The sequence below is a fragment of the Anopheles cruzii genome, chromosome 3, assembly GCF_943734635.1.
Source record: "Anopheles cruzii chromosome 3, idAnoCruzAS_RS32_06, whole genome shotgun sequence".
NCBI classification, from domain to species: Eukaryota; Metazoa; Arthropoda; class Insecta; order Diptera; family Culicidae; genus Anopheles; species Anopheles cruzii.
The window spans coordinates 38708978-38852507 of record NC_069145.1 but is presented as its reverse complement, the minus strand read 5'-3'; the positions used below and the strand labels follow the sequence as shown (position 1 = coordinate 38852507).

The 143530-nt window shown below is 47.4% G+C and overlaps 9 protein-coding genes across 9 annotated transcripts; 4 read left to right on the top strand and 5 right to left on the bottom strand.

The window, feature by feature from the left end:
• Positions 1-14483: 14483 nt before the first annotated feature.
• On the bottom strand, positions 14484-15779 carry LOC128273626 (uncharacterized). Its single transcript, XM_053011640.1, has 4 exons — positions 15638-15779; positions 15475-15545; positions 15248-15401; positions 14484-15181 (listed from the first exon to the last, which is right to left on the bottom strand). The coding sequence occupies exons 1-4, from the start codon at positions 15777-15779 to the stop codon at positions 15087-15089; spliced, it is 462 nt and encodes a 153-aa protein (XP_052867600.1). The 3' UTR covers positions 14484-15086.
• A 6980-nt stretch (positions 15780-22759) lies between these two features.
• Positions 22760-24975, top strand: LOC128275385 (carboxypeptidase N subunit 2-like). Its single transcript, XM_053013864.1, has 2 exons — positions 22760-22909; positions 22983-24975. The coding sequence occupies exons 1-2, from the start codon at positions 22896-22898 to the stop codon at positions 24529-24531; spliced, it is 1563 nt and encodes a 520-aa protein (XP_052869824.1). The 5' UTR covers positions 22760-22895; the 3' UTR covers positions 24532-24975.
• A 494-nt stretch (positions 24976-25469) lies between these two features.
• On the top strand, positions 25470-27707 carry LOC128275383 (leucine-rich repeat-containing protein 15-like). The gene is made up of 2 exons (XM_053013863.1): positions 25470-25619; positions 25688-27707. The coding sequence occupies exons 1-2, from the start codon at positions 25600-25602 to the stop codon at positions 27375-27377; spliced, it is 1710 nt and encodes a 569-aa protein (XP_052869823.1). The 5' UTR covers positions 25470-25599; the 3' UTR covers positions 27378-27707.
• Positions 27708-29138, bottom strand: LOC128275386 (V-type proton ATPase subunit S1). The gene is made up of 2 exons (XM_053013865.1): positions 28948-29138; positions 27708-28870 (listed from the first exon to the last, which is right to left on the bottom strand). The coding sequence occupies exons 1-2, from the start codon at positions 29046-29048 to the stop codon at positions 27790-27792; spliced, it is 1182 nt and encodes a 393-aa protein (XP_052869825.1). The 5' UTR covers positions 29049-29138; the 3' UTR covers positions 27708-27789.
• Positions 29139-29814: 676 nt separating this feature from the next.
• Positions 29815-37590, bottom strand: LOC128271355 (5-aminolevulinate synthase, erythroid-specific, mitochondrial). Its single transcript, XM_053008841.1, has 2 exons — positions 37522-37590; positions 29815-32169 (listed from the first exon to the last, which is right to left on the bottom strand). Exon 2 carries the CDS (start codon positions 32110-32112, stop codon positions 30340-30342), a length of 1773 nt encoding a protein of 590 aa, XP_052864801.1. The 5' UTR covers positions 32113-32169; positions 37522-37590; the 3' UTR covers positions 29815-30339.
• Positions 37591-38748: 1158 nt separating this feature from the next.
• Positions 38749-50187, bottom strand: LOC128273929 (Y+L amino acid transporter 2). The gene is made up of 5 exons (XM_053012002.1): positions 49538-50187; positions 48753-48948; positions 40183-40553; positions 39652-40101; positions 38749-39581 (listed from the first exon to the last, which is right to left on the bottom strand). The coding sequence occupies exons 1-5, from the start codon at positions 49735-49737 to the stop codon at positions 39251-39253; spliced, it is 1548 nt and encodes a 515-aa protein (XP_052867962.1). The 5' UTR covers positions 49738-50187; the 3' UTR covers positions 38749-39250.
• Positions 50188-50999: 812 nt separating this feature from the next.
• On the top strand, positions 51000-51563 carry LOC128271671 (uncharacterized). Its single transcript, XM_053009283.1, has one exon. It carries the CDS (start codon positions 51105-51107, stop codon positions 51417-51419), a length of 315 nt encoding a protein of 104 aa, XP_052865243.1. The 5' UTR covers positions 51000-51104; the 3' UTR covers positions 51420-51563.
• A 66-nt stretch (positions 51564-51629) lies between these two features.
• On the top strand, positions 51630-54103 carry LOC128271670 (hydroxylysine kinase). The gene is made up of 4 exons (XM_053009281.1): positions 51630-52236; positions 52618-52942; positions 53215-53637; positions 53695-54103. The coding sequence occupies exons 1-4, from the start codon at positions 51962-51964 to the stop codon at positions 53893-53895; spliced, it is 1224 nt and encodes a 407-aa protein (XP_052865241.1). The 5' UTR covers positions 51630-51961; the 3' UTR covers positions 53896-54103.
• Positions 54104-66662: 12559 nt separating this feature from the next.
• LOC128271396 (dopamine receptor 1-like) lies at positions 66663-136583 on the bottom strand. Its single transcript, XM_053008891.1, has 6 exons — positions 136527-136583; positions 79319-79499; positions 79010-79189; positions 78809-78938; positions 67681-67935; positions 66663-67275 (listed from the first exon to the last, which is right to left on the bottom strand). The coding sequence occupies exons 1-6, from the start codon at positions 136581-136583 to the stop codon at positions 66738-66740; spliced, it is 1341 nt and encodes a 446-aa protein (XP_052864851.1). The 3' UTR covers positions 66663-66737.
• Between the last annotated feature and the right edge of the window lie 6947 nt (positions 136584-143530).

The following is a 143530-nucleotide window of genomic DNA, read 5'->3' as shown; positions in this document are numbered from 1 at the left end:
ACCTCAGCCGCGTTCGCGTCCACTGTAAAACGGAACCAATCGTCCACCCCGGGTTAACCGGCAGCCCGACAGCGCAACAAGGACAAGCAGGGTTCGCATATTTGCCGTTTTTATGGATTTCCTTTTAAGGATACACGTTTACCTACTTTAATTTTTATTCATAATCAGCTTATGACAGCGGGATGAATGGGGCCTGGCGAGACGAAGCGAGCGGCCGCGCGAATGGCGGAGAAGGAAGCAACGAAATGGATGAATGGAAGAATGCCTAGCAACGGTGGACCATGAGTAGTTCGCTTATGCTGCTGCTAGTCACCGCATAATGTCGTTCTGGGCTCCATTTACATATCCTGCGGCCACAGGTTCTTTCGAAACGGTGTTTCTTTGTCGCTCTTGGTGGCATCACTAAGAGCGTTGACTTCATGTAACGGGATGCTGAGTAGTTCGGGTTGTTGCTACTTCGAACCCTAAGAATTAAGGCGTATAGAGTGTTACTGTCAAAAACCAGTCAACTTCAACTTGACGCATTATTTTTCATAGTGCATCAAAAAATTCTGTACACCTCTCATTTTAAAGATGTATGTATGTAGGGCATATACATATTGTTCGATTTGGACATTTGTAAAAATGGCCCCGAAAATAGAGGAGCATCGTTTCAAAATATCCGAACGAAAATATCCGAACGATCGTATCGAAAATCCGAACTACTCGCACGCCAAGTTGGCGAAATTGTTAAATGTGGTAAAATCAACTGTCACCAATGTAATTTAAGTGTTCGGAGAACGTTTGACGACAGTCAGAAAGACTGGAATCCCAAACTCTCCGTCCGAGATGTCGCAAGCAAGCTGAAAGTATCGTCTACAACCGTGCATCGAGCCAAGAAATGAGCTGGTCTAACGTTCTACAAAAAAGTAGTGACTCCAAATCTTGACGACAAACAAAACAGGTCAGCCAGAAAACGATCGCGGAATCTGTACACAAAGATGTTGACGAAAATTTCTGCGTAGTGCAGGATGATGAAACCTACCTGAAGGCAAACTTTAAACAACTTCCTGGACAGGTGTATTATACGGCAATTGGAAAAGGAATGGCAGGAGAGATTTGCAAGAACATGAAGCTGTCGAAATTCGCAATGAAATATCTCATATGACAGGCTATCTATTCCTATGGTTTTAATAGTCGCATTTACATCGCGATCGGGACCATCAACCAGGAAATTTATGTCCGAGAGTGCCTAAATAAACGTCTGTTGCCTTTCCTAAACAAGCACAAAAGTTCCGTACTGTTTTGGCCGGATTTAGCATCTTGTAATTATGGGAAAAATGCCATAGAGTGGTATGCCGCAAACAATGTCCAGGGGGTGCCCAAAGACATGAACCCTCCCAACACGTCAGAGCTCCACCCAATCGAAAAAATATTGTGCCATCATCAACCGGGACCTCAAGAAGACTCGTAAAACAGTTGTAAGTGAGATGGTATTAAAAAAAAACTGGTGTTCTGCAGCAAAGAAATCGACCGAGAGAACGGTGCAAAAATTGATGAAAGGAGTTAAACGAAAGGTCCGGTAAGTTGCATTCCCTAAGAAGAAGGGTTGAATGATATTTTTTCCATATTCTGTATAAAATGAGCTTTCAAAAGAAACATTGTTTGATTTTTTAGTAAAATGTTTGACTGATTTCCACATTATTTTGTTTGTTTGTTTGTTTGTTTATTTTGTTTGACACATTTTTGACAGTAACACCTATTAGTAACATTAATTTAAAGAAAATTCCCGCAACAATTTTATCGATCGGCATTTTCCGCTAATATTCTAAGTCCAGAAGCGCACCCAGATGTCGGTGGACACGTCGGTGGAGCCCTACACCACGCATGGCCACACCCGGGACGGGGGACGCGAAAGAGTGACTTGCAGTGGCAACTGGACGGCACTTCGGCATCGATCCCGCGAGAACAGACATTCTCCGCTCGCGGTGGTCGAACAAACAATCCCAATCCAGCCCAATTCTCTAGGCCAAATATGGATGGAAATCTCTCTCCCGGGGGCCCAACGCAAAAACCAACAGACCACACCGGTTGGAGGCCGATGGATCACGATTGAACCTCCACCCTGTGTCGTTTGGCGGCTTTGTCCGTGTCCTCGGGGCTATCCTGCTTTTCGCCGCTCGCCGCTATCCCACTCGTAGGAGGTCGCCAATGGCTCTCGACAAACGCTCTTCCGATGGACCACACCGCAACGTGTTCCGCAGGTTCTGCAACCATTCTCATTCTCGACCTCTTGAGCCTGAACCCGGGCCCGGTTACACTCAAGTAGGGTGGCCCGCAACCTCAAATGGCTTTTTTGTCAAATGGTACTTGTCACGGTTCGTGCCTAGCCTCTTTTACCGTTCCCTGTTCCCCGTTCGTCCCCGTGGGCGGTCGAGATCGATGTAAACATCTGTATCATCATGCGACCTACCTCATCGAAACGCGTGTCATCGAAGGCTATGGCTCAAAGCTGGGATCCGAAGGGTGGCGAATAATTACTGCTTAGAAGATAGGAATTTATCATATGGGACGTAGAAAAGGTTAACCGGCGCCACTGAGCTTTAAATTCCTTTCGCACTCAATTTTGCACTGCCCGATGCCGTGACGTCGATAATTGGATTGGATCGAGCGAATGGCCGTTGCCGGTCCAACCGATCCAATCTCTTCTCCACCGAACATCGGTTACCATAATCGATAAAGTTTGCGTATTTATATAATTGTGTAATTATTGTAATTAGCCACCGATAGGGCCGTAAATTAGCGGCGATCTCCGTGCAGCCCGGGCATCGGCTATCGGAATGAGATGTTCTATGCGATTGCACTCGAAATGGTACGGCTACGGTGAAGATATCGCCCAGATATGAGCGGCCAGTTGGTAATGGTCTTAATTAATTTTAATGACCATCTCCATCGGACTCGGGCCCCGGTGACAACAAGGCTGACCAGGCGTGTAGCTTACGGGTTGGTGAGGTCGCGAAAACTCGCCATCAGCCCTCCTCACTTGGTACTCTCTTCATTTACAACCGGCGAACAACTTTAAGGTTTGATTTCCATGGCAAACGGTCGCAATACGGTGTCGTGTCCGTGAGGTTAGCTTGTGCGGACCATCATTAGGGTCACTCTGCACGAACCGATGGCACCGAAGCGACCGCGATTTAATTATAAACTCATTTAATAATTTCGTTCACCGCTCCGAAGTGGCACGATATTTAACGACTGTCCCGACGACGACGACGACGGGAAAAGCGCGCAAGGTCTCCCCGGAAAGAAAAGCGTCGGAGCGGGTCCTGCAGCCACGCTTGGGGGTCGCCACGCGTTGGCACCTGTTCGGCCGGAGGAGTCGCCGGAGAACTGGTTCAACTCTTACCACAACGTTCACCGTTCACCTGACGCGTGAGGCCTTGGTGGTTGGGGGGATTTGGTAACTGAGCCCCGAGTTGATCGAAACGGTCCGCGCCCGCGACCATTTACGATCGACAGCCGACAGTCCATTAGAAGTCAACTCAATGCTTGGCACGGCCTGGACAAAACTGGACGGCACTCCCGGGCGCGACCCAACGTCACCGTCCAGACGTCCAGTGTCACTTATCGGAGTCGTAAAATCACACGGCACACGTTTGGGCCAGCCTTTCGAGGCCCTACAGATTTCCGCAAAACCATGTGAACCCGGCCCGGGGCGCCCGATGGGAATGGTCAGGCTGCCTAGTCAGGGCACCGACACACAAGATGTCTCCATTTTCTCCTCGCTCTCCGACTGAGCCGACAGCTCGAGTATCGGATGGGGCTATAAAATTTGATACCGATTATGTGGCCTGCCGGCACGGTTCGCCGGTGCTCGGAACGACTGTTTAGATGTCATAAAGATCCGTATCGGACCGTTCAGCACGTCCCGGGGGCCATGTAATCACGCGGTGGATCACGAGCCCATTCCCAGCGCCGGCAACCAGGACTCGAAGGTACAGTGCCCTCGCAATCGAAACGATCGCACGGACTGCACGAAGCGTCCGACGAAGATCATCGCGAAAGATCCCGGCCTCTCCGGCTCGTTGAAGCTAAAGGTGCACGATGCGGGCTTCACTTTACGGTCAACTTCACTTTCGATGACGTACCGATGATCTGCCCGTTACCACCGGGGTCGATCTCCGAGGCGATCGATGAAATAATTTATATTTAATGTCTGCCAATAAAATCCCCAGGACAACACCCATTAATCGCCGGATCACCGTCCCGGGTGGTCGGCAACCGATCCGAGAGAACGGGATCCCGTGTCTTTGCCGAAGAGATTCCAGAAACTGGCGACCTACCGTGGGCAGGGCTCGATCGGTTTGATTGGCAGGTGTTTATTGTGCGAGCTTGAATAAGTCGTCCTTTGCGAGGTGCCCTTTGAGTCGTTGCCCATTGACATCACAGTCTTAGCCAACTAAGCGGATTATCCTAGCCGGCCGGTATTTGTTGCAAAAACGGGTGTCTAATCGGAAGACCGAACGATGTGGGTGTGTCGATGCGCCATCACGGGTCACTAATGATCTAGCCAAACTCGCATAATCGCTTAAAATATGTGAGCCCCAAACTGAGATGTTCATTAGGAGTCCCACGGCCCCGGAGTCGATAGGCGACGATAATACGCCACCAACGTCGCCATGCCATAAGACGATCGTTTCGGAGCAACGAAAAGGTAACTCTTTTATCAATAGATCGGTATATTTGAATAACCACTTTTCACGCTTCGCATTGGTGTACAACTTTATTTTGAACAGCACACCGTTAAGCCGTCACTGGGTACGGTGAACGATTCTATTTTGAGAGGTGAAGCTTACGCTCTCTCTATATTTGTGTTTATCTAAATTATTTCCGGAATAGATACAACGTCACGCTTTCCTACGGATTGATGAAGTTCCTTCAAGGTGAGCGCTACAGTTTTGTGCTAAACAGACATGCTAACTTCAAATCAAAATCGCGCGGTTTGGTATGTAGCTAGAGTATATCTCGTATTGCAATAAAATATCTAATAATGCTAGTAATGCATAAAAAAAATCAATATCAACGCAACTTTCCTTGGACCAGCAAGGAACCCACGAACGTCCCGAGGCACTTCGTGCACAGAGGCTAAAGGTTAAATCCTCACTCCATTAGAGCTCCCGACGCGTACGCAATTTACAATCATTCACTTCCCAAATGGCTCGATTGTCTATCAATGCTACTGATCGCCTCCGTCGATCGCTACCGCCTCGGCTATTCCCAGCGCCCCGCAAGAGCCTAGCATAAGCCTGCTTCACCCCGCGTGATCACACGACACTCCCCAATCAAATGGCGAACACAATTATGGCCGCATTTTGGGCAGTAAGTGCCTGTACCTGCCAACAATGACCATGATCGGGCGCGCTTTCGCTCCACCCGCCACCGGGGCCCTCCGCCTGGACACCGAGAACCGCTTTCATTAACGGTAGCATTAGTGTTGTGAAAATATTTAATGCCTCACTTGCGGTGGAGCACTCGCTACTCGCTTGAGGCTGCTGCTGCTAGGGGTGTCGATCAACATTTCTCTCGATCCGATGGACACCAATGGGCACGTCGCTAGTCTCTGACCCTGTCATGACATTGCTCGCCCAGCATGACGCACGCTGACGTCCCCCGGTCACACCGACGCAGGAGCCAAAAATTCCGGTGGGGTCTCCTCCGACATTTGGCCGAATCTGCGACCAACGGATCAACGGACCTACCGCTACTCCGAGGCGAACAATTATTAAGCGAAACTTTGAAACTCAAATCAGCCAGCCTCCACCTTCCGAAACCAGACCATGGTGGGGCAGATTAAGATTACGTTCATTGTGCCGTTCAGTTTCGTCAATGAAATCGAGCTCGACCGCCGGGGCCAACTCGAGAAAGGATCCCTCCAGTATGGTCGAACGAAAAAACCGAAACCTCACTTCGCCATTACGGACGCGTTTTACATTCGTTTGGGCGTTCGGCGGCGGAACCAATGTTAATGCTACGCAAATGAGCGAATGAAGCTTGGAGCGGCGGCTTTCCTCGAACGACGGCCACAAAGCTGAGCGAGCCCTTTTGACAACAGTCGAATGGGTTTTAGAGAGCCAGACAGTGAGGTGACTTTGAAGCATGTCTCGCGGTTTTCAAGACCCTCAAGATCTTGCCCGAAATAATGCAAATCATTTTGGATGATGCTGAAGTTTCGGTCCCACAATAAGGTAAACGAAAGGTTCTCATGCTATTATACGCGAAATGGCATTACCCGTACATAGTTCGGAGTTCCGGTAGCGTCTTAGTGCTTAGTCTATTGAGGACCTTCTTTGTGGGGTGCTTTGTATGAACGTGCTCTTTCAAACTCCTGTTTAATCGAAAAGAAATCAGTCTACTCTATGGAGTATTTCCTGTGACACATTTTACCATTAAAAGTTGGAGTCTTTAACTAAATTTTGAACCTTCACTATTTGTTTGATAATTTTATTTTTAATTTGTTTTGCGTAAAAATTTTCATCAACATAATAGTTTTTTTAAATTCAATTCAAGGTATCAGTTTACCGAAGTTTATCTTGGCTACTATTGAACACAGCTCAGCGATTGCATTCATTAATATTGGACTTAGGAGTAATATTGTAAGATCCACCTCAATGGTAAGTATTCACCTCTTAGTAGATGCTCTTAAATTTATGCCCTCAAACACTAAGCAACAGCTTCCTGACCTTCCCGGATTTCCGAAGTTTGAGCCCTGACACCCACTTTAGGGATTACCTCGATACAATCCGAACCAGATCCGTGACCGACGCACTTTTCACAACGAGCCATCATCCACATCAGTAATGTTTAGTTCCTGGACTACGGAAACTAAACTTGCATGATGGTCAGGTTAGATAATTTGATGATTTCAGGTATCTGGTTTGTGTTTACAAAATACTTCAAGGAAAACTATGAGTTGAAACGCTCAAACAACACCAAGTCATGCCAATACGAAACTGTTTCGAAAGGTTTAAAAGGTTACTTAAAACGTCTGTAAGAAAAATAACGTAGAAATTAGAAACAAATACAGGAGTATATACGAGTACGTCTTTTTGGCTAACAAGTTAATTTAATATATTTTTATGGAGCTACGGGCAGGATGAGCACAACGCAAACCGAACGACAGCTAAGTATACAACAACACAGCAGCATATTCATTAACTTATCAAACGCCTCGATTATGGGCCAGTTGCAACACTCTCTCCAGTGGGACATTGCTGGCTGCTGCTGTTCGTAATCGAAATTCCAACACAAACACTTTCATTAACCGTTCCGCCAGCTGATCATGTTGATCTTAATCTACTGCAAGGGCGAACTCACCGGAATGGGTTATGATCATTATAGTTTTCGATAACTTTTTCTCCCACACCACAGGGAACTGGTTAGCCAGGCCAGGCCAAGCTCTGCTCCCTTGGACGCACCGTTGCAGGGCTGACTGGACCGGAGAATTGTGTTAACGAGTTTCAATCTCAGCCCATAATATGGGTACGATCGGCACAATCCACGTCTTGCGCCCTCGTATCAGTTTTGTTATTATTATTTTAAATTATTATTGTATTTTGGATGCTTGAAGGTCCGCTAACGATGAGCTAACGGTAGTGAAAAACGTTCCATGCCAACGACGGAAGGATGCCGTTTGCTTTTCGACGGAGAGCGTAACTCGGTTGAACCGTAGCTAACCGTTGGCCAGATTCACTGATTTACGCTACGTCGATGCTCGATGCTCGCGTTGGCTCGGATGGCAGCCGCAAAAACCGCAACCACCGGAGGCCAGCCACTCCGGAGCAGTTAGAAGCTCATTAGGCCCTGCATCGGTGGGCCTCTGATCGAACAAAGACCAAATTAAACAGGTGACAAAGCGTAATTTATTGCCTCCGAATCGCTGATCTCTATCGCTGGACGCGCTACTTACGGAGTCGTTAGAGCAGCCAGCCGGCCCCATTGAACGCATGTTTGTAGCGCAGACGTTACGCAGTCCTCCCAACCGTGGGCGCCCTCCTGTGGGAAAATTACCACAGCGCACCGCGAATTATCCAATAAAGACATTAATACGGGGCTGGCGAAAGCATGAACAAGACAATTTGCTCATAGAACCGCGTACCGCAACCATCTGCGGTTGGGCGGCGAGTTCAGCCCCACGTCTAACGTTTTATTGAAGACTTCCAGACCTCAAGCGGAAGCCGCCATACTTGACGCTAGGGTGCCGAATGGAATCGTCAAGTGTCCGATACAACCCAGCTCCGGGTTTTTGTGGCGTATCCCAAGCACTGCTCGCGAGGTCCTTTGTGTCAACCTCACTTCACTCAACAACCATCGACACTAATTAGCCCTAAGCCGAACTTAGGGGGGTTTACGGGCGAAAAGAAACTGTCGCGAGCCTCGAAGAACACAACAATTCCCGGACCGACCGGCCAAGTGTCTTGGCTTCGTGCTCTGCGCAGACCTCAAAAGCGCATTACCATTCGCGCTGTACGGCCGAGGCAAATGAGACATCCCAGCTGCCTCCGGGCCGTGCCAGACCGTTCGAATGGCCGAATTGCCAGCAGCGCGACACACGAGGCGTTCCAAGGCCTCCGGCTGCGGCGTCCAAGTTTGGAACGAAAACGTGAAGCTTCAATCAAACGTTAATTTTTTGTTGCTGCACGCGGGCCCGTCAACAGGCTGGCCGGTTGTCACCGATCCTCGGATCCGCGCTGATCGAAACGTCTCGATAGGATAGGGTGAAGGATGTTCGAAGGTGTCGTAACGGAACAACACCCCAACCCCCCGCGGTTACGTCGACGACGACGGGGACACGCCATTAATTAGAATAGATAAGAGTCCCTTTGGCACCGCGCTGTCGTCGTGGTCGCCGCCGCCGCCGTCGACGACGATTGGGCAACTAGTACCCCGAAAAAAAAAAACGGCACACCAGACCATCGGCGCTAAGCATCCACCATATTGGCCGGTTTGGGGTTTCGCCATGGGTGTCTCGGTGTCAAAGATCGCTAGATCCGCGAGCGAAGACCTGACACCTCCCTACGGCTACGGGTGTTTGCTCGACTACTGTTTTTGGGCATGGGCTTGCGGAAAAATCGTGTCCCAAGAGGCGAAGATGTGACGAGTTCGGAGAATTTCGCTTTCGAAACCGATTCCTCAAACTAATAAAACACCGCCAGCGCGCCAGCCGGCCGGTGAGCCTTTCGCTTGGACCCATAAGCACCAGACATCCTTTTATGGGTGAACAAAACTGCCTAAACTAACGATCGTCGCTCCGGACCGAACGGTAGGCCGTCCTGCGGCCAACAAATCACTCGTAAAACCATATTTGTCCGGGTGCTTTTGCACGTGCCGTTCGCGCAGGGCTCCGCTGCGGAACCGGCACGGAACGACGGGTGCCCCGCCTGCTCATCGGAGCTCTCTCTCCGGACGAGCCCTCTTTGCGGTCCCGGTGAGATGTTTCAATCTATCATCGAACATTTCATCGCTCGCTGGGTGTCCGATAAACCGGATCTGGCTGTACACCGGAGGTCACGGAACGTCCTCGTGAAGAATGTCGAGACAGGATGGAGCGCGTTCCAACTATTTGGGTCGTTCGGATCAGCTGGAAAGTGGCCCGGCTGGAAAGTGGACGGATTCTCACGGCGGCTGGCAAACGAAATTCCGGAATCGTGAAGTTGTCGTCGTTAAGGAGTTCGCGTGAACCTGCTTCCGTTGTGGGGTAGAGTCACTAATGCTATGTCGCTCATAAATATGCGAATGTAGAGCAGGTGTCAGAAGGAAGATCTAACCAATTTTACTCTTGATCGTTTGACGTTTTCCATGTCCAACTATCTGTTCTTTTCGTTTCTTGTTCAAATTTCTCTTTGTACTGAGTTCTGAGAGTACTGAGTGTACTGATTTCTACTGAGCCAAACTTTAAGAAGCAAAGACACCTACCTATTATGAACTGATGGTAACAGTTCAATTTGCTGTGTCACCTCAAACATGCTTTCAATTTTTGGAATACCTGAACAAATATTTTATCTTAAGTTTGGAGTTTCTCGTGCGAAATCGTTCGACATGTTATTAGTCCAAACTGCACCCAACTGCCAACTGGCAATAAATTGCCAAGTTGCGGAATATGCTTAACGCCCGGTTCGAGATAAACGACTAAACCCAGAGAAGAGTAGAACTACCGATTACTTTTACACTTTTAAAACGTCAAACTTCATTCTGGAAATTGTAGGCATATATAAACATGCACTGGATATTAACCAGGATCTTCATCAGGTGCAGCGACAGCTCCAATCCATATTTTGGGCCACATCCTCGGAATTCAAACCCACCCTACAGAATAATCGATCAGCCCCCAGTATGTTCAGCTATGGCCTCCTGCGACATACACTTCGTTTCGTGACTATTAGAAAGAATAGTAAAATATCGAAAGGGATGTCAAAGTCGATTACTCCTGCAGCTTATAAGAAAGTGTGGATACTTGGAAAGATCGTTGATCAATCATTGATCAAAGATAAAAGAGGTTTGGATAATCTTTTCGTTCATTCTTTTTAATTTAATAGAATGCACGAAGCTTTCCCGTTCTGTTTTGCACAATTTTATGTCATTAGCATTAACTATATTTTAACTTATCTAAATGCCGCCATTAATCACTTTGAACCATTATTCTTACGAGCCGAAATTCGTGCGTCCCAACCTCTATTCCGAAAATCGAATCGATTTCTAAAAACCCGATCTTCCATCGCAACGATCATAATCTTCATCAAATGCTTGGCTGTTCAGGCACTCGGCGTGGACAAGTTCGTAACAAATTTCGTGCATTTATCGGCAATAAACTGCGATACGATCTTCACGATCTTCACCACCGCTTCACCGGGCTCCACTTTGTTGCACAAATCGGCGGCGCGCTGGCCAAGCTGGGGGCCGCCCAGGTACCAGGGCCCGAATCACGATTTGTCCGAAGCGCACCACGTGACCCTTGAGGACCGCGATCGGACTCGGATCGGCCAGGACGAACGGTGGACCGCCGTGAAGATTCGATCGCACACAACGGCAACCGGCGAACCGTTATCCTTGGCTGAGATCTTCCTTCCAGAGCGCGGGGAGCATGCGAGAGATTCGGCCGCCGGTTTCCACATTCCACAGCTGGCTGGCGGGGTGGCCACTATTTACAAAGCCGCCAAGCGGACCAGCGGACTCCAGAAGCCTGAAACACGATACTTAGGGCTTATTATTACACCCGGGCCCACCCTTCCACGATGGAGGACTTGGGCCCATAATCGATCGAGCGGGGCCAGCCGTTGGCGTCCCGCGGCAAGTGTTTTGCCACCGTTTGCGCGGAACGAAGGCCCATTTAACGCTGCATCAAGATCCGCCCACGGACGCCCACACGCTCGGAACGCCAGGACCGGAGCGCACGGAGCGCACGGAGCGCATTCGGCCGAATTGGGTTGCTGGTGGGCGTTCCAGTCCGGCCTACGCCACCCCCGGTAAGGGACGGCCTTTTCTTCTCCTCTTCAATCCAATCAGCGTGCGATGCGTGCATGTTTGCATAATATATCATAAATTATCAATCTTTTATAATTAATAGCAATTAAAAATCAATTTCAACCATTGCATCCGAGGGCCGAGGCCACCGGTGCCGGAAACCTCTTGGGGCGCGCCAGGCGAACGGGTTTAACCGGTACCGGGTCAAGATGATAAATCCTGTGGCACCGAATCGGAAGTCCTCGCCAGCGCCAGTCATAACACGCGCTTAACCTAATCGCGAGCAGGAGATCAGGCCCCACCGGGAATCGACGCTGCACACCGTTAGCGCCGATCGGGACGCATGTCCGATCGTTGATTCATTTCTGTAGCTATAATTAATCGTTTATCACATTCGTTAGAGGAGTTTGTAAACCCCGCCGGGGGTATAGCAGATCAGGAATGTTCTTCCTGGCTCCACCGAACCAGTTGGAAGCCGAGAAAACGGGACGTTGACGACGACGGAAATACCCCGCAGCACTCCCGGAACATGGATCCGATACCATCGGGTGGAGGATTTCAATCTTTGGCCAACATTCGTGCAATTCGTAGCTGGAAACTGCAACACACGTCAGCTACTTTGTAGCCGACGTCTGGCGCACGCGCGCCGATAGACGATCAATCATTATCACGTTGTTATCGGCCCTGCTAAACAGTCCAATCGGTTGGACAAATCGGTTCAGCCGGCTCCGTGATTCCGGTGTGTGGTTATTGTGCAGGTCCACCCGAGTCCAGCCCAGTCCCCGGCCACTCGCGGGATAGCCACTCCGCCCTCCAGATAACTATGAAGATAGCATAATTATTACCAATTTAACATGCAACGCGACGCGACGCACCGGCCGAACCCCGAAAACCTGTCGATAGATCCGGGGATGGGCCCTCTGGCCCGCTCTCTAATGCTCACCTTACTTCTACGGGAACCTGGCCGATGGTCTGGAGGGACCAGCCCTGCCCGGCCCGGAGATTGATCGATCGGGGTAACCGCCGCGGTAACGCAGCTGCGTAAATTCGTAGTTATTATCTGGGTAAATAGTGACCGTCGGTTCCAGCGCCAGCCAGCCGCGAGATGATGCTTAGATTACAGGCGAACACGGGCCCGGGACACCGAGACACGGGCACGCATGTCGCCGGTGTGACAGGTTAATTTGTTTGACAGCCCAACCCCGCCGCACCCGCCGGCGACCGGGAACGTCAAGTCGATCCCCCTAAATCCGCCTTCGATCCGGTCGGGTGAATGGACCGGAGCGACCGGACCTAGGAATCGCACAAATATTTATTCCGGTTCTATGCCACGCTATGATGGTTTTTGTTTTATCTTCTCCCCACCCCCCCGTTCGAACCCTCTTACAGGCAAAGGGGATTCCAGTTTCAGTCCAGTCCAGAGTTTAGAGTGGGACATTTTGTCAGCCAAATTGACAAATTGCCCAGACGTTGGAGAAATTGCTCGCCGAGACCGAAGGGGGCCCAACTAAGGCTGGTTTGAAGTTGAACGACTAAGTTGCGTCTGAAGTGTTAATCTAGATTTCTGATGTCGCAGCGAAAGATTCGGTGCCTGCATCACTAGTCGTCCTGCGAAAAGATCTCCAGTCGGTTTTTGGCCGACCCATTGGGTGAAGATTAACGGTGGGACCGAAACTTCCCACGGTCTGACCACGGTGAATGAGCGGCGCATCATGCTGCGGTTGCCATCTACTGTTCTGTCATCACATGGTCGGCCAGTTGACGATCCTTCAGTGGGAACGATAATGGGAATCGTGTCTGGCTTGTGTGTGACCTTCTCCGAGCGGTGCCATCGAAGAGTATCGGTAGTCATCAGTAGGTTGTGTTGATGCAGGTCATAGGGCTCAGCGGGTGCAACCGGACCTCCCGTGATCCACATTTCAACACATCATAATCAGATTGCGCTTGGCACGCACCCCTGATCTATCTCAGCGGGTATCTCGCCCCGGGATGGATTAGGATATAGAGCCACCGCTCACTCTCTTTCTCTCTCTCGAACCGGGGGAGATATCTGGCAACACCCTTTATAGAGTGCCGACGGTGTAATCTTGCAACTTCAACACAATGAATTGAAACGAATTAGCCAAAGGAATGGTTAAAGTTGTAGTCGATTTGGAAACTCGAGCTTACCCAGAAAGTCCAACAACTTTTGGCCGCATCCCACAGCTAAGCGGTGCCATCGTTTGGCTGCAAACTTTCGCTTGGACGTTGTGATGGCCTTTTACCGAGGGTCTGACCCGTCTAGTGGCCACCACCGTGTATCACCGCGAGTTGTAGATAATCCGTGCCCGTGCGTGTTCTATTGTAGAATTCGCTACGGGACCACACGACGGCACCTCGGCGGACCCAACTTCAGACCGAGCCGCCCGAACGGCCTCGACAACTACATGGTCACTTGACGCGCTGAAAACCGTAACGAATCTCGCGGAGGGTTGCCGGCGCTGGTGGTGATTGTTGATGTTGTTTTTTCTCCTACTTTCGGCGATCGCTCCTTTGTAGTGTGCGCGTTCGGGTTTTGTGTTGGTTTGGCCTTTTTCTTCGACTTTCGGTTGTCCTTTTCGGTGATCCGTCGGTGGCGGCGGCGGCAGCGGCGGCGTCGTTTCGGTCATCAATCGCGCAGCGCATGAGACGTGAGACGTGAGCCGAACGGACGAATTCCGAACCCTTTTTGAACACCACGGGGAATGGCCTTTATTGTCACGAAAACGCTGTCCCGCGCAGCGTAACCGGGTCACCTGGAAAGATAACGGAGCCACAGCAACAACAGCACCGCAACGTGATCAAACTGATCCTTATCGGCGATCGGGAGTAGCGTGCGATATGTGGCGAAAGAATTTATGCGTATTCATTCCCAAAGAGCCGTGCTTGGTCAAATCCTCCAAGCTTCGGAAGCAAGTATACTCGAAAAACACACGGAAGTGCGGCAAAAAATAGTACTTCTTTTTATTCTAAATACTTCCAAATGCAGAACCGAACGTACGAGGCCACCGTAATATTTGCTTGGAGTGTCGGCACATTTTTTACAATGTTTTTGGTTTTGTTTGATACTTTTTATCGTTATATAAAAGCGCTGAGTAGAAACAATAAAACGTACCACCGTTTTCAAAGGGATCATCTCCAAAAGGATTGATTTCAAAGTCACTGCAGTTACTAATATCTTTACGCTACTAATTGCGGGTGTCCGTCCCTCGGCTTGCTCGTCCAATATATATCCACCTCCACTACCAACAAAGCAGCACCAAGCTACCTCGAATTGTAAAGATACGGGCGTGTGCGTTTGTGTGTAAAGTGGTGTGTAAAGTATACGCCCGACGCCTCCCCCGTTACGAGGGAGGCGCCGGGATATGGATGGAGTTAAGATTATCAATCCGAAGACGGGGACCGAAGTTCTTGGCAAAACGTACTACCCACACACTACCAGGCAGTCTACGACGGAGAAGCAGTCCGACATGCGTGTCGACGTCAGGGGCCGGTTGGCTCACTTGCTGTGTGGAACCCTCGTAGCGAGGTCCTTAATCTTCCTCTCGCCCCACCGGGAGATGCGCCTACTAGACCACGTCGATGTAGTACAGTTGTTCCTGCTGCTCTCGGCGCATCTTTCGACAGGCCCCAGCCACCACGAGGGCCTCGAGGGTGAAGATTACTGCAAAGACACACCATCCACAGTCAGAGTAATCCCGGTCCCAGCTGGGTGAGTCGCCGTACTTACGCGTAAAAACGATGATGATTTTCAGCTCGATGATCGTCTTGCCCACATTATTCTCGTTGTACTCGGTGGCACTGAGCACTATCCTTCGCACGATGGCCGATGCTTTGAGCGTGATGGTGCAGGTCTGATAGATCTGTAGCAGCTTCTCGTTGCGCTGCGGACAGGAGAACACACAGAACGTTCCGTGTTAATTCAATTAACCGCTTTACTCTCTTCGTTGCGATTACCTTCGTCACGCCAATTATCAGCAGCAGTGACAGCAAGTTATACAACACCAGCAGCACGAAGATGGGCTCCACTACAACGAGAACGAAAAGCCGACGCCATCGATGAGTCACCGATGCTTCCCCCACACCGCTTTCCTTTTTTGCGGACGCAAGATGTACCCACCATTATAGCAACCCAATTCTTCGGAAGCTGCAGCGGAGCGTGCACAGTACAGGAAGGCTCGGGCGATGTGGAAGGAGATGAAGATTTCGCCGAACGCGATGAAGTAGCTCCACGAGTAGTAGTTGCACACGGAACAACGCATTTTCACCGCGGCGGTGTCTCACAAGACCACAGAAAAAAAAATGTATAACTAGAACACTGAACCGCCGTGGGCGATAGAAACACGGCAGATCCGGAAGGCGCGCTGGAAGCTGCTGGCTCTCGCCAGAGTCGTCAACCACAAGCCACAAACTATCACGACCACAAAGCGTGAGATTTTGTTCCGATTCCGACCCCCGTCCGTTCACGAGGGTTATTGGCACTACGGTATCTCTACGGTGGTAAGACTACGTAACTAGAGCATCGGGCCACTGCAGTGTGAAGTAGGTCCACTGCCACTCTTTTCGGTGCTACTTGTTTTGACTGGACTGCCGAAAATCGATGTCCGATGGCACGCAGTGGGCCCACGTGAACCTGTGGTGGTAGGGGAACCCCGCGTTGCCGTGACAAAGCGTGACACTTGCGGAACATGCGCAATGCCTTGTTCCTTGGTGCGTTGGCATGGGGCAGGGATTACTGTTCGTCCGGGTTCGTAACCGTCGGTAGGTTACGTTCTATACGCGATTCAAGAAGATTTTAAGATTAGACATTCTCTATTCGTTGACGGACTGCAAGACTGACTTCATAGTTACGATTTGGCGAGGTTTCTGGTCCAAGTTAATTTCTCTCAATCACCCCATCCGGATGGCCCACGGTCGCCACTCGTAACAAACATGGTATTACACTGTTGGCCATGGCTATTATCCTCGTAACACTTATGACGGTGATAAGCCTAACATTGACCTATCGAATATAAGTTACAAATGTTCAGAGTGTTCTTGTCTTTCGTACAAAAAATAAACTGCCAGCAGCTAAACACAACATAATTGTCTCACATCAGCAGTACAGCACATTAATGCTTTAATTTATGCGGTATGCTTGTGCCGTGACCGGCGAGATCATAATCGTCCTCTTTTTGTGCAATTCCCGATTGTGACTTATCGCAAACGGTGAAGATGCACCGTCTGGAAGCGAGCGGCCGGCGGCCGTATGCTGGTGAAGTGCCACTGATTGGAATTTATACTGGCGGCCGGTGTGGGGCGAAACTAAGCAGACGGCGGGTTGGCCGCGATGCCGCGAACCGATCACGCCACTTGCGACCGGCGGCCATCCGGAGCTTGGTGACATCTTTATTGGCGCCTTCGGTGCGGGCTCAGATTGTTGGCAAAAGATTGGTTGGAAAAAGCGTCTTGCGTACGTTGCGTGAAAAATTTACCGTAACGGTTCCGATTTATCTGATCCGCTCATGGCGCACTGATCTGATTGCACGGAACGGTGAGCTTACGGGCCACACGGTGGACTTCCCCATACGGAACGGACGATAATAAAACACAATCGTTAAACAAGATACAGAAAATGGAGAATGTCCTTCGCCACTAATCTCGGAGCACATCTGCCGAGTGGAAAAAGAAATCGCTTGCGATGCGAGTCCTTAATGCGAAACTTTTATGTTTTACCACCGTCATTGTTGGAAACGTTAATTGGAGTCTTGGAAAATAATCTCCGTCCGCCAGTGCGCCGGTGTTCACTTATCACCTGAATCGGTAATCGGCTGCTTGATCCTGTGGAATCTATCGCCCCTGATTATAACCGTCGACCGCCAATATTGAGCACCGCGCGATTAGTGAGGGAACCTACGGACGGCACTACAGCTATGCTTAACGGCACGCGATCCTATCCGATCTCATCTCATTTGTCTCGTTTTACGAGGGCCATAAAAGCGTCACACGCGCACGCTGTCCCTAAACCGTTCACACAGCCGCCCGGCTCATTTCGTTAGCCGTCATAAGCCATCATCATCATCATTACCGTCATCATCATCATCACTCGGGCATTTCCTGCTCTGGCCACCTGACCGTGGTTCGTTCGGGTGGTGTTACTTTCTCTGCCGTTCGGTTCCTCGCCCCGACGCTCCGCAATTACCGGATAAAGCTCACGCTGGCACGCAGCATAACGAGGCAATAAAGACAACAAATCTTGTTAAAACGAAGCCACATACTGAACCATTTATTAATAGTGTCTCGTTGGAGGAGCGAAAAAAAAACACGTCGACCTTAGCAATCCAGCCGTCCAGCATAACCAGGCCAGCGTGTGGCCAGCATAATGCTGCTAATGAGATCCCCACACGCGGTGCCGAGCCGCGATCGGATCGATTACCGGGGCACCGATTGACGGGAGCAAGCAAAATGTGTCCTTACCAGTGATTTATGTTCCTCCTCCCTTAAGGTCCGCCACGGATGGATGGGTTTCGGTCGGCTCGTTCAGTCGTCGCGTAAATTGAGCCGTAATGTAAGTCGCATTGTCGGTGCCCTTACATTACTCGGATGGACGTGGCATAAGCGCTTCGGCAAAAAAAGCATTTCATGACCACATACTTCATGCGCATTCCCTCCCGGACGGTGTGTTTTGGGCATCCATCTTCCAGGTTTCCTAATTCCTCAATTTGTTAAAATACGATTCAGCTAATCGCCCCACTTAGTTTTGTTCCCCGTTGAGGCGCTCTATTGTTTTTGGACATTCTTCTCAATGGGCATCTAATTGGATCCACTATTCGTGTAATTCAATTTGTTAAGAGTGATTTTCATACAGGGTACGTATTAACGACAGGGGATATTTAAATGTTAGATAACTCCGCCACCTGTTAGTCGATTTTTACAAATTAGCCAGATTTTAATACTTTAGTCTATGCCGTTTTAGTCATTAATCAATTTATATTAAAAAAGTGGGCTGAAATTGTAGCGCTTTACATTGAAAATAATCGTTCAACTGTGAAATCTGTAAAAACTGTGCGTGCTTATTGTTGCCGAATTTCTTCTAACTTCTTTGTGTAGGGCTATTTGAAGTGTAAAGTTTATGCCAGTCGACCGAAAACCATTGAAGAACTGAAAGCCAACATCAGATCGGAAACTGCTGCTATTGTGGCCGAAATGTTGTCAAATACAATGAAAAAAGCCCAAAAACAATTAAAGATGTCCGCTTTTTGTGTGTTTAATGGAGGCGGTCATTTGAACGATATTGTATTCTGAGTAAAATATTAAGAAACGCCGTTTATACCCAAAAAAATCTTGTTTGTTTGCCAAAATCAACTGAAAAACGGTGGAGTTTTCCAACATTTCAATATCCCCTGTCGTAAATACGCACCCTATATGTTCAACCTATATGTATGGTGAAAAATGAAAAAGATCCAATCAAGTCAAATGTTTGGTGTCGGTTCAATGCTTCATATAAAACATTTTCTTCAAAATTCTCATATGTTTCTTCCACAGTATACGACAATTATTTACATGCAGACGAAAGAGTACGAAATGAAAGAAAAACGTTTGTAAGACTACGTACAACTCTGAGGTCGCCTTTTCGAAGCCATTCAAATTGACTATTCACCACTAAGGCTTGTCTATTTTTGTGCGATCTTATAAAAACCTCTTTAATGTTGGGTAAAAAAAAATCACGCCGACACGGTTATTCAAATGCATTTGGCTCGACAGAGAGAAAAAATGGCTGCTACGGAGATACGGGAACAAGTTTCTTCCAGTCGCCCTGGTAGCTAGCTCGTGACCGATCGACCGAAATAGTCGTGTCGAAAGTGTAGCATAATTATTTTATGAGTTCAAACATACAACACACCCCCCCGGGGCAGCATCGGTCAGTTGGTGGTGTTGGTCACTAAGTCCGGTCCGGTGGCGTTGATTGATTACCGCCGCACGCGTTAGATTGTATAAGGTTCGAAGAGTGGTAAAAAGTGCCGCTTTAAGTAACAGACATGAGCAGCGGAAAAGAAAACAACAAACCAACCATATCGCCTTGGAAAGTCCCGGTTCCACTTCATACGGATCACCGGGCCCCGAGGTCCGTAATGGATCTTATCGTAATTAATCTACGTTGTGCCGAAATCCACTTCGCGCAGGTCCTAAGGTCCTTCCAAAATGGGCGGCACGCTCCCGTTAAGAGGGCCGCCCGGTCCGAAGAGCAACTTTCGAGGGTTTAGCTTTTTTTTCTTTTTATTTCACTCCAAAAATGATAGATCACTGTTCTGGAAAAGTGGAGCTGTCCAACAATGTCCCCATAAGCTACGGAGCTGAGCCAGGGCGGCAGGACGCCTTTGGCAAACGCCTTCGGGCACGGTAGCCGCCAACCGCGTGCTATCGATCATAGTCACTCGATCGTAATTGAGGCTTAAGATTAATCCGAACATTAATCGATCACTCACGAGCGAACCCATTTGCACATTAATGGAACGGGTTTCTTGAGCGGACATGCCGCGTGCGTCCACCATCGCTCGAAACGGGAGACATTTTTCAAACCGGGAGAAAGCCATTTAACGTACCGCCAGAACAGGGCTTTATTTGACAATTTATCTAACGTCCAACAAGATGATCTTTCTAAAAACCCTGGAGCACTAAATGTAACACCAGACGGCAACTCGGCTGAACTCCACCGCGAGCTTATATTTCGCATCCGCCAAGGTGAAACAATCGACAATTGCTTCGTACGGCGACCGACACCGGAGGTATGCTCACGAGAATGAAATTGTATCACGATTTACTCTAAATATTGAAACAACGTTCAAATTACTATAATTTATCGCCTCTCGACGGCTGTCGTCGTCCGTGGGGTGGACCAACAACCGAATGCGAAAAAAGCCAGCCGAAAGGCCGGCAAAGAACCGACGAAACATTGGCGGTGGCGCTTGCCATCCCGTGGCGGTGCGCGGTTCTGTTTGATTTATTGATCCCGACGCAACGGGTCAAGCGATGGGTTCGTGCGGCCAACGCCACGGTGTTTTATGTATTTCCAATTCCCCGGCGCTACCGTCAGAGTAGTCCCCGGATGATAGGTCCCCAGCATAAACTAGTTTCGCAACGGGCGAAGGCGCCAGTAATGGCCCCCTTTAAAAAGGTTATTCCCGCTGTTAATCATCGTTCGGTGAAGGGGAGCGCCGCGCCGTTGCAGTGGCGTGGCGCACAGTGCGCGACCTCCCCGGCGGAGGTCACTTCCCATGTTTGGGTGCATTTTCTGCATGACATTAATTCGATCAAATTGAACCGTAAATGTCACCGAGGAGTGTGCGGAGTAAATAAAAAAAAATGAATACGAATCACGCCCTCACGGCCACATTTTCGAGCCATTTTTTTTTATTCGACGAAAAATTATACCTTTTCCGCAACATGCAGTGCGATTTGATATCCTGTTTTAGTTGATTCGACAGATTCGACCTATAAAAAAGTTCCATAACCGGCCGTTGCAGATCGCAAACTCGGTATGATAAAATGATGGCTACTTTGCACTGATCTTCCGATCATCTAGGATAAAACATACTAAAGTACGATCGTCCCAATTCGACCCACGTGTTCCACATAAATCATTCATTCGCACAACATGTCACACAAATTCCCATGCACGGCCAATTAGCAGCGATATTAATTTTCTCTTTGTTTCGTTCGAAGGAAAGCAATGGACAGCACAAAAATAAAACATCAATCTGTCAGCAATATTTTACGCGCATCCAAGGCAGCGTGGTTCGTCCCGCGCTGTCGCAGCATCCGTCTGAACGTTGATGTTTCATTTCAAACTGACAGTTTGAAATCCACTCAATCAGCGCAAATCGTTGCCGGTGTGGGGTCCGTTTGTGGTGCGCCCGCAAACTTGCAAGTGGACGGATCGCCGTAGAGGCCCACCGGCGAACGGTGCACTTTTATTAATGCAATCCATTTACAAATTAGATCGCATCCATCTCGATCGAGCATCAGAGTTCATTTGTTCGCCACCGCGCCACTGCTCGCTGGCAGTCAGAGTATAACCGGCCGAGAAAGGGCCGTGGCGCGAGTCTCGGAATGTCTTCGAAGCCGAGCAACAAACGAACGTAGAGCAAGCGTGCCGTGCCGAGACGGACGGTACCACACACCGTGCCATACGATTGGACGCATAAATCCGACACTAAATATCGATAAATTCGGCTCACTCGGGGGCCAGTCGATCGTTTTGCCCCATGTGGGCACCGCGCGATCCGATGTGGAATCGCGAGATAATTCGAAGAAACATCCATTTCTTCGTGGCCGGCTTCTTGGCCTCGCCGCCCGTTCGTTCGTCTTTATTTAGCGACTACGAGTCATTCATTCATCCAGCCGTGGACGGCACACCGGAAGTAGGCATTCCGGCAGTGGGACGAACATCTAGACTGACGATCGCCTACGATCGGTCCGCTGGCCGTGTCGTGAGAAGCGAAACCATTGAAAGCGCCCTCCACTTGACAACGCAGCGTAGGGTGAACATGATTAACCGTTGTGCTTCTTGATTGATGGAAGACGAAGATGGTGGTCGGTGATACGCATATCGTTCTTGTTGTTTAACAAAACCACAGTTTAAACATCTGTAAGTCTAAAAATGCTAACAGTTATTAGACGACGACGAGGCTTTTTTCTTTAAAACATTATGTGACATAGAATTGCATACCCGGTAGGCGTTTTACTGAACCGATCGCATTCAAACGAGCCTGGAAAGGCCGTTATTCTGTTCCAAGTCCGAGAATCGTATTCCAAGCACACGTTTCAAATTAAATGTAGACGAAAATGAGGTTCGTTTATCTTGTCATCACCGAGTCATCCCTGAAGGCACTCACAAGGACCATGTCCGTCTTAGTACGCTGGTTCCGAACACAGTGATCTGTAGTAGTGTTTCTCATTTTTATTTCCTTCTTATTCTGTCCCTCTCTCTTTCTCTTTCATTGTGATATGAAGTACTTTTTATTCAGGGCCATTATTGCTCGCACCGTCAGCAAGCACAACCTAATCTCTCTCTCTGTTACTTTCTCTCTCTCGTCGCAACTTCTAAGGGTCTTACTACGACTTGAAGATCACTCTCCCAAAATACATGTCGGTGTATCAATCTTCTTCAATTAAGCCTTAAGTATATTGTGTCTCCACGGCGGCCCCCGTGCAATGCCGTCGAGAGCATCCGCCACGAACGCCGAGCGCGCATTACCGGAGCAGTGCGTAGAGTCTGCTATGGACGTCGTTCGCTCGTTAATCCACGAGAAAGCTATCCCTACTTATCGTCCATCCAGCTCGGGCAGTGCATATTACGACGTTTTGGACAAGAGTTCGCAGTGCGTAGAACGGGGAGGATGCTCCGATACTGGTAAGAAGTACTTGCAGTGGAATCGGTTCGGTTCGAAGATCGTCGGTTCTAATGACTCGACGCGGTTCTGCAGGTTGCTGGCACTCGCTGCCATTGGCACATTGTCACTGGTGTTGGCCGAGGACAACGACTTCGTTGACGTGTGCTTCGAACATGAGGGAGAAAAGCCTCCACACTGCGAGTTTATCGACTTTGATGACGTCTTCCAAACGTCCAGCACAGACATTAAGTTCAACTGGAGTTTCATCACGAAGCTAACGATCAGCAATAAGAAGATCATTGGCATACCGTCGAAAATGTTCGCCTCACTGCCGAACCTGGAGAGCTTCGTGGTGCTAAACAGCCTGTTCTATCGCGAGATCGATCCGAACAGTTTCGTCGACTGCAACAAGTTGAACCACATCGAAATCACCGGCACGAACATTACCCTGCTTGACTCGCACATCTTCCCCAGGACACCGAAGCTGCGGTACTTGCTTTTCCATCACAACCGCATCAGCGAGATCAAGCACGATGCGTTCGAGTTCCTCGGCGAACTAGAGGAGCTCAATCTGTCCTATAATAACCTGACCCGCCTTCCGAGCGGAGTGTTCCACAAATTGCGCAAGCTCAAAACGCTCGACCTAAACCACAACCGGCTGGTGTTGTTGAGCTTCGACAGTTGGTTCCCGCCGGACGGTGCCGTTTCGATGACATTCCTCGACGCTTCCTACAACCAGCTGGTCGATATGGCGTGGACGGAGATTACCGTGCGAAAGGTGAACATTAAGTACAACAACCTTACCAGCGTCCACGTGAACGGAAACTGCAGTGAATTTCACGCTTCCCATAACGCGATCGATACCGTCACCATTGGGCGAAACTGCAGCCTGGAGAAGATGTACCTGGCCCATAACCGCATTCAGACATTTAGTTGGCTACAGCGCTGCGCTGATACGCTCCGATCGCTAGACCTTTCGCACAATCTACAACAAAAGGGTGTCGATTTTCTCAATCTGAAGCAAATCACTCACCTGAACATCGAATGTACGAACATCACGCTGAACTACAAAACGCTGCACGATCTGCGGAACTTACGGTTTCTGGACATTTCGTACAACAATCTGAAGCGAATCGATCTGGAAAATCTTACATCACAGCGGCTTCTCGAACGGCTCATGATCAGCGGTAACCCGATCGCAAATATCTCTATCGGCTCGATCAAGCGAAACTTCCCGAACCTGAAGTCACTCGGAATCTATGATCTCCCGTGGAACTCTACCTCACTGTCGATTGCGATCGACGATCTGAAGAAGCACGAGATTCAGCCGTACATTCGCAGCGACTATCTGTTCGACGACTCCAAGTGTCCGCTGAAGGTAACACCCGCGTTTGGCAACGATACCGACCACGAATCGGGCAGTTCAGACGAGGACACGAGCGTGAAACGACAGGCATCCGGTGGCGCAGCTGATAAGACGGCCGAGTACGTGGTCATTGCGTTGCTATTGTGCATGGTCGTTGGGCTGCTTGGGAAGCTGTTCGTCGACAGCCGGTACTTCCCGATACTGTTCAAGGACCGTATCGCACGGCGATCCTCAATTTCGCACGAAAGTTTGGTGTCGTGTGATCTGAATGGGTAGGGCACAAGTTCAAGCCAACAGGAAGCCTGCTTATAGCAAGGTGTCTACTTAGAAACGGACACTTGTCACTTCAGTTGTGCGTTAGTGTGTTGATCGGTTTAGACACGAATAAAGTACATGCTCGCATCGTTCGTGATTATATACAACCAAAAACCAGTGTCAGATCATTTGCTTTGCTTGCGAAAACACTATCGATCGCGTCGCTTGGCATCATGTGTCTATTTGTACGATGAGCATTATCAAGGTCGTAACCCACACCGACATGAATTCTGAGAAGGACAAACTCGGGAAATCCACTCGGTTACGCATAAGGTTCGATCAAGTGTGATGCCCCATCAAAGAACCCAATGACTTTGGATCCTGTATCTAAGCAACGGTTGCCAAATTGCCAAATTGGCTTTGCTTTTGATGCACCGAGAATTGTATTGACCCCAAAATGAAGCTGCGAGTCTCAGTTGCGTCATCTTTCCATTTTTTCACGTCGGACAGTGAGTCACGTTGCTTTCGTTTTTTCATTGGCGATGCCACTGCAGGGGAATGATGCGAATGCTAACACAAATGTGCAACGTATGCAACTTCTTGTTATCAAACATACGATCAAAGTATGTATCGTGGACTGCTGGGATTAAAGTGCGGCTTCTGTTTAGAAAAAACCATCGCCACGCAAACCACGCTCAGCCTCAGATATAAGCGATCCACACACATACAAAACCACAATACACGCCACAATAAACAGCGAAACGCAATGTAGCAAAAACGGAAACAAAACAAAATCGAAACCTAATAGCTGTTTACTCACACTGTTCGCGCCAGCTTCCGATCCTCGATCCTGGTCCGGGTGGTGATATTTACGGAACGTTTCGTTCGGGGCGAAGATGGCTTCTTATCGCCTATAGTCTCTCGGCAGAACGCAAGCGCAACTCGATTGACAATCGATGGTACTGGAGCTGCTCGCGTCTCAATGATAAGGATTTCAAGACGCAATCCCCCTTTGGCTAACACGATTCAATCCGATTGCTTAGTCCGCGCCGAGCAGTGATCCAGTGTGGTTCAGCAGAGCACTCCGAAATGGTTTCCCGTCGCGATGGGTGAGCGTTGAATCATCGGACTGCCGTCGAACAGGCCCAATAATGAGTCTTATTCATCTCTCCAACAGTTTACTGCTAGCCATCACCCTTTTGGCGGTCGGTGCCTTTAAATTAGCGCAATCCACAGCGTGCAAGTGTAACCATCTGTCCAGCTGCCTGATTGCCGATGTCGATAATAGAAAGCTAAGCAATATGCGGCTAGTTTGTCCGGGAGGGTTGAGCCATCTCAACGACCTCCTAATAGTGCGCTACAACGATACAAAGCTCACCGCCGATGCATTTGCTAGTTGGGGCAACCTGACCATGCTGGAGATATTCGCAGGATCGCTCACCGCCATAGAACCGGGAGCATTCGAGAAAACTCCCGATCTGGTGAAGATCGTAATCCAGCACAACCAACTGAGAACCCTTGAAGACAACACATTCCAAGGCCTGGGCAATCTGCGTTTGCTGTATCTGTTGTCGTGTGAAATTGCGTCCATCAGCGAGAATGCGTTTGTCGGGCTCCATAGTCTCAGCCAACTGGTGCTGACCAACAACAAGCTGACGCATCTACCAGCGCCGCTTTTGCGGCCCACTCCGCGCCTACGATCGATCGTTTTGAACAACAACATGATAGGCGACGTGCCTGCCGGGTTCTTCGACGACTTCGAAGACATCTTCCGCCTTGATTTGTCAAACAACCGGCTGACTTCGTTTGACTTTCCTCTGCTGAACGTATCCTTGCTGCTGCTGTACAACAATTCGCTCACGAAGCTACACTTGAACGGCTACCCGTCGCTAATAAAGGCGGACCACAATCGGATTGCCGAGATTTCCGGAACAGGCGAGAACGTTACCACTCTGATTTTGAACGACAATGCCATCACGGACATTACGCCACTGGCCGGGATGAAGAAGCTGCTGAAGCTCATTCTCAACAATAACCCTCTCCAGCCCAACACCGTCTTCAGCACCCATACCTCACTCGAGCAGCTGATACTGAGCAACGCGAGCATTGTGGTAACCGAGCAGACGTTTGCCAACCTATCGTACCTGGAGCTGCTGGATCTCTCCTACAATGGGCTGGCCGAGATCGACTTCCGCATGTTTGCCTCGCTAACGGAATTGCAAATTTTGAACGTGGCCTTCAATCGCATCGCGAAGATCAACTTTATCGAGTTGCGCGAGTATCTGCCCAATTTGCATGTTCTCGAAATCTGCGGTAACGGTTGGAACTCGACCTACATGCAAACTACGCTGGAGCACATGAACCACTACAAACTGTCGGCCGACATGCAAGGTCTTTCGCAGTTCTTCCTGTTTACCAGTATGTTTGTCGAGCTGTGCGCCGCGCAAACGGAAACAACTACGAAACCGAACGCGGATTACGAAGCGTACCACTCGAAGGAGTTTGCTGACGTCGTTGAGCAGGATTTAGCAGAACTTTACCCACTGTCCAGCCCGGGCCCTATCATTATCGAAACTCAGACTTCTACGGTTAGAACCAACCGTGTGTTCCAAGAAGAAACCACCGTTGATCCTCCACCGGCCAAGAAAGCCATTTCTCTCGTTAACAACAAACCGACACCAGCGAATCAGCAACCAGCAGTAGTGGGAGCTTCCCCGCTCTATCTCACCTTCCAGGTGTTGGTGTATCTATTTGCCGTCGTCGGAGTGGCCAGCCTTGTCGTGCTCGCGTACTACATTCGCCAGCGTCGGTTCAACATTCGCCGCATTTCACCCATGGACATTCCGGACTCCGTCCGCTTGGTGTAACAGAGCTTCAGAAGCGATAAAGTCGATGCTAATCAAACAGACTTTAAGTAAGATTGTATGGATTTCTCGGCGATCAGCGCGACAGCGATCCAAAGTGGCCCATTCTGCACATATTCTATCGCACCATCGTTTCCACTTTACCGACTGAACGAACCCAGTTTACATAATGCAGCTGGAGCATAATTCAATAACCGTAACGCAATCAGCAGTGTACTATCGTTTTGTTTCTTTTTTAAGCGCGAAAAGTAAATAAAAATAAGATAACCCAAGTTCTTTCCGCATGTGGAATTCAAAATTGAACCCAATAAACCCATGTTTCTAATTCACCAATCAATGCTCGTTTGCGTGTGTATTTCTTGTTAAACCGGCGGCAGGTGTGCTACTACGAATTTTGGCCGCGGCAACCATTCTTCTACTCTGCCGTATTCACGATGATCGTCTTGCCCTTCGGATCATCGAACCGATCCATCGTGCGGATGTCCAACATCCACGCGATACCGTACGAGCCGATGATGATAAAGATAAGAATCACGAATAGGCCGGAAAGGATGCCGCCACTGGTGAACCCGACACAGTCCCACGAGTCGCTGAATCTGGAGTTATTGTACTCAAAGCCTTCGAATGCAAAGAACGGTTGAAGCTGCACCTCCTGGAACACGATTCTCTCCTTCAAGTCGACCGTGTAGTACTCCCAGCGGTGGCAGTGATAGGAAAAGTGCTGATTTATGTGCACCCGGTTACGGAGGTAGTACTCCTCGTCGTTGTACGTCACCCCGGTGATCTCCCAAGAGCCCTGCGTTACCCGCATGAACAGATCGAGGTTTGCACTGGGCCCCGTTATTTTGATGTGCATCGTTTGATGCTCCTCATCGAGGCTCGAGTTTTCCGCCACTTTCACGGCTTTGTCCAGCTGCACCGTCGTCAGCGTCTCTTCCTCGGCCGGACCGTGCTGGAACAGTTGGAACGCAATCAGGAACTCGGTGGCATTCAGCAACTGTGTTGGCAGTATTTCCTCCTCCTCCTCGGCCTGACGCGCTTTGCGAACTAGCGTCGAGTAGCTGAACGATGGCGTTTTGCCGGTGTAGATGGCCAGAATGTTGGGGTACTCGCCACGCAGCCGTGCGAACAGTGCGTCGACGAGCGCATCATGTGATGCGTAATCTCCGCTCGATAGGTGAACGACGACGACACCGCCAGCGCGGGGCACGATGCGTTCGCTCAGCGAACCGTCGGATTGCAGCTGAACGTTTTGTGCGTTCGATCCGTCCAGAATGCTGAGCGGTTCCTCCACGCTCGGAAGGTACGATTTGCGCTCGATTTTCTGCAAATTCTTGAAGCACGTTTGCGTCTTCAATCTGCACTGGCTAAGATCTTCGGTTGAAAGACTATCTTCGGCAAACACGATCGTGAACGTGTTTTCATCAGTCTGTGCCGCGATCAGGGCGGAAAACTCCGAGCTGGCGTAGCGGCTCAGCGCTGGGACGTACGTTACGCTGGTAGACAAAACACGTAATCGTTAATCGCAAAAGCCTTCAATGTATTCTGCATCACTTTTACGGTGGATACTTACGATGGTTTGCCCCAGACAAAAACGGGAACACTATCGGCAAAGGCACCGCCGAACACAGCGAATGCCAGCAATAAGGCCACAGAAACTCCCAGTCTGGCCATCTTCGAGGACTAATGGAATGGTTTTCGGACCAGATTGTGTCACGGCGAAAGACTAGTAACACTTTTCAGCACGGATTTTCTACCACCTGACTTATCTCGAACGAAAAGTGATCTCGTGACGCTCGCGATTGCCTTCACAACAATGACGTCACTCGTGTGCATCTGTTTTGACAGCTACGTTAAACCCTACAACAGCGCACCCAACGATCATTGACCACTAGGCACTTCAAAAAATTCAAAATTGAGAGGCATTTACGGTTTATCTGAAATAATTTTATAAGAATAAAATAGTAGTTTTTCTACATGACAATGGCCAAACAAATTTAAATGGTGAACACAGGTTTGACGTTCACGCAAAATAATCTTTACATAATCAAAGACTTAAATATTTGAAAGCGAAGTAAAGAATCTCCTTATTTTCATATTTATTTATTGGTTAATACACCATTGGTGGGAGTTTCTCCATGAAACTAACCTTGCAGAAGCCAAGCTTTCTAAACCTATTCCAGCAACATATTCGTACTTCTTTCATCGAAAGATAAACAACGTTCCAGATTGTATCAACAGTTGGGCGGCAACAGGCAGTGTCGTATTATGAAATTAAACTGAACTCGATAAATATCGATATCAACGTAAACTGACATGACCGATATTAATAGTTTTACTGCACATAATACTCATATGTTTACTATCGGACTTGATTGAGAATGGACACGTGTTTTATTTTTCAGATACAGATGTTTCACCATTTATTATAGGCATGATGTTTGCATATAGTGGGGTAATTTTATTTCAATGATTTATTGTCAACAACACATCGACGACATTAACTCGAATTAGTTTAAATCGGATTTCATCAACATTTACCAACAGCTCCGTATCAACAACAAAAAAAAACAAATAACAACTCGTTGATGATAGACTGGAATGCGAATTATGCGAAAATTTTAACAAACATCAACCGAAAAACACCCGAAATACTATGCGTGTCGACCGAAAACAATAAACAATAAAGACGCATTCATCCTTCTTAATACCGAAATTAGAGACGGCCGGCGGACGGGTAATCCACCGAGATTACAAAAAAAACTTTCGATTCCTTCAAACATGATACCACTTTCGAACGATATGCTATTGTCACAGGAGACACACATGCATTGATTTCATTGTTTTGCTAACACCGAAGAAGGGACCGCGGACCAGTACAGTAGCGAGAAAGTGGCCGCGATTTTTAGAGAACACCACCACCACCGACGACCTTCTCTTTCGGCCGTGCAATTCCGAACGTGCCTCAATTGGCCATGGCAGCAATTTGCGGACAGTTCGGTATCTGGCAGTGGATTTCTGCGGCACAACTTCCTCCAGCACTACCCCCTCGGGTGCGGGATTCGTAGCGATCGAAGAGCAGCGGCTTGCGGCAGAATGCGCACTCCTCCGGGCACGATTTGCCGCCCAGCGGCATACCGAGGTCCTGCCAGACGACCTTCAGGTCGCGCACCATCTCGTCCATCATCGGGCGCGTATGGTGAGGCGTCGGAGCCAGCCGAAGTTTCTCCTCACCGCGCGCCACCGTCGGGTAGTTGATGGCCTGCACGTAGTGCCCGAAACGCTGGATCATCATGTCCGACACCTCGGTGCACTGCTTCGGGTTGCCGATCTTCACCGGAATGATGTGGCTGGGCGTGTGCTCCACCGGGAAGCCCTCCTCTTGCAGGCGGCGCCGTAAGTGGCGCACGTTCGCCTGGTGCCGTGTGCGCAGCTCGCGTCCCTCATCCGATGCCAGGATATCTACCGCCTTCAGGGCCCCACAGAGCACCGTCGGGGGCAGCGAAGTGGTAAAAATGAATCCCGCGGCGTACGAACGTATCATATCGACCAGCAGTGCCGTCCCGGCGATGTAGCCCCCCACGTTGCCGAACGCCTTGCCCAGCGTGCCGGAAATGATGTCCATGTTGTGCAGTTGCCCCTCGCGCTCCCCGATGCCTGCACCGTGCTCACCGTAGAGCCCGACCGCGTGCACCTCGTCGACGAACGTGAGCGCACCGTACTCGTGCGCCACCTCGCACAGCTCCTCCAGCGGACAGACCGCTCCCGTCATGGAATGCACCGTTTCAAATGCAACGATTTTCGGCAACGACTTGTCGACGCGCTCCAGAAGCTCGCGCAGATGCTTCGGGTCGTTGTGGCGGAAGATGTGCTTCGGAACGCCACTGTTCCGGATGCCCTGTATCATGGAGGCGTGATTGCCGGCGTCCGAAAAGATGTGGCACCCTGGCAGTGCCTTGGCCAGCGTAAAGAGCGTCGAATCGTTCGCCACAAAACAGGACGTAAAGAGCAACGCACTTTCCTTCTGGTGCAACGCGGCCAATCGCTTCTCCAGGTTTTCGTGGTTCATCGAATTGCCCGAAATGTTGCGCGTCCCGCCGGCACCCGTTCCGTACGTTTCCAGCGCGGTCGCAACCGCGCGCTTCACCTCCGGATGGCACGACATGCCCAGATAGTCGTTGGAGCACCAAACCGTAATCGGCCGCTCGCCCCACGAGTACTCGAGGGCTCGTGGAAACTGGCCCTCGGCAGCCAGACGGTTTACCTTCTTGAACACCCGGTACGAGTGATCCTTTTTCTTGCGCAAGATCTGGTCGTGGAAGAAGTCCTCGTACTTGAACGTGCGCTCCGTCGGCACCTCCACACTCTCCACACCGAGCTTCTTCACGTGGGGTGATTCGGTGCTCAGAAACGGACACTTCTTGCCCGTCGGAGGTAGCGCTTCTTCGGCCTTACGGTCACCATCGACCACCGGTTGCGGTTGCTGCAGCGAGCTAAGGTTGCGGCGCGATTGGCCCACCGTTCCTTCGTTCGCCTTCGCGAGCGGACCGGCATCCTTACCGACGGCAGGAGCCGAATCTACGGCACCGGCCGCACCAGTTCCAGCCTGCGATGAGCCCTGCAGCGTCGAGATGGTGCGTTGCACAACCGGACACTGCGCTCCGTACGCCTTCAGCAGAGCCGGCGCATAGTTCCGCACGTAGCTCGTACTCAAACGGGTCAGAAACGGGCAAGGCATCTTCTTAATGCTGCTTACCGAGCGCGCAACAAACAGGGAAGTGTTGATATTTAAGAGCTGCGAAGGAAAAACGAAAAAGAAATTACGATCATTACACACCGCTCACAGGTTGTCTGGAATTCCCCACCACTGAGGTTAACTACGGTTCTGTCTTAATTCATTTGACGTAAATTGAATACTTGGCATACACACTAGTAACTAAACCCGTGCCCGGTAAGGGCATGCTCCGAATGGCACCGAAAAGCAGCGAACGTCATTCGAAGCTGGCTTTCGTTGAAGAATGACCTTAGCCCGTCCGGAGCGCGGCACGAATCGCATTGCAAAGTAGGCATACGACCGTGGGTTACTCGATAGCGACGTGAACGGTTCACCCCGATACTTTCCAAAACAAATTGGATCAAAAACATTCGAATTGCAAATCCATCCTATGAGCCTCAGTAACTTGAAGTCGGTAAACTATCAATCCGCAGAGAAGATTACGAAAAAGAGTTGAATTTAGAATTATATTTGTGTCTATAGAATTATGTCCACTGGACAAATGAACGCAGCAGCCAGGAAAGTTTTTGCTAAGTTACAGTGAGTGAGTGAGAACTTAATAAAAGCATTGACGCAACACACCTGAAACATTTTGGATCCGTTTTAGCAGTCTGAGCAGTGCTTTCTATCACCTTATCAAATATTCTAACGTCACCACACGCTTGTTATTTCAATCCGTCTGGGCCTCTGGCCAAAAACAGCAACGTAGTTCCAATGACACTTTTTCGTCACGTCTTATGATGATGCACGGTGCGAAAAGATCAATCCTGACGACGCATGATCCAGGACTTCTCTGCGCCACAACACTACACTATGTCTCCAACGAGTGTGTCTCTCATAAACACGGATCGATGACGAAACAAGTGGCACGACTCCTTATTAAGACCACCGAAGAGAGGTTGAAACTTTCAAAATCACGTCGTTTGCCACTGTCAACAGAGGTACAGGGGGCGATGGCGATGGCAAACCGACACGGGTGCCGTGTCTGCGAGCGAACCGAACGGCGAATTGGCCACCTTCAGGCACGAAACAGAAACCACGTTTACGATCTTAATCGTCGGCTCAATCCGAGTTGCGTTTGACGAACGATCGGCGGACCTCTGGTGGGCGTTCGTGGCCTGATCTCAAAATGGTAGCACACTAACCGGAGTACTTCTCACGCGTTCGTGTACGATCGACAACTGTGGCAGGGTTCGCTGGCAAACAATCGTTTTTATATGCCAGCGATTCACACGAACACTGGCCACACACAGTCTCAGGCAAACCAGAGCACCAATGGTTGGCTACCGGCGGTTTGTCGTACACTGGGGGTGCCCTTGTGTCCTGGGGCCCAATATTCCGCTCTTGCGGGCTCTTGCGTGCTCTCTTGGCTTTACACAGGCGTTGCAGTGACGGAGGCTGTTAATCTGCACATTGATACCACGGCTGTCTATTGGAGTTGCACCATCACCGGGGTAATCGTTGTACATAAGGAACGGTTGCATCAGGATCTGGTGCCAGCGACCCCAAGAAGCTATCTTACGAGGAGGATCGCGCATCCATGGAATTCGGCACTAGCACAATCGCAAGGTGTCGTGTGAAAGTTCGGGAGCTGTCCAATAGCAACTAAACCCTACCAATGGAAGCTCAGGTGAGTTGGGCTGCATTTTTCAAAGAAGGTCCTACTGCTGCACGCAAGCCAAAGTGACGATACCGACAGTTATTGGCACAGGGACCACCACGATGACGATGATTACGAAGGCCATGAAAATGATGAATTTTAATGGGCGCCACTCAAGACACCTTTCCTCCCCCCGTTAGGTTGCTGGACTAATTGGAAATGCAAACCATAAAAACCTATCAATCGCGAGCGACCTCGTCGTCGTTGTTTATTTCAGAGTTTAATTTCTTATCTAGCACTTAATCGCACAGGACAGCTACCGTACGGTTCGCGTGTACCTGGCCATAATCGTGAGTAAATAATAGTAGAAGGATGACACGTTTCTTGCCAGATCGCAGGCAGTCGATAAGAAGGACCTGCTTTGTTGGAATTTTGTTTTTGGTTATCGTAAAACCATTCGTGTCAAGATGGAATTCAATAAAGTACATTTCAAAGAGTTTCATTGTATTTTCGGATCACTCACATGGCGCCCTGTGAGCTGCGTGTATTAGTTCCGGTGAAGGTTCGATCCGAGACACGAGCGGACGGGCGACACACGGGTCCAGATAAGTGGGTGATATGCTTTTTTGGCATTATCAGTAACCACACAAACGCCAACGTCGATCACAGCGACCGCTGTGTCATCAAGTCTAGTAGCATTTTGCAAACTCATCGTCTTCAGCTGTATTCGCCGTTATGTTGCACTATTATCGCCTAAGGCTTGACTCACGAACGTGATCGTTTGCTTAACACATACGCAACGCAATGTTTTTGTTCAATTTGTACAAAGTCGAAGGCCACGGCAAGTGCGGAAGTCATGTGGGGTCTGAAAAAGAGCCACTTTCATGCCACTGAGGTACTCCAACTTGCTCCAATCTAATGGTGGACGAACTAACAACTTTCCAATGCACGGCAAAACTCTCACAGAAGCCACAGCTCGAACAGTCCCTTCACAGTCTGCCTATGGCTCAGCCTAAGCAAAATTAACTGGCTTGCTGGGTTGCAATAAAAATTGTTTCACTCACGTTTTTACTACACACTTCAAGTGAAGTGTCTATACTAACCTTGAGTTTGGGCTACTGTATAAATTCTTGGCACGGTTGTTGGTCAAATTGACGTAACGTACTTATCGTCAACGCAAACCACAAACCACCGATAAGAGAAACTATATTTAACAGCCCATTTTTTACAACAACGTAGTTTCAGTATCATACCTCAAGAAGAATTTATGACTTAAAAGTATACATTGCGGTCAGCAGACGACAAAGGAACGAATTCCGAAACTCAATGAGATTCGGCAGCCTCAAAAAAAGCTTACGCAACGGACCAGTCATTACGCCTGGGCGGTTCGAATTATAAATTCGGCTTCGTTATAAATTCCGCTAGCGATTGCAGTAGCAATAACAACCTAGCACAATGTTTGATTGGTTACATACGGTCACTGTGTCCGTGCTTTGTGACGAAAACAAAAAAAAACAGTTTGAAGAGTCCCGTCTTCAAGATTAATTTATTGCTTGGAACGTTTTACTTCGATGGACTGTATATCAATTTTGTATGTTATCGACAGCTCAGCCGACCGACAGCTTTTCGACAGTGTTGATTTTGGTTTTGTTTGGTTTGATTTTCTACCTCAACACAAAATGTCTTATGATCACACTTGCAGGAAAAAGCCAGAACCTTATCGAAATCACGAGGCACGTTCGGTCGTTAATGCCATTAACGGCATGCAGCTTTCGCACCTTTTTCTACAACAAACTGAAACACAAACGCCGCCGGCATCAATCACGACCCACAATATCCGGCACGTGGTTCAGGGTCAGGCCACTGAACAAAACCGATGAAGAGATTGTTCCAGCATAATGTTTACGGGTCAGGTTTTTTGATTTATTGTTACTTACTCAAAAATGAATCGTTGGTAAGTCAAACTGGCGAAGGACAGGTGTGTTTCGTGCTCCTATCACCACACTAGAGCGGAGTCCGACGTTAAGCTAACACCTGGCCGACAACGATGAGGCTCTTGGTGGCGAACGGGAAGAGAAAATTTAGCTTTCGTTTCGACAACCTACTTTGGAGCTCCACACGAAAAACTATCGTTTCCAGCTACTTGAGTTGAAGGTTCGGCTCGTACTGCCAACGGTCGGTCCGGCGGTTGGAAACAGTGCTGCTCGCGACAATCTCGCGACATCGGTCGTCCGCGCGTACAAGTCTCGCTCGCCGTGACCGTTCGCAATGCTACCCTTCACCCCACCCTGGAAACGGGTGGGGAGAAACCACCTTCGAGGCGCGAAGTGGCGTGGCATGGCTCCGTAGCTGTATGTACCAGTGATGGTGTACGCGTGGCACGATGATAAGTCTCCTAATCTATCAACCGATTTTTGAATAATCACAGTTGGAGTATTTCATGACAGAGAGTCACTATCTATGGTTGATGATTCACAACAGAAGGAAAATTATGCGAAATCAATAAAAAAAAATTGAACCAAAACGTAATGAAGTTTTTACGACCTTTGTTTAACATGATCTCCCCTGTGAACTTTGTTCACAGCATGCTGTTGTTCGCAATTTCGTCGAGTCACTATCGCAGCGCTTATCAAGCAGACCGACGATACTCGATGGCTCGAGCGCATGGACCAGAGACAGACCGAACAGCCGCTTCCTGTGGAACGGCGCGTAAAACGAAACTTTCCTTTTTTGGATTTAAACATCTTCGTGATCACCCTACGACGTGAAGGTAAAGCTTTCCGGTTATCACAGGCTGGTATGCGGCTCAGGCTGTAATGTTTGGGCTCGATAATCACTCCCACCGCCGCAAAACGCACGCAATCAATGTGACACCGATTGCATCAGTACGGCCGGAAGCGCACGACTTTTCTATTGATCGATCATCGGTTCAACGGCAACCGCCTGATGATGGTTAATAGTTAGTTTTTTTGGTATATGTTTTCTATTCAAAAATGTTTCCAAGTAGCATCATAAAGCAGGTGATTAATAAAGATAACACTCACAAATCTCGGTCCTTTTTTGGCGAATCATTAATCAAAGGGTATGGGCGTTATCGGGTTTGCTTGCTTTTTTTTAGACTAACCATCATTTACGATACTGAGCATCAAGAAAGACAGGCTGCTGGCCGTAAAGTTGCGTTCAGTAAACAAGAGCTTTAGAACTGGTTCGAACTGGATAGCAACAGATACGTTGGCGAGACTTCCGAAGGACGCCTGGTGGAGGTCATCAGGGCAGTTTGTATCCACATAATCGGTCGAGGCATCGGCGAGACGGTTCTGACGGTATCCAACATTTCGGTTACCAACGGCAAGTGCTCGCGACCATATGCTTTACGTTCAAAGCCATTCCGCGACAATATCCGTTATACTGAGAGTGGGGCGCAGCTAAATTTACACACTGTTAAGTTCGGTTTCTGGCTCAACACCAACACATTATGCAACGCCCATGTGCATTGCATTTTCGCTAACTTACTTTTAAAATTTATGTTGCAACACTAAAAGATATGGGAATCTTTAATAGTGAGATTTGGGAATTCCCGTAGAAGTATAAAAGATCATTATAGGAGCCTCACCCTCACCATGTGTGGGATTTATCCTTTCGACCATTGCATAATGGGGAATCTGGGCAACGAATGGGGAAAGGCAGGTCCACGCCTTACGTTTTGTCCATCGCAAGCAATCATTAGCGTAATCGTCTATCACCCATGGTTTGTTATGTTATGCTCCACTTACCTTACCAACTCTTAAGGGTGGTCACACCTTATGTGCCTCAATTTATAATTTGCACGGCAGGTCACTGGCTCGGATACGGCAAACAACGTTCGATTTCACTGAAGACGAAAAGGGTTCTCCTTGAAGACAACAAATTTGTGCAAGGAATTTGACAAGCTGCCTGCTGATGAACACTTTCGCTGTCAGTGTTTATGGTTGTAGGTTCACGGGTTCACTGGCTGCAAAACTCAAACCGCGGGTACTCACTTGAAGTATTGAACTATCCGTGTAAAACCTTTCGTGGCTAACAAGAGTTGTTTCGCACTATGGGAAAAAGGCGGTAGAAAATCTACTTTAAAAACTGAGGATTTCAGTTATATTTTCCCAAAATAGATAAGTTATCTATGACCAATTGGCTGGGATCAGAAATAGAAAACTACGAAAAAAAACAGTTTTTAAAGTTTGGTAATGCAGCAAAAAATGATTCGCCTAGACTAGGCTTGACAATTAAAATTTAGGTAATTTTAAACTATTTCCAGTATGTTTTAGCATCCAAGCCGATCCGTGTTCGTCCGTTAGGGTTAAGGAGGCGCCTGGTCTCTATGTACTCTATGAAACGACCATACTAAAAATTATTGTCTTTATGCCTTTTTTATTATTTAGATAAACTAAGTAAAATTTCTATCTTATATTCGAACAACCGAATGTACCCTTTGCAGCTAATACGTATTTTCACCAGCTTCAGAATATACGTTTGTATAGAATTGTACCTCGTGCAATTTTTATCCTTTTTCTATGTTTAGTATGAGTATTTGAATATGTGTTTCTTTTCGGTCATATGCATTTTAAGGAAGTCAGTATAATGAAAGAATATTTTAAGATCCTGAGCGATAAAGATTTGATAGAAAGGTTCAGGAATATCTTAAAAACCATTAGCTGTCAGAAAAAAGATAATTTTCAAGAGAGAACAATTTAGAAGACACTTTCAGTCGGTCAATACATAGCAGTGACCCAAAAATTAGTTCTATTTCATTGGGTTATACGCAGTGGAAAAACCAGAAACTTGTTAGAACGATGTTACTTTACAACATCCATGAAAGTTTGAGAATTATGAATGCGACACGTGTCGCCACTAGCCACAATTATTATAGAAACGAAGGTGAATGTATAGTAAATGTATAGAATACGGTTAAGGTTATAAATACGGGTTATAAATACGATAGAAACGGAGTCACAGTTTATAGAGAGCATACTTTTTATGTTGTTTATTTGTGATAAATCTTACACGCACATAGATCAATAAGTACTATATATAAGCAAGAAGTTCACGTAACACCGGTAACGCTACAGCCTAACGTCACCAGTGCTAACAATCGTGTTGGTTCAGCCGGGTTATAGTGTATAATGCACGTACATAAGTAGCGTTCGTTCTTTAAAGTAATTAAAAACAACATGCATCGAGTATCCCTCCTAACATCTGTATAGCTGGCACGTGTAATTTCACGCTTCTTCTTGGCCGCTCAAGTGTAAGTATCGTTGCCATGCGTAGCCTATCATAAATTCTTCCAGAAATATACTCCTGCGCACTAGGAAAACAGTGATGTCCACGAGTAAAGCACTATCAATCAATCTGTAGAGATTCGCCGTACGAAACAATGGCCTATCAACTCAAACTTACCTCAGGATCTTCAAATGACCATTTCTGGTTGGTTCTTTGTTCGATTACAACAGTTACCTTAAGCCTTCAACCTTAATGACTAACACTTTTGTCTTCGATGCTCGTCTGCATTTCCGAAAACTCGTGCTCTTTCTTACGATCATGATGGCAGTCGACGAAAGCGGCATTGAACAGGATCTGGCAACCACGCTCGATCCAATGCATAAGAAAGTTTTTCGATTTTGCACTGTTACGCCACACAATGCACACGTAGTAAACAGGCACTCCGGAGAGGGTAATGCCGAGCCCTACGAGTAGATTGAACGGTTCGGAAAACGATGGTAGGAGCACCAGACTCAAGCAGCAGATGAGAAACGTTACAGGAAGAACCAGATTGACTCGGATCGGTCGTGGCATGTTGGGTCTAAAAAGAGGCAAAAAGCATTTTCGTGTTATGTTCGTCCGTACACACTGGGTCCAGGCGTAAGGCGTACTTGGAAATCCGCAACCAAAGTAGACCGGCGATGCTGGCGGCTACCGAGAGCCACAGGATTTGGCTGAAATAGTTGATCAACACGAACACGTTGGCCGACAGCAGCATAATGATGGAGGTAACGCACGTGAAGATCAGGGCCGGTATCGGTGTTTGACGGTCGACATGCACCAGCGAAAACCAGGCCGGTAGGTGACCCTCCTGGGCGCCGGTCGAGAAGAGCCGCGCCGAAGTGAACAGGATTCCGTTCACACCTCCGAACGTGCTGAGTGCTACGAAGATCGGGATCAACCATGCAGCGGAGCCAAACATTCGATTACCAAACGAGACGGCGACTGCGATCGAGGCGAGCATCTCTTGCCTCGATACAACCGCAAAGTATGCCATGTTGACAAACACGTAGATTCCGGTTACCATGGGCATCGCAATCCAGATCGCACGGGGAAGGTTCCTTCATTGCCAAAAAGATAAAACAAAAAATGTTGTCAATAGAATTATGCTAATATTACAAAGATTTATCATTTGAACCTACTTGTAGGGGTTTTCCAACTCTTCCGTTACAAAGTTCAAATAGTTCCAGCCACCGAATGCGAACAATCCCGAGTAAAATGCGTACGCCAAGCTGGAAAGCGTGTAATCACCTTCCCAGGGGTTGTCAAAGTTATCCAGCGAATCCGTTGCCATATAGTACATGCCGGCCAGGATGATGGACACCAGCGCCGTTAGCTTGGCTATAGTAAAAACGTCCTGAATCTTCATAGCCCATTTGGTCGATATACAGTTGATGGCCGTCAGGAAGCACAGGCATACGGCAGCCAACAATCGGACTGCATTTTCCGGAGGGGCACAATCTTCAAAAAACGGACGCACCGCATACTGGGCGAAGGTGAGAGCCACGATAGCCTACGGAAAATAAAACTTTTAATTAATTTATTTAACAAAATGCGTGTACGACCGAATTAATTGCGTTGAGAGAATTTTAAAAAATTAACAAAGTAAACTACAAAAAAATAGCAAAATATTTGAAATATCTTTTAAAAATATTTCATCTGAAATTGTTTAATGCTCTGACCAAAAAATGGATTTGGAGAAGGAAAAGCATGGAGGAATGCTTATCAACAAGATTAATTCGTTAGTGTAAAATTATAGGTAATAAAAATATAGACTGCGGGCCAATTAAACAATTAGCCGTAATAAAAATCCAACAGCCATGCGCTTTGCGCTTTATCAGCGTTATATGTTGCGTACCAAATTGAACCTCAATTACAACGGTTCACAACTCCTTTCATCGGTCAACGCAAATTGCATCCTCATGAAGTCCCATCAAAATAGTCTTCTTTTAAGTGGTTGTGGTAGTAAACCGTATTCCATGTATATGCTAGGCGACCACCCTGAACCAAGCGGCTTTGCGGATAAACTAATTAACGTTCATTTGAATACTATTCTCCACTTGTGCCATTACAGAGAGTGTGAGAGAGTGATGTTCAATATTTCACGGTTAAAAGCATGTCAACAGATTTCGTAACTGCATTACGACGAGACGGTAATTCGATATGGTGTACGGAGGTCAGAATCGAAACGAAATCGAAACCTTTGCTCACACTATATTTGATACGGTTGAACTCGTCCGTATTCTGCATGCAACATGTAACGAGACAGGTTTGCAAACGAGCTTTAAGAGCAACGCGTTTACCGATATCACTAGCATACCATTTATACGCAGTTAGTATTTACAATGTAAATCCCATTCCGAAACTAATAAATTCCTACCGGACTAGTTTGTTCGATGGAGTACCTTCACAGACCGTTACAATCATGGTACGCAACGTGCTAGAACCGGCTTTTCCTGTGGGTAACACACCACGTTGAAGTTGGCGAATCTCTATTCAGGGTACACCACATAGATCGGTGCAATATCAGTGTGAACCAATAAAAAATGCGTACTACCTCAAGCATGCTTGACTTATTTTTCCGTTGCGCGTTGCCAGGATGTCCCTGGGGCTTCGGTAAGCTCGGGAATTAACGATCGATTCTAACGAGACTCTCGCGAAAAGTGATGCCCTTATTCTGCAAATGTGGGTAGAAATGGATAAAATGAAATGACTGGGCGTTGATGTAACTAAAACAAAATTGTAGGGACGTGTGTAAAACGTTTGCAGAAATACGTGGCCAGACGACCCCATTGCTGCACCGCCAAGGTTTCGCGCTTGAAAATGAAAGCATGTTCGCCGTACTGTACGTCGATAACGAATGACATCACAAGTACATCCTATTTTGATAAATTCCCTTGAAGCGTTCTTATCGATGACATGCAGCGTTCGGGGTGGCCAATTTACTATTAGTGGGTTCTGATTGAAAATTTGGCCCCACTGCTGTGGTAGGCGTCGATGGCTGCCACTCTGTCACTTTGAATCGGTCCAGCGTCTTGTGCGTACAGAGGTGTCCGACCCCAGCTTAGCCGCATCATGGTGAAACGGAGGCTACTGACGGTGGTAACCGTGCTTTGGGCGTGCTGCAATCTGCCATCGGTCACCGTTAACGGCGAATACTTTTCCTCGGTGGAGAACATGAGGAAGCTGCTGCAGCTGGAGGAGTCACTGATAGGCAGTCTGGACAATTACATTAAGTTGCACGAGCAAAAGATCCAGTTTCTGCAGCGGCAGCGTGACATGCTGATGAAGGAGTTGAAACTGGGCCAAAAGGACGAGATACGGTACGTTTCGAATCCGGTTAGCGCTTTCCTGCTAACGAACCGCCTCTTCTCGGACTGGGAGCGCATTCGGTCGTTTTTGGACATGGACGTTGGGGCGAAGCTACTAAACTCGACCAAAATGCCCAGCGCGAGCGATGTAGCTGGCGTAGCGGAAGGACTGGCCCGACTGCAGCAGGTGTACAAGCTCAGCGCAAAAGATATGGCGAACGGGGAAATTTTCGATCGTAAGCTCAACCGGCCTCTAACACCGGCCGAGTGCTACCAGATTGGCATCAGACTGTCCGCCGCCAGCAATTACAAGTACGCAATTATCTGGCTTCGGGAAGCGCTGCGACGCTGGACGACCGAAAATCCTGGCGTAAGTAAGGTGGAAATCTTGAACGCCCTATCGTACGCGCTGTCCCAAGACATGAAGTATGGCGAAGCATTGGAACTAACCAACCAGGTGCTGAAACTGCAGCCAGACAATGTAACTGCCAAGAAAAGTAAAGAGTCACTAGTGCAGTGGATTCAATATGAGAAAGAGTTCGGTCTACCGCCTGCACTGGCGGCAGCGGATTACACGAAATACCACAGCCTCTGCCGAGGAGACTTCCCGCGACCAGCAAGTGATCTGGCAAAGTTACGATGTCGCTACGAGCAAACCCGGTCTCCATTTCTGAGGATCGCTCCTCTAAAGCTGGAAGAGTTGAGTCACGATCCTTTCATCGTGGTGTACCACGAGATGATCTCGGATCCGGAGATAGTTACGTTATTGGAAATTACCAAGACTACCTTGACACGCTCGATGGTGGGTGACTCCAGCAAGAAGGAAGTGTCCAGTGTTCGTACCAGCAGCAACGGGTGGCTCGATGATCCCATGCACCGCTACGTAAAAGCGGTCTCCCGACGAACAGAGGACATGACCGGTCTGACAATGTGGGCGGCGGAGATGCTGCAAGTTGGAAACTATGGTGTCGGTGGTCACTATCTGCCCCATCACGATTATGCTACTCCCGACGAGGGTCAACAGGCATACCCTGACGTGGGGAAAGGTAACCGCATTGCAACTGTGATGTTCTACGTGAGTAATCTACGATACGAACTTTAGTACCTGAACAGACTTTAGTGCTAAACGAGAGATCATTATACAGCTCAGTGATGTAGACATTGGAGGAGCCACCGTTTTCCCGGAAATAGGAGTTGGGATTTTCCCGCGCAAGGGTTCCGCAATATTTTGGTACAATCTGTTTCAAAACGGAACGGTCGATCCACGAACCCTACACGGTGCCTGCCCGGTTATGCTTGGTTCCAAATGGGGTAAGACGACGTCGTTTAGATGATCTGCCAAAGAGACCACAAACTACAAACAGTTTTTTGTTGTTTCCGGTTTCAGTTGCCAACAAGTGGATCCACGAATACGGTCAGGAATTCCTTCGTCCATGTGCACTCGATCGCCACGTGTAATTTTACTTTCGATCGTCGATCGATCGATCGGCAATCGATAAATAAATCGGTCTTCCAATTATATAACCCCTGCCGCCTGTTTTTCTTATCATTCGGACCATTCTTCAGATCTTGACAATTCGTTGCGGGGACACATTTCAAAAGATAACACGCGTGAGTGGAGTACATCTTTGTTACGTGTCTTGCAATTTGCTTTGATTGACGGCATTGTCGTACAGCGTTGAGAAAACGTGTTCAGCAAAAAGGCGATGTAAGAATTATCGCCCCAACCAAACCAGGCCGGGGCCAGCAGAATGCGACATTGGTTAAGGGGGCCTGTCCTCCACTTGTTACGAGGTGTCTGCTACCATTTTCCTCCTTCTTTGGTCCTCGGGTACGTGCTCATCGCAGACCGACCTTGACTGATAACCCTCAACAAAAGGCAAAACGTAAACGACAGCCGAAAAGCAGCCACTTCTTCTTCAAAGACTTCAACTGTACCGTAAATATTTTCGAAAACATCCACAAATAAACATTACAAATACCTGGACTGGTGATTGAGTGATGAGGTTTAAACAGTTTGCATATTTTCTGCTTTTTCCACCCATCTTTGCGTCACGGAGAAAAATTTGGCATTAAAAATAGCCACGCCACAGGAAAACTCGTCATGAACTCTGCAAGAGCCGCGTTGTTTTAACTTCCGTTTCATTCATGGTTAACCGCGACACGATTCGTCAAACTCTCGCCGCTGATTGATGTCTGTGTGTCTAGTACTGATCCGAATTGTAAACGAGGTCATCCCAGAAGCCCTTGCCAGCAGAGGTTCTAAACGTTGTTTAAACACCACCACCAATGATTACATCATCGTCGAAGGACTTCAATTTTTTTTATCAAAAACCAAACCAGCGAATTTGAAATTCCAAGATACCATGAGACATGTTCATGCATAAATCATTACCACTGCTTCGTATAAGTGTTCGAGTTGTTCCAGGTTTGTCGCATTTTTACTCCACTAAAGATGGACTTTCTTGGAAGCATTTTGAAACTAGTCCAACTGCAGTACTGACGCAATTATTATGGTCGTTCCCATCTGAAGCCAAACCTATTAGCTGCCATTAGCTGAAGGTTTTGTAAAGGTTTGTTGATAAATTTTACCGGCCATTGGTGGCAGAAGGCAAACTAGAAGTAGCCATAGCTAAGCATTGTTTATAAATTGAGTAAAAAATGGTAAACCCTGTTATGTGTACTACACCACTGGCGAAAAGTGTGAGACCATGATAAAGAGCAGGAAGGAAAATTTCAAAAATCAAAACGTTTTATTCGATTGCTGGGTGTATTTCCGTCAGCACATATTCAATCCTTCAAAAGCTTCACATTTTATGGTAAACCTATAAATGTTGTCGATCGAAAAGTATCTTTGGAAAACCAACAATTGTGCTCTATTACTCTTTACAAGCACTGTATGTGAAGATTATGTCACTAGATCAAGCAAATCGACAGAATCTGTTTTGTTCGTATGTATTTTATCCAACAGCTGCTCATTACCAGCGCAAGAATAGGCTAGTTCTCAGTTTGTTAGTTCTTTCTATCGGTTCCAAACGCACCATGGTACGCTCGGTACTAGCGAAAACGGTGGTTTCGGTTTCTGCATTGTGGCTATGCTGCACCCATAATCCGCGGGTAAACGGAGAATACTATTCTTCAGTGGAACAGATGCGATTGCTACTGTCGCTGGAGAAGTCCCTGATTGCCAGACTGGATAGTTACATTAGGGTGCACGAGCAAAAACTGGAAATATTGCACCAACAGCGGGACGCTTTGTCGGAGGAGTGGAAAAAAGCCCAAAGCTATGAGATGCACTACGTATCGTATCCGATCACTGCGTTCCTACTCACGAACCGCCTAATGACGGATTGGGAGCGGCTTCGACTGTTTATCGGAATGGAAATGGGGCAAAGTACGCTCACAAGCATCGCAATGCCCACGGTGGAAGATCTACAGGGAATAGCAGAAGGTATGGCCCGATTACATGAAATCTATGAGATGGAACCGAACAGATTAGCTGATGGCACGGCGTTCGAGCTACCATTCAGTCGCCCGCTGACTTCGACCGAGTGTTACCTAATCGGCTTTTATTTATCAACTGGAGGCCATTATCAATTCGCAATCGGCTGGCTAGAAGAAGCTTTACACCGTTGGACCGTACGGTGTTCTGGCCTAAGTAAGGTGGATATTTTGAACAACCTTGCGTACGCACTGTTCCGTCGTATGCGCTATGGTGAAGCATTGGAACTAACCGAACAGGTCCTAGAGCTTGATCCGAGTAATGCTCGGGCTCTTCTAAACAAGGAACCGCTCGAAAAGTGGATCGCTTTTGACGAACGCATCCGACAACCGACTGCACCGCTTGTACCTGACTATAGTAAGTTCCACAGACTCTGCCGCGGAGACTTTCGGAGGCCGGCGAGTGAACTGGCACATCTTCGATGTCGATACGAACATAATAATACACCTTTTCTTACGATTGCACCTCTAAAGATGGAAGAGATAAGCCTCGATCCATTCATAGTGATGTACCACGAGGTAATCTCGGACAGAGAAATTGCAATACTCTTAAAATATGTTAAGCCTTTGCTAACACGTTCGCAAGTAGGTACGGAACACAAACACGTGGTCTCCAAGTCCCGTACTAGTAGCAACGGATGGCTCGACGATAGCGTACATCCGTTCGTAATGGCCGTTTCTCAACGAACTCAAGATATGACCGGTTTGTCTGTGGAAGGATCGGAGCAACTGCAGGTGGGAAACTATGGCGTCGGTGGTCTCTATATGCCCCATTACGATTACATCAAAAGTGCAGCGGTAAATGAAACGGATTTAGGAAAAGACGATCGCATTGCAACTGTAATGTACTATGTAAGTAGCATTATTTAGAACATCTGACGAGCATGTCTTAATTCAATAGAAATAAAGACTTATTTTCCGTCTATTCAGCTCAGCGATGTAGAGATTGGAGGAGCAACGGTTTTCCCGGCAATCGGAGTCAGTGTTTCCCCCCGGAAAGGCTCGGCAGTATTCTGGTACAATCTTTTACAGAATGGGCATCTCGATGAAAGATCCATGCACGGTGCCTGCCCGGTTCTGCTAGGTTCCAAATGGGGTAAGAAAATCTAGCCTGTAAGTCTTCCAAGTCTGTCGTGAACTAAATTTCTTGCTCGTCTCATTTTAGTCGCCAATAAATGGATTCATGAACGCGGTCAGGAATTTCGACGTCCCTGTGCGCTCGATTGCAACGCTTAATTGAAATGCTGAACTCACTTTTGACCGACTCATCAACGATCAATAAATAAATCGACAGAACACATATGGACATGTGCATATGCAGTCCATATTTATCATGTATCGCAATATATTGTTTTAAATTTGAGAGAAACATCGATTCCGGTTATGGGCAAATGTGTGCAGAAAAGATTTTTTACAGATCTTTATAGAACCTTAGCCAAAAAGGGTCAAATATTTAAAAGGCCGTTTCAATGATTGGTTTTCCATATAATATTCCATTTTTTGAGATGCTTCTTAGTAAATGCATAATGTTTTTGAAATTGTATCCAATTTTTGTATGTCTACGTTCTAGTCATAGACACAATGTAATCAAGAACGATTGATAACAGAAGTAAAGTTTCGGTTATAAAATGTACATTTGCGTTATTAATATCGGAAGAATGTAAGAACTATTAACTTATGGCCATTTCCCTAAGCCAATAAAGTTAATTCCAACCCCTATAACCTAACCGCCTATGTTTGAGCTGTAGCCTGGAACAGCAATAAAACCGTAGTTGATGTTCGGTAGAAGTTTCTAATCCGATCCGCCACGGACTCGGGATCGGTTGAAAACTTAACCCAAAAGTTATTCACTTACACAGAGCAACTCGTAGTGATGCCGTGTGTTCCGACGAAAAAGGTCCCTTTAGCATCCTTTCGTCTTTTTTTCTAAACCACACGTTTTTCTATGCCCGTCTTATCGCAATGAACAGCGGAGAAAAGCCGTCTACAATCAATTCAATCTGTAATTCAATTGGGAGAGAGAATTTCCAATCATGGAGCGCTTCAGTTTGTTTACCAACTTCCTCCATCAGCTTCCAGTGGCCGTGACCGGACGAAGGGCGGTGCTTGCTTACGCACGAGGGCCATTAACAAATGGCATATCCGCCGACGCCTTCGTCTCTAACTCTAACGACGTTTCATGGCCAATGGCACACATCAATACAACGAGTCCGCCACATACATCCGAACCGAATCGGCGGGGAAGAAACACTTCCTCAATCAAATGCACCGGACATCTCCCACATTTCTGGATTATCGGCTTTTGGTGGGGACCGATATTTTAATCATTCTCTCAATGTGCCCCACCAAACGACACCCAATGAGGATTTAGCTCTGCGGCGACTTCCGACTCCCGTTTGACTGTTTCTGGAGAAAAACGCAGATCACGGTGGCTCCTTCCGAGCTTTCACGGATGCGCCCGGGGCTGATGAATAATTAATCTTTGCTCTCTAGATGTGGTTCGGAGGAACAAGGAACGAGACCAGATGATGGATTGGAGGGCCACCATTATCTTTCGCCAGGATACTTTCGACGGTGCTTACTACTGGAGCCAACGTCCCGCTTATTCCGTATCCAGGCATCGAAGACAGGGACAGACACAAGTAGGAAACATCGAAACGAGCACGTTTCTGCAGAAGCTGAACGACGTCAGCGGTGTGTACAGGCAAAGAACAATGGTCTAGGGGCAAAATAAATGTTCCACTTTGTGCTTCGCCGCACAGAGCTTTACAAACAAACTTTCTCCGAGTCTCGGATAACCTCCCTTGGGGCTGTGGGGTTGGATTGGAGCACAGAAAAGGGAACAAATGGCCCGGCTTCCAGCTTTTTATCGGGGAAGGAAATGGAACGGAGCATCGTACCTGCGTAGTAGGACGAATGATAAGCAGTGCCATCCACAAGCGCAAGAATCCAACAAGTGGTCCGAAGGCGACCAGCAGATACGCGTAGTCTCCACCGGAGCGTGTGATACACGTGCCCAGCTCTGCGTAGCATAGGGCTCCCAGCGTCGACAGGATTCCACTCAGCGTCCAGATAACCAACGACGAGCCGACGGACCTGAAAAAAGATTGACAAAATCAGAACGTGGACGAAACCCGTATGCACGCAATCCGATCCCGGCAGAGGAGCCCGGAATGAAAATTTTCAAAATGCTTGTATCCGGCGGCGGTTCTTCGCAGTGGCATTTTTCTTTCGCCAGCCAAAACCGGTTCATCGAAACGGAACGCAATGCGTGTAATTTTATGGCCACGGTAACGGCCGACGCGCGGGGAATCATACTTCCGAACATACGCCAAACTATCAAGCCACTCTCGCGTTCCCGCGGTTCTGGTTTCGCGATTCCTTAGCCACGCGTCCACGCCTAACATTCGCTTCTTCTGCTTCCTCGTGCGAGTTGCCACTGATTTCTAATTTATGGCGTCGGTTTTCGGTTTCTAGTGCCGTTGGTGTTGAGGTATTGAAGTGCTTCTGCATTTTCTTAAGCATTCTAAAGCATTTCCAAACACATTTGGGAAAAGCTTCTACGGGGCGATATTTACGAAAACGATACATCACAAAGATCGTGGAGCCTTCGATCACCACCAACATAATGCTCATTTGAGGCCGTGTTCTTGTGTATCTTTCGTACTTAACAGGAGAAACTTACTTTGTAAACACAAATACCCCCGTCGGCGAGATGAAGATTCCGGAACCGATAATCGTCCCCACGATAATGCCCACACCGTTGATTAGCGTGATCTTGCGTTTAAGCACAATCTTATCACCACCTTCCCCTCGCGCACCGTCACCCGCTGGAAGTGCAACATCACCGGACGAGGGCGAACGGGTCGCATCCTTTGCGGTCATCGTGACGCTCTTCGATTGTATATCACACTTTAGTCACGTTTTACCTCCCCTTCGCCGGTAGGAGGGAAATTAGTTAAATTTGCTCTCCACCACACACGCGCACAGACACGTTCACTTCCGTTTCACTACCGGAAGACGCTACACGGTGCAGCGGCGCCCCCAGTCGTCAACCACTTGTTGGAGTATCGAAAGCTTTTATCACTAACAACAGGTTGGGCGATAAAACCAATGGTTCAGCCGGCGACGAAAGATAACGCGCGCGGTCACATTTGTTACACGAGGGTCGTTACAAAACGCGAACTCACAAACATTGCGCCCATTTTTCCACTTGCTTTGTACCACGTTCAATTTAATCGAATAAATATGAATCTAATCAAGCACTCTTTCAAGCAACGACACAACACACCAGCCCGAATCCGACCGTGATCCGCGCACACGACTTTTGGCAAAGAGTGATATTTTACCGGAAAACCGGAAAACACGTCCGAATACTTTAACCGAAAAACGAAAAACGCAAAAATGTACCCTTTATCGTGAAATGGTTCATGTTTGATTTCTGAGTTTACTGACCAACTGGCCAACTAACTGACTTCTGACCTCAAACCTGACCCTCTCTGACCAGAATCATAATTCTCGTGTTGCGTATTCGGATACTCTCCTAGGATACGTATTCGGAACACGCTCTCTTTCTCTCGCGATATGGAATGTTTACGCGCCGAATCTGCCGGCGCTCTCGACGCTAAAAAAAATGACGCACATTTTTGTGTATACACATTCGCACCGGATTCCAAAGGACGTCGGGACCAAAGAAGAATTACTAACACCTTCGAACGGTTTGATTATAACACATAACTACGCTAACTCGTTGCAAAACACCCGTTGGATTTATGCAGAACCGGACAAGAACACTTCTTACTTCTTGGAAGACGAAAACTGTGTGCGCGTTGTTTTCTGTTTTTGGTGGAACATCGCGGCCTTCAAGAGAGCAACACACAGAGCGAGAGAGAGAGAGAGCGAAGTGCATGATGATAAAACGGTAACATATTCAACGATAACCGAAATGTTTCATTTTCTCACATGAACTGTTTGTACTTTCAATGCAGATTTTGCAGACATCTTTTTCTTTGATACTCCAAAAGTTTTGTTTTAATTTTGAAACCACAACGTTGTGACAACTGCTGCAAGGCGTGTTCCTAAATCGGCACCAGCCACTAGGCATGCAGCGGAGCTGTCAGTTGTCCAGCATCGAGATTCCAAACAACAAGGCGATAAAAACATTCCTTCCTGTGTGACTAACTGCGGTGCGATACGACCTTTCCCGTCAAAGAAGTTTTCCTTGCTAATCACGGCCACCCCAACCCGCCAGCATGCCATCCGTGGAGCCGGTTGACGAGGCCAAAACCGAGGCTCCAGGCGGCCCGGTAGAAAATGGTGCTCCGAACGGTGACCAAGACACGCCGGACCAGGATCGCCATCTCGTCCCTGCCGATCGCATCGAACACAATGATGACGCATCACCGATCGAGTTGCCGACGGTGCGAGAATTCACCCAGAACGACAAGATCAACAAGTTTTTGCTGAACTCGTTTCTGCAGCGTATGAATGAAACCATCGGCGAGGATCAACAGCGAGCAGCGAACGGCGAGAGCAGTGAGGAACAGGAGCAAGATTTCGATTCCTAGAATCTCGATGAACCTGTTCAGACACCGTTTTGGATGGCTTTTTTGTATTACCCGTATCTTCGTATCAATAGAGTAGAAGTGGAAGTGTTTGTACAAAAATAAACTTTGCCTTTAAACAATGCATATGAAGTGTTTTGCATAAGAGAAACACAGGCCAGAATCAGGCTTCGGTGAGCCCACAGGGCATCCAAAGGCACCGCCAATAGATTCGTTTGTAATCGCGACAGTGCGTTTATCTTACTCGTTATCAGCCGCACACTAATCGCCGCGCCGAGTGTACACAGTGCAGCGAAAACATCATGTTGGATGACAAGCTGTGCGTGATCGTGATGCGCCGCTCCGAACGGTGGATCGCGCAGAGGCCGCTTAGTACGCCCGCGAGTACTTTGGCGAGTGGTTGTGTCCGCGTTTGTCGTGCTCGCATTCAACCGTGACGGTGTGCCGAGATTAGAGCCGCAGCAAAAAAGAGAAAGTTACGTGTTGGGCCCTCCTCCAGCATCCGTCCGTGCTTTTCGATAGACCAAGCGAGCCTGCGAGCCGTCATGGAGATGAAATCAATCAAACGGAGCTCCACGGAGGCTCCACGTACCGAAGAAGGTGATGGTGGTTTATCGGAAATTCATGAAGCAGACGCTGCTACCGAGAACGAAATGGAAGCCAAAAGTACGGACACGCTGAAACCGGGATCGCAAATCAGACCGACCGTCACTGAGGACGAAGTCCGTAAACTGGCCGAGCGGCTGTACGGAATTATCGTACTGGAAAGTTGCGAGCTAGAATCCTACGATGATCGTAATTTCATGATACAGGCCGACAGGTAAGTTTCAACGAGACGTTGGTTCGCGCTAAATCAACCCTTGTTATCATAGACAAAAAAATTTGGACCATCCGCGATGGTACGCGCGTGTGGCTGTATAAAATATAGTACCCAATAAAATGGCGCAACCAGTGCCTGCGGCAGAGCACGTGATTACAATTTGTAAATTTCTCGCGGCTGTCACGTCGCTGCTGCGGGACGGAAGCGGGTTGACATTGGCGCGGTGTCGTCGGAGGTGTCGACCACGGGGGGTCACGGTGCGGTAATTCGATTGTCAGTTTACAGATAATTGGTTTCAGCTGCGTGCGGCGCTTTTTTTTATTTGATTATTTTTGGTCTCACGACATTCTTTCTTCTGTACCCTCGACCTATTCCAATCAGTTATGTCAAGAACCCGATATTGAAATCAATCAACGCCAGCGGTTACGTGATGAAAATAGCGAATTCACTCGATTCCCGCGACGAATCGTTCTTTGAAGCGCAGAATGAAATCATGATGCATCTCAAAAAGCGTGACATCAAATGCCCGGTGCCGAAGCAGAACATCTACGGCAAATATCACTCGATCGAAAAGCTGGGCAGTTCGGAACACATCGTCCGTTTGTTGGAGTACATTCCGGGCAAAATATTCCACGGGGTACCGCATCCGGATGAGATGTTCTATCAGGCTGGACAGTTCATAGCGAGAATCGATTCGGCCCTCAAGGTGAGTACTCAATGCCACGGGTGTTGATATTCTTTTTTAAAAGAGCTGACTAAACGCATCAAAAACACATGTAGACCACTAAAGGTGGACGCGTGACAATTTGTACCTTTGGTTTTCGAAACCTTACATTTATTTTTGCAGTTAAGTTTTTCATTCGGTCTTTATACATTTTGAGCATAAAACTTCTTTCCTCTCTTAAAGTCGCGAAACGATGAATTTATGTTTATAATAATTCAAAAAGAGAATTAATTCGAATCTTGAATCTTTTACAGGGTATGGATAAAACAAAGATCCTCCACCGGCAATCAATATGGATGCTGGAGAGTTTCCCGAAGCTGCACGATTTCATGTACGTTGTCAAGGACGAGCACCATAAGGATATCATCGAGCAGGTGTTGCATGCATTCCAAAAACGGATCATTCCGCATCTGGACGAATTTCAACAGGGCGTGATCTACGGGGATTTCAATGAACACAATATCATAGTAAACAAGAAAGCAGCGGATAGCAAGAACTACGAAATAACGGGCATTATCGATTTCGGCGACGTGTGCTATTCGCGGTATGTTTTCGAATTGGCTATTGCCATGACGTACATGATGCTGGAATCGAACGACCTAGACACTGGCGGGCTGGTGATCGCTGGCTACAGTATGATACGACACATTCCTCAGCACGAGAAAGAAGTCCTCAGGGTGAGTTGATAAGCAGCTAAAATTTAGAACGTGAATACTGTAACTTTTCGTTTAAAGGTGGCAGTTGCGGCACGTCTTTGTCAGAGCCTTGTCCTCGGTCTCTACACGGCTACCGTCGACTCCAACAACCGGTACATTCTGTCAACCCAAACGCGAGGCTGGAGTATGCTCGAGGCACTGTGGAACGAATCAGACAAAGATATTCAAGAACGTTGGGCCACCGTGGCCGAAGAGTATCTTACTAGAAGTACCAAGTGACTCGGTTATTGAAAACGTTATGATTTCCAATGCATTTTAATTATAGTTTCACGTCGAACGTGATGCGTTTGTTTTAAGCGCATTCGCACTAGCACTACATCGGAAGCAATATCTACATGAATCAATTATTCAAGCAATGAAAAAGATTGTATTGCAATATAAGAGCTTTAACAGTAGGCGGCAACAGTGTAGCGAAGCAAATAAAATTCTACTGTCAATTACATATTTCCATCAGTCATTGAATTTTCTTTGTAAGGAAACTCGCTTTGGAAATGACAGAATTTTTTGTTAAATGTAATCGGCAAGTTGAACGACGATAAGCTCATTTCGAAAAATATAATATTTTTTCCATCAACTACAATTTAAGTTTGAGTACACAAAGGTAAGCATAGAGAAAGTTACACAAAAATCCAAATTCATTTGTTTATTTTCCCCAATCCAGTTCTTGCAAATAGATATGTTGGTTGGAAGACTACATGTAAGGTTCGCTGTTGTTACTTAGCAGGATTTTGGCTTATAATATTTGAGTTTTTGATTACCACGATTTCGAATAATTGTGTGGATTGTAAAATGAATCAGTGAAATCGTTGAAGTGTAATGTGTGAAGGTAAAGGTCGCTTGTGCTGTGTATAACTATTACGTACGGCGATATTATCTAGGCTTAAAATAACCTCCCTGTGACAGCTCATATCGCAGTCGTTACATTACAATCTAATGAATGTTTATCAGCACACCGTTATCTTGTCCACTGTAAACTCTTTCACAATGTAGATGAAGGTGTTTTTTCTAGCTCAAATAAGTACCATTTAGGGCCACCATAAAGGAATCATATCACCGACGGTAATGATGCATAAAATGCTTTGCCCGAATGAATTTAGCAAGTTTGGTTTAGAAATGGTTTCCTCTTTTCTCTCCTCCTTTTTCCCTGATCAGGTTAATTACGAAAGTTTCTTTTCGTCCAGATCGAATCGAAGTTCATAGTGGCGACGGAAGTTTTTTTTTATTCAATAACTCCACGAAAGTATTGGAAAGTCCACCTGTGAAATCCCGATCCCTGCTGTAGCAGCTGACACGAAGCGTAAGTTTGCGGGTTAACATTCTGTGAAGCTCGAACAAAGGGAAGCGCTTCGAAAAATTTCAACTTTTTTGTCATTAAAACTTTTACTGTTCTCTACGTATGCTAGAGTCTTTGCTCAACGGCTAAGAGCATCGGGAAGAGCATTCCTTTACGCTTAGCTTCTGGTACGTCTAAAAGGGTAAAACCCTATTCAATGTAGCGCAATGAGGCTCGATATTTATTGAATTGAAAACTGAAGGATACACGATGAGGTTCTTGTCGGATGTCCAGCCAGATTATAGTTTACGTAGCCTCAAATTATTCTGTGGTGTTTAGTAAGTACCAAACGCAATCCTGAAGTTATGTTTCGTGATAATGATAATTTATAACAAAATTTTCTATTTTCTTATCGATAAGAGCGGACATGACAAACTAAATTTTCGCATTCAATTAATGCACTCCCACAGCTCGAACTCGCGATTTTTGCTTACATATAAGAAAGCTATTCAATTCTTAAAATATCCTACATGGTATTTTTGTTTCTTACGACCTTGTTCTTTACCTTACATCAATTTTATGATGAAGACACGTCGTCGTTTGAACTCAGTTTATTTAAATGTTTGCGTATACGTGTGTCTCGACTAACAGTACTGAAAAGTGCTCGAATCGCTAGATGGATAATTCCTCGAAAATTTTACGATCTATTGTTTTGCAAGCCGATCGACTTCATTTCCGTATTTTGAGACTGTGATGTTCACAGTTGTAGGTATAATCGGTGGGTATGTTTGCTAAGTTCCTCTCCCTTCCTCCTCTCCATCAACTATTTTCTTACTATATTTCCTAGTGGTCGATTCTACAAACATCGAATAATAACCCAATGGGTTTTTTTAGCGAGAAGATAAACGATTGATAGAGTACCAAAGTAACATAAAGCAACGCATTTCTAATGCCATGCAAATGACAAGCGTTGACTGCTTACATTTTTCGCGTACACAATCTAGATGTCGTGAAAACATGCTTGATTTCCCTCTCGAGACACATCCGGCGGCGCGTGTCGCTGTTCTAGATGTGCCGGAAGTCACTCGCGTTCAAGCTATAAATAAACCATTTCTGCCAGACGATTCGTTAAATAGCACAAAAACCACCGAGTCGTTACCAGTTTTGTCACCATTTATAGACATCTGGTATGTGCCTAGGAATGCGTCATGCTAACATTGATTTTCATAAACAGAAAGGATCGTTACGTGAATCATACACGGGAAAACTTCTCACAGTTATGTCGTTTGGAAATCAGGTTTGATGGGCGATTTATCAATGCCAACTGTCAATGCCAGAAATTTGTAGTTTATTTCTAGAAAATTGATTCGCCATTTTGAGGCTCTTATGCAGGTTCCTGAAACCAATGTCTACCCCCAATACTGCTGGAATCATTTCATCAATGCATCGTTTTCTGCGGGGAAAAATATTTGGTCGTTTTATGTTCATACATCACGTTGCAGCTTCTGCGACTTGACTGTGCACTTCTACGGATGTCTATAATGGCTTTAGAATACCGTTCAACCAGCCGCACAAGTCACGATTGAGCTCATGCTTGTTACAAAATTTGTCACGTAAAAGTTAAAGTTTAGTTGAAGTTACCGGTACGAGACATGGCCAAATTATTCTTTCCTTTGGCGAAGTTGAGCAAGTGCGTCATTCGTCCTACACTCTATGTTCAGCAGTTATCTTTTTTCCGTGGTACCGGGTCCTCATCCGTGTTAATGATTTTCTTTATTGTCTGCCTTGTTTTTTCTTCATTTTACCTGTTTTATTCGAGCATTTTCCCACAGTATAATTCATTTGGAACAAAAAGTTGAATTAATGTTACTGTTCAGTATCAAGAGGTGTTGGGTGTTTTTTTCCTTTTGGGTCGCTGCAAATCTTCTCCGAAGTTCGCCTCAGGAAAGTATCCGGAGTGCTTCGCCTTGTTATAATTTTCATCACCATTTTATCACTGAACCGAGTAAGCCCGAGCTACCCGATTGCCAAGGGCGTCCGTGAAAAGGACTTATTTTTAACGCCTGGCTGTGTTTATGTTGCGTGCTTCATTTACAGCAACTACGAAGCCCTTTTTAACAAACTAATCCTCAGGTAAACGAACGCACTGTTTTTGTCATAAATAAACATAAAACGTTGACGCGGTGCTACTCGGTAATGGGAAAGGTTTCAGTAAACCGTTAATGTTATATCAAGACTTCACTAAGACTGGTCTGGAAAATGCGTTTTTCACAGAATAAAAGAAGTGGTGGTCGGGTCGAAAGGTATCAGTATCTGGACATAAAATCAACGAACGTTATAACGTGGTAGCGCAGAATGATGCTCCGGTGGTATGGCTAATGGCGACAATGGCACAACATTACCATTCATTTGCCGTGATAATACGGTTAATTATATTAAACTAGCAGGCCCGGCGAACTCTGTTTCGCCCCAGAGGCAATGGGCCCCCGGTGATAGGAGCAGCCGGTAACGCTCGTCCCTGTATCGCAGCTGGCCATGGGTTCGATTCCCGATTCCGGCGTTCCAGGGGGGTTGGCGCGGGACTAACAACCCGGCCCGTAAAAACGAACGTTTAGAAAGAGTATCAGAGGTTAACATTGTCGCTGGTTGGTGCAGGCTAAAACCGTTCAACGGTCGTTGTCCAATAAGAAAAGAAGCACTTCATTTCGGCAGCTGATCTTGGAATTACTGGCAGTGTTTGGCGGAAATTTCAGGACAGTAAAATCATTGCCCCTCCAAAACATCTCGCAACATGCGCCAAACATCTCGATTATATACGTCATTCAGTTCACGATTTGGCGCTGGCATTCCTAATCGTTAGCTGGTATCTCCTTATTCACCTGAAGATCAGGATTGCACGAATCTTCACATTTTTTCCCAAACAAAACACGGTACGGTACAATTTCACTATTTTTAAGTAAATACTTACTGGTGAATGCTTCCCTACGATTAAAATTATTTCCCGAAAAAGCAAGTGTTTAAAATGAAGTATTCAATATTATTCCCACGCACGATAATTTTTTTACGACGCGAATGATGAAATGAGATGTGAATAGTCGAACTGCTCGCGAGAGCGGGGCGGAAGCTTGAAAGAGAAGTAAACAATTGTTTGCTTTTGCGCTCTCTCACTGGCTGACAATTTGCCAAACTATTCGGCGTTCGTGAGAGAGAGTGTAAACATACGCAAGAGAGAGACAATTGCTTGCTGTTTCGCTCTCTGTCTATCGTTTGTCGATGCCGCCTCAGCGGGAGAGATCGCGTCGACCTTATTTGGATGGGGAAAGGGGAGGGGTGGGGGGGGGAGAAAAACACATTGTGCGTATTGTGGCTTCATTGTGACGCGATCGGATTATAAAAAGTATCCTATTTTACCCCCTTGGATCTAAGCTACCTCCACACCAATTTTCAGCCAAATCGGTTCAGCCGTTCTTGAGTTATAAAGAGAGGACCAATAACGCGGTACTCTTTTATATATATAGATTTGCTTGTACTGTGCGGGCCTGACAATCTTCGTGAAGGGCACAGAGCCTGGAGAACTCACTTCGGTGGCATGATCATTTTGACATCCATTACTAATTGCGTTTCCGAGCCAGCAATCAGTCTGATTCTTTTTGGGCAAAGTCACGTTTCGTTCCAACTTTGTCCTCGTTCTAACTCTACAAGATGTATAATTGGACGATACTGCCTTTCCCACTGTCAATTGGTCTTAAATTAAAGCATCAATTTAGAGCAGCGAGAACTTTGTGCCACTACACCTTATTCCTTGAAATTGTTTTTGCGTGTGTCGCATGTCTGTTAGTACTTTCGAATCGTAAAGCCGATTGGTTTGCGAATGGGACCGTTAAAAGCATCATCTAGCATCATCTTTACAGCACAATGCTACAACGGGCCAACAAAAGTCAGCCTTTAAACCCACAAAGAAAAGCTGCCAGTTGAAACTGCCGCTGAGCCGACGTTGGTACGTTTTGGTCCATTTATTCTGCTTCGTCGTATGGCGGCATCGAACCGTCGTCGCCTTTTTTGCCAGAAATTTTCCTCCCTTTCCTTGAACTGCTCGACGTGCTGCGGAGCGGAAAAGCAAAATTTGGGCAAATTCGAATCTATCGTTACCATGCGGACAGCAATTTGCATCGCGGAAAATCCCAAAATCTATCATTGATTTTCGAGACCAATCATAGAGGGCAACGGATGGGCGCACAGGGCCAAGAAAAGTCGTTTTTCTCGCTCCGAGAGCATTCAAGGACAGCGAAATTGGAATGTGGAGCTTGGGCAAACAAAAAACCGAACAAAAAACAGGGGTCGCAGCAAAAGCACTGCAGGAAACGAACCAAAAGGCGTAAGATTGTGGTAGATCTGGGGGTTTTACTACGAACAGGAGAAAGTGCCCACGAAAAAAGGGGGCCTCGCATGAACAGTATGGAAATGATAGATAAATTCAATTTCTTTCCAACACTCCTGGAAGCGGAGGGAACTGCTTTGGCGGCATTGGAGCGGTTTTTTTTGTTCGCCTGCATCTACCGGAACCGTCGGGTAGTTGGAACTTACGCGAACCAACTTCACAAACCGTTACCTCTAGTGCCGGGCAGTAGTAAGATTAATGGATTACCGATCGAATGTTGGTGAGGCTAGGGCGGTGTGTTCTGCTGCTTGGGGACCTTCGGAGTTTTGTGTAGTGCAAGTGTAATGCCAGCTTGGACTTGCTGTTTCAGTAGGGAACACAAATTCTGGTCACGGTGAAAAGTCCTTCCTCCTTCCAGAGAGTGAATGCCGGTCTGCTAATCCTCCAATCCTCCGCTTGGTCCGATTGGTACGTTTTCAGCAAACATTTAACTGTAACGAATGGGACATCTGTATCGATAGAAAAATACAAAATTTCCATATTTATGATGGTCATGCCGATGTGAATGCGTCACCGGCCGGCATTGTCGTTGTAGAAGTAAATTTTTTGATTAATATTCATCAAACATCCGACAAATTTGGGTTCTCGGTTTGGGTTGGTACACGTGTCGAGAAGTTCGGCGAGACTTATTTCGCAAGCAATGGACATGCTAAGCATTTTTGACACCAAAATTGGCCGAAAAATATACAATACGAATTCGTTCGTAAGCAGGGACATGAGCATTCAAATCATTCCTTGAATCGAAAGAAATGTATTCCTTGAATTGACGATAGACGTTCAAAGAGTTCGTTTACGAACCAGTTAACCATTCACACAAATCGTCACAAATCCTCAAATCAAAGCTGAACATCTTTGCTAGTTCACGACGGTCGGATTCTGCGTAGACTTGGTGCACGGAACACGTTTGCGAACGTATCCTGCTGCCAGCTTGTGCGATTTCTGGTCCATCGATCGGACATTTCCTATGATACCGCCCATTGGGTTCTAGGGAAAAGTGTTAGACGGATAGAATCGTCGACTAGTTCCAGGGATTGGATTTCCAAATCTGCAAAAATCTGCCCCTGATTGCCTTCACGCTGATATCGATAGCGCTTAGCGCAGGAAGTTGTCCGGATGAATGCAGATAATCAAGGAAAATTAGACAGCTACGAGCACCCAGATATCCTAACGTTGACGCGCCACGCAGCAGCAAACCAGATTAAACTCAACCTACAGGGACTGCAGCTGAGTTGAGGAAATTTTGGTAGTGCTATGATCTATCACTTGAGCCTCGGTTGACGGTACGCGTGACAAGTCAAGAGGTTTTTCTCTCACTGGAGCCGAGAGCAGTCTTTTAGTCATGTTTAGTGCTTCGGTAAGATTTAATTCAAAATTTGATTACATCCGATTCGTTTTCCTCCAATTTGCCCGTGAGTCCAGCGTGGCGATTTCGTTGATTTTTTTTTATCGTTCCACTGTCGCTCGTTGTAGATCGCGCAAAGTCGTAGGTTCCGATGCACACCAATTCGGAGGTACCAGACCGGAACGCTGTTTTCCACCGGTTTCTGAAACGGCAAATAGTTTAAAACTCCACGCGGCTCAAAAAGCACCGTGTCCGTAACGACCTCAACACCGTACGCCCGGCACAGTCACGGCACGGTTCGCGGAAAACGAATTCGTGCGCTTCCACAATCCCGTTTCTGTAGTTTAATTACATTTGCCAAAGAATGAGCCACTCGGGTGAGTGATGATTGCGCAGGGGCTTTGAAATTGAATTGAAAACCTTCCTTCGAATCGTTTGCTAAGAGGATGGAAACCGGACGAACGTGCGGATTGCTGGCAGTAATCAATTTAGGAACTTTTGTGCATAATCATTTGAAATATTGTACAGGTTCCCTTAAACCTTTCGCTAAGCCAAACTTCTCATTTAAGCCATTAGCAGTTTGAGAGAAAAGCCGGTCAGATGAAAAACGCTCTCCTTCGGGAAAGTGTGCGATGTACGATTTATGGCGGGAAACCATACCGCTCAATTCAGCTTGTTCAAATATTCTGAAATGTACAAAGTCAGCAACAAACGGGGATTATCCACTTCCTCATGGAAAGTTCCACGTTTAAACAATAGACAGTGTGTGCCATACGAGATGTATAGCAAAAGATGCATTGGATCCTGGCCGTGGTCCAAGGTATGATCCTTGCACTAGTAGCACATTTGGTTTGCTGTTGTTTTGGAGAGCGAAGCCGGACAAACGGCTGCTACGCTGCGAGGATTTAGTGGTTTGCAGTTTAAAAATGTGTTGCCTGTTGTGAATTTGAAAGGCACAGCCCAACTGAGCATGTGTCCGACCGAACGAAACGGCAACCTCAACCGAGTGGTTATTGTATTAAATTCAAACTCCCATCATGGAACGGTTAAAATGAATATGTTCCACACGGCGTAGGTATGCTCGGGTCGGGATAATATAAGCCAGAAAACCGCAACTCCCACAGCATACCACATAATGTTCGTAGTTTACACGAGGTGCCCACATCGAAAGAAAATCTACTGGCCTTGGAAATAAGCGCTCATTTGTTTCCGGTTAAGAGCAAACCTCGGTTTGTTTGACTTTTCAGCGCTAAACATGGTGTTGACGGTAATTTAAAAAATATGATATTATTCTAAGAGCGAAAAAACAGTGCCATAAGCAGCTTTAAATGTGTGAAAAACGAAATTTAAATTTGGGTTACCGAAATTTAATAAATAGTGTCATGTACTTTTGGAAATGTAGCTTTTCATCCCTGGTGCTTGTTTTACTTTGTCGACATAAATTGAAACATTTATGCTTAACATCGTTTCACACGCTGGATGGAACTATTGTTCGGGTCGGTGCGAAGTACAATTTTCCTCATGATGTTGATGTGTAGAATCCATATGCCTCCACATTGATTCTTCTCCTGTTGATAGCCGCTGGAGCCCGAAACTGGGTGTGCTCTGTTGATATTATGTTAATCCTGACAATAGAAACATTTCCCCATATAAAAGCATTCACAGTCCATAATTTCTACCTTGAAGGATAATGGAACATTGGCGCCGAGGCGACAGCAAATATTCAGTCCAACACGTATATTCAAATTCTATTATTGTTGCGAAAAGAGAAAAAGCATTCACAACGCGTGGCATCACATTGTCCATAACATAAATCTAACAATGCATCGGTCCCAAATTTGGTCCCAAACGTAAGCCGTAGATAATCTAGCAAGTCTTAGTAAGCGTTCTGATGAGCTCCGTGTATTTACATCCATTGTTAATTTTGAGGTGAATTGCATTGAATTAGATTTTATAAAGAAAAGCATAAGAATAAAAGAGTGCTATTGTTTTCACTGTGCGAACTGTTGACATAAATATAAGGAAGGATGAATATATAAAAACCTCCATTCAAGCGAGTGAAATTGTCTGCCAAAAGAATGGCTCTGACTGATGCTGCTACTGAAACAGTGACGCGTTTTACGGTTTCTGCGCGATAGACTTGTTGTTACTGGATGTGCTTGAGTTGGAAAACAGTATTTAAAAAAATCTAATTGAATAACATTGCTAATCGAAGCTAAATTTAGGAAGTGCTCCATTTCGAAAAGTTATTCTTAAACATTTGCTCAGACGTAAGATGCTCACCGAAGCAATTGGAAATCTGGAATTTCGGATCTATTTCCGGTGCAAAATGACATTTTTTTGAATTATTAATTCAGGTTGCTGATGGTCAACGGTGCGATAAATTAAAATTCATGTTAAGGCGATAAGTGTAAGTGTCAGAAAAAAGCTTTGTGGGATCGGGGCACAGGCGTGTTTGATTAGCATTAAGGAAACTTCCTTTCCAGGAGTACTCAATCGAAGGTTACAAACTTGCCAGGATATACACGGTCAACCTGTGGCAATGTTGTGACAGTGTCCAAAAACTCGTTAAAAAGTTTCATCCCATTCTCGTCCCGGGCATGAATCCGAGGACGAAGAGAAACAGAGAGAGAGATAGAGAGAAAGAGAGAGAGAAGACGAAAAAGCGGTTCCATAGGTTTTAGAATGTTAGTAATAATGTTGCCGTTTTATTTTTTAATGGAGCTGTACACCTTTACGGAAAACGATGAAAGTACACTTCGCGTCCATTTTGTGAAGAACCATGCTGTATAATGAAGTACTGATCTACCGGTTTTTCTTCTCTCTCCATCTCTCAACCGGCGGTTTGCTTAGGAAAATCCTATGCAAATGGAAGGTGATAGAATTCAATTTTCTTCCCATCCAACGCTTCGGACTTTCTACGCAAGTGCACCTCACGTCATGCTTCCAACGGATTGTTGGATTGGACAAATCAACATCAAACGCAAGATCCACGGTCGCTGTTTGCGAATGTGTAACGAAACGTTTTTCATTAAAATCGGCTGCCGCACGCGTACTCTTCTGCAAAAGAAAATAAACTCCCTGAGACGATATCAGAGTCGATTTAAAAACCAAAAAACATGTTAGGATAATGAAGATAGACTTGAGGGGGGCATTTTTTTCGGCTCATTTGTTGGAAGTAGCAACAGCAATGTACTCACCAAACCGAAGAAGATACGGTTCACCTGAAAACTCATTACCTGTGTGTTGTTGTTATACCTTTTCTCAGTATTTTTCTCACGTAATTTGGTCGACCGTATTAGTTGCACAAAATGCTGGCTTTCAATGCGTTTCTATTCGACATTTCTTGTTCGATTTTTTCAACGAAAACATAATTTTTCATTTGCATTCACAAGATGGCGGCGGGGTTGGTTTGCCTGTGGACGCTCCCTGTTTGCTGCTGGACTACACTCTCCACGTTTGCTTAGTTGCTGTAGCGCTAGCGTGAGTGGGGAATTAGTTGTAGGTTCGCATTGACTATGTCATCATTTACCCTATCTCACTACCTTTACTATGCGATCATGAAATTTCTTAAGAATAGTTCTGGGCTCCCATCGCCACTGCACTTTTGACTTTTTTTTTGGAACAGGTAAGGGCACTGCTAGCAGGTAGAACTAGTGGGTACATAGTTTCAGTGGATCTTTCTACTTGTATCGTGGTGCTTGGGATGGTGACGGGGGCTCTAAAACGGATATTCACACCATTGTTTGTCTTGTTTCACCTGGCAAAAGGTACATAAAGCTTTAATCTTCTTCACTAGAAATATTCACACTGTCGGTAGAAACGTCTCTACAACATATACTTGATGATGGGGTTTGTTTAGTTTATATATTTTCTTACTTCACACTCCAAACCAGACTGTCTATAGAGTTAGTTCAAAGGGTTTGGTGTGATAATTTGTAGTAGAGAGATTGTTAGAACGCAATCCTGTATCAAAGAGACGAAGGCTTCCGGGTGTTTCCCGTCGTGCTTCGTGTTCCGTTCCCCATAGGTGCTGGCTTGAGCAAACTTTCAACAGTAGCTAAGGTAGTAGACGACTCGCAACAACGAGACGCAGTGCTCGAGTAAACAATGCAATATAAACGTCTATAACAAAGCATAACGAGGGAGTAAAATTATCAACATTGGTCCATCAAAATGATTGTTTTTTTTCGGTTCATAGACAACGGAGAGTAGAGATATTCATTTCCTTACAGTCATCGTTCAACAATTACAGAAGTATTAAACATGTTTTAATGAAATAACATACTAAACCCTTACTTAGTGTTTTCTAGAACTGTAATCAATTTCTGGTTCGCTAGATGCATCACCTTAACGCATTTATGTGTAGGGGAAGGTCAGTTAAAGAGATAATGTGGTTCATTTGTAGTTGATGATTGCTTCATTATTTTTCTAGTGTAGTAGTTGGTGTGGAAGGTATTTGGGTAGTCACAATGTTCCCGCTTACAAAACTTGCTCCTTGGTTGTTATTTGTTTGTTAAATACTTTTTTATCGTAGAAACCATCTAGCCACTTACTCGTACATCAATTACGATTCCGATCCTTCTAACCAGTCGTACAGTTTACTGTTTCAAAGATTTACATTCTTCACGTCATAATTGTCAATGTTTTGGAAGTTTTTAAATGTACCTCGGCGGTGCTTTTCTCCGTTAGTTCGTCTGTCGTTTATTGTTTCGAAAACATATGTTTAAAGAATTGTTAATGATTTTTGCATGAAGTGAGCCTCTTCGGCGCGCCGTATAACAGCGATTTAGTACGCCACATTTCACGAATGAACTTTTGCCTTGAACGCATGCATGAAAAACTAACATAAATTTTTTCTTTTCTTAATGTAAATAATCGGTAATCAGTCTTATCGTCAAGTAACTATTAAATATTTTTCGACTTTTCACCCAGATCCTTGGGTGTGTAGACTTGGAAGAATAGCAAGAAAATCGAGACATATTTGCCAACTCAGACAGAAATAAATATAAATGTGTTACAGTTCGAAAGTTCTACTTCAAATCGATAAAAGCCATTCATTTTCACTACTGACTACTAATGTTAGCGAACACATTTACATTACGAATGTTTGGTTTTTTGTTTTCACTTCCATAAGTGTGGGCGATTTGAGTGCGGGGGAGTTAATATTTTACAGATTCGTCTCTATCCGTCGCTGGAATGCCGGTGGACATGACAACTTTTACCTTTCTAACACGCATTCAAACGCAGGACTGATACTTTGTTCATTTTGACTTCATAATTGCATCTATCACGGGACTCGGTAGCAGTGCGTTTGATTTGAAATTTCTAGATCGCTTACTTATCTAGTCTTTACGTGCCCATCTACCTGCAACTTAACCCACTACCTACGTATACTAGTCTACTAGCTTTGAAATGATCGCAGATATGTAATTTGGTTTCTGGTTTTTTTTATGTGTTTGGTTTGATTTTAATTGAGTGGACCAACGACCGACCACGCTAGAGGGGACTCGGGGGAACGGTACTGCCGAGTATCATCAGGATCTAGACAGAATTGAATATTTTGTGATGATTTCGTTTCTTTGTCAACTAGATTGGCTCTACAATTTCAACATCAACAACAGCGAGAACATAAATCCCTAAACCCTAATACTACACGACACGTGCGGCGATCCTGCTTTGTGAGTTCGGTCTCTATGAACAGAGAGTAGGGAAGCCAGTCTTGAGTAGCAAATCCTTAGCATTGTAAGTGAGTGTGAGATTTGGGAGAAGCTCGGAATATAAGGTGTCGCGCCTTTTGAGACCAATTCCTTACAATTGATTCAATGTTCTCTGGCACTCATTGTCACGTGCGTCTAGACATTGGACGAAGCCATTTCAGACGTTGTCTGCCTCGGAGCGTAGGGTGAATGGCTAAGCTCTGCCAAGGGGGTTTGCGTATCGAAAACAGGCCGGGGATCGGGGTGCTGTAGTGCTTGTCCTGCGGTTGTTGATGTTGCTTAGTAAGGTCAAATTGCTGACACCTGCTCGAGGTCGGCGGACGACCGTCCCGAGTTCATTACCACATTCTTCGCGGCATAGTCCGTTACGTATCGGTCGCTGCTGCGAGGATAAATGTTCCCCATTTCCTGCCCACAGCACCAGGAGCTCCTAGTCGTCAGGATGCGCTTGAAGGCCTCCCGAAACTCGGTGTTGAAGATCGAGTAGATGATTGGATTGAACGCCGAGTTGGAGTACCCCAGCCAGGACAGGACCTTGAACGTTTGCTGGCCGATGCAAGTCTTGCAGAATGCAGCAATAATATTTACACAAAAGAACGGCACCCAACAGATTAGGAACACGCCCATGATGACCCCCACGGTGATCGCTGCCTTGTGATCGGACACGTGGTAGGGCGACGAAGCGTGGTGCGCTAGCTGGCGAAGCTTTAACTTGTTCTTCGAGCTCTTGGGCTTTCGTATACTGCGATAGCGCTTCTCGCTTATCTCACCGGGTCGAGTGACGGCCCGTATCGATTTGACGTGCTTTTGGGCGTAGCAGTACAATCTGAAAGTCAAACGTGTGGCATGATTTAAACATACATTCAAGGGCGGAATAATATTCACTACTTTGAGAGGTAAAGAAACCTATAACTCGCGGTTGCTCACGTTTATTCGTGATGTGATCAAAATTTAACCCCTACACAAACCCAACGGCTTGAAATAGGTGACTATTGTTAACCAGAAAGCCATGTTTTCCATCTTTTTTTTCTGCGTGCTGGCTATAGAAGCATCTTTGAATCTTTTTCCAAGAATTTATTCCTTTGCAAATTGCTTACAGCGATAGAATATGCATTTTTAAATTTCCAAGTAGCCTTTTTGTGTAAGACCAACACATATCGTGTAAGATAGTATTTAAAACCGTTTGAATCGATGGTACTATGGACAAACAAATTTAATAGCATTTACTTACCTACAGTAGATACCGATCATTACTATACAAGGTACGTAGAAACTTATACAACTAGAAACAACGGCGTAGGTTGGTGTTAGATCGAGGGCACACGTCTCGTACTTCACCCCGTTGATTTTGAGCGACATGTCCGTCTTGTCCCGTTTGTCCCGGTGCAGATCGAACGAAATCGGTACAAACGAAACCAGGGCGGCAAGCAGCCAGATGACTGCTATCGTGCCTATCGCCACCCGACGGGTCACCCAGCGACCGTATCTGTGTGGTAAAGGATGCAGATAAAATATGGAAACGATTATCTTAAAATGGAGAAATATTAATCCTTAATGGGAAGGTGGGCAAGCGATTGATTCTAATGGTGAAAATGATCGTTACTGCCATTTTCAAATATCCTAAAGTGAAAAATAATAATTATCCATTTCATCAATTTTTGTTTCGATTTTTTGTCTTTTGGGGCGACATCGATGATACGGAAATGAGCGATGGAAAGGCGAAGGTTAATTAAAACGAGTCAAAAGTTAATGCTGATCGACCCTCCGATATAAAACCATCAGGCACGGCTGCTCGGGTCAGACCTTCAGGCCATTTCGCCATTAAAACGAACGAATGATGAAAAATGCAGGCACCGCCAGAAACGTAATTCGTCGATTCGAAATGCTCGTCCTTGTTTCGCAGCTCGCAACCGTACGCAACCATTACGCTGCAGTATAAAGCAGCCATCGGTGTGACTGGCAGGACATGCGTCCAGACAGGAGCCGGGTGTTGTTGGGTGGTTGGGCGAGGGTCTCTGTCATTCGAAGAAATGACGATGGACGTAAAATATCCATCGTAAAGCTGTTCGGTAAATATGTCCATTGGCACCACATTGAATGGTGTCGGTAAACGAATGACTCAGCGAATAGCCAACGAGAGATTTCGTATTAATGAAGCCGCGGGGATTTACGGTGGGGCAGAGTGTTCGTTATGTTCAACGGTAAATTAATAATGCTTATCGCTTTCTCATAGTGGCGAATGCTCTGCTAATTTCCTGTATAAAAAATACACGAAGACTCTGGCGAACTTCCTGCCAACTTGCCAGCTTGTTGTGCGCTGTTTCGGGACAATGCGCTTGGAGGAAGTATGTTGAGCTTTTGTATCCTTTGTGGGCAAATACTCTCAACTTGGTTGAATAACAAATTTATCTTGTAATACCCGAAACACATTCAAAATTCTTCCACGAATACTCTTCGAACCCAAGATTTAGTGTATTTGTTTGAATTTATTATATCTCAATTAATAAACTAGTAAAAAAGTTTGTGAGATTCTTTCTATTTATTGTTCGGCGTAAAACATGTTTTGCAATGTTTAGAAAGCCCAATTTGCATAAATTACCGATGTCAGAATCAATTTCTTTTCTAATAAGATAATGCCGAATGAAGGCACACGGGAGCTTATTTAATTAAATTTACAACCCCAAAGTTTTGCCGTTCGCTAGAGCAGAGAACGTGGACAATCTGCACTGCATTCTACCATCGCGCATTTGGTTCTCGGAGCAGGTGGCACTCGAATCCGAAAGCAGCACATTAGAATTCATATTCTTTTCTATTTTTCTTTCGATTCGCGGTGCTCTCGGCAAAGGCATCGAATCGCAAGGGGGCGCGGTACGCAAGTTGTACCATATTGAAAGGCAAACGGCGAAGGATTATGGGAACAATTCGTAAGACCAACACGCGGCACGAAACGGCAAACGGAACCCGCCAACCATTGCGCCACCAATAAAAACAAAACAACATATCGCACCACACGGCACCTGTATGCTGTTAGTGCTTCGAGGATATGCTTCGAATTGGGAATCTTCATACGAATACAGAAACTGAATGCAACAGAGACGGGAAGCGTAATGTTAAAGCGAAGAGGCAATGTAATGGTACTTTACCACCTTCATCTTATTTACGGGTTATTTGGAGGTTGGCCTCAATTTTGGAGGAATGAATACTTTACAACCGATACGTGATGCTTCCTTATTTGGCCGCTATTAGAGGCACTGCAGATGTGTAGTTCGGATTTAATGCCTTCAATTTTGCAGAAGGTAGAATTGTGTAATGAAACATTCAACTGATGCGGATTATGGAAGGAAACGTGTAACGTTAGTTGGGTCATGAAGAAATCAGTCAGTTTTATACTTTTGCCAATGTAAACTCCAACACTCCTCTTTTAAAACATCATGTTAGAGGCATATTAAGTAAAACAGGTAAAGTTTAACTGTGTCTAGAACAAAAAAGCCGCTAAAGCTTCGCAAAACAAAACTTACTGAAATACTTCGGGAACCCAATTTCATTACCGAGGCGTCTCCTTATGGACTTGGTTTTTTTTTTTCAATCGCTAGCGACTCTTATTGGCTTAGTGGCTTACGGCGGGACAAGATAGGGTTGCCAAAGAAATCTATCGGACCTTGTGATCTTGATTTTAGCGAAGAAGGATACAGCTTTTCCAAGAGCTGTGGTCTGTGGACTCAGTTCTGCCACACTGTGGTTTGTAAACGGTCAAAGACTCAACCAGCGAAACGGTGTTGAATGATGGGAAAAAGAAGGTCAATAAAAGAATCGCAATAACCTTTGCTACATCGTGTTGCATTTCTGGATTCTGTTTTTTGTGTGTTCCTTCATGTCGCCATCAACACGCTATGTGTGTCTTATGTTTAATTGAAACGGTCCCTGGCAAGCAAAACCACCAACCGTACCGTAAGATAGCAGGCAAGTACAATCCAGAGCACTGAATGACGCCAAAAGAATTCCAATAAATCTGACCCGGTTGTGAGGTTCGCAAAGAAGTGAATCCTTTCATTCGCTTACGTTAATTGGGTATGGGAGGAATATGCCCCGCTTTGGAGGAATATCCCCCCACGATTGTAACGAAAGTTATAAAATAAATTAATTCAATATTAAACAAAATAAGCATAAAAGTTGGAGGGTCATTTTTCAAACTATTGTTCGCCGTTGCTTTGAACTCTATTGTTTTAAACTTATTGGTTAACAGGCACAGGGTGCGACCGTCCGTTTCCTACCTTCGGTGGCTAAGTTCAGGATAGTTTGTAACACCCAAAAAGCTTAAAAATATGTAAAACCATAAACAACCACGTTTTGGCGTTTGTGCCCAGTCGGAGCATAATGAACCTTGCAATCTCAAGCAGCATTGTTGTCCATGAAATATTACAAACACTGTTCGCGGCATGTTTCTTTACGAATCTGTCCCGCTCACTCTTTCACACTCTCTCTGGATCGTTTTGACCCCTCCGCAGAAGTGTCGGCCAAAGGAGCATACAAAATATTAATAAAAAGTTTTGGCTGAAATTTATTTATCCCACCGCTTTGCCACCGGTATTCATTTGCCGGCCGCCCGATCAACTGCCGGGCGCCTGGTGCGAGTTTTCCACTCTGCTTCGCTGTTTTTTATTTGCTGTCGTTTACGGTTTGCTTAATTTTATTGCCATTCCAGTGTGGTAAAAGTTGTTCGCCGCCCGGGCTCACCAATTTACGAGGTGAATAAATTGCAGCATGTTTTCTTTGCGCACCGCGCGTCGGTAGGTCCTGGATGTCGGATGTGATTTGTGCTGTGCAGCAGTGTGTTTGGTATGACGGTATGTGGAAGTAAAACTTTCCGCCCGGTAGGTGACAAAAAAAAAGCTACCGCCAAATACCAAATTGAGCACAATGACCAACGCACAAAGCACTGCCGCGAGTGCTGCAACGGCGATGTTGCGCCCTGCCCCGGGTTCCTGATTGATGACCGGAAATTCGGCGTGCAAACACCCTGCAATTGGCTGTGGGCTGCGGAGGCAGTTTGATTCGGAATTTTATTTCAATTATGGAGATTTCACCCGCACGGTGCACTTAGGCTTCGGCGGTAAGTTATGGCATGCCATCGTCGACACACGCCCGCCCAACCAATCGATGGTAATCATAATTACCACAGCGATGCCAGCAAAATAATAAGGATCGTGTTGAGTCGTAGCCATGGCCGCCAGAATTCCCCGTGGGACTGCGCGTCGATCCCGGGCAACCGATGCGGTTGCCCAGTGTCCTAACTAACGGGCCATTCCGCCATCGCCATCGTTGGGCGTTCTTGTCGCGAACACCGCCCGCCATTGCACATGCACATGCAACTTCGGTGTTAACCTCAAAACGCTGGCTCCGTGTACCGTGACCGCAAGAACCCTAGACGCTGTTCGCGAGTGGTACTCATGCGCTTGTGGCAACGCGGGTTTGCGACGGCACCAGGACGAGAGAGAGCTATTCGCCTGAGTGGATGGATGGATGCAATTTCGTACTTTAAATCATCAATAATGATAATTATACCACAACCCGGGCGGAACTTTTGCGCGTTGCCGCTTTACGCCAGGGACGCAAAAAAGGATACAGTGTATGGAAGGGCTTTCGCAAGAGCCATTATGGTGGGTCTGTGGCACAAGCTGGTCGCAGGCGGCCCTTTCGGAACAGCACTTTAATTCAGGCTCGTGCGATAAAATGTTGCAGCGTTACTGTCAGTTAAGCGGCGAGAATATCGATCTACCCGCTTAACTGTCGGAACGACTGCGCTACCGGTCACGGGAGAGCGACCTCGCTTCGAACGCAGCTACCAATACCACCAGGCCGACCGGGTGAAGGTCCTCGCCCGATCGGCCTGCGCGCGAGTAAGCGTGATCGGACAAAAGACTTGGATTCCAGAAGCGACCGCGAGAGATCACGGAATTTTTTAACCTGTTACCGTTCCGTTACCGTTGCCGCTTCCATTAACGTTGCCGTTGTAAAAAGTAACCCAAATAAACGCGTTAAAAAACGTGGTTAATTTCATATCGCGAGTTCATTTCGTGCCCCACGTTGGGCGCCAGCCGAAAGAATCCAATAGTTACACTTAAATGTTGCTTTACGCGAGACTGGAGTGGCCGCGCAATGGGGTTTACAAAATGTGACCCGAATTGAAACCACTCCTTAGTCCTTAGACTGAAGGGCTTCGTTTTATTTCGCTCCTTCTAATGTAAATAAACTAACCGCGAGCCGAGGCCCGAGACCTGGAACGCCGTCGGGGACCCCCGCTGGGATTGGCATCCCTTTGGGGCTCGTTTCCGGGCTCACTCGAACGATAAATAGGTTCAGTGAAGTGAGCAAAATTCAATGGCACATTTATAAATCAATTAACCATTGTTTATCGATTGACGACGGGAAAGGATAGCGCTGGCGTGTGGCCTGTGACCGACCTGACAGAGCGGGAGCGGGACCGGTGGGTGAGGGCTTACCACCACCAGTAAACCGATAAACGATCATCGATCGATATGCTTAAAACGGGTGGCTGGCATGATGGGCACGGTTTCCGCTGGGCGCCAAAGTGCCACGAGCGTGTGGATATTAAAAATAGAAAGTTTCACAACATCTCATGCATGACGCTGCTGAACGATGATGATGATGATGATGCGGATGACGATGGGCAAGGATGGAGAGTGGTCAATGGTGGGCTGAACCCGGCGGAGCGTGGGGTCCTTTTCCCGTTTAGAATGCTGTGCTGGCGCTGGCGGAAGGAAGGTGTTTGTATTTACGATCGTCCGTCGTCCGCCCAGCACAACCCAGATGTGTGTGTGTGCCCAGCTCCGGTCCGGATGTTGGACCAGCTAGCTGAAGTCAAGAGCCGCTGCTGCTAGGACGAGCAAGATTGTCGTAAGCCAAAAGCACGGAAACCCTTCCCGTTTGGTGGTGTGTGCAGCGTCATGCAAAGTGTGAACGGCGGTCAGGGAAAGATGGCCACATCAATGTGCTGCTGTTGCCAACTTTGAAATGGCTCAATTGGGTGGCTCAGGGATCGGGTGGCCGCTGCAGCCGGATACCCCGCTGTTTCGGTGGCCAGGCCTAGAAACAAACCTACATCACGTCACGGGAGCAAGTTGCAAGTAATGCCCAAATCACTGGCACTAGTTCAGTTACCGGAAAAGAAGGTTTGGTTAGCGAAACTGATATTTCTATCCTATGATAACTGCATTATAAGGACGGTCAATCAGTCCATATTCTGCAAATTTAGTTGAAATGACCAAACGACATTTCGGTAAACATTTTTTTTTTCATAACGATCGTTTGCGTGGCACTCGTTAGTCGCTGATTTCGAGGTGATGCAATTGATAAGGAACGCACATTGATTTTTATGGAAAATGTTCTTCAAGATAAAAAACCTGTCGTCCGAAAACCGTTCGTCTGAATTCAGAAACGGGCACCGACACAACTGCTGCTGAGAACGACCCGGTCTCGCGGAAACACCAGTAAAAATATGGTTGTTGCCGATCGACTGATACTTCACATGGCTACTGATTTGTGGAAGTTATTAAAAGGCTCTTTGGCATTGAAGTGAATCCTACGTTTTCTTGTACCTGACTAAGACACTTTCAATGATTTCACTTTTTAAGACTTTCACTTTTTTTTCATTGTTTTTGACAACATTCTTAATAACAGCAATTTCCGCTGTGATGTTTCTTCAATGGTCTTCGGTTGGTTGGCATACACCTTACTCTTTAAATAGCCAAAAAGAAGTCAGTAGAAATTCGGTAACGGTAACGGTAAAGCACGCACAGTTTTCACAGTTGAACGATTATTTTCAATGTACGGCACTGCAATTTTAGCCCGTTGTTTTGAAGTAAACTGATCCATAACTAAAATTTCATAGGCTTACGTTTCAGAATCTGGCTGATTTTCCTAAACCGACTGAAAAATGGCGGAATTATATGACATTGAAATTGGTCCTGTCACTATGACGCCCTGTATTATCAAATAGGTGTTGGTAGGTTTACATTTTACACTTTTCCGGAATTGTGTGAACTTTTTGGGAATTTATTTAAGGGAATCCACAGCAAGCATATCGGCTCAGCACAACCGACTGCTCGAAGCTGTCTGAATCAAATTTTCCGTTGCCTGTGTCCTTGGGGGAATCTTTTTCACACTCCAAAGTACGGTCAGTATGTTAGACAGCAAAAGAGTAAGCAGCGGGAAGTACTTCTTGGCTTAGTTAAGCAAAAGATGACTTCCTAAGAGAAATCACATCAAAAAGTACCAGCGATGCCAGAAAATATACAGATACGATGCAATATGCGAAATGGAACAGTTCTTGTGCACTGCAAAAGTTTGTTTCCTTCGCCAACGTGCAGTCGGCAGAGGAGTGCCCGTTTCCCGCCCGGTTTATCTGCTGCCGAGAAGAAGGAGCACCTTCGTAGAGTGGATTATTTTCTAGCGCCCAAGTTAAACATGATTGAGGAAGTTATTGTCAAAAAGTCGTCCTTGCACAAGCACCAGCAGCAGCAGCAGCAACTTCATCATCAAAGCTGTTTGTCCAACGATGAAACTAGATGCATCGAGAGCAAACATGTCCGCTCGACGAGCAAACGGCGTCGGAAGGCAGTCGAGTCGAGAGCACTCCGGTGTCTGACTTGGCAGTGCGCTTGGCACAACCTTGAACCGGTCCTCTTTGGCTTTACGACGAGCTTTTTGTTCCGTCTTGGACGTACAGGAAAGTAACAAGTTTCGTAAGCTGTCCAAAATGGCAAAAAATCCCAAAACAACTTTTGTGGCCGATCATTTTACGTGCTTTAACGAAATCTTTTCCCATCAACGGATTGGTTGACTCGAAACAACGAGCCCGACACATTGATGGTGTAACACATCAACGCGCTGTGTGCGGACTACGATAATCTCTCTGGGAAACCAGTGCGAAGTTTCAAAAAAGGGCAAAAGGGTACGTGCTGTCAACTGTCAGTGAAAGTAACATCCTCCCTGATCCTCGGGTTTACCACGCCCGCCGCAAACCCGAACGCCGAAGGCGCTAAACAAGTGTTAAACAAGGCAAGATTACCTTTCGGCGGTGGGTTCATGATTAATTGTGTTCGACAGCGCCCAGGGAGAGCCCAGGGAAAGGCCACCGCCGAGCCGGGCGAACTGCTCCTGCCGCTACGTGGTAGGTAAAAGCACACATTTTACCACCAATTCAAGGGATCCGAACCGATAAGGGAAACAAATCATGAGGCCGCAAAGTTTAGGGTTAGGTAGGGCAGGTTCGATAGGTTTTCCAGGCAACAGCCCGAATGAAAGGGATTCTTTAAATTTGATGCATTTTCAGAACCTACCAACATGGGTTCGATTGGTTGAAATTAATTTGTCGGCAGGTTCAAGTTTGGCGCAAGATTTAAACTGACTCAATGGCCCTTGACGGCCAGCTCCTGTGGCGGCAGGATATCATCGTCCTGTGCCGGTGGCCGCTTCGGCGAATTCTTCACTTCGCACTCGCTTACACATCGCCTGGTCTGTTTGTGGGTTTTTAATTTTCATCCTGAAGGAGGAAGTTTTAATTAATTCAATTGTTTTCTGCACACTTTCGAAGCGGGATGGCCATGGCCGGTCATCCACCCAGCTCCCGGCAGCCCGAATAGTGGCTGCTGGTTTGTGCAGTGTTCTACTTCAACTGTCGTACATGGCTCGGCTTCGGCCAACTAGTCAGCCATCAAGCCAATTTGGCCCAGGTTCTGTCGCCGGAGAGAACGAGTTCAGATGAAATCAGGACGAAGCGATACGCGTGTTGGTTTCGCTTCACAATTCTTTGAGTTCACAAAGCCAGCGACAAAAGATTGGTCCTGGACTTTCCGAACTAGTTTGTATGTTTGCGTGCTTTCGACTCATTGGCTGCCGGCGTTGGAGGATCAAAAATTTCCGAACGGTATTGTTATTGTGTGTCACTTTTTGTCGGCAAACAACTGCAGTGGGAGACCTTTTGGTTCGTACGACGGCCGACAGAGGGGTTATCCGATTGGCTGGCCACCAACGTTGAGAGTGGGAATTACGGAACAGAAGGTGCTCCACATTTTTGTTTTAATTCGTATAACCAGAGGACATACCAAACAAAAGTTGCTAAATGCAATTTGAAAGTTACTCGAGTCGATCTTACGCTTCATCTGTGATGCCAATTTTATAGTATTTGACTACTTTCTCACACGTTCACACTTTCTTCGTTCGAACTTCGTTTTGGTGGCTTCTCCGAGAAGCCCAATTAACATTTTGCGTCGCCGTTTCCGAGGACGTTTCAATTATTTCACATCCCATTATGGATATTCCTATCTTCTATCATTTTATTGCCAGGGAGTGTTTCACCATAAAAAGCGTCACCCCGAGGCACCAAAGTGTGCGATTTTTTGCGCGACTACCCTTTCTTTGCTAACTTTCCACTTAACCCTACCGAAGTTTTCTAATAACCCCATCTTCATAAAAAAGTTTCTTCATTACCACATACATTTCAACGTTACTTAGCAGAAGAATTAATTGAAACAAGCCCCTACACAAGCACGCACACAGGACGTAACGCAACAGCCAGGCGGATAAGAAAGCTTTAAAATACAGATAAACTTTTGTGACGCAGCAACAGCCAGGCGGATAAAAATGTGATTCCCGGTACACATTAAAGCACACATCAAAAATATGTAATGATCCTTTGTGGCGGACGAGCTTTGGGCTAACGAAAATAACGAATAGCAATGCCATGCCCGGGGACTCACCGCGCCACCGAAAGGTAATCTGCCCTGCCAACGAAAATCCCATGGTCCGGTAGCAGCATGGTGCACTTTTTGCCTTCCGCAGCACGTGGCCCGGGAGTGAGCAAAAACCGGGCGCCAAATGGACAAAATGGAACCGATCGCTACACTACATCCTAACTTCGCTCCGGGGCTCCGTTGGAAAATGAGGCCAAGGCCAATACGGGCTTAAATCTTTCAAACCTAACAGTGGAAAATACAACGAGCTAATGTTTTAATTTAAATTTTTATTGTTTTTTCGTTCGCTCAAGCGCAAGGCAAAGAAATTTCAAAATTCTCAACATGAACACATATATTTTTCAACATTTTAAGAACATAGTATCGCAATGTGCACGAATGCATGAAAACACTCAGCTGTGCGCACAATAGGAGCTGGCGGTCGTGACGTCGGTTTGATAATGGTTCATGTGTCTTTTTACAGTGCCATTATTTATGCAAATTAAAATGATTTCACCGGAACTCCGGGTCGGAGTGGGATGCGGAGCGCAGGACGACCCTGCACACAGAAGTCCCGTCATCGTACCGCCGTCTGCTGGATGCCTGATATACTGTCGGTGGGATTGATCAAAACACGAACAAAGAAAAATGACAACATACGGCGGCCCCAAATCCGGGATGTTGTACCGAGTGGGGCCTTGTTTCATGTTCTCGCCTCATGTGGACGCCCGTTGTTGTCGTTCGTTGTTTACGGTTTTTTTTTCTCCCCCACTCTTCCTGCAGCTAACATTAACATTTCCATTTTCTGTAAGCAGCTCTTTGCTGATGAATGAATCCGAGATAAAACCAACAAAAACCCTTAACAGTGGCCCTTAGCGCCGTTGGACGAAGAAGAAGGAACACACAGTTGACGCTCCACAAAGCTCCCCAAAGTAAACCGCGTGGTGGCCGCGCGTGTGTGTGTTAAGGCGATACGGCCCCATCGGCTAACCTGGGTGAGCCTGGTGAGGTTGCTTCAATCACGGCCAGCTCTCCCGACCGACCCCGGGGTGGTCAAGAAGGATAAACACTTTCGGGCCACTAATCCAATCAATGTTGGATCGGCTCCGGATTATCAGGCCGATCGCCGAAGCTTTCGGAAGTCGGGCAGGACCTGTGATGCTATGCAAATGAGACATTAGTTTGCCCAGTGCAACCCAGCCACGGGCGGTGTGTGCACATTTGAGGCAGGCCGAGTAGGCAAACAAGCTAGGGATGGCAGGGTCCCGGACCCGTACCCGGACCAGAACGTTGTAGTGTGTTCCTTTTTTTTCTCACGTCAGTTTTGTCACTTTAAGTGAGACATTCAACCGATTGCCGGGGGGCCTCCTAACTGGCTTGGTGGCTTGTTTCGGTCTATTATGCGGCTGTTTCTGGCGACTGAGTTAGGTACCAATCGGTCCCAATGTGTGTAGACCTTTTCCACCGGCCTCGGGGCCTTCTTGATGGCATTAAAGGACAAGGTGAATTCGATGTCGGGTGAGGTTTCAATTACCCGTACGTCCCTTTTTTAGTGGCGGCGAAAATCGGGAAATGGACAATGGTAAAAGAAAAGCTCAAACGGCCTACCGTAACGGGTCTTTGATGTGTATGTATCGATCCAACGAGATGGCGCACAGGTTCAGGATGGAAGCGGTCGAACACATCACATCGAACGCGACCCAGGTGTCACAGAACTGGGCCCCGAATATCCAGTAGCCTGTGGGGGGGTAGGAACCAAATTGAATTGATTGATCAAATCCCGGTCGTGGGCTGGCCGTCGCGACTTACCGAGCAGATCGTTGACACCGGCGAATGTCATTACGAGCGATGCAACGAAGAGATCGGCGATGGCCAACGACGCCAGGAACAGGTTGCCGATGCGCCGCAAGCTCCGCTCCGTGTAGATGGCTATACACACCAGAATGTTACCCGCTACCGAGAGAAATATCACAATCGAAAGGAATACGCCTGCGTGGGAAGAAGAAGCAAAAGCCGTACCATAAGGCTCTCTGTGGTTTGGGACTGTCGCTGCCACAAGACAGATTGTCGGCCGAGGTCCCGGCGCGCGCGGGGAATAGCGCCGAGCGCCGTACTTACCAAGAAACGACATCGACAGGGGCGACAGAACATCAACATCGTCATCATCGGTGTCCTCTCCGGCGCCCCCGGCACCGAGGCCGGGCCCACTGGCACCTCCCGGCACTCGCCCGCTGCCATCACCGCTCCCGTCGGTTTGGTTCACCGAGGTTAGGTTACCGATCGCCGACGCAGACACAACCTGAAAATGAGAATCGGGGCGAGGTGCGTTCGTAAGTGACAAGATCTGCCGATAAACAAAGGTAAACTCGTGCTTATGCTACTTTACGGACGCACGGAAACAATGGCCAAGGTGACGGGGCCCCCCTGCGCCGGGAACTTCATCAATATTTATAACCGAGGCGCGGTGCGCTGGTGTGCGCCATCCATCCACCCGTAGGCCATAGTTTGGGTGATGGGTCGTGCGGGGCTTATGATTATTATGTTTTGTGGCGCTGTTTTCCGTTCCGTGGCCCCTCCCTGGCTCAAAATCTGCTTACGGGCCGGGCCGTCACGGGCAAGGTGCCAGGATGCCAGCGCAGCCGGATAGAATCATTTTTATGCGAAATTAATATCCTGATTACATATTCAGGCGTCGCATTTCAATTTAACGCGCCTCGCGGTCGGGAGTCGTCGGTTTTCATCACGCGAGTGCGTATATCCGACACGTGAATCCACACGCAGGCATGTTGACTCGTGTTCCGATTTGTTGTTCGTGCGCTAAATGTTAAACCGTGTCAAAATATTCGTGTCTCTTGCTACACTCCACTCCATTGCGATGTTTCAAATTTGTGAACTTCGTCGCAACATGTCGAACTTCTATTGTCACCCCTTGCGGGTCATATGGAGTACCCGTAAGCCCCTTCTAAGCGCACCCGATAAACACTTACAGCAAACGATGTGCGATGCTATGCGTCAATTGAAAATGGAAAGGTGCACAGTTCGGTTTGAAAAATAACTCGCCCTGATAGGCGAGATCCCCGGTTCCGGTTCAGGGTACGTCAATAAGGCCCTGGTGCGCGCGAGATGTGTAAATCTTTCAGGACACTTGCGCATTATTGGCAGCTAAAAGTGGATGATAAAACAAAACAAAAAAAAGAGAGTGGAAGAAAACGCAGATCTTATTCGCATTCGCTCCCCATACACCCACCACTTTATAGCAATTCTCGTGTGGCGTTTCTTCACTGGCGCCCCCCCGGGGATTCCACGGATAAAGCTGTCAGTAGTGGAGCGTGGAGTGTGTGTTGTGTTCGATTGAAAATGTTTTCCAATCCGAAGGCGTACCGTACCTTTGTGACGGATGCCTGGACTATGTTGGTGACACTTTACTAAAGTTGTCCCCACGTTGTGTCAGACAGTGAAAAAGAAAGGGCTGAAGGGCTCGATCTGGTTCGAGAGTTCGTAAAGCTTCACACACACAAAAGGAGGAAGTCGAAAAACAAAAAATCGCACAACTCAATCACCGGGCCACAGTGGATTGTGTCCCTCGGGCGCACGACAATGGACAGGGTTGGTGTTGAAGTTGAAGAATTTGATATGGCTGATTGGAGGACGTCAATCGAAAGAAAGGTTTTCTGTTAAGATTGAGTGGCTGCGACTGTGGGCCACCTTGTCTGGGGAGCGCACATTATGTCGGCGATACATTAGTGATGCCCGCAAGTGGTACGCTCCAAAGAGCGTTCGTGTGTTGCAAAGAATGCATCCATTGCCGATTTGCCGATTAGGTTGCATAAAGTTGGTTTCAGTTATCGTACTGTTGAGAAACAAAGCAAATAAATGTTTTTTTGTCTATAAAATTCCAACCAGCAAGAGAAGATTGATTCTGTTCGTTACATTGTTACAAAACATTGTTCGTTAACTACATGCTGTAAGTAACAAAAGTAAGCAAATTCGGAGCTGGCAATTACACAACCCCCAGTGTCAGTCCACAGGACATTATTGTGGCTTTTTTCCCCGTGAAGCTTTGATGTTGCACCACTGGACCTGGCAGCAGCAGCAGCAGAATGACAAACAGCCGGAGCAGCTCATTTAGTGGATGTAATGAAATCCTTGAATCCACCCGGCGAAAGTGCTAGGCGAATGGCCAGCGAGACGACGAGCAATTCGTATCCTCGCCGGAAGCGATTTCGGGCCGGCCGGCCGCGTGCGAACCGGATGGGGCACCAGTGACGAAAATACCCAAACAGAAAGAGAGAGAGAGTGAGAGACATGGCACCATGTCCCGCAGCATCTGGCTACCACGTCCAGACCAGAGCCTGGACGTGGACCAGAGTCTGGAGCGGCCTCACAACGGGTGGTGTAATCTCGCCAGCCCGGAAGCAGATGTCAAAATGTGCACCCAAACTGCGTCAAAAGAGCCCATTTTATTGAATTTGCTGCCCGTTTCGTTCGTTGGCAGCTCCGTTCCTATCTGTACACCTCCTGCTCCTGAACCGCGAGACCTCCGAGGCCGTCTCCGGCATTATCACACCCTAAGACGGTTGGCAAAGGTTCTTCCTAGCTAGCTAGAGTTCGCTTGAATGGCGGTGAAATCAGTCGGATCACTGAACAGCTTTAAAGCGCGTTTACCGTCACTCTGGTAATCTTCACATTCGAACAGAAGGTTTTTGTAGTTTTCGACGTAAGCCCATCGTAAAGAAAGCACCATGCGCCTCCATCGAGGGTTTCCCAATGTAGTCCCCGTGATGATCCCAACTGGGATGGCTGGGAAGTTACGCTAAGCAGTCGCCTATTTCAAATTACACATACTACAGCCCCTACAAAGGTTCCGGACAAGCTCCGTCAGCAGCACGCTCCGTTCGGCCGTCGAACGCCACGCACGTGAGGGCGATAAAATTAAATTCATCACAAAACAGGAAGCCATACGAGTGTGCGATGCAACTGCAGTCGATTACAGGGGAGCACACACGTCGGCTCCGCTGCAACACCCCGCGCCCATCATGGACCACCATCGCTGCATGGAATCCCAATATTACGAAGTTCTCACGGGTTGCATTGTCCTGGGGGTGGGATTTTTTTTCCACTTGCTCGATGAATCGCCCGCCGCGAGCCGCACATAATGCAATGAAAGCTCGACGGCCAGGCCCAGATCCGCTCGACTGGACCGTGGGGTGCCGTGTGGATTCTTCGGAGATTCGTGATGCGGCGCACAATGTGATGTGGTTGCACCGGGTATTAGCTCATTGTGCCCGATCGGACGGGCGACCGATCGGTTCGACGGTTCACTGGAATCGGTCACCCTGGCAGTACTTTCGGTGCAACGGCGGCTAAATTCCCGCTTGATGGGCCGTACGTGCACCGTGCCGGCTTGTGAATGGAATGCTTCGCGCAGTGCTTCGAGGACGCCACAGCTACCCGCATCGCTGCCATTGCACAAAACGCAGACATAAATTTAAACCGCTGGCGGCCGTTCATACATTGTTGATGTTGAGAAAATTACGGTTCACCGAGTGGTGCAATGTTGCATTATTAGCGAAACATTTCGTAACACCCTAACGTGATTTGTGGGCAGTCGTTTTCGGTGGTTAGCGTGCTCGTGAGTGGTTATCAATCAAACGCTGTTCTAATTTCGATCCAATATTGCATTCTCGGACTCGGAAGAAATCGTGAAACAATTCCAACGTAGGCTGGTGTAGTGGCCACTAGTGTGCGTGTGTGTGTTCCAGCTTACCCCGTAGAGAAGGTAATCCATGGAGAATAATGCCCGCACTGTCATTTTTGGGACCTCGAACGCAACGGTACACGTTACCACCATAATCTGGCAAACACTGATGGAACTCAATACGTGCGCGTACACACACACGTACACACACCCACAGGAACTGAACGACACAGCGGCAAAAACCACTTCAAATCGGATGCGCTTCCTTCCGGATTCGCGGCGACGCAGCCCCGGCACGGCACGGCAATCGCGAACGTGATTCCGGCAGAAACTGATCTTTATCTTCCGCGCGGTTCAAGGGTATTCGCACCATTATTGTGTTCGGCCGCACACTCAAGATGGTCATCCGCCACCCGGTGGAGGAATCCCTTTCACCGGCATGCTCCTTGATATGAGCAATCAGCCGTTCGCGTCTGACGAAAAGGCGCTCCGCTGGCGAAACATGAGCCCCGAGCTGCCTAGCCCGCAACACGCGAAGGTATCGAGCGTACGAATTCGCTTCAATTGGAAAAGTAGATTGCGTTTGAGCCCCTTGTGCTCAATTGAATAAGCGGGCGGACTATAATTACGATCCGGGGCACCCATAACGGGGCAGGCGGCCCCCAAAACGGGTAACCGGTGGGCTTACTTCCTCGAATGGGAAGCACCGGAGACAAAGAAGCGTGTACCGTGTGTGTGGAAGGGTGTGCAGAAACATGGGTACGTCGATACCGACCGACCGACAGGTATGTCCTGGTGGTTCGGTTCGCTGAGACGGCAACTAAACATCGGGCAGCTACGTAGTTACGATTTGAATGGTTACGGTACATCACTCGTTCCTTGTAATTATTTCTAGAGTTCCCTGGAAAATGAACCGGCCTGTGCTTTAACCGGAATTCGATTACGGTGCCGGGTGGTAGCCATTTCAATGAAACGACGGTATCATTCAATTTTGTGGATCATCTTCGATTGCAAAGTTTGAATTTCCATTGCAATCAATAATGCAAATGGCCGTGATGCAGTGTAATTACGGTCCGAATACGATTAAGCTGGTCAGGGCTCGTGTATCGTCGCCCAAAGGGAATGGCATTCAGAGTCGGCGTTTTTTGTAAAAAAAAACTCAAACAGTAATAACAGTTCCACAGGGTGGCCCATATAGGATTTGATTTTTTTTCATTTGGCTATAAAAAGAAAACGGCTTCATATTTTTCGATGCTTGAACTTTTATTTTAAAGGTTCATTTAGAGGATTTATTTATGAAACATAATTTCGGTCAAATGTCCACCACGACTAGCTTCGCAGTATTCCATTCGATCGACCCAATTTTTAAGCATATTTTCGATTATTTGTGCCTATATCTTGTTATGTCAACTTTTGTGTCTGAAAATGGCGTTTTACGGGGATTATTATTTTTCTACTCCTTTTGAAGAAAAGTGCTTCAAAATCGCACCAAATGTTTGTCGGGACTTGTGTTTGGAAGATCGCAGTGCTTTAAGTTGTTTAAAAAAATTCCAAAATGGCGATTTTGACTTAATACAAAAAAAGCGTCCAAGGACGCCTTAAAACGGACTTTCTGATCGGACAGAAAGGTGTGGTGTTTCACAAGCTCCTAAAACCTAATGAAAACGTTAATTCCTACCGTTACTGACAGCAAATGATCAATTTGAACCATCCAATAATCGAAAAACGACCAAATGGCATTTCTAGAGTTTTTCAATGGAGGCGCCTAGTCCCTCATAGCCTAGCGCTTCTAAGTCCCAAAAAGCAAAACAGTTTCAGGAAACCGTCAAATCACTTGGATGGGAGCTGCTATCCCTCTCCGCGTTATTCACCAAACTTGGTTCTTTCCAAATATCATTCATTTTCATCGATGGGACACGTATTGGTTGAGCAGCTCTTCGTTTTCTACGAGGAAGTCGAAACGGGATGACTAAATAGTTTACTTAAAAAGTCGAAGAATTCTTTCGTCTGGGAGTCCATGATTTAGCAGAGAGATAGGAGAAATGTATAGCCAGCGATGGCACATACTTTGAATAAAAAAAAAAATCGTATTTAAATTTTATAAACATTTTTTTTGTGTTTAAAAAGTTCGTTTCTCAACGCACACACCTAGTATACTGAATGCTTAAAATTTCCAGTCTTAAATGTAAAGTTATCGGTAGTTAAAAAAATAAACGCTGTATGGATCGCCCTTTACATTCGAACATTCGAACATTCTATCCCCAAATGAAACTTTTTCATAAATTAGCTTAATTTTATGGCGTGTTGCGTGTGCTGTACTTTAGAAGTCGCCCTTTAATCCAACAGTATCATATTTATAAATAAAACCAACGGGGGGGGGGGGTGGTTATTTGATGCACCTATTGTTGAACCACTGATTTACGGGAAGCTACCTTGGCGCTGCGTGGGGTTAATGCCGCTTACTTAGTATGCTTGTCGGTTAGTCTAGTCTATCGTGGACGCATCGATTGACTCGTACGGAAATTCGATATTGATCCACCGTACCAGTTCCGTTGGTGTTTTTGTTGTTGTGCGGTGTGCTCCTGGTGCTAGCACAGGTAGGTGTTATGTTTTGCTTCGCGGCGCAAACTTTTTCTCACGTCAACAACGTTCCCCTGGTGCTTGCCCCTTTTACTCAATCTCTCTCTCGAGCCGTCGCGGAAGAGTTGAGTGGCACAGACAAGCGTGTCCCTGTGCGCCCCGCCCCGGTTGTTGACGTATGGTTTGACTTTCGATTTCCTATTCCGGTCCCGTCAATAATGGCTTTTTTCCTGAACAAATATTATTCTGGCTCTCGATGTTCGCTCGGTTCGGTTAAGCGCACCCGATTCAGCGCGCCACGAGGCACGTGCAGGGTAGATAATGATTTCCGGTAATCGATACTTAAGCCGCCGAGTGGCGGTGTGTGGCTTGTCGTCGTGGTTGTGGTCGCTTCTATGTTGCTTTCGTGCGGACCCAAACGGGCGCTCTTCGTACAATGGCGCACGGTACCGCAAGTACATGATTGAAGACACGAACGCGTTATCAATTGCATCAAATTGAATTTGAGTGTCACAACTAGCTTCTTCGCGCGCCGTGGACGGTGGACGACAAGGGCCAACAATGAATTAGTATGCAGCCAGCCGGTCGTCACAGTTCAATTAAATTAACGTTAAACTCCTATTGAGGCGACGCATTTTGAAGCGGTCAATTTGTTTCTCAAAGGCGCCTGGAAATGAAACTTCATCATTATCACGATAATGGAATTATTTGTAAAATCGTGCATTCTTCGAACTTCGTCCAACCTTCCAAAATCCACAACCTTTCGTAGCAACATAGAAACCATTCCACTTGTTCTCTTTTCTACATTTAAACAAACATCCCGACACCAGCGCCAATCACGTGGGCTAGAAACCATCAAAATGTTTTTGATGATTATTTTGTTTCCTTTCCGCCAGGGGTTTCCAATTCCCCTGGCGAACTTGCCTCGATCGCTTTTAACCTTCGCCAGTGTAAACACATTTACTTTTGCTTTTCACCACTATGGGGCGGATGGCACACGTACCAGCGAACCCTTTCGAGGGGCCTGGAATCGTTTGTGCCCGCCTCGGCCACGCTCGAACAAGCCGTAATTAAACGGCTCAAGCCCGAATGGAGCGATGTCAGCAATTTATCGTACGATATCCGAAGCATTGCAAACTCGACCGGTTCAAATTATACGCTCGGCGCAAAACGTTAATTTTGCTCGAATTCGCTCGACAACAACGGACAGTATGTAAAAGAAAAAACAATAAAGTTGATACACTATTAATTCCGTGTGATCCGTGTTTTGGTTGCCTTTTTTGCTTTCCGCATGTGCAGCAAATCTGCATTTTGATCTAGTTCATGTGGGACACATTTGGCATCCCCCAGCGTGCCTGAAAACAACTCAAACACAATAAAAATCTGTCCCAAAGGATTGATAAACATGGCCACAAATATACACACCGACTCCCAGCGCAGCGAGATTCATCGTTCAGTAAATTGTGCGTACGGCTACGGGAAGTGAGTGTGCTGGCAAACCGGATGTGCCCATAATTCCCGAGGTTGTCGGAACATAAGTTTATCGCTGCTGTTCTGGCACATTCTGGATATGCTATAAAACGAGGAAATAAAAATAAAATCGGCATCGAATGAATTGCTGCAAGGCAGCATCCACACGGGTCGGACCCCACAGCCGTGTTGTCGAGATTTATTCCCGGTTCGTTCGGTCCCGGTGCCACTTCTATCCCGGAGGATAAACATCTGTGTGTTGTTGTTAACAGACGCCGCCAAGGGACTCCGTTTTGCTCTAAAGAAGCAGGCAGAACTGTGATTCATGTTTCGCTTTGAGGCTCCCTGCGAAGAACATGGATAGGCTTCCATGGAAATTAAAATCAACAAAGCATGCTCTGCAATACAACGCTAGGTTTAACTTTAGTTTGTGTAGGGAAATAAAGCAGTGACAGTTAAGTATTTTAAAAGTGATAGAGTTAGCACATTTAATTCATCACCGCGCGCGCCGAGGTGCTTAGGTCAGTGAAAATATGGGAAACGTAATTATTCACCGGCTGCTCACCGAATGACTTCAGCTGATATCCATAGAACGCTGTCAATCTGCAACAACGTGACGACAAGCCCGCCCGATTCCAGGAATGCCCCCGAGCCCGCTCGGGCCAAATTGAGCGCGCCAAAGATCGTGCAAACAACATGCTTCTACAACGTCGTTGCAAGTTGTTAGCTTTTCCACCCTCCTGGGCCGACCGGAAGGGGCGGTAGGAAATTAATTGCTCGGATTATTATTAAGAATTATAATCTGCGCCGTTCGTTAGTGACGATGGGCGAACGGGATCGGTGGGCGACGGGAGGGAGATGAGTAGTGCGGTAGTATCGATGCCGGCCCACGGAGAAAATGAGCGGTGGTTAAAATTCAACCGTCACAGTTAATTGAGAAAGTTTGTCCGACAAGATTTGTACAGCAAAAATCAACGTCTCTATCATTGGGATACCGTTATTGGCACGTCGGGCCGAACGGATGGCTTCCGTTGGAGGAAACGCCGGAACGGTTCTCGTCGTGCCGGGTCGAAGGTCGTGAAGCAGAAGCGTCAAGTGAGTAAGCGTCGGCGGAGAGTTTGCTCTTGATGAGTGTTGTTGTTTGTTGTCTATTTACGGTCTTCGAGCGGAAGGACGGATCCGTAACTAACCAAAGAGCTGTTGAGTGTTCGCTGCAACATTATTGATGTGCTAATAATGAATGAAAATTGCTAAAACCGTCCTGGCCAGTAATATTTCTTCTAATAAGTTGTACGAGATTTATGGTTAATTACGGATAGAATCTAATGAAATCATCTATCATTAAAGTTCTCGTTTCCTGTCTTTTCCAATTAGATGATTAAAATAAAGCAACCGGTGTTCCCTTCGAAACGGTACGGAAAGAGCTGAACTGGCTAAATAAAGTGTTATACTATTTTTGTATTATTTTAAAAGCCAAGGTCGTAAGTACAAAGATCTTCAGTAGCTAGCGAAAAAAAGTTTAGTTCAAGAAAACGAGAGATTTTATGAAATAAAAGGGTGAAACACACTCTAGTAAATCTAAAGCCAATGAAAACATCAAATAAGATGTGAAAATAATTTTTTTTGCTGCCAAACAACGTGTTTTTGTCATGGGACCCTTTCTACAGTCCTCAGTTATTATTCTGATACAGATCCAAAACCAGTTCACCCAGATTGTTTTGATTAATTGAAGTAATTCTTTTAAATTGATTGGGGTCTTTTCAGATACTTTTAGGTTCATAAGTGGTCGCATTTTCCCAATGGTTGGCACTCATGTCACGTCCGGGCAACAAAGTGAATAGCTCAAAACATTAATATCATAATCCCTGAGGTACTGCATGACTACTTGCGACTTTTGGATTGCTATTGTAGGGTAAAATCTTCACTAATAAAACTTGTTGTTTCATAAATGATTTTTCTTTCATTCAGAATTGGCCTCGTTTCCAATAACCACGACCAGAAAAGGCCATTAACTTGTAAGTTTAATGGAAACATTGCATCCTTATACCAATCCCAACACAATTTGCTTAATGTGAATTTAGACCTCATATAGCAGAAAACTTTCCATCTGACCAATAGCTTAATGTCTTGTCAGTTATTCACCGTGCGAATTTTTTGAATACCAAAACATATAAAAAACACGTCATTGTTACTAATTATTACCTAAACGTACTCCAGTTCGTTTACTAACAAGCAACACTAAGAAAATTGGTGTGAAACACTGAAAACTTCAAGCTTTAAACTTCAACCTAAATTGTTTTCGTGCAGCTCAAATTCACCTATGGCTGCAAATGGCCGTCAACATGATTAAATCAAAATGTTTCTTAAACGTCACAATGTTGTTCTTAGTACCTTAGTTGAGGCTTCTCAGTTGAGGGGCCGCGTATTACCTCTTTCGCCACTCTTTCGTAACGGCAGAATGTAATTAATGAATACCATGCTGGCGAAACGTTTGCATTGTTACATTATCGAGTTCATCGAACTCACTCACTTGAATGCCGCCGCCTGTCTAGTGTAATGCCACATCATTGTTCGCCGTAATGCGTGTGTATACACTGCCCGAGTATGCAACAATACAGTTCCATTAGGGGCCATTCTGACAATGTCCTTTTCAAAAGAACTAGCGAGTGGGAGGGTGAAGAAAGAAACCCGACCACCTCTCTACCGACCCTTTCGTTTGCTTCGGCAATTACAAATGTACGATGCCGACTTCCAAATCCATTCCAAAGCCCAGTACCGACCGCAGGTGAAGTCCTGAGGAACTGGCAGGTAGGCCCGACGTCTTAAGAAAGAGAAGTGTATTTGAAAAACAAACATACGTGCTCTATCTATCTGACCACCCTGGTGAAGCAAACAATCGTCGAACATGTTTCATTCAACGGCCTCGGTCTCTTTCGCATGCGGTTTCTATAGCAGATCGCTGACTGGGCTGCTTTTGGCTTCTACGTCCATCGTGCGGCAGTGAACGTCAACCACTTTCGGTGTTTTCGTGATTGAACGATTGTTATAGGCAATGTCCGTGATTGGCTTATGATTGGAAAATATTTTCGCTGCTGTTGGCAACACGTTGTCAACAAGAACCGCTCGGAAGCTTGGAGATATCACAAAAGGATAGTAGCTTTTTCTTCTAAACAGATTGACAACTTCCCGGAATGGAATTCCTTCGTATATCATAAGTTGAAACTTCGTCAAGTCGTGCACTGTTGCATAAATTGTGATCTGATCAGCTCTTTCTATAAACCTTTTAATTGAGATAGGATACGTAACTTAGTCACTTATCTGTAATTAGTTTTAAAATGATTGCAGCCTAGCTACGGTAAGGCTCGTTATTTAGCGTTTGAAGCAATCATTGCTTCGACCGCACAGCAATTCTTATTAAATACGAATCTGAAAAGATGTCATGTCCGTCACGATTCAAGCATGATTTATCTCCATTAGCCGTCGTTCATGAAATAAGGGACCGGGTCTGTTTCTATTGAGTGATTTAACGAAGAAAATTGTCTCGTAATTCGTTTCGATTGACTGTTGCGCCTGAACATGTAATTGGCGTGAAGGCCTCTCGTATTGACACTCAGTCACGAGGATGGCCAGTGTTTCGTTACTGGAGTAGCTAAGTGTTTCTGAGAAAAAATATATTGATACCTTGTGCTATTATCATCATAAAACACTCCATATTACGAAGAGTAAATAACGCCGTGGGGATGTGCCACGTTTAGCCCAAGCTATCGCCAGTGTTGTTATATGGACGTCGGCGCATGTTTGTTCAAAAATAAGGTTCAAAGGTGGTTCAAAGATAATCTGATACACGGAGCAGCAGCGTTGGGCATGAGTGGCATTGCGTGTCCAGACGGTGAAAGCGTGGTAATGGCGTGTGTGCAGATAGTTAGTTGGTTATGAATCGACAGCATGGATCGATACGATCGCTGCTTGAATTATTTCGTTTACCGTTACACCGGGACCGTCCCCAACCGGGGCGGAAAACATCGGAGCACGTTTTGTGTCATCCTCTAAGCAAAGACAGCAACGCCGTAGCAAGTTCCGCTCGATTGGAGCCCGGTTGGGTTGAGTAGAGTGTTCGGCTCGTTAGTGATTCCGGGAATTGGTCACACGTGTATTAAGTGGCGTAAATGACAAGAACACTACAAGGTTCACTTAACAGCGCCCAAAATTATACTAACTTTAGAAGCACAAGTCAATCAATTTGAAAATGAAACTTTATAAGCCGCTAGCAGCCAGTGATTATTTTTATTTAAATACCTTAGCATCATCGAGATTTAGATTGAGGTTTATTATTAACCGACAATCTCTTTACTCTTGTAACGACATTAATTCGACAACATACATTTGATAAAAATGCTGTCTTTTAGGTCATCCATCCCACTAAAGAATGATGTCGATTGCGATTCAATTTGTTGGATTACAGGAAATGACAATCTGCTTTTAAGCTCCTGTCGGATAAATCCTGCCCAGATCAAATCCATTTTGCAAAGGATTAGAAAAGTCAATGCTGGGCTACCGATGGAAAAGGGAACACATTTATGGTCAGCCGGTTCGGGCGTGCGATGGAATAACTCAATTGAAATTCAGCGCGCGTTAATCTTATTTCGACATCAAAAGTTTCAAAATCGATACTAATGAGGTTACAGTCACGGGATGGCTTTTGTGGATTGAATTAGGGGATGAGATTAGCGAGGTGTTTCGAAGCGAATCAATTTTATTGGGACCGTTCTAATAATGCTCGTTAAGGAAGCCTGCATCTCCAAGCGCCAGGAGTGTGTGAAGGCAGCATAGAATACCAAAAGAAAGATTGTAATGCTGCAAATTAATTTTGTTTGGACACGTGAGCTTTGCGTTAGTTTAGAGTTAGGTTAAAGAAGTCACGAGCTTGGTTGCATAACCGATTATGATGATGATGATGCTTGATGTGAGAACCTTCAAAAGATGAAACAATTTCTTTACGCTTTCCGAATGGCAATTTTGTGACGGCAAATGGAAACGATGATCTGATAGCCGAACCGTTTAACACCGATGCACTTGGGAGTGTACACGTAGACCGCCTCCGAATTAGCACCGCGCACGGTGCTTTCGCTGTGGAGAACTGTAGCGTTTACTTTTGATTTTCGCTATTTCCGTGTGTTAAGCAGCCATCCCCGGGCAGAAATGGGCTGCAAACAGCGCAGCACCACCATAATTGGATTTTCTAAGATGGAGCAGCATTTTTCTTGCAACGCTGAGCACTGTGCGGTGGGCAACCCCGTTTTCCGTTTCCGTAAACGGTTTGTTTTCCACTGCGGTTCGTCGTCGTCGGCGATAGATTGTGCTGGGCAAGAAAAATATTGCGCCCGAGAAAATCACGTTCTGCCCGGTTCGCCGGTGCAGTTGATCCTTTGGCAAAATAGTGGCGCAAGAATGTTGCACTTCTGTGCACTGGCAGCGTTCGCGTCCGCGTGGCAGTTCCGTGCATTTGGAGATGAAAATCCCTCACAACCCGGCAGCCAGGCCAGGGATCGACTTGTGTGGGTCGTGCGATGGGGCAGCAGCAGTAGAGGGCAGAAAGCGTGCAATTGTATTCACTTGAGCGAAATATGAACCACTGAGGAGGCGAATGCGAAACAAGCAACATAACGTGAATATTTATTGCCCCCGCGGTACGTGGGGTTTGCCTTTGACGTGTTTACGTCGCTGGTTGGGCTCTCAGATCTTCGTCACAACCCCGCGCCAAGGATAAAAGAGGTATTACGAAGCAACATTTGTTCCTTTGCTGCTGCTGCTCGTGGTTTGGTGTATCTTTTGCGGAGCCACACTAGGAAACTGCAAGATGATCAATCTCATGCAGAACGGCCAACTACAAAGAACGGGCCAAACGGGTATGTGGCGTGGCGAGAAGCAGCCTTTTACTGTTACTATCGGACTCTACGAGCATCGTAAATTTTATCAGTCATCACAAAGTCTCGTTTGTTTCGCGTTAACCCACGCGACAGGCAAGAGAGATCCTTAAAGCACCTTCGGTCGCCGGATCAGCAGCCGGGAAATCATAAAAATCCACCCAGCCACAAACATTGGCCCGCCCGCCCGTCGATGGTATAAAGTTTCCACAACAAAGCTAATCATAATTAATTGATCGTTTGATAGGTTGCACAAGGATCGTAAAGTTTTCGGCCACCATCAGCCCCACCAGGACGCAGTCGGTGCTGGCGGACCAGCCAACAGGAAAGTGAAATTTTGCGGACATCCGCGGGTGTTTAAGTGACAATCTACTCTCGTCGGCAAAGTTCGTCCGCAAACTGCGAAAATCACAGTCAGCTCGTCAGCTTTTTTTCAGGAAACTGCTGGGGAAGCAATTTACAGAGCGCCACCGTGTCTGGGGCGGAAAAACCAGGTCACTCGTGCGTGGAAATCAGCACGGGACGCCTTAATTAATGGTATCGATTTCCAGCAGAGTCCCGATACATCGGACCGGGGCAACTTGAAGGCAATCAAACCCACCAGGAGAGCGAAAAAAATCAATGCCCAACGATCGGTCTTCGATTTCGGTGCCATCGATATCAATTAACATAAAAAGGCGAAATGCACGGGGCATGGCAGTGGACAATTTGTAAACATTAGCCACAATGTAAAGGCCAGATTTATGACATCAACACCGACCACCGTACCGGTTTGGCTTGTGGTGTAACACATCGATCATCTTCGCAAGTAAATTGCACCATCAGCCGCAGAAGCAATCGTCGTCACCAACCTATCGCAGTCGATTTGTGAACATGTCGCCAACAAAAGGCCCATGAATTTAACAAAGAGTGGATTTACTTTATAACCAAATGCGAAATGTTTGATGAAATTCCAGGACATTCTGTGAATTCCCTCTCTGACCCGGTATTTAACCACGCTCGGAGCCACAAACAAACGGACAGTAAACCTCAAATTTCCCCAGCAACCGTGTGGCCACTACTTTTAATTGGGTTTGGACATTAAACCCACGGCCCGTACGAAATATTGTATAAAATTCCTACACCTTTAACAAACTCACCAACCCAGTAAATCCACGGAATATTGGGCACTTTATTACGCTTTTTCGTACTGCACACCTCAGCGCAAAGGTTTTCCGGCCAGAATCGGGTACGACCAACAAATGCGCAGCTCGCTGCAGCTTTTGATTGCTTTCTTTCGCGATTGCTCGGGATTCGCTGGACTTGATTAACACTTCATCTGGCTTCAAACCTGCCAGGGACTGTAAATTTCGGACGAGTTTCGTCCCAGAGTTGCGGCGTGCGTCGGGATCGGCCGCAGCACGCGCCTGTCTGGCGAGATGAGCGAGATCCACCGAAATTGAAACGGATTTAATTAAAAAACTACAAAACCACACATCGTCGTCGTCGTCCCGGCAGTCCTCATTCGGTACTTTACATTCAGCTTTACTTCGCTTCGTGTGTCCTGCTGGGAGCGTGCCTGCTGCTTGGTACCTCTTCAGGTGTTCCCACTCGTTGCGGGTCGCCGCCGCCACCACAACGACCCGTCACACGACTTCAAAACCTATGTTGAGGCACGTTCTTGTTCTGTTGCGCCCGCAACACACACACACACACAGTCTGTGCTGTCTAGCGTCCTAGCGGCATTGCGTGCCATCGGAGGTCGGTGCAGCGAAATTTTACGTCTTCCTAGACAGACAGAGAGGGCGACCGCTATGCTATGGCACGTGGCCACTCGGGCCACTCGGTAGCGATAGCCAAGAAAACACCATCCAACAGCAATCGCCATCTGTCAGGCTCGTTGTGGCTAGCGCTTCGTTCGCTCATCTGTTACAACGCCGAGCGATTGTGGAATGAATGTTTCCCATTTTTTGTTCGGTATATTCTTCGGCTCATCCGCCTCTCGGGCCAGTTATGCTTTGTCGTATGAAGTCAGCCGTTAGGACACCGCTCCATGTGGCCCAACGGAGGCCGGGGAACGTGTCACTCGAGTGGACGGCCTTTATTGCCTGTCGGAAGGGCCGTTTCGCTTTCCGGCGGTCCTTCCTGGCCGGGTGTCTTCCAAACGCTGACGAGCATATGTCAGGGGAGTTAAGTTTCCTGTCAACGGCAAATAAGGGTCATCACTGGTGGGCTGGCCGGGTCGGGACGGGTGGCTTACTACGCACCGCACCGCACCGCACCGCACGGAGTTTTTCATGGCGGTGGTCACGCGCCAAACGATAATGTCGTGCCGTGGACCACTGAAAGGATATTATGACGAAGCAGAACTGACGACGCTGCAAGCGGTCAGCGAGTCTGCCGCTACTGCTGAAATCACACAATCCACTCCATACACACACACACGGTCAATCGCAAAACCACAATTTTAAGGCACGTTTTTTTAAGTATACCAATCCTTCCGCGTGATGGAGGCGCCTGGTGGCCGACAGCCGAGCTTGGCGTGGAGCGCGTATTTTATTTCCCCACCCAGTGACCCGAAGGAGCACACATAAAATGTGAGCTGCCTTAACGGAAGCTAATGAATGGGCTCACCCAATGTGCCTCGGCCACCTCGGGGTTTATGGTTCGCCGGTTCGGTGCGCGCTTGTTGACTCAAGTTACACTTTCGAGATGACTTTCAAAAGGCAATGCCATTCCCGGCCAGCAAATGGTTGTGAAACAATAAATTATTGAGGATTTTATTCACTTTGCCCCAGTTGGGCGGCCAGGGCACAGGTCACAAATCGTGCACCCGGAAAAGCCCGGCCCGTGGGTGACAATGGCGGTCGGCCGGAAGGAAACCGCCCCCAAAGCACCCCGGGTGTGGTTGGTGACCCCGGGGTCAATAAATCAGCCTCTCCCAGGTGGCGCGCAGTGGTAAGGCGTGGCCCGGCCCCAGGAGGAGCACAGGGTGCGGGCAGTAACAATCGTGCTCGGTAGAAGGAATATGGATGTGGCCCAGAAAATGGCAGGGATTTCGCGCTTAAAAGATTTCGGCTCGTCTTAAAAAAGCATTTCCAGTGGTTTGTCAGCTTACCGAGGGGCGCACAGGATGGACCACCCTCCTCGAGCCGGCTAGACAGAAGCCCGGCATTGTTTCGGAAGAAATCCGCACTTTCGAACATCGAAAACTGGCCACGGATGGTCGGGCTGACTGGAGACGGTAGAACATAGCGCAACAAATAGGTGCCATTCTAGGGAGCGGCTGCCTTGCCTTAACTTTAGACCCGCCATACCCCCAGCCCTGGCTCGCCCCCTGAGGCGTAAGGACGACAAACTTTTCCAATCATATTTAAGTGGGTAGAATGTCGCCCCTTACGAACGCCTTACGGTGGAGCCTTGAGCGCTGATAAATTAATGCCATCGGCCCGGCACACTCGGGCGGCTTTTAAACAGTGCCAACGAAGGAGCTCGACTCGTAGCCCTTTACTTTCTGACGCTCCCGAAACACGGAGTAGGACCTGCTTGAGGGGGCCGACCCAATCAATATCCGTTTGACGTTTCTTGTGGCCTACTACGGTGAGAGTCGAAGCCGTTGTCGTTGGGGATTGAAAAACATGCGGTAGAAATGCTGTCAGTTCGTAGCATAATAAATGGTATAATTTAGAGGCGGCTCTGGGCGGCTCTGGGAAACAAATCGAGGAACTCGGGTTGTTGCCGTTGTTTATCGCCCGCCACAGGACTTCCGAAGGGCTGGCGCCGTTGGCGCCGTGATTTGTGTGATTGGTGGTTGCTAGCGGGACACCTTTGGGGCTACGCGGCCTGCTATGCTCACCGGGGCTATTTGTGGAATTAAAAGTGTCGCCCTGAACAAGGGAAGTCCTCGGGTATGTTTTTTTCTTTGGGGCGAAAGCACAGACACGAGACAGGCGAATGACTCTGGCGTGCGGTTTTAACCGCGTCGCCCGAAGTAATTGTCAATAATCGTAAATCATGATGAGCACTACCCTCCTGGAGATTTCGACCACCGCACGCATGCTCTTTGTGTGTGTGTGTCTGTGTCCCACGGTTCCACTATGTTTTGCCCGGTTCGCAATTATGGCGTGTCGTCTAACGCCGGAAACCCCGGCAGCGTACACCTATTAATCATGTTTTATAGAAAGCCACCAAACTTTTCTCTTTTCCGCCCACTTTTGTCCCGGCGAAAAGGGCCTCTCGACGAGCGCAAAAAGTGTGCCTTGGAGGGGTTTTCATTGAAGGACTCTTCTACCGTGAGCTTCGTTCACTCTTTAAGATAATGCTTAATTACAGCAGCGCTGATATCGCTTCAATCGACGGTGGATTTACGTACACTGATTAAATGAAACCATCAATTTGACCAAAGGGTCGCACACGTAAGCATCCTTCAGGAAAAGACCGACCGAACCGTTCGAAATCGTTTGATGTGAAGTGGCCCCGGCGTGGTGTCAAGCATCAGGATATTTACCGTGCACACAAAACACCAACAGCAGCTGTCACCGGGCAGGTTGGTAAACGTTCGATGTCATCAGTATCACTCTAGGAGTGTTACTCGCACGTCAACGAGACGAGCTGTGATCGATTAATACTCATTAGTTGTGGCTGCATTTCCTGCATCGTAGTGCATACAATGTCCCGCATCCGTATCCTTCGAGAGCGCATCAATTCTAATGTCGAATACGAAAGTGTTACTGAGGCAACCGTACCGTAGCACCGGCGTTGACAGTTTCCCTCGAGGATGTGGCATCGATTCGGAGCACGCGAACGAGGCGCAATCACACTAAGGGAGCGTGTGTCATCTTGGAATGGTTAAAATTAAGAGATGATAAAGTCCAATTTTGATAAAAATACCCCAACCGTAAACTCTTATTCAACTCACGATTTGTTGGGAAATTTTCATTTTATCAATTCCATAAATGTTTTACTTCAACTGATGTTGACTGATTTTCACCTTTTCACGGGTTCATTTTCGCGGCACGGGTGACTTCGTGCCGCCTGGAAGCTTTAAATAAAGCGTTCCGGGACTTTCCAGGAAACTTTTGTTCATAAATCAGACTGCCGAGCGGAATCCTGTCGCGGATGCGGCTGGGAAGCCAAACGCAGGCGAGACGGTTTTAATTGGCCATGATTCAAAATCAATTGATCGTTTCTCGGTGGAGGTTTCGGTCGGTCATTTTGGAAACTTTTGCCCATTAGCCCGGTGATGATTATTTACTGATCTGCAGCATCTACGCCCGGTCCTTGAGACAACGGCAGAGCTGGTCGCCACTCACCGAGGATATACGGGCGGGTTCATTAATTTGTGGCAAATCACATTGATTATGCTCAAACCGCACCGAGTTCGGGTGCGCTCCCCGATGCTAAGAAAAGCCTCTCCAGCTCGGGAACAGTATCGGCTACATCAACACTCTGTATACACGTGACGACTCGTGCACCGTGGACTTCGTGAACCGATCGATTGTACGGTCGATCGATTAAAATAGTAACATTAAGGATACACCTCTCGCGCGAAACGAGGGCGCCGCTACAATGGTTCGAGTCACGAGACGGGAGCGTCCGACGGTGCTGGATGTTTTGTTCGGCCCCCCCTAAGGATAAAGTTACTTCCGTTCTAGTTTCGCTTCCCATTCGCGGGTGCAGTGTGACGATGCAACGGTTCATTAAAAATATGTAGCCCCTTACAATCGTCGCAGAGAGAGAGAAAGGGGGATGGAGACCCAGAATGGATGGGTAACAATAAGCAGCACAAGGATTCTGATTCCGGGTGCACCGTGATTGTCTCACCCGGCCACGCGAAGCGGACGCTGAGAGTTTGAACTCCGAGAAATGAAGAATGACGGGGCGGATGGAGACCGGCGGGCAAAGATAGGGATAAGCGAGCTCGAACGGAACAAAAAGTCGCGCGTGACAGCCCTGCAGCTCCGGCGGCGGTGGTCCTGGTGTGTCAGTCGCGCCGGCAAGGAAGTTGGCTCAAACCGTTCAACCGTTTGGCGTTAATTAATGTTGCAGTCAGCGTCAGGTCCGGGATAATTATTTATCGCTGCACCGCGCTGCAGACACCAGGGCGACGCCGTTTTGTTCCCACCGCCGCCGCCGACGAGTGAGACGGATGGGGCACCGCTAGGGGCGCCCGTTGCAAGAAGTGACTAATTTTGAGGCGTGCAAAGTGATCGAGAGCAAAACATTGTGATCGCTTCTGCGACCGACCCGGATGTGACGCGCAGTGCCACTAATGGCAGACTTTGACATGTCTTGGATAATTTGTTACTTCCCGCGTCGCGGGCGGCACTAGTTTCTCCGTTTCGTTTCGGTGGAAGTACATTATGTAACGGTCGAGATTAATAAGCACACCATCACGGTAGCAGCACAACTAATGGATTCGATGCAACGAAAAGTCAATCGGCGGATGTTGAAGGGCACGCTGAATGCGTGCTAGAACGCACAGTACGTTGCCACATTGACGTCGCGATTAATTAAGTGCTCGAGAAAAAAAACACCGGTAATGCGCGCGTAACGAGCAAACAACGACTGGAAAGGGTGAATTAACTATGCTCCGGTTTATGTTGCACGTTCAACGTACCACGCGAGCGTTTCGTATTAAGGGGAACTGAAATAATTAGCCATTTCTTTGTTGATTCACATCAGCGCAGGTGTTGAACGCGCATTCAAATGGGTCACCAAAAAGGTACTCAATTAAAAGTGGCCCCTCGGTAAATTAAAATTTAAAATTAAAACGCCAATGGGGATGTTGTTCAAATAATTAATAATCAAGCATTGATTAATTATGAAGCGCTTTAAATCGAATCATGACTTTGTTACCCAAAGTGTAAGCCCAAGCCCGTTAATGGGTTTATTTGTATTAAAAAAATCCCCGTATCAATCCGCTTGGTAATACTTTCACGGAAAACCTTGCGACTGTCGCTGCCACGCGCCATCTTCATTTTATCTTCTCCCACTGCGTTACGTAATGGTGCTTACGATGGCCGAAAAATGGCCGAGGACACCGCATCGCATCAGTCGCCCCACTTTCGCGGTGCATACTTTTTCCTGCACAGCTCGAAAAACAAATTGTTGTTCTATCCCTGTCCCTGCCAGTTCCGGTCGGTCGGTCACACAATAGGCGCATTAGGACGGAGCTCAACGGTGCCGGTTTCCCGTTGAAGGTTACGTCCGGGAAGGGTGGGCAAAAAGAAAAGTCCTTTAAGGATGGTAGTTTCCTTCCATCACGAAAGTAACCTAATAACGGTTTCCTATGAAATATATTCGGTTCGGGCCACACGGCCGGGCGGGATGCCGCGCAAACGGATCGGACAAACCGTGCCAAGGTATTTCCATCGGCCATTGTGTTCGGTTCGGCCATTTTTTACGGTCCGGCCCCGCGTCCCGGGCGCCTTACCGTGCGACCGGGGAGCGATTTGATGGTTCATAAGACATTCATCTTGTTTCCAGTGAGGGGCCGCTTTTGGCAAACACGCCGCCGCCGCACGGTCTCTCTCTCTCCCACTCTCTCTCTGCTTCCCTCATCAAATTCGCGACTGTCCATTACGTTGTTACATTTTACCGTGAAGCCGCTTCCACCGTAAGTTTATTGTTTTTGATAGATAAAAAAGCGGAAAGCGTACTTTATTAGGCAGGAAGGTCCTTGCAACAAAATGTGGGCCCAGCAAGAGATGGCTCGGGTGGGTGGACTCGCGAGTTACTTTACGCCACCCACTTCTTCGCGCGGTAAGTGTTGCTGCCACTTTTGGGCGCTGTTTTTTTGGCGACCCGTGGGCGGAAATGCTGATTACAATCATGAGCTGTGCGCACTTTCCGCGAATTGCACCAGACGTCTGGCGCGTGTTTTGTTCATTTGTCCGGCTCTGCTTCGTTTACTCTATTTATTAGCCAGCGTTGGCGTTGGTGGTGGTAGTGAGCTTTCCCTAAAAACCGTCAGAACGCTCCTTCTGCCGGAGAAATGTCGGAACCGGAATTGGCAACAAATTAAATTGGAAATCGTCCCCATGCCGTGCGACTCATAACTCGATCTTACCTGCGGAAGGATCCAGAAAAGTCGCATACGAGACGCAATCAGCACAAATTTGGGCAAATCTTTGGCCATGGCCAAAATACCCTGTTTTCCGAATCAAAAGAATGGTACGTTTTAACAAATTCCACAATTTACTTTTCCCGAGAAAATGGGTTTCAAATTGAGGGCCGGTAGCCGGTGTTGTGTCCAGTTGGCCAGTCAGTCAGTCCGAAGGTCCGAAACCCGAAACCCGGGTCGTTTTGATAATAATAATAATCAAAAACCGGGTGCGTCGGTCGATTTGAGCCACCGGCGAGGTTGTAGATTTGTGAAATAGGTTATTTTTATCTCCCCCCGGGCCAACGCCAATCTCGAGATTGACGGCAGGCGGCCGGAGGGGGGGGGGGCACTCTGGGCTCGACCCAACCGTAACCGGTGGCATCCTTGGGCAAATATTTTTGCTTCCACTGCTCATGTGGCTCGCTGGCGTTCTGCAAACAAATCTCGGTCGGCAAAAAAGGGGCATGCTCCCCGCAAATGCTCGTCAGGTCCATCATCTTTAGAACCTTTTCAACACCCCGTGCCGGGCGATCGGCGCTATCAACGTCACTTTCTTCATCATAATCCATGGGTGACGGGCGGGCGACCCTATCCCTATCGCTAGCTGCCCGCCGAACCCTCCGTCATTGTCCGAAACATGGGAAGGATTAGCGCAGGACGACCACCGGGTCCGGTGTGTGGATCTCAGAATTCTGCTTGGATGCCTTCATAAGAGCTGAAGTCGAAAAAACCCGATACCGTATTTTTCGATTGGGCATTTTCTTCGGGCCGTCGAGCGATTCACAATCGCCATCATCAAATTATGCTCTAAAATTTCGTGACTGAGCAATTTTATTTTTAATCTTAGAAGAACCCCGGGCCGAGCCGTATTTATGGGACTGAGCTATCGTATTTTACATGTCCTGCTTAAGATAAGCGAGCTTACAATTCAAGCTTATGCGACCGGCAGATCCACGCTGCGCGATCCCAGTGTATGGAGGGTATGATTAGCGAGGACGATTTTTTATCATATTTCCACAGTCTCCACAGTCTCCCCGAGTGACGCTACAACCAAAAGTGTCCTAGGTGCCGCTAAACCCAGCGTATGGTGGCTCGCATCGCCCGTCACGTATCACATCCGCTATCCCAACCCGACCCGTTGGGTCTTTATCCTCGCCGGCGGTACGGTTCGGTTCCCAACCACACCACGGTGCCACGGATCGGGGGATAACATCCCTGCAACGGGGTTGGCAGGAGAACGAAAGAGTATCACTTATCTCCGTCCAAGGGTGTTAGTTCCACATTAACACCGTTGATGAGTTCCACTCCCCGCGAATCCCCGGTGCCAACGGGGCGGATAATGCTAATGCGCCCGCCGGAACATCGCGCGCGCGGCCGTGTCCGTGGCACACTGTCGTCCGTTTTTCACGTAGCCACTTTCTCGACTTTCGCAAACGCGGGCGCGGCTTCTGTCTTTAAAGCACCGGCACCGGCACCGGCAACCAGCCAGCAGGACCGGACGCCACCGGAAGACGGTCGCTCGGTTGAGGACTTAATTATTTTGAGATAATTACCCGCGCGGCTGCTTGCTGCTGCGTTTGGCAGGTGCGTGTGCCCCCGAGGACCCCGGCAACTCGGTGTCGAGTTGGTTTTAAAGTTGCTCCGCTCAATCTTACCGACTGGCTTGCCGCGGAACCACGTCCACCGTTACGTGGTCGAGTGGAGCCACGCAAATCGATCCGAATTTGGCGATGGCCGCCGGGTTGGGTAGCGTTTGCAACGCTTCCCACATAATCCCTGACAAGTTATGGTGTTTTTCCGCGCAGCAACGGTCAGTGGACCCGGAACCGTCCGAACCGGGGTCGTTCTGATGCCAGATTCATGTGTTTTTCGTTCTCCGTAACTTTCTTCTTTTCCGTGGAACCCAACGATCCGCGTAATACAATGCGAAACATCCCCATCGCCCTGCAGACTTGCCTGCGCCTAATCTTCGCAGCGGTTTCATTCCGGGCATCGCGCGGCGCTTTAGGCGAACGGCTCTCGGAGGCCAAGCTTCCGCTATGCTGCACGGCTCCGGAGCGATCGCAAAACGTTGGTGTTGAATAAAACATAAACCAACACTCGCGGAGTTCGTCGCATGGTCGTTCATCGCATGGGCGTTGAGCCTCGCTAGTCGACCAGCCTAGTCGCGCGGTAGGTTGATGAATAGTTACACCTGGCCCCTCACGAAACCCTAGCGGAGCCTGACTGCGCTGCATCTCTCGCGCCCGAGGGGGCCTGATTTTTATGCTCCGAGTTTTTGTTTTCGCTTTCGGTGGCCAATGGATCGCAATGGGTGCAAATGGGAAGCAAAAACAACTGCGGTTGGCCAACGGACATCGTGGCCTGACGGCCTGGGCAGTGGATTCATGTTTTATTACCGCGACCAAATGAGGCGACCAGCGGGCGATGATTTTACATTCCACTCCCATTGCTTATTCAGTGTGGCCGGCGCCGTAGGCCCCTCGGCCCGCGGCCCCATAGCATCCCTATTTATATTCAAAGTATACAATCTAACAGCGAGCTGTGAGCGCAAGGAAGAAGAGAAAAAACAAACACAACTATCGGATGGTGTGGTAAAAAAAGAATTGGGAACCTATTTTGCGCCCTTCGTCGGGCGCCATAAAAATGGCGTACCGGCAGCGAAACATTACCGCATTATGGTTCGGGCCGCAGTCGATGAGCTTTCCAGTTTTCCACGTAAAAGTTTTTCTCCCCACCAGCCGCCCAACGTGACCGTTGATCTGCGGGACCGCAGCACGCAAAAGGCTACACACACACACAGGGGACCCGCCAAAGCACCCGTCAACATTGTCAACATCATCATCAGGACGACTGCGGAACGGTACGGAAATGCATTTGCATCGTCCTGCGAGGAGTTGTAAGGAAAAAAAAGGAACGGTCACCCGCTGGTGCGGAGGGTGTTGAAACACGTCCGGTCCGCATTGCTCGGTTGGTGTGGCCGGTTGGCAAACATTGCAATGTAAATTGGTAGCGAAGAAAAATATTAGCTGAAATAGCACTAAGCCGTTGGCCGTTGGGTGGCGGTGGCGGTGGCCACAAAATGCGCTCCCTCTCCCGCAAAGGGTGGGGCGAAAGATAAAAGGAAAGGTCCTTGTCCGTGTCAACTGCGGGAACATAATCAGAAAGTGAACTAATAAAAATAAAGCAAACGGAAATGTGAGGTGGAAAATGGAAATGCAGTTCGTCCGTCGTCCGTGCCCGCGTGACACGGGCAGCTCGGAGAATGATTACCATCATTATGAGTTGCGAAAGAGTCAATTTTATTTTTTACGATTACGATGGTGAATGCTGGCCTTACACGAAACTTGACTCCCAGCTACCGACACCGCTGACGACTTAAGGTTTGGGTTTAGAGCAGTGTTCGTGCTAGGAGCTCAAAATTTAATCAATAATACGTTGGCATCATCATTCTTCTCCTAATTGTTGTTGGCTGTTCAATGCTTGTTTGATCCTTAGAACTTTCCACATTCACCAAGAATTGGACGAGTCACATGTTAAGTTCCAAAGTAAAATCTTCTCGTGTTTTCTTATGAATTGTTCCAAGTTGCTTAACTTTTTAAAACCCCAGAAGAGCGTCTAACATTTCAGTAACGTATTTTGCGTAGTCTATCCATTATATTTGCACATCCATTAAAAGTAATAAACATGATTGATATTCGAGGAGATGTCAAGCCGATTGCATAACTTCGGGCGTTAAAATAATCGATTAATTTAGAAATCCTAAACGTGTGTATTACAGATAAAACGTTAAGTTTGCTCAAACCATATACAAATCAAACAGAAAAGCTACAAAACGAATCCGCAAATTTCTTCCTGAAACCTTTTTTGGCCGGTTGCCCAATACAAATTCCCCACAGTTTGATGGTTCCATAGCATTCGCACAGCAATTTCGATACTTATTAAGTAAGGCTAACCCACAAGGGCTACACTTACCAAGTTTCTTGCCGAGTCCGTAGTCTTTCTCGGAAGTTTCGCGCAGAAGTGCATTCCCAGAAGTCGGCGCCAGCCATGGCTCGAAAGCGTATTCATGTTGAATGTTGAATGTGCGGTTTACGCTAAAAGCTTCCCGGTCCCGACCGGCCGGGAGCAAAAAGCAATCAACAGCAATCGTCCCGCAAGCGTTACAAAGTTGACAATGTGACATGCCCCTGACAAAGATGGTGACGAAATTCGTTACCGCCAAGTGCGAGCAAAGAAAAAAGCCGTTAAAAAACAAACAACCCAAGTGTACCGAAGAGAGCTAAACCCGTTCGCTAATTAGCCCCGCCAGTGGTTCCGGGGTGATTTTTTGCTGGTGGTACGAAGCAGCTGGGACCATGCCAACTGTCACCGGCGGCCGGCGGGCGTTTGGCAAGGATTTCTTTCGCTCGGCAACCACTCGCCGTATTTATTCTATCAACAAAATTTGCATTTCAATCGTCACCTCAAATCCATTTCGAAGCTGCACAAATCTAAAGTAGCGTCGGTGGTAACACTTCGTGTAAACCGCCTTCGAGCGCCCGCAGGGTGAATAGAGTGCCGACAGAAGGAATGCACTTCCGATTTTATGCTCACAAAATGGCTGCGCAGTTTTTCGAAAGCAGTTACAATATTTGCCCGAACACTTTGGTGCTTGCACTTCACACAGGCATTTGGGAAATCGATTTTTTTCTTTCGCCGTTCACCGTTCTATGCAAATCACCAAACCCGATCCATCCACTCTGAGTAATGTGAGACCCTCTTGCTGGAGCGCGCATGCTAGAAAACTCGGAAGCACCCGACGATGCTCTTGATTAGGGTGAACCGAGCGGTGAATTTTCCTCGTCATTTATTGATCCATTGCAACCCGCACACAACGGTTCGGTCGGAACTCCCTGGACATTGAATTCCATTGTCGAGGAGCTGGATAAATGTCTTGCCCCGTTTCTTGGCAATGGCTTACTTGATGCAACTTCGATACGAAGCATCGCAACGGGCGCGTCCGACGGAGAGAAGCTCTCCTTTTGATTGCTCGAGTAACCTGCAAATTATGATCGATTCGATTGGATCAGACTGTAATCGAATCTTCCACTCCATGGGTGGGAGGTATGACTGTGTGCGCGTAAAGTAAAACAGAGGCGAAGGTTGAAAATGTTTTCTCAGAACTCATCGTTTCATTATCCATCCTTCGCTTTTGCCTGTAATCCCAGGCCACGGTGCGGAGCGAACCTTTCGTCCATTCTGATTCGAAAGACTCTATTTGAACAGAGCCAATGGTGGGTAAAGAAATCATCTTCAACGTTCCGTGACCGAGCACTACCGGTCAGCTTGCACCTTTTTTGTGCTTTGCGGCACCAACCGGTGAAAAGATTTAGCTCCTCATTTTCCGACATTGTTCGTAAAATTTTCACCTTTCACTCTCAGTAGTCCTTCGGTGTCTGTGTTTTCTACCTTACCTTCGATGCTGAACAGAAAGGATAAAGCTGAAGCGCACCGTACACAGACTATGATTTAATTAAAAAATTTTTTGGTTTCTTGTTTCACGGGCACAGTCAATGGTTCGCTGCTTCATGCTGCTGCTTCTATTAAAGGACGGTAGATTCTGCACTGAGCGCTGCGACGACCCAGCATTGTTCGCAGGAACGATATTGAATATTTTGTGTGCTTCTGAGAATATTGTCTTTCATGTGGTATTATGTTGACGACTGGGTTACACTTCAAACGGCAGTGTGTAGCACTTGTGGTGGGATTTTTTTTTGCCTTGCGCTGAAAAACATCAGTCAGCGGACGAAGCCTCTGTGTCACTTTGAGCAGCAAATCCGCGCAGTACCGCCAGACGCGCTCTAAACACTCGACGCTAAATAAACACTGGACACGAAACGAAACAAATTTACCATTCGTAAACTAGGCCATAAAACGTAGCCGCGCAATTTGATCAGTTTTCGAAGCGGGGAAACAAATGATTGATTGGCACTTGGAGCATTCCGCATCCGTAACCGCGACCATCCGTAGCAGTAATACTTAAAGCCGCCCAAGTGCCACGAACATGATTGATACACTCCCGTGGAACGCTTCAGCTTCTCAGTTTCAGCCTACAGCTCGGCGCATCTTGGTGTCTTTTAATAGTGGCCATTAAAGCGCAACAGTTGGCATCGATGTTGCCAACGGTAACGACCCTCCCCGGGATACGATACGCTACATTCTCGGCACGCACACATACACACACGCAGTAATCATCAAATTCCAACACTCAATTGAGTTATAAATTGATCCCATTACTGGGGAGCTTAAAATTCTTCGCACATCCGAAAATACCACCGAAGCCTCACGGCGCAGGAACAGGATCGGAAAGTGGCAGCCCCATTTCCCTCGTCCGGCGACTTCCCGAATGTGTATCTCAACCATCTCCTACCTGTAGTGATATCTTCTTCGTCTCGAGACATTCCAGCACCGAACCGTGCTAATGCTCCACGATCGAACATCATCGGCTGGGCGATCAAAGGAATTTTCGCCAACGGTCGGGAAACTGGCAGGCAGGAATGTCAGAGGGGTGTTCGCCAAATGGGAAAACCTTACATTTTTCCTCATCAAACACGGTGGCATGAAAATTTTCCCTCAGCACACTGAAGCCACGCAACTTTTCTGCCGCGCCGTGGCCCATCTTTAATTCAATCGTTAGTCAGGTGTGAAAATTGATCGGAAACCTTGTAAACTCTCGACTCCCTGCCTGGTGCCTGGGGAAGTTCCTGGCTGCCAATCGTCAACGAATTGCCACATCCGACTAAACGCAGCGCGTACACCTTGCGCACGCCCGGAGGGGCCAGCTTCGAAGTCTGCTTACCGGCCCGAGGCGCGCCTAGCCACCGCATCGACGTCGCGGTCGACTTGCTCGGGGCCCCGTGGCTGAGATTGAATTTATTCCGCGCCATCCTCATTTCCCGTTTTTCGCGAACTTTGTCGCCCGCTCGCGCGCGGTACTTGTCGCTGCCTGCGGCTACTACGGACCGCGGACTAAATAAAGTGGGCAAATCCGGAAACCACCCACCGCCAATGGACGAACAAACGGCAGCAGCGGCGGCATCGGCAGTAAACCACCGACCGATAAAGTAATGAAACGGTGGCACTGTAACCGCGGGATTAAAATAGATATTTAAAATCGTCTGGCCTTCGGACCGTTCCGGTACCTTCGTCGCAGGTGGAAGGCATTGATAACCCACCGGAACGAGTGCCCAGAAACGATGGGCATTTCTTTGTTCGACGGCTGCTTTGATATGTCTACGGTCGTGTCTAAGTTACGCGCGAATCGTGTAGCGTTTCTCACCACACCGTCCAGATTTTCACCACACTCACCACCGAAATTGTGAAAACCGCAATTTTCCACCGGAATGAACGCCGAATCGAAGAGTTTTCGCTGGCGCCGGTACTGGTTTTGATTAAATCAAAACCAGTTTTCCACGCACGAAAAATCCGCGTCACCCATCCGCGTAGGCGAACCGTGCTGAGCGCGCTAAAGAAGGAGCCACGTGACTGTCGGTACCGAGCAAGGAAAGGATAAATTTAGCTCATTAACTAAACGCTGCCTTTCGCCGGAATTGTGGCACGGGAAAAACGGGCCTCGGGAAGACGTTCTGCCTCAAACCTGGGGTCGATGGTCTCGATTGGAATCTCGACTCGACTAAGTGTGTTGAGGAAATTTAAAGTACTTACAGTCAGCGAATGGAGTGAACGCTGAGGGTAAGATCTGAGCATAATTAGATCCGGTTCGGGGCGCACTAGGCGCTGGTTGATGCGGAGAACCGCTAGGTGGATTTTAAGCAAACGTGGTACACAGCGGCCCCACATATTCGGATTGGAGTTTCCGCGACGAATGGCGGCCAAAGAATGGTGGCCGCTTATTTTCCATCAAACGAATCGCTTGGGATTCTTCCTTCCCCGGTTTTGGGGCTCCGCTTAGCATGGGAAGCTTTACTGTCTGATCCTGTATAGGCCCGGGTTCGTGGCAGATGGGCGGCCGTATGCTGCTTTGATTATGTGCATGTCTCCATCCGTCATGTGTCACCCGGCCCGGTGACGACGGGTTTGACGTTGATGCTGAAAATATTGCTGATTGCGACATTTGTCGCAATCCATCATCGAGTCCGGCGAGGATGGCGAAGATCGTAACCTTGGTGTCGGCTGCATTAGAGGGGTCATATTAAAGACCATAATTCACCGTCAACTCAATCTAACTTTCGCCTCGCACACACACACACACACACACAAATTGTCACCAGTGGCGATGATGCGCGTTCGCAGATCATAACGATCACAATTTCGTTAGTGTTGTGCCGCTTTAAATAGAGCTAACAATTTACCGTCGTTAAACTGTGCATTAGCACGACATAAAACAGCATAAAACATTAATAAATGTCGTGCCATTCATGCATAAACGTCGTGCGAGAGTTTATGCACTAAGTGCGTGACGGACAATTTACGCGTCCCGTTTTTGTTATTTATAATGCTTTGAGCAATAAGGAGGAGAAAAGCTACTACATCCAATGGATCATATAACGATTATAATAGACGATGTACAGAGACCCAATGGTCGTGATTGTGACAAAACCCTGATAGAAGCCAGCCGGTTTTTTCCGTTTGACGTACAGTGACAGTGTCCTTGAATTGTTTAACTCGGCTACCTTCTGGGAAGATATGGTCCGAAGGTTCGAATAAACAAATCATTTTCTGAAAACTGATGTCCCGAGCGATGGTCAGGGAAGTCATCCGAAATGGTAAACATCGCGAACATTATTCGTAGCTATATCTTAGCAAAGCCATGAAAGTCTCAGGAGTTGTTTCGAAGAATTTTGCCGTACCCTTCCGGTGGCTCTGTCTTGGCCCCGAAATATGTCAGTTAAATTGCACAAGACTTTTCGGAAACCAAACCCGTCCCGAGTGAAGACGATTTGTAAAAACAAAGCCTGTAACGTTGCCGATTTGATAAGGGATGGACCAAAACTCGTCGGGGCAGGTAAAATTTAGCACAACATTAGTAGAAATAATGCTGCTCTGCCCATCTGCCGAGGGTGGTGTGCGCTAGCAACGGTTCCTGGCCCTGTCCCAGTTGCCCGACTGCCACTCCATGAAGTTTCCATCGGTATTCGATTAATTATGCAGACCGCTTGTCTGTCACCTCGTGTACGAAGCGAGCGAAGGCGTAGGCCTGCGGATAGAGAGTTTATTTCAGCAAGGACTACTCCCGAGTGATGAGGCACGTGTTACCCTTCGGAGCGAACGCGTTGCCCTACTCCGGGAAGATACACGATGAAGCTCTGATGGGATCATCCGTCGTCGCCCGCTTCCCCCCTGAACGATGCACCCAACCGACGGGCGGGTATTGTCGGTTGACGTAGGTAGCGTTTTGGAAGCATCACAAGTTGAAATAATTAGTAGAATGAATAAAACAGCCCCCAGTCCGGGTGCTATAGCGGGGAGCACAACCAGCCGTGGTGTACATCCCCACCGACAACCGATGTTCACTTGAGCTTAATGAAATTCATTCCCTGCGGAGACCTGAAGGACCCACCGGTGTCGGTGTTCATCAACTCACGGTGTACGGTTACTGCCGGCATGCGGCGTACGGCGTGGCAGTGCCACATTCCAATATGTGCCACCTGTTCGGCAGCCAGGAAGAAAAGCAAATATTTGGTACATGGATAAAACTTTGCAAACGGGAAATCTCCGGAGGACACTCAACCGACAGCCGGGGGCCGGGGGCCGAGTGCGTAAAGTTTTCTAGGCAACCAAAGGGACTGTCAAACGGCAAGAACGACAATTTCAATCAACAACATCTTGTCATTGATTTTTTAGTAGGCTAATGGGACGTTGGGCAGTATTTGTCGAAGAAGTCAGTACACTAAATGCTCGAAACCTGAAGACGGGCTCGAGGAGTCCAATGGGGCCGGGCCAATTGCTTCTGTCTAATAGAGAAATCATGAAACCTACAGCACTTCAGGTCCATTCCTTGCTTCAGCTACAGTTGCGTATCCTTTTGATATGTCGATAGCAATTAGGGCTCTTTAAGATTGAATTATAGAGCTTTATTGCGCAGTAGCAGTCGGCGAATATTTGCACTGTTAATATTTGATGAGCACCTTGTCCTCGTTTTCCAACCCAGCTAATTCCTCGGCGGAGCGGAGTAATTATATCCAACCGGCACTTTGGGGCCGTTCGGTGTTTAAAGAGAAGTTACCTAGTTTGTAAATAACCCATTTACTGAGCAGCGCGGTTAAGTTGTGCGATTTTGAATCGAAAAACTCAACAGGGGCTTAATTATTCGTAACTCACAGAAGGTCGGCCTGTTTATGGCCGATGATGGAATAGGGCGTAATCATAAAGTCGTTACTTCACTATTATTTATAGGTATAATAATGATTTTCAGCTTTGCAATGAGCGACTTCATAATTCCGTGTACTTTGCAATTCATTCTAAAGAGCCAAGTTACTTACTTGCTGAAGCCGATCCCTCTTTTCCGTGTTTTTGGCCACTAACACTCACTTATCGTAGCGTAATATAATATTCGTATCAACATTAGATTTCCTTCATAGACTATCAGAGTTCCATTTTCAGTGTCTCGAATGCTCGATGCATTATTTATGAACACACGTTTTCAGCATAAGATCCGTGATACGTCCCATTCGGGCACGATTTGCCGGACTGTTGAGTGCAGCGGTGCCAACCTGATCGCACGAATTGCACCACTTTGTTCGATCGGAAGTCATTCCGTCCAGAACCGGTGCAGGGCTTTCGACGTAACCGAACCCCACCGGGGCATATGGGCATACGGCGGCACGGCAACCCATCGTAAATCGTGAGCGTCAATTATACCTTTGCGGCAAAGGCAAAGGAGCTGTCGATTCGAACCCTAGAAGTTGTGCGTTGAGGAAAAAACCACGAACACGATCACTCCGGGGACCTGGGAGCCGGCTCCCAGAAAGCATGCGACCAGGGTTCGATGATACGCTCACGTAGCATAAAAAGAATGACCCACTGTACCCAGGGCCGGGTCGCATGCGACCCGGCAGAAGTTGGTCCTTTCGACTTCGCCCGACTAATGCACAGGAGAAGCGTGTTCGTCCATTTCCCAGTGCGAAGCCACCTCCCCTAAGCCTTCCGCACACCGAATGGTTTCGATCAAAAATGAATTATGTATGAGCGAACGGCTTGACATTGTCAGAGGGTACAGAAACTAGTAAAATCCTGTGCGGACGAACTCATTGTTAATCCTGCTTGTCGTAGTTTTTATTCAAACTCAACGGGTCACATCGGAGAAAGTTTTACCTCTGGTTGAAGGTAAAGTGCCAGCGTTACGAAGAAACGAGCAATGCATTATAATGTGTTGCAAATTTGATGTTTCGTGAACGGGTCGTGCCGGAATACCAATGAAGCCACATGTAGACTGGTTGATCAAACGTGAATAAGTGAAGTTCCATTGTTTTTCTTTATTTCTAACACATTTTCTACAGTTGCAGGGGTTTGAAATGGGGTTCCAAATAGTTCCGGAAAGTGGTAGAAGCTTCTACAGGTTCTACGCTCGAAAACCGGAACAGGCAGGATTCATCCTACTCGAGTCTGTTTTGATTGAAGGTTTCGATTAAACCAATTTTAATATTTACAAAATTACATTGTCATGTTCTAGTAACGTATCCCAACCATGCAAGGTCCGGTTGAGACAAAGGCACAGCATGAAGTTCGTCTTTGCTCCGTGTCACCAAATCACATACTCTACGTACCGCACAGGAACAAAAGCACGAGTTGCGAATGACGTGGTCGCAGTTCCCTTACTTCTAATACAAATTGCTCTGATCGCCTGTGAAGATATCATTTGCTGATTTTCCGTTTCTACAAATACAGAAATGTGGGTTACCACAATGCTACGATCTGTATCGAAACATGTGGAACGGTTTTTGTAGTGCCACCTGGTGGCATTCCGGTTCGCTTTCCGTGGCGAGGCCAAAACTATCACGCATCCGTACGCAGACTGAGAAAAGTTGGGTATGGCAGATCATCTTGGCGGCGAACCACTCGACGGACGATACGCGACCGCGGCCAGTATCCGGCACCCGCAACTTTCGAAGCCACCGTCGCTATTTCGGAACGGAAGCCCGGTTAGTGACTCGCCGTGACAACGCACAGTTGTAGATATTTGCAAGATTTTTCAATGTTTCGTTTTTTTGTCCGATGAAATTGAGTTTTATGTTGCGCGTGGCTTAGTTCCGACACGGTGATGGCCACATGCTGTCAGAACGAAGACCGAGAAGACCAGTACGAAATGGGGGTGGCGCAGCACACCCCTCACAACCAGGACGTGAAGCAAGTTTGCTGGCACCCGTAGAACGCTATCCGCGATCTACGCTAAAACGACACGGTTGTGAAGGCAGTACGCTACAAACGGCGAGCGGGATCCGTGCCGATAGCGTTCGAGTATTTCGTGCGATATCTCGGGCAAACGCTTAGCGTCCTGCAGCGAGGACAAAACGGTTAAAATTTGTCCGGAATTTGAGGTAAACGAATGCTATGGTGACCCCAGTTCGATGGATTGCTTTGAAAGTACTTCTCCATTGTGGCCTCACGCAGCGTCTGCGATGTGGCTTCGTGTACGAACGCGGGTCTGCTGGCAACTGCGTGCCGCGACACTACGATACGTATTTTCAAAGAAGTCCAGGCTATGGTGACTTCCCGGCAAGCGCCCACGTTCACGCTGGTAGCGTGAACCCACAGACAGAATGTGGACAAAGTGGCCTGGAATCCAGCTATCGCTGGTACGCCACTCTCCACCGTTGATGCTGGTAACGTATTCCTGGGGCAATACATAGAAATCGTGTAACCTAACCTGAGCGAATGTTAATTGATTTGATGAACACGATGTTTGATGTTTAACATCATGTAAATGCAACACTTAACACGCATCAACCATAAAAAAGTAAAACAAACAGTTATTTAATTGTTGAATACCACAACGAAGCGAACGATCAGCATGCTGTTTTCCTTGCACTTTAGATGGTCAATGGCTGATGCAATACATTTTAAAGTTGACTGTGCTTTAAGTGTAACCACAACACAATTACAACTCCAAATGGCCTGCGACCAAGTGACCAAGGATACGCAAAGCTTATTACAGATTTATTGCTAATTGACATTCCATCAGCGAGGAATGTCAATAATTTGCTCTATAGGCAATCCATAAATTTACGTTCCGCAATAAGCTGAAGTCCCTGTACAGGGACCAATGTTGGCACTACTCCAAAAAATGCAGTAAACCCCGGATACGCTGCACCAGTGCGATTTTAAGTAACCTTCCAACTGGAAGTTGACTGCTAAAGCCTTTTTTCAGGTCTACTGCAAGCGTCGTCATTGAATTTGGTCAGGACATGGCGAACACTCGCGAAACCAGTGCTTTCTACTAGACCTTCAAACTTGTCCGCACAGTGCTAAGGTTAAATTTTGCTTTAATGAAAGAGCTCGGCGAAAACTTGGGGAGGTACAGGGTAGAAGCTATGGTCAAGAAGAGCTGGGCAATTAAAAAGTTTGAACTCTTCAACGACCTCCACTTTCCCGCGTTTATTATGCCAAAAGCTACTTGAGTGGACTTTCGAAAACCGCTACACCGCCTGTGCTTGCAGCATTCGTGCACAACCTGCCAGAAAAACTGATTATTATCTTGCGGAAATAGCTAAAGGAAGGTTCATATAAACTTAATTTAATGCAATTTCTAATTTCGTTAATTTCTGAAAATCTTACTAGTAAATAATAGATTTCGGGTTACTTAAAACATAAAAAACAAATGTTTTCTAATACCACTTTTTGTTGTGATTTAAAATAACTTCTGTCATCAAAACAGGGTTTTAATCCAATACATAATATTCCGCTACAGTTGAATATAATGAACTTTTAGCTTTGATACTCTGTTTTGAAATGGAACACTTTCAAATCGCCAGAAAAGTGTACCAAAATATACGACATAACCATGGATTTTCGCAAGCTAAGTAGATTATACTCTTCGCTCGCTTCCGAACATATTGGCCAGCATTGAAGCATCACTAATAGTTTCCTGATGCTACGTTAGGCGAAAGCATGGTCATTAGTGAGCACTTATGGCTAAGCTAACACTTCTCGTTCGTGCTCTGATGGAGGGCGATTCCAGTCCGGATATCACCAGCATGGTCGCCAATACGGTTTTTTTTTTCTTTTCTGCGCATCAAATATTTAAACATCCATCGAAATGCCAAATGGGAGTGTATCGGTTCCAAACCCTGACCGCGGCAGCTTCAGAACATTTAATAAAACCATCATTCTTCGTTCCCAACTTCCCGATCACTGTCACTTAATGGAATTTACGCTGTCCTTGCTCAGGGTGCTATCTTGCCGCCACCGAGCGCCAGACGCTGCAGTGTCCTATCTAATCGCTTGTTAAGATGTGCTTTCTTTGAACGCCACTCTTAATTGCTTCACTGATTACGCCACCAGCACTTTGCCGTAGCGTTACAAATTGTCGATAAATGCATTGGCCTAAGTTCACGTAAGATTCTCGTCACTGCCTGGTGATCCTGTACATACTCGCATTGATCGGGGTTTTACTGACAGGGAAAGATTCGTTTGCTAATTGCATTTGCGCCAAAAGCTAGTCGTTTTATGCTGGCGAGAAGGCTTGAAGGGCGTTCCTTAAAGGGCTTAACCGAGTCCGAGATAGACTATAAGTGGTCCAAGGAGAAGCCATGGCAGGGTAACGTAGGTCAGTATTGAGACTTGTTGTACATTCGTATTTTTTGTGCTTCATCTAGAAGCTGTTAGTTCACTAACCACAACAGTCCACAAACAGTAATAATATTGATTATTGGGAACATAGCTATAAAATGAAAATTTGATAATTATATATTGGGTTTGTTATTTCAAATACTGTTTCGCAAACACTTTAATTTTAGCAAATTGAAGTAGTAATATAAATCATAGTTATGCTGCTACAATCATTTTTTAATTCGTTATTATCATCGAATAAAGTTTTAATGGTATTATTCTTGTCTGCGTCCACTTTGTACTCTATAATGGAGGCGCCTGGCAGCTCACGGAGGAAGCAAACCCGATCAATCTGGTTCATTTCAATTCCACTCCATTCCTAAGCTACCGCAACCAGCTGGTTACACATTTGCAAACGAAACTAGAACCTAGCTTCATGATTGCAGTTTGTCTTTCATTTGCTTTCAAACACCGCACAATGCACCAATAGTGCTTAAAAGTTGGGTAATTACGAGCCTGTTTAATGGGGTGGAACAACTGACCACTATTTGCTACATATAAAGTTCAAACACCCCACGCAATAAACTACTGAGAAAAGCTCAAATCGCCCCAATACAAAACAGGACACAGTTATTGAACTAAAGTGAGCTTTAAAAGCTCTGTGAAAATTAAAGTTGAAACGAAAAAGGTGTTTGTACAGGTGGAAAAAAAGGTGTAAATTACGATCAAATGTGTTTTCACATTATCAAGAGTGCAATTTACTTAAAGCATTTAATACGCACCAGAAGCATCGTTAGTAGTAACGGCTTAGCCGGTCGCCACAGAAGCCCCACCATAATTCATGGATTAACAATTTCAAAAAATAGACTCCATCAACGAAACGATTTAAACTTTAAAGCTGTAAGCAAACGCGTAGTGAGTAATCCGCCCGGTTCCACATTTAATCTGCTCCGAAATGTGATTGGACCGTATGCTGACGTTTTCCGTTAAAGGCGCTTTCGCAACAGAACGTGTGCGGGCTTCCTTATTTTGTTTGAGCCCTGTACTTCACCAGTGCAGTGCAATGGTATTACATTATTTCCAGGCAACATCACTTCCGCCGCGAAAGCTGTACGTTCGGAAGATTGGTTAATGGAATTTCGCCTCACCGGTCTCGGTCGATCCAGTATCGGAATGTACGAATGTGAGAGTTATTAAAATTTTATGGCACTACGCTTGAGTGCAATTTGTATCACGAGCGTCTTCACGCTATGCATGAGTTGAAAAATCATCGGCGCACGAAACGAACACCGGCGACGGCATGTTTCAGTAACTTTTGCTTTCTGCGGAAAACACCAGCGCAAAGAAAACAATCTTCAGCCGGCGTGGTGTGGCGTGGTGTGAAGCAAGTCGTCCTTTTACGCGAACGAATGGTGCGTAGACATTTGGCACACTTCACGTAACGACGGTTCCGTTCGTGATTTTGCTCCCGCCATTACGTTCGGTTCAATAGCGTGCAGGAAAAAAGTGAGAACGCGCCTTGCCACGTGCGATGAGCAACGCGAAGTTTCGTCACCCTGGCAACGACACGCAGTTGGCAGTGTAAAGTTTTCCTGAAAGCCCCCCCGAAAACGCGCTAAGCCGAAAAAGATGGCGCGTGAAGTGACGGTGGCGGAGTAAAGGCTTATCTGTTCCCTCGAAAACAACTCGTGCGATACGAACCATTGTTGCGTGAAACGTCCAGATTGAAAAGTGTCATTAAAAATGTTCCCCAAACAAACACCCACCATGGAGTCCCGTTGGGAGCGCAGCGTCCTGGGCAGCTGAGGTGGTGATGGTATGCTCTTCCTCTACTGTACCCTACCGACGCTGCCGTTAGTGAATATTAATAATGAAAACATGCATTCCGCCCACTCGATAAAGCGCTCCTTCGCCATTTTCTTGTACCGAAACGCGCACCAGCACCAGTGCACATTTTCCAGCGGCTGACGCGGACCGAAACCATGCTGTCCAAATATGCTGCCTGCCGGGTCCGGGCAGCGAGCCAGGAAACAAACTGGAAAACAAACCGGCGGGACGAGACGAGAGTCCAGAATGGCAGGATGCACTCCAGCCGGGCCGCAGCCGGTCGGTCGGTGCTCCATTCATTCGGTTTGTTAGATTAAATATCGGTTTGGCTGGTTCCGGGCTTGAAAGAACCATTCCGACGAAAGAGCCTGGGCGGGTGAATTCTGAAGGACACCGGACCGAATCGCTGCACCGGAGAAGAACATTCTGCATCGCATCCCAGGCGGAGAACGGTTGCATGCTGGCAGCAAATGGTAAGGAGAGAGTCGATGCATGAAATTAAAATCAAAGTCAAGTGATTCCCTTTTTTTTTGCACCACCGACACACCGGCGAGTGAACCGAATAGAGCGGATGATGGTAGAAAAAAAGGAGTTTTTCGAGTTGGTTTAAGCGCCTCCAGGGATACGCTTTTACGCTGGGGCGTAATTTTAGATCCAATCTCCGAGCAGGAGTCCGAAACGGTGTCAACCATGTCCGAAACATGCATTCCTCGAACGCAGCACCTGGGTCGGGTTTGGTTGTCCGTTCGGTTGTCGTGGAAGGTAATACTATTCCCTAATCGTTTGTACCTGCGACGACACACGGGCTCCCCATTCTGCGGCTGATGGCCCATTAAGTCGCTGAACTCTTTCAGTCACGTCTAATCACAGCCAACAAATGATATGCTCACCTCAACTTACTAACCCCCGATAACCATCGTTAAAAGAGTTGATGAACTCTGTCCGAGTTCTTTCGGCTAGCAGACGTAAAAAAATCAGTAACTTCAACCGGAAAAGCTGAACCGGAACGCCACCGAAAATCAATAATCGTCATCACCCAACAACAGCAAAATCGACCGAAAGCAAAGTGCGATTCACTTCGCACCAACTCCGATTTGATGTCACCGACACGGGCCACCACCACCACCATTGCCATTTCACCGCCGCGCTCTTCTGCAAACGACTTCTTTTCTTGCCGCGCGAAAATGAAGGCGAAGACACGCTCCCGAAGCCAGCGCCATCTCTGCTTCCGGGTTGCTACCGATCGCCGATCCGTTTGGTGGTGCGCAGAAATGGCTATTAGTGTGACACAGGGCAGTGGCGGACACAAAAGTTCCACCAAGCGCGCCCGAGGGGGGGAGGTTGTTAAAAGTTGGCGTTCGTCTTGCGCCGCGTCTCACCAGCGCGGATGGAGCGAGGAGGTTCCGAATGACAGGCTGTCAACAGATCAGGTGGATTGCAATTATTTCCGAACAACAAGAGACGCGAGCGCGGACGCTCACTAAACGGAAGACAAACGCGCTCCGCTGCCCTCGGTTCGGCCCCGGCCCCGGTTCAATTGCTAATTCATGGTCCGTGCCTCGGCAAGGAAATTTATTTAACGAGCTGTCCCGGGCTCCGCTGCACCGCTCGAGCAGGACTCGAGTCGGTGACCGACTGACCGGTATCGATTGATGCCCGTGGCACAGCGAAGGACACATCGGGGGTGTGCCATCACCGTAATAGAGGAATGGTTTCGTTGATCGATGACCGCAAGGATGGAAAGCGGGTCCAAAACATTGGGGCAATCGCCAGTTCGCAGAGCGGAGCATGGAGCGTGGCTCGAGTCCAGTCGCAATTCATTAAAATCAGTGCGCAAACTGGAAGCCCTCCGAGGGGTCCTTGCTGGTGCCACAACCGTTAGCAGCCATTACTCTCTGCCACACCCAGGCTGTCAAATACCCTAATGTGGTTATGATTGAATGACGAGCCGCACGATGCAGAAGAAGGCTTGCAGGCCCCGAAGGTGGCGCCCAAAAAACGCATCCTGAGCGCATCGTCCCGAAGCCCCGGGACCATCGATCGGGGTGTGCACGTGCACGGGTGAATTCTCTGCCTGACGTCAACCGACGGTATCGTAACGTTCGATGGTGAATTTTGCAACCTCATCTGGTTTGCATCGTCTGCGCGCGGCTCTGCACGTAACCGTCACATTTTGGCGCCGCTGGCAATGGCGCTCTCCCCGGTGGAATGATGGCGTGGCGATTGATCAGAAGCATCCAAAATAGCGCCACCATCTAGCGCCAAGGGCTCGGGTCTTTTTACATGGACATCGCACCGTTTCGGGCTGCTACGAAAAACACTAAAATTTTGCTAAAAGACCATCGCCAATAGTGCAACATGAACGGTGGTAACGATGTCCAGGTCCTGGAGCTTCCTGGACCGGGTCAACCAGGTTTCTGCCACCGGTGAAAATGATATCCATCGCCGAATCCCAAGCCCGGGATCTCCGATCTTTCATGGAGAAGTCAAAGGGGAGTTTTATTAAACTCGCTAGCCCGAGAAGAGCCCTCTCAGAGCTTCAGCTCTTGTGTGTGACACGATGTGATTGCGAGCGAACGTTGCCAACACTAAAGGGCCTTCTATACTGATTTTGACAGATTTTGTTATGCTTGCCACAGTTTGGAGTACTATTCTAGAAAGAATCATTCTTTAAATTGTTACGTTAATATTTAACAGTCATCCATCCTAAAAGTTCCTGCTAAACTCGTACCAAACTTGGTACTTAATCTAGACGTTCGGTGTAGAACTTGAAAAAGAGGCTTTTTTCAATGAAATCAAATGTTTATCAAATTAAACGAAAAATTCTATTATATTGAGAGTATGTAAAATGAATGATATTCGGAAAGAGCCAAGTCTGATTAATACAGCGGGGAGGGATAGCAGCTCCCATCCAAGTGATTTGATAGTATTCTGAACCAGTTTTGCTTTGGAGGCACCAGGTAAAGTGTCATTGAGCAGCACCTGGCGCCTCCATGGCGACCAGACGGCACGGCATTCAGATCGTTTTTCAATCAATACATGGTTCAAATTGATCTTTTGTTGTCGGTAACGACCTGAATTAACGGTTTCATCAGGTTTTGGGGACCTTGTGATGCATCACACCTTTTTGTCCCATCAGAAAGCCCTTTTTTTGGAGTCCTCCGACAGCTTTCCAAAAGCAAGGCTTGACAAGCATTTGATGCGATTCTGTAGCAGTTTTCTTCACCAGGTAGCAAAAAAATAATAATCCCCGCAAAACGTCATTTTCTGGCAGAAAAGTTAACATGGTCTAACCCTTTCAAAGATCGGTTGCAAATAAAATTAACTTTTATTCGACCTGAAATCATTTACCTGATGTCGAAACAAGGTAATGTTGCCGAAAAAGTAAAACCAGGAAGACCAAATTGACAGGACAGGCCATCTGTTTAATTATCTCATTTTCAAGTTCTAGACCTGTAAGTATGTGTTTAAGATATTCTCGTTCGATCATGATGTTTGAAATGCGCTGACACGACCCATTAAAGTTGTCGGAACTGTTGCCTACCAGTTCCTGGAAACGATTGTTGCATCAGCGCAACTCCATTGATCGAATCAACCCGGTAATGAGTGCAACTAAATTGATCAACGTTAATGAAATGAACGCTCCAGTTCCATTGTTCCGCGCGTTCACGAGCTTCTGATTGTAGCATATTCTAAATAATGGACTCGCCATATATAATTACCCCCGCGACGAAAGCCATAATTATCGCGCACCAGACTTTGTTCCGATTTTCGGAACATTAAAGCGGCCATTCGTTTAAACATTGCACCAACAGAAGATCGAAACCATCGTGTGTCCCGGGGTCGGCGCGGTCGGTCCGGTCGGTCTGGTGGTAAGGATCTCGTGCAAATTAGTGGCAAACAGGTATCGCGCGTACTAGCCGAATCACCGTGCGAAACGGACCACCATCAGAAGACCGTCGACCTCGTCGGTGCCCAACAACAAAAAGGAGTTTCCTTTTCTTCGCATCCTGCTTCCTGTGGGGGGCGAAGGCGAACAGTTTTTCCGGATCCGGCGCTGTCATGTTGGCTTTCCTCCGTGTGCGAATGATTGATGAGCGTTTTGTGAGTGCGGAGGCCCTACTTTGCTCTACTTTTCTGTTGTGTTCTTTGTTGTTGCCGCTGCTCCCGCCCATGATGGTGAAGCCACAACTTTACCCAAAACAAATCCCTAAAACAACAACACAACCACGGGCCAGCCTAGAAACTGCAACACCACTATTAATCCGCAGGGTTAGTGTAATTTTGCAAGAGTTTTTGTCATCCGCTCCACGGTGGGCATTATGAAATTTTTTGTGGCTGACTTCGCTTCTCGAGGGCCTTACCCAGAAAAGGGATCGGCAGCAAAGCCGCTGGCCGCAAGGCCTGTGGTACCTTTCAGGGCCGACATCTTGCAAAAGTCTAATGTTCGAAAGAGGAAGAAAAAATCCGGCCAAACTGCAAACCTACAGCGTTGTGTGGCTGATTGATGTTAACAGACTTTGGCAAAGTCGTAAAAGGTCATCCATAAGTTCTCACACCCCGGGCAGCATCTGGTGTCGATATTTGGAACCGGGTAGCCACAGTTGGCCCACAGCCCGTTTACGGATTATTTATACTCCCTCCTGTCGGGTGTCGTCAGTCATTACCGCGTGTGATGGTCGAGTCCTCGTGAGAGTTTAGTGTCATTCGCCCCGTCCCACTGGTCGTCTCGCTTACACACGGTGGCACTTTGATGTCCACGCGTGACTGCTCATTACTAGACACTCTACACCCCGACAGCTTCCGGTTTTCTAAACCCATAATCAGGCCCACGCGAACCGCACCATATTGTCACACTGACCGGGTGGCGGGTTTAACACTTGACCACCTCCCTCGGCGTCCCTGCATCCGGCACACATACACAGCAAGGGTAGCGGTGCTGTTGTGAAGATGGTTAATAAATTATGATAATGAGCTGTAATTAATTTCATTACACCACAGTCATACTGGCGGTCAAAATCACAAGAGTACACACGAATTGTAGCGCCATATCATGGCGGCAATACACTCTGGGCTCAGGCTGAGCCGCCATACCGCAACAGGCTCAATTTCGACGTGGTCACTCTGAATGATGCCGAGAGATTTGTAACCATTAGCAACCGGGCCCTAGACCGGCCAGCGCCCACCTGCCTAGTCCTGACCGTGGCCTTTCCCCTAATGCGGCTCAACAGTCCGCCGGCCTTGCGCCCGGAGGGGTAATAAACGCAAATTAATTTATCACCAGCCGAACGGACCCACACACCGGCTGTTTCAATTAGACACGCCAATATTAACTTTGATTTGGCACTGCGGTGCGGTGCACTGCCGCGAAGCATTCTGACGTGACAAATGCCACCACTGACCGGTCGTCGGGTCGACAGGTCGCACGATAATCAAAACGGATTCTGCCGCCCACCAAGGAATCGGACTCCCTCTGTGACCGACCGGCGGCCGGCGACGTGGTCAGCGTGTAAATGCCGAAGAATGTTCTAAATCAAGCTCAAGTGCCGCGGATGCGTCTTTCCAACAAGAAGCTGCGTGGGATTTACACGTCTTCCGTTCGGCGCTCAGCTTCGTGATTTTCCCTTTCTTCGGGCTTCGCACGTCATTAGTGGCTTTGTTCTGGTGCTTCCAATGCCTTATGGGGCCTTCTTGGGGTGGTTTTGGTGTCAATTCTTCAAACGGATTCCTTCCCACTTAATTTTGTTTTCAACAATCAATTGGGATTAGGGGTCTACACAGCCACTGAAAAAGTCGATGTCGTACTTTACCGCGAAATTGGGAATTAGTTCTCCAGTTTTTACTCTATATACATAGATTTATGACCACATGTCCGCAGTTTTTAAATGAATCCAAACTCCTTTACCGGTGGAAAATTAAACCCATTTTGTAATCTTTCATTTTCAGAAATAAGTAATGGGGGAAATGTGAAAATGTTCCACAATGGACTCGTTGATGCAACGTGGTTCATCCATCTTCATATAAAATATAATCCTTGAAGGGTATATTTTTGAAGTTTTTGAAGAAGGCGTTGATTTGGTGACAGCAAAATAAGGTGAAAAAACAACAATACTCATCATTGACAGCATTATCAAGGTTTGTTGGATGACCCATAGCCATGAAAATAGTTTGGCCAGCTACATACGATGGACGTGACCCTCAATAAGAACTCAGACTATCTGGTCCGACAAGGGGATAGCACGTTCTTCATCATCAAAAATCTTTCACATACGATGCGCTTGGACTTTGGACAGCATAAAGATGTCCTTCACCAAACTGTGCTACTACATCTACTCATCGATGCCAACAGAACCATTAGTAGCCCCTACGCCACAACAACTTTTCCCGGCACCAGTTTTCACGCCACCCGAAGGTGCCACTTGCCATCAATTGGCGTCGGATTGTGATTGTTGCGGTGCGTCGGATTGTGCTGTGGTGCTTCGCTCTATATTGTGAATGAAATCGGTGCCATCTCCCCAGCGGCCGGACCTGCTTTTGTATCGGGTTCGGCGGCTGGCGAGTCCGTTGTCCGTAGGGCATTTTCCCGGTTTTCCTTCGATCAGCGCTTTTCTTGTCGTCACGGGCAGAGCAAAGAAAGCACCAGCGACACTGTTCGCTGCAATGTTGCGGTGTACTTTCGATGGAAAAAACGGAAGCAAGCCAACCCCCGGGAGGGCCCCAAGCCAGCCACTATCAGCCAGCAGTGTGTGTGTCGGATTAACAGTTGCTACAGAGCTATTTATGATATTGCCGAGAGGCTGCAACAATCCGTTACGCTTCACACCAAAGTAACGCGCCCACTTGGCGCGTGTGGCCCTTTTCGCCCAAACCACGCACACGCGTAGGATGGGAATGGACGGATAAGGAAGAGATAAATGCCTTGAGGAACCGAACCGGGCCGAACAAAGGACGGCGAACGAACGACTGTGGTCAGCGCCAAAGGGGTTGACGAGAATGTCATCAACATTTACGTCCGTTCGGTGATTGATATCAACCGACCGGAAAGTGAAGCGGAAAAACGGACGATTCCTTCTTGATTGGTTCCCTTAACCATACACGCAGAGTGTGACACGTAGTCCACGATCGCTGCACCACAAATCGTTCAATCATCGCCGGCAGAAGAAAAATGTCGCTCGCTACCGTTTTATTGGGCAGTAGTACTTCAACCGGATGGACCCGGACCCGGACATACCACGCCACTCGTCCGCGGGGCATCCGGAGTGTCTGCGATATTTTATCAGCAAATCACTGCATTGTGCTCCGGGTGGATCCGTATTTGCTGCGATAGAAGAAAACAGCAAAAGTTATCATTCTCCGCCGGATGGTACCGGAGCCTGCGGCGATCGGTGGTTAGTCCGACCGTACAGTACCGTGAGAGCGACATAATTTTCATTTCCATTCACTACCTATCAGTGTACTGGTAACGCAGAAACAGTGACGTTGTGGGATTATCGGACGCCGGAACAGGTTGCGAGTTGACAGGTTTGCGAAACACAAACTACTGACACTGAACGACAATCGGAGGGAAGGGTTTAAAGCGAAGGTTTATCTCGGGCGTTCCCATGGCAGGTTGTTTAGGTACCGGGGAATGATTTTAATAGTACGGTTTCCTGGGACCCAACCAAATGGGGTACATACCTCCGGCCATTCAGTTTATCTCCCCGCATTAAGTGCTCTTACGGCATTCAACCCCTACGCACGCACGACGCAGGCCGAGTCCCGCCGAGTTGCGCTGGCAGATGATGCCCGTTGGTCCGTTATTAAAGCGCTAAGCTTCTCGGTCATCCCACCCCATCCCGGTCGGTCATGCCCGCCAGTGCTGTATGTGTGTAATATTGAGCAGAAAATTTGCTAGCCAACCGAAACCGACGGGCAATCATCACGGCCAACGACGACGACGATGGGCGACCCACTTTACGTCCGTGCAGTAAAAGCATCCTCTTCTTGGTCGTCCAACGTCATTACCAACCATCATCTCGCCGAGCCGCAGGACTCGGGGATACTTCATTCGTTCCGGCGACGGGCTACGTTCGGGCTGCTGCTCTCGATTCCCCCCATGGCCACGTGCAGACCATTTCCCATCATATCCCATCGGCGGTTTCAAGTCATCACTAGCAGGCGGCAGTCGAGAGTAGGCCAGAGCGATAAGGAAGTAAGGAAGCCCCCGAGGTTTATTGTTTATGTACTAGGCTGTTCATTAAGTTTTGACGTTCGATACCATAGGGCGCTGCTACGAATCTAATTTTTTTTTGTTATACTGGTACACTCTTCAAATGAACGTATGTAAAGTTTCATTTCAATCGGACACTTAGTTTTTTTTTTACAAGCCATTTAGTATCGACGTGTCACATTACTGTTTTACAGCTGTTATGACGTCATCATTTGATGAAAAACGTTTTCTGGGCACGATTTTTTTTAGGTTTGAAAACAGATGGAAGTCGCTAGGGGCCAAATCTTGTGAATTGGGTGGATACTCCAACAATTCGAACTTTAATTCATGGATTTGTGCCATTTTCGAAATGCACTTCTGACAGGGTGCATTGCCCTGATGCAAGAGGATGTTTTTCTTTTTCAAACCAGGTCTTTTTTCACAGATTTTCTCTTTCAGTTGGTCTAAAATGTTACAAAAATAATCAAAATTTATTGTTTTATCAATTTGCAAGTAATTTGCTAGCAAAATTCCATTCACATCCCACAAAACTGATGCTAACATCTCTTTTGGCAATTTCTGGTCGAACTCGTTTTGGAACCGAAGAAAAAGTTTCAAATCACTCCTTAACCTCTTGTTTTGATTCAGGATCATGGTAATAGACCTAAGCCTCATCCATAGTGATGATTCAATGCACAAAATCCACTTTATCCTGTCGAAAACGCTTTAAATGTTGTCAAGAAAGATGCATTCGAATGCGTTTGTAGCAAATGCGGCACCCATGATGCAAACAGCTTTCTCGAACCCAAAACTTCAGTCAAAATATTGGTTATACTGCTCAATGAGTTGGCTAGGTCTTGTACTTAATTTCTATCAGTGATTGGACGATTTTCGAAAACGATATCCTGTATTGTTTTACGATTTCCGATGTTGTGTCTGTTTTTTGACGTTTTTTACATGGATCGTCTTAAAGGCTACTACGACCGCATTTAAACTCAGAAACCCCTCTTTTAACCACCTAATTAAAGGTAAAGAGTCCTTATACACTTTCAGTATTGGTTCATAATTTTCCTTTGCATTTAAACATTCTAAAAATAAAAATGAAATCACTGCACGATACTTGATTTTTTTCACTGTAAAACAGTATTGTGACACGTCGATACTAAATGGCTTGTAAAAAAAAAACTAAGTGTCCGATTGAAATGAAACTTTACATACGTTCATTTGAAGAGTGTACCAGTATAACAAAAAAAAATTAGATTCGTAGCAGCGCCCTATGGTATCGAACGTCAAAACTTAATGAACAGCCTAGTACCTTTGCGCCGTGTGTGATGGCAGTGTGAATGATGCTTTGCATGGTACCGGCCACCGGCACATGCTGGTGAACTTGAACCTTAATTTTTCGGCACGAAACGGATAATTGCTTTGCCAATAAACTGCACGTGGCCTTGCGATCAGTGCAAGAAGGACCCATGGTAAAAAATCGAGATGACCTTTTGAAACGCTTCCGACCTGAGAACACCTTGTCGATGTACCAGGTTGTTCAGTAAGTTTTGCGGGTCGATAGGAAAAACACATTTTAATGGTTCGAAATGTTCTAATGAGATTACAATTTATGAATTCCATTCCAAGTTCACACATTCTTGTATTTTTGTGATTGTAATGAATGATTGTGATTGTGATTTTTGAGAATCATGGTGATAAACCCATATTAATGGTGATAGATCCATAGTGATGAGTCGACGCACAAAATCGTCTGTATCCTTTCGAAAAGGCTCTGAATGTTGCCGAGAAAGGTGCTTTTGTTCCATGGTTAGCGAATTTGGCACCCATTTTGCACACAGCTTTCTGAAACCCAATACTTCAGTCAAAATATTGGTTTTACTGCCCAATGGTTAGGGCTTCTACTAAATCTCTTTCAGTCACTTGACAATTTTCCAACACGATATCCTTTATTTTTTCTACGAATTCTGGTGTTGTCTGTTTTTTGACGTTTTTGGATCGATGGATCGATCGATCGATGGATCGTTTTGAAGGCTAATACGACCACGTTTAAACTCAGAAACCCACCTTTTAACCCCCAAATTAAAAGCGAAGAGTCCTTATACACTTTCATCATTCGTCCATAAATTTTGTTTACTTTTTCCTACCCTTCCAAAAATAAAACATCAATCACTGCACGATACTTGATTTTTTCCGTTGTAAAAAATACTGTGACAGGTCGATACTAAATGGCTTGTAAAAAAAATTAAATGACCGATTGAAAAAAAACATAACAAAAAAATTAGGCTCGTAGTAGTGTCCTCTGTTATCGAGGCAGGGAACTTATTGAACATCCCAGTAAGAGTTGGCACTTAGGGGTTCGCCGAAGACCGGCTGTTGCCTGGCTGGTAACCGGCAGGAAACAAGATTCATTTCACTGCTGGCTGCCCACGTTATGCTAGGCGACGAACGTGTGCCTGCATCTGGCAAGCTGCTCGGTGCACGATGCCCTCAAGCCTAACTGTTGACAAATTTTGCAATCTCTCCCCATCTTTACAACGCGCCACCTGTGCGGTACAAGTGGACCCCCGGAATCGGACCCTATTTCCTGTCCAAGCGGCCGCCGAGTGCCATGTGCAAGGGCCGGCCTTCCGGTGGCTTAGCCCCGGCGTGAAGCTTTCGGTATTTTGCAGATTGAAAATAGCTCACCAGTTCCGTCGGTCGCCTGTCGAAGAAACGGAATGGTGCACCCGGCGACATGCCGGGAGCTGCGTGTCCCGAACGAGAATGAAAGAGTTCCTGAAGGTCGCCACACATCGTGTAGAGGAGTACTCCTTATCTCCATCTCCAGTCGTGACCGACCGAAAGTCCAGAGGACCGGCACGCAACTGGGCTCCAGACGCCCTCCACGTGCAATCTGGTGGACTGTTGAGAATGTGAAAATTCTTGGCACATTCTCGCCTGGTTGTGGGGCCCCTTCGGCCCCTGTGGAGTCGGGAACATTTGGCACACAAAAAAAAGGGTGCAAACAAATGGACCCTTTCGTGCAGAGTATCGTAGTAGCCCATCGTTGGGCAAATGTTTGCCCTACGCCTGCGTCACCGGCCTGCACTTCCGCCACACAGCGAAAGAGGTTCCGTGCGTGCTTCGAATGTAGCCGGCGAAACAATCATTGGGCGGCCGGTGACGTATGGTGCATTCGTTAAATCGGGGCCACCAGGACAGCGCGCGGACGATGACGATGGCTTCGATGACTTTGTGAAAAGCTTCGATGTTCCACACCGATGGTCGCTTGGCTATTCACGCGGCCTACTTCGTTGCAACCGTTGGCACAGGCACTTAGCATTTCAGGCACTTTCAGCCATTCGTAATATCCGACTCACGGCTAAGTGCTAACCGTCGTCCGGCGGACATGACATGGCGCAGGGTTTAAAAATGCGCCCGCTCAATGCCGGAAACCAATCTCACCTGCAGTAATCCGCTTTCGGAAATGGAGTAACATTTGCACAGATTTGTGCACTAAAAGGGATGGCGAGCCGCCACGGCCGGCCCATCCTGGGCTATCTCCAATCCGACTACTCCGTTCCGAGACCGTTTAGAGTGCAAACGTGAGCCAGAGGCCAATCTTGGGCGTCAAATTGCTCGCTCCCACCGGAGCCGGCACGAGTGTCCCGCCGCAGTTGAGTTTTTAATTAAAATGCTTTTGCGGCGAGCCGGAGCCGGGGTCCATAAAATCTCACCTCACCTCAAGGTGGGGCGCCGCTTTAGCAGTACACTTCTCTCGCCCTTTTAATTATGCGCGAACACGCCCGGCCAAGATCGCGGCTCCGGCCTCACGACACGTGCAGCCTCAGCTGTTGATGCAAGAAGGGAGAGAACTTGTTGCTTTTGCGAGCGGATTGTTTATCCACCAGATCCGCTTCACATCACTGCCGAAACACCGCTAATTTGCTAATCGGCCGACCGGATCGCAGCCGGACGCGAGTAGAAAGCGTCACCGGTCCTGGCCAGACACTCCCGGTCGCGGGCGGTGTGCGTAATGCGCGAGGCAATAGAGTGTACATGATCGGCTTATAACGTCCAGTTGGGCGTGAGAAAATTTGAAAATTGGAAAGCCACACGCAAACCACCCCTTTTCGGAAACGCCGATGCGCACTAATTAAACCCTGTGCCAGGGGCCGGCCAGCAGCCACGAGCTTCGATTGTTACCCGTGGGAAAAGCGACCAACAATGGCACAGTTTCCCTGCAAGCTTTCCAAACAGAGAGTGAAAGAGAGAGTGTGCGAGCGAGCGAACGAGTGAAAGAAGGCCAATCGATAGTTCGATCGAAATGAATTTCGGTCTAATCTGATTGGAAAGTTGGCCAGTTGGCCGTTGATTCGCGGAGCTCGACACCGGGAAGGAGCTTAAAAAATACCAATCCCTGCCAAGCGCCACGAAACCGTGGATCGCTCAGCGTATGGTGCAGGATACATGGCCCCGAACATGTGCCGGCACTGGGCTGCTGCTGGGGGTTCTTTCAGTTTTTTCGAGCTCCATGTATCGTCGCATCGTCCTGCTCGGCACTCGGCACTGAAAATATGTTTCAATTCCCGACGGAACCCCGTGGTCGCGCTGGCGCGGTGGAAAACCGGCAGCCGGTGGGCAGAGTTTTCCCCACGGGACTTATGGGGAAGATTATAAAATTTAGTGTAGATGCCGAAAAGATAGGATTACTACTTCCTCCGATTGGCTTCCCGGGGGGGTTTCTTGGGCTTCTGAAAAACCCGTCTGGTCTGGATTCTGCTTCAGACTGTCAAACTAACTGACGCCGTGTCCGTGTGTCAAGGAAAAAGTTGCTTGGCGGATTTGGCGAACAAAAATGGTATGAATTTCAGGCACGACACACGGGACACGCGGCTGGAGCCCCGAGAATAGTGTGGCTTTCGTGCGGATTTAAGAACTGCTGCGGGTTGCGGTGCCGTGCACTAAACTTATTACAGCAGATTCAATCATAAAACTTCAACGTTGCTTCGTAGGTGTATCCGCTTGCAGTGAATAATGTGTTCTACCGGCGCCTTGATGGGTTGCAGTGTTCCGGAAGATTTTTGCACCGTGCAGCGCTCCGTGTATCGTTGAACTGACGGTTAAAATAAAATCCGGACCGGAGCTCCCGATAGCGTTAAGGATGCAGTTTGCGGAAGTTGACTTACTTAGCAGGGAGAACTCGAAGAAACAAAGGAAAACTTGTTATACCCATTCACCGAAACGCCGCAGGTACACGCTTCTCATTCATGGTTAGCATCAACATTACCACACAACAAGGTAATTTTATGATGCACATGATTGTTGTTGTTAAAAGAAGGATCAAATTTAAATGCAGAAACCATTATGAAGAAAGTAGACCGGTCTGGATTGCTTTCTTGGTGGAAAGATTTGTGAGAATTTTGTTATTCCTAACTTACGATTATCGGCGGTTCCAAAATCTCCGTTTGTAGTGCAATTATTAATAGCTAACAAAGGAACGTTAAAGTTATTAAAGAGCTACACTAATACCGAAAGTTTGGGAGGTATAAGTATTTAAATATTGGTGATTAAGGCGGCTTGCGTCAGGTAAACGCTTCAAGAACGGCTGAAAATGAGAAAAACTAAGGCTGCGTAAGGAATTGGCACTTCCAAATATTAATTGCAATTTGGGAAATCACATTTCCTTTCCTTCAATTCATCAGATTTTAAGGTCCATGGTTAAAAAGCTTTATGTCAGGAAACGCTCCGAAGAAGCTCCAAAAAGATCAATTTTCACGGAGCGTCTGGCCAAAAAGTCTTCTAGACAAGTTGACGTGTCCTGCAACCCTGTCCTATTCCTTAAACTAAAATTGGTACCCCAAGGAACACGTTTGAGTCGATTAGGAAAAACCATCAAACAAGGTGGTAAAAACGTTCCCTACCGCAATTTATAAAAAGAGATTCGGATAATTGGGAAAATCTTTAAGGCACGTGTTTTCTGCAGAGCAATCTTACTTTGAAGACATTCGAAAAAATAAGGATGAATGATTTGTGTTCCGGTTATTAATTCCACGCAATGATAGATCAATACCAGAATCTCTATCTAAGCAACACAAATTTAAGACCCCCAGCGTTGAGCGGCCTAAAAAGTGTAAACATACACATATAAATATTATTTTAACAACAGTTAAGGGAAGAGAAAAAGCAGACCCAACAGCACTTTATAGGCTGTACTGTTTTGGGGCTGTTTTTTGCAGCAATCAGCAATTGATTTTTCATGAAAAATGGAAAAAGGAATGAAATAACTTTTATTTATATTGACTGCAGTGGGCACATAAAAAGAGCAAAACACTCCCCGTGCATGAATCGGCCAGCAGCAGCAGCAGCAATCGTAGCATCAACACTCGCGATGTTTTCCTTTTGCGATGTTCCATTGTTACTGTAGCTTTATGCACGAGTTCCCTGCACGGATTCATTAATCTTCATTGGCCCCCGGCTAATTCGTAATCTATTAGTTCTCAGTGACTCGGTACCGAGCTCGATGCCGTGCTCGATATGGTTTAATTCCTTCACTTTCCTTTCAGGACCTTGACGCACACACACACACAGCACCAGCACCAGATAGTGCCTGCCCGTTGGTAACATATCCCGATCTGGGACGGGCGGGACGGAAGCGCATCCACGTGGGATGGCATTCATTTTGCTTTCATTTTTTCAATTTCACTGACACCAAAAAAAGGCGATTCGGTCTGATTGATGGTTCATTTTTTCGCCAGACCGCCCGCGGACAACCGACGAGACACACCACAAACACGAGCGCACTAACACACCCAGAGGCGGTGGGTGCCAGGCGGACCGGAACCGAAAAGTCATTACTGTCGTTTATTTTGTATTATTTATCAATAGATGTTCGCCGTATTTCGGCTGATGGTTTTCGGGACTGCCCGGCCATTTTATTCTGACCGACCGACCGACATTTTGAAAACCCATCACGCGCGGCGGAAGGAATTAAACCACGCTTTCCAATCACCGAAAGCGAAACGAGTTGCGACCCCGAATGGGGGTCCTGCCACCAGCATCGCTTCCGCCTTCGCCGTCCGTTTGCGGGCTCGATTTGCAATTAGGCGGAAATTAAACGTCAATTCGGTAACCTTTCGGGGCCGGCCTTCCGGTCCGTCAGAGGGGCCCACTTTAGAATTCGGGCGAACCGGCCATATGTAGTTGTAGTTTTACAGTAAGCGTTTGACCCACTTTCGTCACGACGTCCGACGTGTGAAGCGTGTGTGTTCTCGCCAGAAGTACATTTCGGGCGTTAATCGGACTTATATTATTGCGGATTGCTCTCTCTCCCTCTCTCGCTCGTGTCCCCTTCCTGCACACTTCCGGTGATGTTGGGTGGGTGTTCGAAAGTAAAACTGCGTTTGATTGATTAGAACGACGGCGTACTGCGGTGGCCCCGGGAGGCCCGGGCACTCTGCGGCAACATGCCGTGACGATGGCACACTTTGGAGCATAAACGAAAGGACGGTGCGGCCTGCCTGGTGAGATGGCAAAGATCCAACCGGAAGTTGCCTCGTGACTGTAAACCGAAAGAGAAATGGCGTGTATTTATGGCGTGACAGTCTCACATTGGGCCTCGTGCCAAAGTGTGAGCCGAAACGTGGGTTTGATCTTTGGCCCGCCATGGCCACGCCGCGATGGCATTGAAAAGGCTCCTTCGCCGCGGGAAGGCACTTCAAGGCAAACGACGACGACGACGCAGGGGACTGCAACCCGTCCGCAGAACTCGTCGAGTACTTTATTATTCCACGCCACACTCGAAGATTACAGAACGAGTTTATGTTTTTGGTATGATAAATGGATTGCCAAACAGTGAACCATCTCTTAACACCATGCGCCTCCATCGGAGTGTGTGGCATTCGCCCTCCACGAGGAACAATTTGTCCACAACACACACACAGCGGTGCGACTAAATCCACTCTTCGCGTGTCTCACTGGCCACTCAGCGTTGGCCTCGCAACCCTTTGCCGGGGGCCTGCGATCCTGTGGAACAGCGGGCGGGCCAATCTGGGCGGGATGTGTGGTTGACATCTAATATGTTTTCACCCCGTCCGACGACGCCACAAATTAGACTGAGTGGCCCTCGCCCTCTAAATCCGGTTCCGCGGGTGACAAATGGATTCAAATTTCAGCCCCCGGCCAGCGAGGTGATGGCGTCAATTTATTTCCAGTCAATCTGCCTTCGGCGATCGGATGACAATTCGGCACCCTTACCCTTGGTCACATTGAGCCCACACGCCACGGTGCACAAAATCAATAACGGATCAGAAAACATGAAACGCGCCCGAAAAAACGGCGTGGAAGCGTTTTTTTCCACCGTGGCCGTGGGAAAATCGATTCGAAGAACCGGAATCGTTGGTCGAGGCGCGCGACCACGTCGCTCAATTGACTCCGGAACTACGACGATGCGCGGCACGAAGCGGTAAAGGTAAGAAAGCCATTAAAAGTTCAATAAAACGTAATTTTCATCGGGTGTCTTTTGAAGGGCCACTGCCACCGAGAAGGGCACACACTCGATGACACCCGCGTGACCCGCGAACCCCGGCGTTTGATGGAAAATTTAAAAAAAGGATCTTCCACGACGGGTTTCCGGTGGTGGCAGAGAGGCAAAAAAACCCACGGGTAAGCTCCGAACTGACCCTGTTGCTTCCCGACGGCGACGGAGGCCATTTCACGCGAATTTTAATGACGGAGTGTTAGTGGGACCATTTTCGGCATGCCAAAAGTTACCGAAAAACGGGGCCGGTAAAGGGAAGAAACTGCCCGGCTAATGGACCGCAGGGCTGCGTAAGCCGCCGAATGCAGCGTCCGGCGTCCGGGGTGGGAATAAAAATTATGACCCTCATTGATGTCACAGATGATGATGATGATAAATTCACCTCCCAACGGGGCCGCTCGACACCTTGGACTCCACGACGCGTCCCGGAGGACTTTCGCGGAGGACGACACTTTTAGCGTTTTCCAAAAATCGGACAGTAGGAAAATGTACTTTCGAGCGTTATCGTGATTGTAGAAAAGGAATCGTGATTCCCGTGCGCCATGTTTCAACGCTTGGCAAATGGCCGGAGGCGCATTCCATTCCTGTCACGATTTATGCGCGACCAGATAAACAAATTAACTTCCCAATTTTCCATATCATTCGTCTTGCGCTGGAGCGCTGAAGACCCGGCCCTTCTTTTCTTTCGCAGACTAATTAATGATAATTCATTACATCCGCCTTCGCTCTCTCTCTTTCTCTTCGTCCATTTGGAAGGTCGAAGGGCTCCAGTTATGCTGGGGGACGCCAGACAAAGCCCAAATTATACTCATAAAGCGCAATCGGTGAGATTTGTATTCTATTTACTTCTATTTATTTACGCGCCCTGTGGCTTTGCTACAATCACAAGAATTACGTTCTAATACGTTGACGCCCTTCACGGACTTGTACCTCGTATTTCATCATCTTCTTGGGTAAAGTGAAAAAAGTGATGACCATAAATGACAGGGAAACACCAAAAATTAAATAATCTGCGGACGTCTAATGGGTTTTTTTTATATCTTCCAGAACCCCAGCAGAAGTAATCTTATGCTTAACCAATCCATGAATAACTAATTTGAAAATATTGTTGTAAATCTCCTTCTGGAGACCTCATGGACGTTCGTGGTGACAGTTCGCAAACATCGCCTGGCGGCGATGTTTAGGGGTAGTTGAAAAGATATAAAAGCGACCGAAAGGGAAAAACCGGGGCTTTTGCGACCAAAACACGGAGAGAAAATAAAGTGAATTTTTGGTTCCCGCAAGGCTCGGGCATATCATAAATTACAAAAGTCGGTGTTATTCGGGCTGGCTGTTAGAAAACCGAGATTTTCTAACAGCTTATCTGGGTGAAAGCAAGACCAACTTCATAATGACACCATCATCAGCAGCCCTGCCAATAACATCGGGGAGCATACGTGGAGATGACGTACTAATTGGAGGCCGACAGTTCGAAGTCGTCTCGAGCTTCACCTATCTAGAGACAAAGGTTATGGCGTTATGTCGTTGTTGGTGCTAAACAATGACATAACTGAAAAGATTCGTGCTAGGATGCTAACAGCCAGCAAGTCCTTTTACATCTGTCCAAAACTGACGAAATTCGTATATGTGTCGGGACAAAGGAAAAGTCGCGAAGAATGGAGAACAGCGAGCTGTACGCATTGTACGACGACCTCACTGCAGCGTATACGCCTCGCCAGACTCCGGTGGGTTGGTCATGTATTGTGAATAACAGACGACAAGCCATTCCACAAAGTCTTCTTAGACCGTCCCCAGGAACTAGAACGGCCAGGCTAACACATTCCCTATTGCAGGCCAGGACCACTCGGCGGTTGTGATCCCTGATACAGTAAAAGTATTAGTAAAGCCAAATGTTTGTCTTTTAATCTAAGAGACAAGAAATGGTAAGACTTTAAAATTTTAGACTCTTTTATAATCTTTATGAGCTTCTTTTCTTATTTCACCTTATTCACCGTTCAACAGTACTTTTGGTGAATGTAAAGGTTTTTTTTATTGAAATTCTCAATTCTTGCACTAATTGCTTCCAATTTTCTGTTGCTAATACCATTTCTTTCTCTCGATCAGATTCCGATTAAAATTCTTAGCGATTAGGTCGATAAGTACGGTTATTCTTTGGAACTTGATTGAAAGCATTTGAGTTGAAGCACGCTACTTTCCCCGAAATAGAACCCCCCGGGTAATCGAAAAACATCGCAGCGATAGACCAACAATCAAACTTTACCGTGCTCGTGCTGGAGAGATAGCCCAGCGTCCGGATGTCGATGATGTCGATGTCCATCCTGGCTGCAACTGGCGTGACCGACCGACTGATGACTTCCGCCCTACTCGCCGCTGCCACTGCCTCCCTGCTGTGCTTCACACACGTGGCCACACAATCAAGTAGCTGCCTGCCCGGAACTGGTTACGCCGTTTTACCACTGCCACCACACCGAACGGTAGCTGACGAGTTTCCTGCACATTCCTGCGAGCGGCCCGTGAGTTTATTTTAAATCTCTCGGCGTTTATTTTTATTCTCAAATTCACGCGCCAAAAGCTTTTCCAAGAAACTTTCGACACGGCACTCGGGGTCGCAACGGCTCCGCAACTCAGTTGCTGCCCCTCCGTACTGGGCCACTGACAACAATCACCATTGTTTGCGCTCCGTTTTGTGGCGGCAACAAATCTTGATCACACAATTCTGCCTCCGAACAGATCGAAGTAACTGAAAAATTCAAAAACCGCACCGTACCATGCTGTTAGGTTTTCCCAATTCTTGGACGCAACTATAGAACGCACCGTGGGGACATCGCGCGGTAACAACAACGAATCGTTCACACTTTTCGCTCCGTTTTCTGGTTTTCCTTGGTCACCATCTTGAGGCGCTTCAGTATTATTGCTTCGACACTCCGTACCGTGGTAAAATAATATTTACAACACAAACACAGACATACACACGCACACCAGCAGCTGACCAGTGGGGGAAAAAAACATCGCATTGGCACCCGGATTCCACGAGATTGGTGGGCAGGAAAATTATGTTTTCGCAAAGTTGAGCCAGCAGCGCTCGAGAGCTGTGAACTTTCCGTCGAAGCCTCAATATTTCCACCCGATCGCCATGCCGTGTCCGTAGCGGCTTCTGACGAGACAGGCTGACCGGCTGCCGGGCACGATAAGCAGGATGCACGGTGATTGAAACGATTGTGCTGTCCGTCCGCCCCTGTCCGGCGGTCGGTCTAATCAATGGGAGGAAGAAGTTTTTCACAGTTTTCCCACTCTGAAGGTCCGTTTGGCTTCAGGTTCGGTGTTTTTTGTGGCTCGGTGTGTGTTTGTGTGTTGTTCTGTTATGGAAATCACTTAAACTTTTTTCTCACTCGCTTCAGACGGAAGGGTTAGCGGCGGCGACTTTCGAGTTTTACATTTTGCCGCCAGCGTCACTTTCAGCAAGAGTTACGGCACGAATCCTCCCGCAGATGGATTGATGGCCGCGACGATGGCGCGAAGAAGCCGTTCGAGTTCGGGCGCCTATTTTTGCTGTCTAACCCTTTTTCGATTAGAAATGTTGTTGCTTCCCGTTTTATTGGCCTCAGGACACGACCAACAAAAAAAGGCGGCCGCCTTTAAAATGACGGAATAATTAAATGACGGAAGAAACGGTTCGCAACGGTTCGCCGAACGTTGGCCTAAATTTTTTTAGACTTCGCCTCTCGCCTCACTTTTGGCCATTAAATAATGGCGTAGTATTTACAGCTGCCCTTCGCAGCGGAATGCCTCCGAATCGCGACTGGCGCGACCGGCGATCGGCGTCATCCCGCGCGCTCGCCCCAGAGCGTGCGTAGAAAAGTGGAACCAATTTTCCGTTCGTGGGAAAACCGATCACCCAATCCGCGGGCCGTGCGCGGGAGTGGGGACAATGGAACGCACGATTCGCACGCACTAACACCGGAATGCATCTACGCCGCCGCGCCCGCTAATCCATCACGCTGCACATCATCGGACCGCACCGGACACGTGGCCACGCAACAGCGTCTCATCTTTTATTCAAAAGCCACCCCGGGGGCCAAGATTACAATCGTAACGGCGCTGGGTGTCTGTGGCTGGGACGCACCGGTTCACCCGCGCCCTTCCCAGCTAACGTCGACCCGTCGCAGTGCAGTGCGTTACTTCCGGAATCGCGTGCCGGAGTTTGCGGCCGAGAACTCGGCGAACTTTGGTGCGCGTGTTCTCGCTGCTAATGCCACTTGTGTCCCGTCACGCCGTGACACTTACTTTTACGGCTCAATCCGACGGTTCACCGGCGAGCCACGAGACGGTCAAACGGCCAAAACAAACGCCACCACCACCGGAACGCCAACCCGATTCCTGGCACGTTCCACCCGGAACGGGGTTAGGTCGAGCGCGGCACGAACGTGAGCACAGTGGCCATGGCTTCAGACAGGACACAGGATCGGTGCACCAGTCCACATGCACACACACACACAGACATGTGGGGGATACTTTCTGGTCCCGACTTCGCGGCCACACCACACTATGTTGCAGTTGTTGGCAACAACATCGTTACCCGAAAGCCCATCGCTAACTGGCGGACCGCTAGGGCCGTGCGATGGGCTTCGGGTGCCGTTGGGCCCATCGTTCCGATCTCGCTCGCCGCAAACGTCCCCAAACCCATCGCATCCTCGTGAGCAACCAGGAGCCTCCTCCTTTCGTTACACCGTTATCCTTTGCGCGATCGGGTGAACGAGTGAATCGTGCGGTGAGTGCCTTCGGGTTTACTGTGTTAAGATGAATCCTCGACGATGAATCCTCACAGGTCTGTCGGCCACAGGAAATGGAAAAAATGCGCCCAAAACAACGCTGAGCAACAGATCGACGATTGAATCGTTCCGATTTCTGTGTCGAAACGTTGATTCGTTTATTTTGCAATATTTTAAAAATACAATCAAGACCCCCGCTGATAGAGCAGTCGGTAACGCTCTTCACTGTCAGCGCAGCTGGCCGTGGTTCGAATCCCGGGATCGGTTGTAACTCAACCGGCCATGGTTTCGATTCCCTATACCGGCGTGACAGGGGGGTTGGCGCGGGGCTAACAATCCCGCCCGTAAAAATTAAAATGTTAAATGTTACAGAGAGCATCAGAGATTAACATTGTCTCTGGTGCAGGCCAAGACTGCTCAGCGGTTGTAGCGCCAAAGAAGAAGAAGAAGAAGAATCAAGGCCCAATTCGTAGGTACATTTTGTTGGTACAGGATTTTGCCGGTGCTGGCTCATGGAAAAGATTCATGAATTTCAAAGCACCTGGAAAAGCCAAACCCAGGTCATAATCCAAGGAAGCGGCTTCAAAGGTACAAAGGGCTACGTCAAAGCGCCCGGATGTTTGCGATATTAAGTCATTCGAAAACACGAACGTGCCACTCGAAAAGGGTTTTCTCAGGGAGATCATTTAAATGACTGCCAGGATCATCCATTTTGCCACGTGTGTCGTGTCAGCCAGCCAGCCCTATTAATGTGCACTGCGTACTGCCACGTCATGGTTAAGCTGCAGCGCGCCAAACAAGCACATCCTTAATCAATGCTATCGGAGCCTGCACGTTCATTACTCGTGCTCGGTGCTCCGTGGCATTAGGAATAATTTATCGCATCCCCGTTCGCCCGTCAGTGTGTTCCGGTGAAGTTTCGAAACACCCGAACATCCGTAGTCGGTGTGTGGAGTCATCGTTTACTAAAGACCTCCAGTGGATCGTATGATTCTGTGCCCATTGTTTGCGAGACTACAAACTACGCTCGGTACATGTCACGTTTTTTTACCCCGACGAAACATCTCGTGGTGCCCGGGACAGATGTTAAACGTTTCGTCACTTGCGGTACTCCAGTTATGTATAATGCATCGCAAGCAGAGAAGCTTTCTAGGGCGAAGCGTGTGCCGCACACCGTCGAACAGAGATTTGAGGTACTCCGTGTAAGGATTTTAGATTACTACGGTGCCACTGCCCGGGGTGTTTGCAATTCCGTTACACCGTGCTACGGAAAGCTACAGTTTACGCTTCAATAAGTACAAGCTACAGCTCGATAAACAATAGTCTTCTATCGGAGATAAGCGGAGGAACCTTTAGCGATTTGCTCCCTGTGCATACGAGCTACCGTAAGCGCGACGAACCGTCCAGCGTTTGACGTGTGTTTTTGAACATCTTGAGTATACATGAGCTGCCATGAACGCCAACGCGTTATGGTGTCAACGGTGAACGGGAAATCTGGTATGTTGTAAGCCAATATTTAGCACCATCTTACCAGTTGCGAAGCGGGAATGTTCGGGAATAGCGGGAAGCTCTCAAAAACCATACCCTTTACTTCCATTTTGTTAATTAACTGACCAAGCGAACTTCGTTCCATACAAAGTTGAATTTTTGGAAAAACAAGAAAAGGTCATTAGAATTACTCGGTTCACTTGGTTTCACAATGTGTTTGTGCTCTTTCTCACAAATCGAGCATCTTCGTTCGATGAAGATCAGTACCGCTGGTTAAATATTTTAAATGTAAATACAGTAAATTCTTCACGTTCGTGGGATTTATCATACGAGTTTGTGAAAGAAACAAGTCGTTTATTACATTAGTAAGATTGATTTATAGAAATTCGTCTTTCGTTTGATGATTTGAGATATGTTTTCCTTCCTAAAACATCCTGGATTAGTGAAATGGCTGGCTTTTAATGCCTTTTAATCCGTGGCAGAATTCGTGGCTTTAAGAAACGATAATAACCATTCTTCACTGTTGAGTGTTGCTGCCATTTCGTAATGCACTACGTCGCTATCATTCCGTATTCTATGAATGGCTCTTGACTCCGAGAGTATTGGTTAATGAACAGTACAAACCAATTATTAGCCGTGCGAGTGTAATGTTCGGTCTTGTATTGCTCCTTGTATGCTTCGAGCCGAGTTTAATGGTCCTCTGCTGGTCTGCTGGTCTCTCCATTATTGCACTCGCGTTGCCCTGACCATAGATTGCTCTGTATCCATTCCATAATTGTTGGATCGGTCGGAATGAGGCCGTAAAGAAGAAATTAACTAGCATAATCACGCGCAAATTAGTTTCTGGGAGTAACATGAGTAGTCGTAGCTTACACCCTCGGCAACATAGAACACTATCGACCACGGTTTTAATTGCTTTCAAAATCATGACTTCGGGAATTAACTTCGGGAGCTCATCTCGTGACTGTCGAATAATCTTGCCAGGTTCGACGGGGAAATTACTCTTGGCTCTTGTGACAATCAAGAATCTGATGGCCGCATCATAGCGCTATGTTGAAGAGGGTCTTAACTTCGAGTGATGAGTTCTGATGCTCAAGAGACCCTTCGTTCCATTTTTGAACACAAACACTCAAAAAACCCTTTTATATGGCTTGAGGCAATACCGTACTTCTGTAGCAATTTTCCAAGAAACAACTGAATGACCTAAATTCAGTTTCCTTTTTTTTTCAAAGGCTAGACAAATAGACAATAGACAAATAAAAAAAATGCAAAAGATTACAAGAACATTTCTGCCAAAAATTTCCAAGCATATACCATGGTCATGGGCTTGCTATCAAAAATCGAATATGTTCTAGACATTGCCAATTCAGTGGAAGCCCACAGTTTTGACCATTTTTTTCCACCGAGCGGGCGAACTCTGAGGCATTTTATCAGAGGGCCTGTGGCGAAGTGCGCACATTGAACGTTGGTGCTACGCGTATTTGACCAATTTATCTGACACGTTTGATCTTTGATCGCGCGCATATCGCACCTGGCCGATGTGTTTTGGAGGCAACCGGGAGTATCGGGCGTAATTGCTTCGCCCATCGCTCGTACCGCAGTTGGTCGTGCGCATCAATCAGTACCCTCGTGGACATTCGAACCGAGCCAACCGTTTATACGAAGATGCGTCTGTTGCGCAAACGTGTTCTTTACGCGGCGTCGGTGAGTCACCACTCGGCCGTGGTGCGGGGCAGCACAATGTTGTGGGGAGCCGCGTTAGTGCTGATGCTAAATCCCCACACGCGGTTAGTTAGTGCGGCCGATTCAATTTGCGAACGCATTGATTTCAACGACATCAACACCTGGAAGGTCCGGCAGTGTTCGGGTGAGGTTCGCGAAATTTTCCGCCTCAAAACCTACGCGTCCACGCCGGCGATACGGCCGTTCCGCGAGCGCAGCACCTACTTCCTGTCGAACGATGTGCGTGGCATTAGCTGCACCGAGTCCATCAATAGTTTCTACATGAACGGCTACACGGAAATACGGATGATTTATCAGCTGATGTTCAGCAATCCGTGCTCGGTGACACTGATGGTGTACGATTTGGATGAAACCGATCCGTTCGGTGATCCGCTGTTGGCTCAAAACTGGACGACCCGTGCCCAAACATCCACGTGGAGTCTGTTCGTGGGGCAAGTGGAACGAGAAATAAGGCGGGCCCGAATAGAGCTACAGGCGGACATGAGCGCGGAGGGCCTGCTGGCGATCGAATACATCACCGTCTTTAACCCGTTGGTAATGGAACAGTTCTGCATGATGCTGGACGAGTTCTACACAACACCGGACTTCAGCACCGCCAGACCAACCACCGTATCTCCGACTCCAACCACTACAAGCCAACCGATAAGAACGACCACAGCCCCGCCAACAACACGGACTACCAGAACCTCAACAACAATCCAGCCAACAACACGGCCTGCTACGACTTCTACCACGGAGAGACCAACAACCTCGACTACAAGCACGCTGTCTACAACAACCAGAAGGCCTACCACAATTACTTCTACGGAGAGACCAACAACCTCGACAACGTCATCTTCAAGCAGTGCTACTCAAACAACAGTTACAACATCGATTGGCACCACTACCATGCGCACACCAAGTAGCACAGCAAGTCCTACTTCCTACCTGACAACAACCGAAACAATCAGCCCTTATCCTACCACCGAGCGACCGACGTCAACAAGTACAATCACCAGCACGACCAGAAGACGGCGCACGACAACCACGATGGCGACAACCAGCGTGACTCCTTCGGAGGAAACTCCAACCACATATCCTCCGCCAAGCACGACACTGGCCACGATCATCACGCCCGTCAGCCCTTCATCCACGACAAACCCGGCTACGTCGAACCAATATTCATCAACAATGGTTCCGGGCGTCCCCACCACGTTGCCCCTCGTGGGCCGTGCGTCCGCCGCCGGCCTCTGGATAGCGCTGAGCGGCGTGTTCATGGTGCTGC

Bases quoted from the DNA above. Each gene is read 5' to 3' on its own strand.
- LOC128273626 (XM_053011640.1), bottom strand. From the start codon at position 15,779: ATGCGTTGTTCCGTGTGCAACTACTACTCGTGGAGCTACTTCATCGCG. The intron at 15,546-15,637 runs GTGGGTACATCT...TTCTCGTTGTAG, and splicing joins AGAATTGGGTTGCTATAATG to TGGAGCCCATCTTCGTGCTG. The intron at 15,182-15,247 runs GTAAGTACGGCG...GTGTCTTTGCAG, and splicing joins AATCATCATCGTTTTTACGC to TAATCTTCACCCTCGAGGCC.
- LOC128275383 (XM_053013863.1), top strand. From the start codon at position 25,600: ATGGTTTCCCGTCGCGATGG. The intron at 25,620-25,687 runs GTGAGCGTTGAA...TCTCTCCAACAG, and splicing joins ATGGTTTCCCGTCGCGATGG to TTTACTGCTAGCCATCACCC.
- LOC128275386 (XM_053013865.1), bottom strand. From the start codon at position 29,048: ATGGCCAGACTGGGAGTTTCTGTGGCCTTATTGCTGGCATTCGCTGTG. The intron at 28,871-28,947 runs GTAAGTATCCAC...TTTGTCTACCAG, and splicing joins TTTGTCTGGGGCAAACCATC to CGTAACGTACGTCCCAGCGC.
- LOC128271355 (XM_053008841.1), bottom strand. From the start codon at position 32,112: ATGCCTTGCCCGTTTCTGACCCGTTTGAGTACGAGCTACGTGCGGAAC.
- LOC128273929 (XM_053012002.1), bottom strand. From the start codon at position 49,737: ATGACCGCAAAGGATGCGACCCGTTCGCCCTCGTCCGGTGATGTTGCA. The intron at 40,102-40,182 runs GTAGGTTCAAAT...TTGGCAATGAAG, and splicing joins GAGTTGGAAAACCCCTACAA to GAACCTTCCCCGTGCGATCT. The intron at 39,582-39,651 runs GTACGCCTTACG...GCCTCTTTTTAG, and splicing joins CTTTGGTTGCGGATTTCCAA to ACCCAACATGCCACGACCGA.
- LOC128271671 (XM_053009283.1), top strand. From the start codon at position 51,105: ATGCCATCCGTGGAGCCGGTTGACGAGGCCAAAACCGAGGCTCCAGGC.
- LOC128271670 (XM_053009281.1), top strand. From the start codon at position 51,962: ATGGAGATGAAATCAATCAAACGGAGCTCCACGGAGGCTCCACGTACC. The intron at 52,237-52,617 runs GTAAGTTTCAAC...TATTCCAATCAG, and splicing joins TTCATGATACAGGCCGACAG to TTATGTCAAGAACCCGATAT. The intron at 53,638-53,694 runs GTGAGTTGATAA...TTTCGTTTAAAG, and splicing joins ACGAGAAAGAAGTCCTCAGG to GTGGCAGTTGCGGCACGTCT.
- LOC128271396 (XM_053008891.1), bottom strand. From the start codon at position 136,583: ATGGACATCGACATCATCGACATCCGGACGCTGGGCTATCTCTCCAGC. The intron at 67,936-78,808 runs GTAGGCCGTTTG...TTTACCACACAG, and splicing joins CACATCAAAGACCCGTTACG to ATACGGTCGCTGGGTGACCC. The intron at 67,276-67,680 runs GTAAGTAAATGC...TTTGACTTTCAG, and splicing joins ATGATCGGTATCTACTGTAG to ATTGTACTGCTACGCCCAAA.